The sequence below is a fragment of the Tenrec ecaudatus genome, chromosome 1, assembly GCF_050624435.1.
Source record: "Tenrec ecaudatus isolate mTenEca1 chromosome 1, mTenEca1.hap1, whole genome shotgun sequence".
In the NCBI taxonomy this organism is placed as follows: Eukaryota; Metazoa; Chordata; class Mammalia; order Afrosoricida; family Tenrecidae; genus Tenrec; species Tenrec ecaudatus.
The window spans coordinates 157,909,081-158,049,843 of NC_134530.1; the positions used below are offsets into that span (position 1 = coordinate 157,909,081).

The 140,763-nt window shown below is 48.3% G+C and overlaps 6 protein-coding genes and 3 non-coding genes across 13 annotated transcripts; 3 read left to right on the top strand and 6 right to left on the bottom strand.

Moving 5' to 3' along the window:
- Positions 1–232: 232 nt before the first annotated feature.
- LOC142459299 (RNA-binding protein 8A) lies at positions 233–1,975 on the bottom strand. 2 transcript variants are annotated; one of them, XM_075560762.1, is made up of 6 exons: positions 1,780–1,975; positions 1,495–1,554; positions 1,319–1,393; positions 896–1,032; positions 530–666; positions 233–424 (listed from the first exon to the last, which is right to left on the bottom strand). In XM_075560762.1, exons 1-6 carry the CDS (start codon positions 1,844–1,846, stop codon positions 379–381), a joined length of 522 nt encoding a protein of 173 aa, XP_075416877.1. In that variant the 5' UTR covers positions 1,847–1,975; the 3' UTR covers positions 233–378. The 2 variants fall into 2 exon arrangements, with proteins under 2 accessions (XP_075416877.1, XP_075416867.1); XM_075560752.1 differs by having other exon boundaries at positions 1,319–1,396; positions 1,780–1,974.
- Positions 1,976–5,862: 3,887 nt separating this feature from the next.
- LIX1L (limb and CNS expressed 1 like) lies at positions 5,863–43,576 on the bottom strand. 2 transcript variants are annotated; one of them, XM_075560784.1, is made up of 7 exons: positions 42,829–42,887; positions 34,641–34,702; positions 24,917–25,080; positions 22,940–23,080; positions 19,075–19,170; positions 8,198–8,275; positions 5,863–8,003 (listed from the first exon to the last, which is right to left on the bottom strand). In XM_075560784.1, the coding sequence occupies exons 1-7, from the start codon at positions 42,870–42,872 to the stop codon at positions 7,761–7,763; spliced, it is 828 nt and encodes a 275-aa protein (XP_075416899.1). In that variant the 5' UTR covers positions 42,873–42,887; the 3' UTR covers positions 5,863–7,760. The 2 variants fall into 2 exon arrangements, with proteins under 2 accessions (XP_075416899.1, XP_075416889.1); XM_075560774.1 differs by lacking the exons at positions 34,641–34,702; positions 42,829–42,887 and adding an exon at positions 43,216–43,576.
- A 1,328-nt stretch (positions 43,577–44,904) lies between these two features.
- ANKRD34A (ankyrin repeat domain 34A) lies at positions 44,905–48,507 on the bottom strand. Of its 3 annotated transcripts, none has more exons than XM_075560810.1 (3): positions 47,916–48,507; positions 47,748–47,810; positions 44,905–47,361 (listed from the first exon to the last, which is right to left on the bottom strand). In XM_075560810.1, the coding sequence occupies exon 3, from the start codon at positions 47,244–47,246 to the stop codon at positions 45,759–45,761; it is 1,488 nt and encodes a 495-aa protein (XP_075416925.1). In that variant the 5' UTR covers positions 47,247–47,361; positions 47,748–47,810; positions 47,916–48,507; the 3' UTR covers positions 44,905–45,758. The 3 variants fall into 3 exon arrangements, with proteins under 3 accessions (XP_075416925.1, XP_075416916.1, XP_075416907.1); XM_075560801.1 differs by lacking the exon at positions 47,748–47,810 and having other exon boundaries at positions 47,916–48,122; positions 48,303–48,506; XM_075560792.1 differs by lacking the exon at positions 47,748–47,810 and having other exon boundaries at positions 47,916–48,506.
- A 1,550-nt stretch (positions 48,508–50,057) lies between these two features.
- Positions 50,058–66,154, top strand: POLR3GL (RNA polymerase III subunit GL). The gene is made up of 8 exons (XM_075560823.1): positions 50,058–50,161; positions 60,917–61,084; positions 61,327–61,456; positions 62,578–62,646; positions 62,945–63,001; positions 64,324–64,397; positions 64,511–64,624; positions 65,661–66,154. Exons 2-8 carry the CDS (start codon positions 60,959–60,961, stop codon positions 65,745–65,747), a joined length of 657 nt encoding a protein of 218 aa, XP_075416938.1. The 5' UTR covers positions 50,058–50,161; positions 60,917–60,958; the 3' UTR covers positions 65,748–66,154.
- A 19,443-nt stretch (positions 66,155–85,597) lies between these two features.
- On the bottom strand, positions 85,598–89,622 carry TXNIP (thioredoxin interacting protein). Its single transcript, XM_075560837.1, has 8 exons — positions 89,122–89,622; positions 88,574–88,646; positions 88,321–88,468; positions 88,023–88,125; positions 87,645–87,901; positions 87,383–87,539; positions 87,123–87,274; positions 85,598–87,000 (listed from the first exon to the last, which is right to left on the bottom strand). The coding sequence occupies exons 1-8, from the start codon at positions 89,369–89,371 to the stop codon at positions 86,965–86,967; spliced, it is 1,176 nt and encodes a 391-aa protein (XP_075416952.1). The 5' UTR covers positions 89,372–89,622; the 3' UTR covers positions 85,598–86,964.
- A 28,268-nt stretch (positions 89,623–117,890) lies between these two features.
- Positions 117,891–122,595, bottom strand: HJV (hemojuvelin BMP co-receptor). The gene is made up of 3 exons (XM_075540336.1): positions 122,423–122,595; positions 120,810–121,339; positions 117,891–120,358 (listed from the first exon to the last, which is right to left on the bottom strand). Exons 1-3 carry the CDS (start codon positions 122,517–122,519, stop codon positions 119,711–119,713), a joined length of 1,275 nt encoding a protein of 424 aa, XP_075396451.1. The 5' UTR covers positions 122,520–122,595; the 3' UTR covers positions 117,891–119,710.
- An 11,540-nt stretch (positions 122,596–134,135) lies between these two features.
- Positions 134,136–134,207, top strand: TRNAH-GUG (transfer RNA histidin (anticodon GUG)). The gene has a single exon. It is a non-coding gene; the product is annotated as a tRNA-His (tRNA).
- A 798-nt stretch (positions 134,208–135,005) lies between these two features.
- TRNAK-CUU (transfer RNA lysine (anticodon CUU)) lies at positions 135,006–135,078 on the top strand. The gene has a single exon. It is a non-coding gene; the product is annotated as a tRNA-Lys (tRNA).
- Positions 135,079–136,715: 1,637 nt separating this feature from the next.
- TRNAN-GUU (transfer RNA asparagine (anticodon GUU)) lies at positions 136,716–136,789 on the bottom strand. Its single transcript has one exon. It is a non-coding gene; the product is annotated as a tRNA-Asn (tRNA).
- Positions 136,790–140,763: the final 3,974 nt, after the last annotated feature.

Genomic DNA, 140,763 nt, shown 5'->3' on the forward strand with positions numbered 1-140,763 from the left:
CAAAGAGACTTTCCTGTAAGAGAACGTCTCACTGCCACTCTTCAGAGTTTTGCATCTAAGCTAAGGTTGTAAGCAGTGTCTCGACTGCCCCCAGCTGGTAGGTGACACGCCAGCCACTGTGGAAGGCCCATGGAATTCAGCCCCTGGGTGGAATATTTTCACAATACCCATATTGCCTTACTGTAAACAGTAATTCACAGCTTCCAGTGCTAATGCAGGACAATTTAAAAAGTAAAAAACAAAACTGGCGTGTTTATTCACAATTCAAGCGTAAAGTAGATCAAGGGTAAGAGCTTTGAAAGATCAACAGCCCGCTTTCTCAAAGGCTGCACGGTCACGTGGAACCTCTGCAGAGAACACCTGGACAACAGAGGACCGTCAGCGCCTCCTCCGGTCTGGACTCCTGCTGCGTCTCCGGCCACCTCTAGGGAAGGAAACGGAGGGGTCCGTCACAGTGACCTCATACAAGACCCTGTTTGGATCCACTCCCAGCCCCTTCACCAAGAGAGTCCCCCCCTCTGCTCCTCACCTCCTCTTGCTCTTGGGCGGACCCCGAACAAAACACCAGTCCACACTGATGGGCTGTCCCATCAGATCCTGGCCGTTGAGTCCCTCCATGGCAGCCTGGGCCTCCTTGTATGTTTCGTACTCCACTAGCGTATACCCCTGGGGCAGGAGGGGGGGCAGGGAGGGGGTAAAAAGACAGGCATCAAAACCCCATATACCAAAAATCATTAAGCAGCTTCCTCCTCAAATCTATGCTCAAGTTAACTTAAAAGAAAAAACCAACCCTACATATTCAATCTGCTGTTGGCCAAACACATCCTCAAACAGGGAAGAACTCCACACTAAAGTTGTCTAAGTGAAGGGAGAGGGGAAAGCGATGCAATCCCACCTTCAGGTACCCTGTCCGCCTGTCCAGGTTGAGGTGGATGTTTTTAATCTCTCCGTATTCTGCAAATTTGTCGTGTATGTCTTCTTCAGTGGCTTCCTCGTGAACGCCAGTGACAAAGAGAATCCAGCCTTCAACAGCTGTGGGCCGGGCAGGAGGGCGGATGGAGAGAGTTTTGAGCACACGAGGAAACCTTCAAATCAGACCGTGGGAGTAGACTGCAGACTGGGGGGTTTTCAGGTTACCTCTGCCCCTTCCTGACTCAGCGCTACCTCCCTGGTCGCAAGTGCCTACTGGGTCGACAAAGTGGCTGCGGCGACGCGGTCCAACACCGCAAGGGCTGTGGGGATGGCCCCGGCGGGGCTGAGATGGGTGGGCGCCCCGAGTCCAGCCCCACGCCAAGCACACAGGCTCGGGTGCACTCACAGCGCTGCGGTCCAGGCTCATCGCCATCCTGCTCCACGCTGTCGTAGTCTTCACGCATCCGTGCTCGGGACCCTTCTTCTGTAAGGCACACACGCCACATCACCGGGGACTCCCCACGGCTCCAGGAGGGCTCTCCGAACGCGGGACCGCCGCACCCCATTCCCCCAGGCACTCACCGTAACCAAAGCCGCGGCCTTTCCGTTTCTTTGCTTTTTCTTTCAGTTTGTGGATGCTCTCTGGAACCCCAAGGAAGAGCGAGTGGGTAACAGACACCAGTCATCGGAGCAGCTGGCTGTGCGTCCACCGCCTCCAGGCCCGCCCGTCCCCGGTCCCACTGCCGTCCTCCCCGGGGCGGCGTGTCCACTCCGGCCCCCCTCTGCCAGCGCCGGAGAGGACGCTGTTTCCTCCCAGACCCTGCGCTCCACGGGCCCGCTCCCTGCAGCCGCCTGCCCCGCCCTCACCGTCCCCATCTTCATCCATGGCGAAATCCTCGCCCCCGGCCTCGTGAAGATCCAGGACGTCCGCCATGCTGTCTGCGCGGGAGCTCCGGCCGGGGCGGGCTCTGGTCCGCGCTGCTCTGGCTTCACCGAGATGGAAAGTCTGCGCGGTAGCTCAAGCTCGGCGGCCCTCGGGAACTGGCGGAGGGAAAGGGAGGCGAGCACGTCGACCAATCACAATCCAAGATCCCTCCCGGCGCAGAGAAATGACGCAATAGGAGGCGGCCTCGGCGGGGAGGACGTGGAAGTCAATTCATAGCCCTGTGGGGCGGGTTCCGCCGGGTGCAACACTTCCAATGGGGAGAGTGGACGGAGCCAGTGACTCCTCCTCCACCGGGTGTTGCGCTTCTGATTGGACGAGTGGGCGGAGCCAGTGACTCCATATCCGCGATGCTTAGCGCTTCCAATTGGACGAGTGGGCGGAGCCAGTGACTCCATCTCCGCGATGCTTAGCGCTTCTGATTGGACGAGTGGGCGGAGCCAGTGACTCCATATCCGCGATGTGTACCGCTTCCGATTGGACGAGTGGGCGGAGCCAGTGACTCCATCTCCGCGATGTGTACCGCTTCCAATTGGACGAGTGGGCGGAGCCAGTGACTCCATCTCCGCGATGCTTAGCGCTTCTGATTGGACGAGTGGGCGGAGCCAGTGACTCCATCTCCGCGATGTGTACCGCTTCCGATTGGACAAGTGGGCGGAGCCAGTAACTCCATCTCCGCGATGCTTATCGCTTCCAATAGGACGAGTGGGCGGGGTCCGTGACTCCATCTCCGCCGGGCGTAGCGCTTCCGATTGGACGAGTGGGCGGAGTCAGTGACGCCTCCTCCGCGAGGGTCAGGGAAGCGCGTGGGCTGTAAACCCCACCTGGTGTCCTTACTGGAACATTGCTCCCGGCGCTTCGCATCCGAAGGTGTGGCATGGGACATTCCCAGGGGTGTACTGTTCTGGGGTGCAGCTCTATATCTGATCAGAGCCAAAATTCTATGCCGTCGCGCCAACTCTGACTCGGCGACGCTCGCTGCACGCTAAGTAGCTCCTCCTGACGGGTTTCCGAGACTAAATCCTCGAGGGCAGCCTTAGCGAGCGAGCTCCCCACAAGGGCCGGTGGGCGTGAACCACCTCTCTGGCAATTAGCCGAGCAACGCTGACCCCATTGCACCGGCAGGGCACCTTCCAAGCAGGGGTTTGGGGGGTTGGTTTGTGTGTTGCAAAAAAACCCTCACTCAGCAATGTTGATTCAGAAAGTTGTTTGGGTAGGAACTGCAGTATTGAAGATGTAGCTCTTCAGGTAATTCACAGCCCGGGTTGCTGCTGAAACGCCATTGTTGTGACAAGTTTTTTTTTTTTACATTAAGACGCTCCCAAACTCTCCTTACCACTTCTGAGTAGGGGTCATGGCATCGAACAAAAGAAGAACTTTTGCTTGCGTTGAGGATAATAAAGGTATTCCACCTCCGAAAATTCATTTTGCCCCCAAATGTGAAATTATTCCAGAAGCCTTCGGCATCGGTGGACTGTAGGTTTACTAGCTTAGCTCATTAAGCAAACTTATGTTTGCTTCCATGAGTGTGTGGCTCAAATTAGCGAAGGTGCTGCCAATACAAAACCAAGTAATTACTTGATCAAGAGTCTTATTGGCAGAATGCGCGTTGCTCTCAGAGGCCAGGACAAAGAAGGGGGTTGCAATAGGCGTTAGCCTAAGGAAGACTCACGTGAAGAGGGCTTTGTAATTGAACTGCAGTGGTCGGCTGAGCAGTGTTCCAAGCAGAGGCCTCAGTAGGCAGAGTAATCCTTTTCAAGATCAGCTGCTCACATGCCAGCCACACACCCTTCCCTTGACATTTTGTTGCACTGAAGAGTGAAATTCAGCCTGCTTTGCCTATGGCTTCAACCTCTTCCCCAGCACCACTCATCCCCCAGCTCTGGCTAAGTGAATTTCCCTCAACTGTGGCTAGAGACTGCAATTTATCCCACAGGCAAGCAATTTCTCTACATCAAATATTTAAGCTGTCATGATCTTTAATATGTGCAAATAGCCTTTACAGTTTCTGCTCATGTGCTCTTTCTCTGGTGCTTCATCTGCTTAGCATCATCTCTAGATCTCCAAACTGCGGTCACCCCTAAAGGCTTTTATCCATTTTCCTACTCTCCAGCACAGAATTAAATCAAAATCTTTAGTAACCTACTTCCTTTCTAATTTGTTTCATGTCTTTTTTCCCCATTAGAATATAAGCCTCAGAGCAGACTCGGAGGTACAGTGATATCTCCAAAGTTTACCTCAGTACCTGGATCATTAGATTTGTTAAACGGATGAATATCGACAGAACAGCAAAGACGTCTGTAAGCCTGATGGTGTGCGACTGGGAAATAAAGCCAACAATACAGCTTAGGGTCAAATTGTATGCAGCGCTAAAGATTTTGGGATTAATCTTGAAGGCATGAACTTCCTTTACTTCAAATATTTAAGTATTCATGAGCTTTAATATGTTCAAGTAGTCTTTTATGGAGTAACTTTTTTTGCTATCTTTTACTTAGTATTGTTTCTCAGACGTTGTTTTCTTACTGAATGCCTCAGACTTTTTAAGTATAAACTTACAGTAAAGAAAAATTTGCTATTACCACCTTAAATGAAAAGGCACTATTTTTCCCCTACAATCTCAAAAAAAGTAAAACTATTAAAAATTTTGTTTGTCTATGTACCATTTAAAATAATCTCTGATAACCAAAGATGCTTAGATAAAGGTTAGGAAACCCTACTGCAGGTGAAGATGGCTATTGAGGGTTTAGACAAGGGAGTGGCAGTCACGGTGCTGTAGCAGGAAGTCTGAGGGCAGTGCAGAATGGACGCAAGACCAGGTCGAATGTGATACAGCGGCTATCAGGACATGAACCACAAGAGGCAGAGCGATTGTTTGACAGCAGGGGAGGGAAAGGGAATCTGAGGGGTTTAGTTTACCGGATACCCTTGAGGATAAGCCGACCTGAATATCAGCCGAGGCACCCAGTTTTTTTGTTTTGTTTTTTTTTAGTTAGTTCAGGGATCGTTTGCTGGCCCTTAGGAGCGTTTTCCAGTCCAGTCTGTTGGGGCACCACGCCCTGGTCCCGAAGTCCACTTTCAGCATTCCCTGGGGACCTTGCCACTCCATTCCCTTGCTGTTCCGCTGCACTCCCCCAGTGATTTGCCTCGGTGTGGTGGGATCAGGTCAGGTGCAATTCCCACACTGTGTCTCCGGTGCTGTCCCCTGTATCGCCCTTAGTCACTGAGGGGCATCATGTCTCATAGTGGGGCCAGCCATGTTGTTCTCTCTGTGGACTGGCTGCTCTACTCAGGAACATCATCATCACGGCCTGGTGGGCCAGGCTGTGCTCCACTCTCTCCTCCTGCCCCTTCATCTGCTCCCGTGTGCTCTGATCAAATATGTCCATCTCCCAGAGCTGCAGAGTCAATGTCGTCCTTTGGAAAAAATTCTTTTCGGGGGAGGGGCAGGAATCCACTTAATTTATGGTGCTGGGGCCAGCCTCCCAGACCTCTCCACCGGTTCCCTCCTCCACACCGGGATATTGCGTTCACACCTTGCGACACTGGGTTGAAGTCTGGGGCACCCAGTTTTACCACCCAAGCTGCATTAAAAATGTGCTGAGAAACTCGGCTTCTACACGAGTATATACAGTAATTAGGTGTCTAATAACAGATCTGGGAACCCTAGTAAGAGGGGCCCATGTGTAGAGAAGATGAGTTTCGTGTTGGTCATGTGAATTAAAAAAGTTCTTTTGTGACACCCACGCGATGATGCCCAATCAGAGGAAATATAAATCTCAAAACAGGCTGGCACACAGGAACAGATTAGAGGACGGTGTGTACAGCGGCCTAAGAGCCATCGTGTCAGTTGGAAGGGGTGGAGCCACTGGAGAAGGGACCAAGGGCAGAACTCAGACACTGCATTGGTTTAGAAAAGGGAGGAGGGGCAAGACAAGTCCCATTTTCCTGGTCATTAATGTGTAACTCTTCTGACACATTCAGTTTCAAGAAAAGAGTCAATCTGGCTCACTAGACAAAATTCTATCTTTAATTGTATAAAGTTATACATAGAAAATACATAGAAAACAGTGAAAAGATCAGAAAAACCTTGAATACCAAACAGGATCAGGGAATAGATTTTTCCTCCCCATGTTCTTTGGGAATCTTACTGGTTGGTATTTGAGAGGAGAAAATCCAGGAAGTCCAAGGAAAAATTCCTCCCACACATCCTACCCCTTGATCCTTCTTCTCAGAGAAAGGACTAAGGAGGGACTGAAGGGTGTATGGCTTTTGGATTAGGAATAGCAACCACAATAGACACAGCTACTACTTAATGCAGGTTAGGAGCCTCTACGCACTGCAATATGCTTCATGGAGAATGCCTGAAGAATTCAAGAAAACCCCTCTTAAACACGGATTCTACATTCCTTTATATTTGATCCCGTATTCCAAGCATCAAGGTGATTTCAAAAGCAAGAAGAAAAAAAAAAAGGCTATCTTTCATCTTGACCATATCTGATCCAGAAGAGTAAAATTGTGACCTATTTCCAAATCTGTTTCTAAAAGTAAAATCTGTATAATTGTTAGATAGAAAGTCCAACTGCAGGGCATTAAATTTCCCAGGCTCAATTTGGAAAGTACACTCAGCACTATTGTATAAAGGCGATCACAGAGACAAGGGGAACTACATCGCCTAAAGAACACACAACTAGCAGATCACTGATTCCTTTCTTCAGTCCTCCAGGGTCCAGGTAGGAGATGGTGTCGTACCTAAGTCTCATGTCCTTTCTCCTGATGTGGAGGACGAGTAAGACTGAAAACAGGCGACTGCTCTAAGGAGCACACGGCAGTGTCCGGGTGGCAGGGAGAGGGACAGGACCCTTACCAAACAGGACAGATCATGTTTCCAAAAAGTTACATGGAGGACAGAAAGAAGGGAGATCTAGACTAAGCACATGAGGAGTGAAGGGGGATGTTGCAACATAAACAACTTTAGCCCTGACCCCTCTCTGGAGTGTGGCATGTACCTGGAAATCTGGGGCGGTGATACCTGGTATAGGTATGCTTGAGGGGTAGCCTGCATGGTGCAAGCCCATGAATTGTGTTTGCAATTCCTCTTGTTCCTGGGAAGTTTCTCAGACTTAATTTATAAACAAGAAACCAGACAACAACCAAAGCAAAACTAACTCAATGTCGAGTCACAGTGGCCCTAATAGGACAGGGTAGAACTGCCCCATGTGGGTTTATGAGACTCTTTACCGAAGAAAAAAACCCCATCTTTCTCCTGAGGAGTGGCTGGTGGTTTCAAACCGTGGACCTTGAAGTTAGCAGCCCAAGGTATCTATATCCACTAAGCCAGGGCTCCTAGGCAAGCCTCAGTAATAATGACGCCTAAGCATACAGCAGCATTTGAAGACAGGGGAGGAGCAGGGAAGTAGTGGGAGGGTTTAGGCTGGGAAAATCTAATTACTGCAGGAGCAACTTGGTACCCAGCCAAGCAGAGCTTGCTCAAGATAAAACAAAGTCACAGGTGTCAGACTCACCCTGTTTGAATCCAAAAGAAAGCAAGAATGAGGGAGAGAGTGAGGCCCACAGCCCTTATTCCGGATGTGCACAGCCAAGCCTAGCTACTGAAATGCTATACAGGGGACCTGGGCGTGTGAGAGCCAGCAAAGCACCAAAGACATCCTTCTTGTAAATTGGGGAGTGGGGGTGTTTCAAACGAAACTACATCCCAAAGCTGGAAATAAGAGGTTGGATTTCTTAGCAAATAGGAATCCAGGTGTAGAATTTATACACACACACATATATATATCTATATTTGAAAGTATAAAATTGAAAAAGTATATACACAAACCATTCTAAGTCTTAGAAAGGAGCCATCTAAAAAGGGCCACGAGAGGGGAGGTGTGCGGGCCGTGGGTGCCTAGCAGTTGGGAGAATGCATGTTGCCCAACTGCCCAGCAGCCAGCATGAGGATATCCTTCTTCTCCTTGTGGAAGCGCAGCTCCTTGCCGGCCAGCCGCGCTTCATCCAGCTCTCTCTCAGTTGAGGCCAACTCTCTCGACAGAGCCCCTGGCACACTCTGCTCCCGGCTCACCCAGTCCAGTGCCATTTGGTGGCGAATATCATCATCCAGGGCTCGGTGTGAATAATGGGCCAACACCTCCTGGGGGCGGGGAGAGGGAGTGGAAGTCACTGTTGAGGGTCACAGCACAGAGATGGACTGGACAGGGAACTTGACCTTACAGTCCGAATGGACAGCTGATGGATTCCTAAGGGGAACTTCACGGTGGGGGAAGAAGGCTGGCGAGAGCGGCATGGCTCCGGTGGGAAAAGGGCCCTCATCCGCAGTCTCCTTACCTGTCGGGAGCACTGTCTTTCCCTCATGGCCTTCAGGCTGCCATTCCAGTGCAGCAGCTGGAAAACGGTCATTAGCTCCTGGGGGAAGAAGACCGGAGAAGCCAAGATGGGGGTTTTCAAGTGGGAGGATGCACGAGACTTACAGGAGGGAGCCTTTTACAAAACCTATTTGCGAAAGTCTCTCTCACTGCTGACCAAGTCTGCCTGATAGGCCCTTGGGAGAAGGAACTCGTTTCTGTGGTCAAAGATACTTGACAACAACCATCTCCCCTCCTTCCCATTTGAGTTTCAAGACACTGAGGATTAGAAGGAGCTATTAACTGTTTTCTGGTTGAGATGCTACCAGACCTTCACTTTAGAATTGTGTAACTATGGAGAATACCTGGTGGTGTTTTTAAACTCTCATTAAAATCCCCAAACAAGGAGACTTCCGGGAAGATGGCGACTGAGTAACACATACCAGAGGGGCTCTGCAGAAATCAGCCCAGGAGAGGTACGAAGAGGGAAATTCAACACTGCTGAGGCCCAGGAGGAGCATCATAGAGATAAATAGGCACAGATGCACAAGATTTTGAGGGGTTGGGGGCTTTTTGCTTACCACAGTGGAGGCCGGCTAGGGCTTGACCTTAGCCCCGCCACTGTCTCAGCCGGAGCCGGGACCACTGGAGCCAGTGCAGAGGGGCTTTATCTCAGTACCTCCACAGTTTGCTGCCACCTGGGGCAGGGATTAAACCCTTGCAGCTCCATGGGCAGGGATGTGGGCTCAGCTATATTGTTACTTTTGTTTCCCTCTCTTCTCTCAGGAGGCTTATTTTTTATTTTTTTTTCTACTCCTCGTCTCTTCCCAGTTCTCTCATACCACTGCGGACCTCCAGACCACTCCCCTTAGCCTAGGGCACTTACGCCTGCCCCACAACCAATTAGGTGAGCTCCACTAACTTCCTATTTTTCCTCTGTTGCCCCACAGTGACTGAGGCAGTTCAGCCAACACTTGCCAACATTCCCAGCTGCAGCAGGAACCTCTGACCAATCTACCTGATCAAGGCAATTCCGACCACCATTTGCACTGTTCTAGACCAAAGCAGGCGACCCACCAGCCTCCTGACACAGGAGGATAAAGTGGTAGGTTAATTCCATAGTGAAATAAGCTGTAGGCAGTTAGAAGAAGCATCCCTACAAGTCTCCCAGAGAGATCCAGTGTTCTTTGTCTCCCTGGAAAATGGCACCTGGCTCTTCTAAAACAAGGCTAGGCAAAGAGCCATCAGCCCCAAGGACCTCAACGAAAAAACCGGAGAAACAAAACGTACCACCAGAAGATGTCCTGAACATAACGGCACGCACAGAAGAAGCAGACACTGAGGTGCCACAGAGAGAAATGTTCAGAATGCTGCTTGGAGGCATACAGGATATGAGGGAAACAATACAGAAAAAGGATGAAATGATAGAGGAGATAAAGGCCACATACCAAAGGGAAATACAAGAGCTTAGAGAGAAGATAACAAAAATCAATAGCGGATAATTACACAGTACTACGAAAGATTGTACTCCAATGAATTCAACAACTTGGAAGACATGGACAAATTATTGGAAAAACAATCCCTCTCTAGACTATCCCCAAAGGACGTCAAGAATCTCAACAGAACCATAGCTGTGGGGGGAGGTCAGATGCTCACAGGCATCTTCCCTGAAGGCAGTCCCTGCCAGCCTGCTGTCTCCCCACACCACAGGGGTGGAGGCCTGCGACCTTAGCTTGGTTCCTGTAGGTGGAGTTCACACCCCACCTACAGATAATGGTCACTTGCCAAACCGGCTCTGTGACATCCAAGGTTAGGCTGCCATCCTGTACCTAGGATCCGCCCATCTTGTCACATGTGTACCCCCAATCCCTCCTCTTCCTATTGCGTGTGTGTCCCTAGATCACCCCCTTTCATTACTGTATTACCTATAGCACAGCCCCTTCCTGTGATGTATGTCCTCACCTGTAATTAGGGGGCTTGCATGTCCCCAGAGAATATAAAAAAACATGGGCTAGATTAAATATCTCTCTCTCTCCCTCCACGTGGACCACTAAGTGGGGCTGAGGTGAGCATGCTACTATGAACTGTGTCTGACTCCATTTATTTCAGTACTTATATCTCTCATGTTCTCTATAACTTTACTATGAAATTTACTTATTATCGCTGTACAATTGCGCCTATCGGACCTGTAATGATGTGTTAGGGGCTGGTTTCCCCTGACACATGGCGCCCAATGTGGGGCCCCGTAGGAGAACAACTCTTTTGAGTTATATCCCGTGTAACAATTGCACGGCCTCATCGGACAGTGAGGGTGAATCGGGACTTTTTTTTTTAAGTTTAAGCAAATTTTTTAGTCTGAGTGAGCTATGGGTCAGGCAAAGAGCAAGGATACAGAGTGTGGTATCACTCTTTGCCGCCTCTTGAAGAAACAAAATGTAGTGGTAACGAATAAGAGACTGAACGAGTTTCTTCAAGTGGTAACGAAATGTAATCCTTCTTTTCTGGAGTCAGGAACCTTGGATATGGAGATCTGGGATAAGGTAGCTACTAATTTAAGGAAAGCTCACAGGGGAGGGCAGAGCATACCCCTGGAGACCTGGGAGCTGCGGGTGCAGATTAAAGCAGTGTTGGAGCCGCTGCAGGGTGAGAGAGCAAAGAATCAAGACCAGCAGAGCAGTGAGAAACCTCTAAGCTAAGCAGACTTAAATCAGGTGAGAAGCAGGCAGAATGAGTTTCAGGCAGATGAGAAGAATTTAGGTGTAGCTAGGAAAACGAAGTTTGAATCAGTAAACTGCAGAGTAGAAGCATCTGCCCCACCAGAATGTAGTGCAGGGAATCATAATACTATCAAGCAAGCCAGTGCTGGAGGAGAAGAGATTAGATCCAAAGAAATGCAAATAGATTTAACCTAGAAAGTGAGGCTGGGAAAGTGAGAGGCAAAGAGTCAGGGAGTAGGAAAGCACCTTTGCTCTCAGGGGTGGAGAAGAGTATAGCTCAAGAAGCAGACTTAGAATTCAGAATGGCTTATCCCGTTAGAATTATAGACAGGGAGCCTGACGAGCAGCACCCCGAAGGGAGTCAAGAAAGGCGATATACTTACTGCCTTTCCCTTTAAGCTACTGAAAGATCTCAAGCAAGCAGTATCTAGTTATGGTCCAGATTCACCATTTGTAATTGGTATGGTCAAGAATATGGCAGATACGGAATACTGGATCCCAGCAGACTGGAAAGCTTTGACGAAGGTGTGCCTTTCCCCTTCAGAATCTTTACAATATCAGATGCTGTGGAACGAGGCAGTCCCTTGCAGGAGCACGCAAAAATGCAAAGATATAGATATAGGGGTTCATCGGCTGCTAGGAGATGAGAATTATATCACAATTAAACTTTCATGAGCAGACTTTTGCTCAAGTAAGAGAAGTCTGTCTAAAGGCCTGGGAGAAATTAATACCATCAGGAAGCAGACGGCCTAGTTACATAACAATAAAGCAAAGGAATGATGAGCCTTACCTAGATTTCATATCCAGGTTGCAGGATGCTGTCCACAAGAATGAGGTGGACAAAGGGGCAGCGGATAGGATAATCTTACTCTTACATTAGCGTTTCAGAACTCCAATACATCGTGTCAGGCTGCCATATGCCCATTCAAAGAACAGAGCACGCTCTCAGATTATGTCAGGCTGTGCAGGGATATAGGGACAGATGAGCACAGGGCCAACCTCATGGCTGCTGCTTTGGCAAGTTACACCAGACCTAACGGGAGATGCTTTACATGCGAGCAGAGGGACATTACCAGAGAGACTGCAGGCAGATATTGCAAAAGAACAGGACGATTCACAGCAGAAAAGACCCAGGGAAAGAGTCCGAGGAAACTGGACTCTGCCCCTGCTGGGAGGAGAGGTGGTCACTGGGCAAAGCGTGGTCATTCAAAGTTTAGCAATAGAGGACATTTACCTGGAAGTAATGCCCAGCCAAACAACGGGTAGCAGGGCGTGCTCCAAGCCCCTCTGAAGGGAGCACAAGTAATAGAGGAAGGAGCCTGATACAGACCCCGCCCAGCAGAACATGGGAGGCTAGGTGTTTGCCTGTCAGAGCAAAGATCTTAAAGAGAAACTGCAGGTATCCCCCAATCTCACAGCAGAAGACCAGACCTAGTCAAACAGGCAAAAGCCCAGCCCCTGTTCTGGCTGCTATAACCCTGATTAACCAAGAGAAGGCTCAGGAGCCCTCACAGCAGTTTGCTGATTCTAAAAAGCAGGAACCTCTTATTGAAAAAGTAATACAGTTTCCATCAGGAAGATTTAACCTAAGTACACAGGCAATTAAAATTGTACTGGAGTTGATCAGAGTTGTGAAGTAAAGCCAAAAGCTGTGATTAAATCATAAATTAAGAGCGGTAATTGGGGTTCGCTACCTAAAAGAACTATAGGATGTTTATTAGGAAAGTCTAATGTAAATTATCAAGGCGTTCTGATTGTTGCTGGAATTATTGAAAAGGATTATGAAAAAGTTAAGGCAGTGATGAATTCTGATATGGTTTATAAAAGAATATCGCTTAAGCCAATTTTTGCCTCCTTGCATTTATAGAGCTAAAAGTTATGCCTATCAGGAAAGAGTACTTGAGAAGTTTGACCACCCTTTAAATCACGGGGTCTTTTGGAATGCTGTTGTGGGGAAAGGACAGGGCACCCACATGGAATTGGAAATTTAAGGGAAAGGGTTTTTAAATTTAGGATACGGAGACATTTCCTTAGGGCATTCAGAAGGGCCTAAGACCCGCCCACTAACTTCCTCTAAATCCAGCTCCATAGGAATGAGAGAAGTTACCATAGAGAGAGGATTGCATGATTGTAAAATCATGCAGTGTGAGAAGCCTGAAAGGCAAAATGGCTTAATTGAGCCTATAATCTTATTGATAAACCTAGAGAAAAATGTCTGCTTGATAAGCTCCTTCAAGAACAGCTGAACACATTTACTAAGAATTTTTTCAGTCTTTCAAAGTATGGTAAATTCTCACAATTTAGCTCTCTTAATTCTCTTAGAGCTGAGAGTGAAAATTTACATAACAATGAAGGCTATCTAACTAGTCCTTATACTAGTCAAAGCCTAGCAAGTTACCCGAGATTGCCAGCAATGCTTTAAAATCTAAATGGTTAAAACAGAAGGGGGAGAAGAGGAATCTTATGTGTGACAAAGTTCAGTTAGTCATTTTAACTGAAAAAATGTCCTCCTTACTAAAAGCGTGTAACAAAATTAGAGCAAATAAACACGTTTTTACTTCTACAGAGAAAATTGATCCTAAGAAATTCCAAGATGATGGAGAAGAAATAGACAAGATTATCAAGGGATTAAAAGCCCATGGTTCAGATGGCTTCACAGGAGAATTCTCCCAAGTTTTAGGGAAGAATTAACACCAATCCTATACAAACTCTTTCAGAATGTAGAAAAAGACGGCAAACTCCAGAACTCCTTCCATGAAGCTAGTATAACTCTGACACCCAAACCGGCAAGGATCCCACAAGAATCGAGAACTACAGACCAATATCCCTAATGAAAATCGATGCAAAAATCCTTAACAAAATACTGGCCAACAGAATGCAAAAGTATATAAAACAAATAATTCACCATGACCAAGTGGGATTCATACCAGGGATGCAGGGATGGTCCAACATACGAAAGACCATTAGTATCATTTGCCACATTGACATGAAAAACTAGAGGAACCACATGATAATGTTGATAGATGCAGAAAAAGCATTTGACAACACCCAACACCAATTCCTTTTTAAGACACTTAAAAAGATAGGAATGGAAGGAAAATTCCTTCAGACAATACAAACTATATATGAAAATCCAACAGCCAACGTGGTAGTCAATGGAGAAAAGACTAACACAATCCCACTGAAAAAGGGAACCAGACAAGGATGCCCCTTGTCTCCACTCCTATTTAATATCGTGCTGGAAGTTTTAGCTAATAGCATAAAGCAAAGAAGTGACATCAAAGGCATTCGTCTGGGGAAGGAAGAGGTGAAACTATCATTATTTGCAGATGATATGATTTTCTCCCTATATCACCGAGTGTGACATTTTTGTAACATTTTATTAAATGTATATATTAATATATATGTAGATAACTATGAAAATAAAGAAGAAAAACAAAAAAATTTTCCCCCTGAAATTAAAAATTTAGGCATTATAGGGTTAAAAATGGAAGACTACAAAAGTTCCACAAGGGGAGTACTGGAAGCAATTGAGGAGTTTGGCAGAGTGGCAGGATTCAAGATCAACAAACAGAAGTCCATCGGACTGTTATACACATCGTATAAGACCACAGAAGAGGAGATCAAAAAGGTGGTACCCTTCACAATAGCCAAACACAAATAAAAATATCTAGGGATATACCTGGAACAAATAAAAATATCTAGGGATATACCTGACTAAAATAACAAAATATCTATATGAGGAAAACTACAGAACACTATTTCAGAAAACCAAGAGCGACCTCAACAAATGGAAGAATATCTCATGCTCATGGATTGGAAGACTCTACAGTAAAGATGTAAGTTTTGACCAATGTACTATGAAAGTTCAATGCAATCCCAATACAGTTAGCCTCATCTTTCTTCAAAGAAATGGAAAAACTGATTAACAGCTTCATATGGAGAGAGAAGAATCCCAGAATTAGCAGAGAACTCCTCAAGAAGAAGGACACCGTGGGAGGGCTTGCTTTACCTGACTTTAGCACATATTTTAAAGCCACAATTGTCAAAACCGCATGATATTGGTACAATGACAGATACTTAGACCAATGGAAAAGAACTAACCCCCCCAAAAAAATCATCCGCATACAGAAAACTGATCTTTGATAAAGGCCCCAAAAATATCCAATGGGAAGCAGATGCCCTCTTTAACAAGTGGTACTTGAAAAATAGGATATCTACCTGCAGAAAAATGAAGCAAGACTCTTATCTCAATCCATGCACAAGAATAAACTCAAGGTGGATCACAGACCATGAAGTTAAACCCCAAACTATTAGGGCCATCAATGAGGGAATTGGGATACACCTGAGAACTTTGGCGCAGGGAATACACAGGCTATCAGAAACAGGGAAGGACACACACACAGAGGAGGCACAAATTGACAAATGGGATATAATGAAGATAAAACACCTGTATACATTGAAGAATTCACCAAGAGAGTAATAAGAGAGTCCACGGACTGGGAAAACATCTTTAGCAATGATACATCAGACAAAGGCCTTATTACTAAAATTTATAATACTCTGCTCGCTTCCAAAAAGAAAAAAACTAACTGCCCACTGAGGAGGTGGGCAAAGGACCTGAACAGAAGTTTCACAGGGGCAGAAATCCGAATGGCCAACAAACATGAGGAAATTTCCCCAATCTTTAGCCATAAGAGAAATGCAAATTAAAACAATGAGGTACCACCTAACACCCTCAAAGATAGCCCAATTCAAAAAATCTGAAAGCAACAAGTGTTGGAGGGGCTATGGAGAGTCAGGAACTCTCATCCACTGCTGGTGGACCTGTAGGTATGTACAGTCACTATGGAAATCGATCTGGCGATTTCTCAAACAGATGGAAATCGAGTTACCATACGACCCCCCTACTGGGCATATACCCAGAAGAGGCAAGAAACAAACCAAGGCCAGACATCTGTGCTCCAATGTTCATTGCGGCACAGTTCACAATTGCAAGGAGTTGGAAACAACCCAAATTTCCATCAACTGACGAGTGAATTAAAAAACTGGTACATACATACAATGGAGTACTATGCATCGCTAAAAAGCAGTGATGAACGTATGAAGCACATCACTGGAAATCATGCTAAGCGAAGTAAGTCAGGCACAAAAGGACAAGTACAACATAAGTCCGCTGAGGTAAGCTTTAAAAATAAAATGCAAAAGGGGCATAGGGAAAAAGCTACTGTTTACAAACATTCCTGGGATGAGGAGCAGGTAATATGACAGAGGCGACCAAATCCAGAGATACATATTGTAGCAACTAAAAAGAAGGGGGAAAAGGAAAAAAAATGGGTAGCTGGGGTCACAGGGCACTAGCCCACCCAAGGGGAGGGTATTGTTTATATCTCCACAGAGAAAGAGGGACCAGACTTCCACCCAGTGCCCCAAGATGTGAATGCAACATGCCGGTGTGGAGTAGGGAACCAGTGGAGAGGTCTGAGGGGCCAGCCCCAATCCCAACTATGTGGACACCTGCCCCTCTTCCAAGAATAATTTATTTCAGAGGACCGTAATGAATCTACAGCTAGGGGAGAGGGACATGTCTGATCAGAGCACACGTGAGCAAATGAAGAGGGAGGAAGAGAGAGTGGAGCACATCCTGGCCCACCAAGCCTTGAGGATGAGATTCCTGCTCAGAGCAGCCAATTCACAGGCCGGCCCCACTATGAGACATGACATCCCTCACTGACCCATAGCCCTACAGGGGACAACACTGGAGACACAGTGTGGGAATTCTTCCCTATCTGATCCCACCACACCAAGGCAAAACACTAAGGATGTGCAACAGAACAGCAAGAGGAACAGCAACAAAGTCCCCAGTGAATACCAAAAACAGACTTTGGGGCCAGGGCTTGGCACCCCATCAGACTTGACCGGAAAACACTCCTAAAGGCCAACAAACAGTCCTTGAACTAACTACAAGCTCTTCTTTCTTGTTGTGATTTGTTTTTGTTGTCATTGGCTTGTTGTTTTGCTTTATTTTATTGCTTGGTTTTGCGCTGTCTTGTTTTTGTGCATGTTATTATCTCCACAGGTTTATCTAAATAAGATAGGCTGGATGAACAATCCGGAGGAGAAAACAATGGGACTGAGAGTTCCGGAGGGGACATGGGAGAGGGGGCAGGTGGGGGGAAAGGAAGTGGCGTTAACAAGCCCAGGGACAAGGGAACAAGTGATCCAAATTGGTGGTGAGGAGGGTGTAGGAGGCCTGGCAGGGTGTGACCAAGGGCAATGTAACCAAGAGGAATTACTGAAACCAAATGAAGGCTGAACATGATAGTGGGACAAGAGGAAAGTAAAAGGAAATAGAGGAAAGAGGTAGGAGGCAAAGGGTATTTACAGAGGTCTAAATAAAGGCATGTATATATGTAAATATATATATATGAGGATGGGGAAATAGATCTATGTGCATATTATGTATAGGTTTAGTATTAAGGTAGCAGATGGACACTGGACCTCCACTCAAGTACTCCCTCAATGCAACAATACTTTGATCTATTAACCTGGCATTCCATGATGCTCACCTTTCCGACACAATCACTGAAGACAAAGTCAGTGCATAAGCAAATGTGGTGAAGAAAGCTGATGGTTCCCGGCTATCAAAAGATATAGCATCTGGCATCTTAAAGACTTGAAGGTAAACAAGCGACCATCTAGCTCAGAAGCAACAAAGCCCACATGGAAGAAGCACACCAGCCTGTGTGATCACAAGGTGTCGAAGGGATCAGGTATAAGGCATCATCAGAACAAAAATCATATTATGAATGAGGGTGTGTGTGGAGTGGAGACCCAAAGCCTACTGGTAGACAATTGGACAGCCCGTCAGAGGGTTGGAGGGTCTTAGGAAGGAGACTAGGCAGTCAGGGTGCAGTGTAGCAATGATGAAACACAACTTTCCTCTATTTCCTAAATGCTTCTTCCCCCACCAATATCATGACCGACCCCAATTCCACCTTACAAATCTGGCTAGACCAGAGGATGTACACTGATACAGATAGGAACTGGAAACACAGGGAATCCAGGGTGGATGATCCCTTCAGGCCTAGTGCGAGTGGCGATACCAGGAGGGTGGGTTGGAAAGGGGGAAGGGGGAACCGATTACAAGGATCTACGTATGACCTCCTCCCTGGGGGACGGACAACGGAAAAGTAGGTGAGGGGAGACGTTGGACAGGGAGAGATATTACAAAATAATAATTTATAAATTATCAAAGGTTCATGGGGGAGCGGGGAAGGAGGGGGAAAATGAGCTGATGCCAGGGGCTTAGGTGGAGAGCAAAATGTTTTGAGAATGATGAGGGCAATGAATGTACAAATGTGCTTTACACAATTGATGTTTGCATGGATTGTGACAAGAGTTGTATGAGCCCCTAATAAAATGATTTAAATAAAAAAGTAAAGGGGGAACCGATTATAGGGATCAACAGATAATCTCTTCTTTGGGGGATAACAGAAAAGGGTGAAGGGAGACACTGGACAGTGTAACATATGACAAAATAATAATTTATAAATTATCAAGGGTTCATGAGGGAGGGAGGGGAGAAAATGAGGAGCTGATGCCAGGGGCTTAGGTGGAGAGCAAATGTTTTGACAATGATGAGGGCAATGAATGTACAAATGTGCTTTACACAGTTGATGTATGTATGGATTGTGATAAGAGTTGTATGAGCCCCCAATAAAATGATTTTTTTTAAAGAGTTGTATGAGCACCTAATAAAATGATTTTTTTTAAATCCCCAAACACTTATTGTGGGGTAGTCAGCCACTTCCACGACGTGCTATTTATATTTGAGAAGCACCAGGTGGTGGAAATGAGATCCAATGCACTTTTCTAGGGAATTTAGGGAGGAGTTGGAATGGTGTACTCTTCCAATGAGCTCCATTCCCAGGAGAACCAATGCATAAAGTAAATCAATATTTTAAAATACATTTATATAGTACTTTACTGATTACACAATATTTTTATAGCAAGCAATTCCTAATAGTAGTATGGCCTTTGGGGTCCTGCGTCTGAAGGAAGCAGGGAGCGACGGAGCGAGGGTGGACTCCACGAGGGGAGCCTTCAGGCCATGGGGGCAGGTAAGTCCATAGAGAGGTACCTGGAACTCCAGCATTGACTTGCCCTTGTTAGATTCCAACATGAATCGAAAGGCACCGATCCCTGTGTTGGGGTTGTCAGCCTCCTCCCTGTGGCCCTGGTAACAGAGGAAAGGAAAAGGCAAACTAGGTTTCAGTCAGACTTTATTACCAATTAAATATGATGCAGGTCACATATTTAATTTTTAAATTTTGTAATAATCATGCTCTAGTAAAAATAAACAGGTAAGAATCCAGGGTGGATGATACCTTCAGGACCAAGGGTGTGAGGGGCGATGCTGGGAGAGTGGAGGGTGAGTGGGTTGGAAAGGGGGAACCGATTACAGGGATCCACATGTGACTTCCTCCCTGGGAGAGGGACAGCAGAGAAGGGGGGAAGGGAGACTCCGGATAGGGCAAGATATGACAAAATAACAATCTGTGGATTATCAAGGGCTCACGAGGGAAGGGGGCGCGGGGAGAGAGGGGAAAAAAGAGGACCTGAAGCAAAGGGCTTAAGTGGAGAGCAAATGCTTTGAGAATCATTGGGGCAGGGAATGTGCAGATGTGCTTTATACAATTGATGTATGTATATGTAGGGATTGTGATAAGAGTTGTATGAGCCCCTAATAAAATGTAAAAAAAAAAAAAACAGAAGGGGGAGAAGAGGAAAAAGATAAAATAAACAGGTAAAATTTATCTTAATTGTATATTTTATTTAACCTAGTATAGTCAAACTATCTCAACTGTATGTAAAAATAGATAATTTGCTTTTCTATTTTCTTACACTAAGCCTTTTAAATCTGATGTCTACTTTGGGTACTCACTCACTGCCATCAAATCAATTCTGACTCAGTGTGACGTACAGGATAGAGGAGAACTGCCCCCTTAGGGTTCCTGAGGCTATCTGTTTTTTAGGCCCAGAAAATCTCGTCTTTCTCCCAGCGATGCTTGCAGTAAGTACATGTCAGTCAGCACCAGCTACGCTCCCAGTGCTCAGAGGGCACTGTGATGGAGGCACTCCTAATGGCTAGCACAGACCTCAACCTAGAGGCTTCCAAACCATCGCACCTGACAGGGGAGGGCTAATCTCATTTTCCTACTTCACAAAGGGGAACAGAGGCACAGAAAAGAGCCCTCATTGAGCCAAGAGAGCAGAGTGAGTAAATTGCGCACAGAGGATTGGGCAAGCCTAGAGGCCAACAGCAGGACGCTAACCAGGGATTGCAGAGTAGCAGTGTGGCCTTCTGGACATTTGCCTGGTGTGTCTTCTATTGACTACCTGCCCCTGCAGGGATAGAATTAAGACTAGTTGTTCTACCTTCAAGATTAATGTGTGTGAAAAGTTATATACTATAGATGTTAAGAGCCTGGACTAGTTTGGCCTCGGAGGAGTAATTTAACCTCTTGATTACGTATCTCAGTTTACTCATCTATAAAATGGTAATAACCATAGGCATACCTTATAGGATCTCAAAACTTCAGATGCTTAACACGTGGGTACATTGTTATTCTAGACATAATGTTCAGTTTCATAATCCAAATCCATCTGGTACCAGCTGTGGCTTGGTATCATTTGGTGATGGTTTTTCTCTTTGGGTTAAATATTATTGGGGATAATTCCTGATGGTGCGGCTGGCTGGGGTTTCTAAAACAAATGTGCCTCCTAACTTATTGGTGACTCTTTTGTCAACTTCAACTAGGCAAACCAAGCCAGGAGACAAGTGGAAATGAAGCTACCCAGATTCCTCCTCTTGCTTCCTGAGAAGCTGCCTCCTCTTTCCAGCCAGTTCCACACATCCCCACCCCTAAGGTAGAACCGACCACCAACGAATCCCACTCACTCACTCACTGATATCAACACACCGTGACCCTATAGGGTAGCACAGAGCTGCCCCTGTGACTTTCCGAAACTTTAACTCTTTATGGGAGAAGAAAGCCTTGTCGTTCTCCTGTGGAGCAGCTGATGGTTTCGAACTGTGAACCTTGTGGTTAGCATCCTAACTTATAAACACTGTGCCAGCAGAGCTCCTAAGCAATCCCACGAGCACCAGGAAGGCCTGAGAGCTCCAGAGTCCACTGAAAAGGAAGGGCTCCTTCCCCAGATCCCCACTCCGATTACAGCTGTACGCTGATTTGGACTTGAAGCCTCCTCAGCTGTGGAAAACTAAACTCCGACTCTTTGAAGCCAACCAATTGTGGCTTGTTGTTGTTACAACAGCGTCAGGTAACTAAGAGGTCCTCGATAGATGGAACCAACCAGCCCTGAAATCTGACCCCCTTCCAGCCTATTTCATAGTGTTACATAATCAATTCCTTCCTTTATTTATTTCCCTACTGTTTGAAGTGAGATTTTGTTATTTGCATCCAAAGGCATTTAAACAGATAACATGTGCTAAGTACTTAAAATATATTATGTCCTGAATGCTCATAGTAACTGTGTGACAAGCATACTTCCTATCACATTATCTAGATGAGGAAACTAAAATTTAGATGGAATGACTTGCTTAAAGCCCCAAGGCCAGGAGGACCAAACTTCCGAAACAATGAATTCAGAGTCCATGCTTATGACCATTGCACACCCTGCTTTCCAGAATCCAAAATAATGTTCCGTTTTACAATACCCTAGGTGGCTGAAGAGTAGTAAATAAACTACATCCTCATTTTAAGTTTCCTTTGATTAGTACAAGAAAGAAAAACAGATGGGCCTGAGGTAACAGTGGAACGTCGAGCTCTGATTACCAATGTCTGTAGACAGACCACAAGAGTGAAGCGCTGGACTGCTACCTGAAGGTTGGTGGTTCCAACCCACTCATTGACTCCATGACTGTTTCCTTAAAGGCCACAGCTTAGAACACCTCCTGGGCAATCTACTCTGCCACACGGGGCTGCCGCATGGGGGCACCTAACCCTGACAACAGAGACGCCTACCAAAAGCAAAGGGAGACAAATGGGACCTTGACCTGAACTTCACCACCCTATCACTGAATGTGCGGTACGAGGGAAGCAGTTTTAATTGCTCAGCTGCCTACGCTATAAGTTATAGACGTCTGTTCGTGTCCTTGTCTGGGTTCTACTACTTACTTTAGGCAAATTACTTTTGTTTGTCGTTTCCTCGCCTGCAACACAGGGTGGGTGATAGGCACGCCTCATAGGGTTGCATCATGATCAAACGAGATGAAAAGATACATAGTAGCCGGTACAGGATAACGATTCAGGTAGGATTGGATACAGTTATTGTCATTGTCATTTGAAAGAGTGGATGTTATTTTAAAATAGAACTTATCCATCACACACACAAACACACACACCGCCTCACAAAAAAGATGAGGCTTTCTACCTCCCTACACAGTGAAAGTCTTGGAAATCCACAGGAACAGGCTGATTCTGTCCTAGAGGGTTGCTGTGAGTCAGAATTAACTCAGTGGCAGTGCGTTTGGGTTTTTTCTTTATCGAGAAATGAAAAAAAGACAAGACACGGTGTGTAAAGAGATTCCTTATTAATAACATACATAAAGATGAGACAAGTAAGAAGGAAAAGAGACATTAAAAAAACAGAGGGAAGAAAAATCTCAAAACCAAAATTGGGAAAAGCAAAAGTCAAGCTTTTGTTTTGAAATATCACTGCAATTCCATAAATCTTGAATTAAAGGTTTCCAGATACCAAAAATATGCAACAAACGTAACAAAATCACAACTGCCACATGAGCAAACATACACACTTAGCGACTGAGACGTAAGGTACATTCACACCAAAGATGGACAGAGAATAACAGGAAGAACAGGCTACAGGCTGGACGGAGAAGAATCCCTGCCCCAGTGATTTACAGACTTCCAAACCAGCCCTCTCCCATCGCCCCCTCCCTGCTTCCAGCGCCAATAGCTTACGTTGAAAGATGCCAGAGCCTCCGAGACACTCTTCTCAATGAACTCGTCTGTGATTCTCCGGGAAGGATGTTCATTGAACACAGAATTCATTAGGGCAATCTTTGCAGCACTGCGCCGGGCCTCGGCTTTTGTGGGGCAAAACTAGGCAGTTGGGGGGCGGGGAGAGAGAGATGAGGGTAAGGAGCAGTGTCAGGGAAACACACAGGAGAGAAGACACTTGGACTCAGCTATGCTCCACACTCCATAGTGGCTATCGTGAAACGGCTGGATTCTGATCCAACATCCTGAAACCATTAAGGCACTGGAGACAGCTGGAGCCCAGACCCGCGTGAACGCAGAGTGAGGAAGACTGCTGGAGTCACGCATACCAACCGAGGGGGAGGCCGCCTTTTAAACTGCCGACAGAATTAATTGATTACTTGCTCAAAAGCCAGATTCTGGCCATCCTGTTAGAAATCTGTATCTTGTTCCGTAAACAGACAAGGTTTTTTGTTTTTTTTTTGAGGGGGGGGGTTAGATCCCTGTAGAGAACCGAGGATGATAACAAAGCCTGTGAGACTGCTGCCGCTTGCCGAGGCCAGAGGCGCTCAGCTGGGATTCTGGGCCTCACTCTTCGCTGTGAGCAGGCATTTCCCAAACAGATGAGGAAGCCAGGGGAGTTGTCCCTACACAGGACAAATGGAAGGGGGGAAAGGTTGACTAGGGGGAAGGAAGACGGATGCAGGAAAAACAAGAAAAAGTGAAACTTGGGTTCACATGTTTCCATAGTATTTCAATACAGGGATCAAAGAACAAGTCTAATTTTGAGAAATTTTAAATCATTCAACTTTGGATCCCTAGGCAGCCCAGCATTCCTTTATAATTTATCTGCACTGGACGCCTGGACGGCGTGATTGGGATTAAAGGAAAGGAAGACGGTGGTGGTAGCGTTTAAGGACGTGGACGGGATACGGTCACTAGAAAGTTAGCAGTAACGCCCAGTCTCCATTTGCTGACAACTGTCTCTGAGACATTCGGAGCTGGTTACCTCAGCCCCAAATACTCTCGCTACTTCAGTTTGTTTGCCCTTTTTTCTCTTCCTATTCAATAACCTTTCCCCAGTCTTCCACAATAGGACTGTTCACATTCGTGAGGGGCACCACCAGGAGCGATTCCACCTGCCGATATGGACGTAAAAGAGGCCGAGAGTCGCCTCGATGCTTTTCAGATCCTTATTCAACAACATGAAGAGGTGGCAGAAGGAAGGAAACGGTCTATTCTCTGAGAAGGGAGAACATATGACATGCCATTCTAGGCATGTACTCTCATTTATTTCTCTAAAACAGCTGTGATTCAGAGGGAAAACATTTTAATCGCCTGATGTGAAAGTAAGTTTTCTGAGAATTTTTTCTCTTTGAGACAGGGACTGAGGTTTATTTACACAACAGATCTATTAAGTTCCCACTGTGTGCTGGGCATGAAGTTGAGTAGCGAGGTTTTAACACTGGGCCAGGATGAAAACAGCTACAGTCTTTGCCCTTACGAAGGGGCACACCAGCTGGCAGTCAGAGGGATGAGGGCTTAGCTCCCTAACTTTACACGCGCCATCCCCTGTGATCTCTTAGAAAACTGGAAAAAGAATAGGGGTGAGGAATAGTATTCTAATCCTCCAAGAGATGACAGGAAGTTGGAGAGCAGTAATCGAAGCTCGTTCAAATCGGCCGTTGTGGATAGTTTTCTGATATGCAGGCAATAAAGGCCTGGTCATAACTGCCCAGATTCAAAATGGGTTTGAGTTTGAGACGCTTCAAAGGAACGCTATTGAGGTTCTTTTGTGATCAAACGGGCCTCAGATGCTTGCCAGAAGGATTGGTCCCAAATTGGTCCGATCCTCAAATACCTGATTTCAGACAAAAACTACTAGCTAAGAGGCAGGAAAAGCCCCATCAGCACCTAAGCTAAGCGTTCATCTCGGCGACGCTGCCTAGCGGCTCTTACCTGGAAGCTCCCAAAGCAACTGCCCCCGGGCAGGGTGACATAGCAGACGTACGGAGGGCTGTTGGAGGGGACCATCTCATAGACCACCAGAGCCCCATTCTTCAAGTCAGCCCCACGGGACTGCTTCATTTGCCAGAACTCCTGAAGCGCCTCCACCACATTCACTGCAAACAGAGAAGCAGTTGAGAAATACGGTCATTTCCACGCAGTGCTGTGCTTCCCCAAGCACCGTGCCTCCAGGAAGCACCCCACCTACCGACACTAAAAAACACGTACATCCATAGACCTGGGCTGCAGGCCCACCTGTGCAAGAAGACAAGACCAGAGTGCCCCTTCTCCCACCATCCCTACTTCTCATCCTGATTAGTCCGAGACACCCACAGGGAATGCCTCAACCAGCAGAAGCAGCGTTTCCGAGCTCAGCAGATCATTGCCGGCCTGAGGAAATGCAGTCGATCATCCCACCACTGGTCAGTGAACCTAGAGTACTAGCTACCAGAGTGATAACTGGGAACTTTTAGTGAGCACCAACGTCAGGCATTTCTCCAAGTGCTTTACCCACCTAAGTACAATATCCCCACTTGACAGATGAAGGGGCTGAGGCATAGAGAAACAACGTGGCCATGGTTATAAGAACTAGAACACAGAATCCAAATGTAGGCAGTCGGTTCTGGAGTCAGTTTCCTTAACCATTATGCAGTCACGTCGCTCATGGACACATGGGGTTGTGTTTGCCCGAGAAACTTTCAGGACTGGAACGATGTCTCTCTGTTTGCTGTAAAATGGCAGAGTCCCCAAGCTTAGTGTCCCTCCACATTGGGCGTGGGAGGCCAGGGGAACCTGGGCAAACAAGCAGGATGGCGCGCCACTTGCTCTGCTGTGAATAACAAAGTACTTTGTCTTTGGCCCACATCCATGAAATAGAAACCAGCTAGCTTACTAGCTGTAAGTAGGGCAAAATCGAACCCTAGACCGACACGGTTCCAGAGCACTTCTTTGCATGCCCTGATACTTGGGCGCAGGCACTCCACAAGTAAAAATGTATTCAGCACCCACTCTGCGCCAGACTCTTCGTTGGGTGCTAGGCTACACATGGTTGCTTTCCTTGTGTTGCTTGCACTCTACTGAGGAAGACAGTTACTAATGGACTATCTCAGACAAACGTGAAATTGTCACCGTGGCAAGTGTTGCAAAGGAATGGTAGATGGTAAGAAATGCTATGGGAGCCAAGGCCAAAGGAAGTTACCCTGAGGGTGTGAAGTTAGAGCTCACAAAGAAAAGCGGTGGGAGAATAGCGCCCTGCACCGCAGGAACGGAATATTTTAGTTACAGTATCTAATGTTGCTGTCGACAGAAATACAATTGGGTGTTGTCATTACATAATTTCATGCCAACCTGAAGCTAGATAAAAGTGTAGGGGTGGAGTCCTCCCTGTCAAGCAGGTCACAGTCAGATGATGCCTCCTTGTGGGGTTGGCTTCTAATAGGAGGGACTTGGGAACCTCCCCTTCGCTCTCTGCTTTATCTTCCTGCTGGCAAGCCACTCCTTCCACCACCAATGGAGCCACATGACTGTGAGATTTCGGCATTTCTGCATCACTGCATGTGGCTGCTTGACTCTGAAGAGGGACTTATGGTCGTGAGTTGGGCTGGGCTGGGTTGTTTTCTTGGTATGTAGCTCTTTCTTACACATATACGAGTGTCACTGGATTTATGTCTCTAGTCAGCCTGGCCTCATGCAGCAGGGCACACTATCAAACAGAAACGTATCTTCGCACCGTTCAGGAGGTAACACATGCTGTGTCAGAGTGCTAACCTAAGGGAAGGCTCTCTGTTCTAGAGCGCTGACTCCAGGACAGTGGTTCTCAACCTTCCTCACGCCACCACCTTTTCATACAGAGGCGACTCCACAACCATAAAATTATTTTCGTTGCTACTTCATAACTGTAATTTTGCTACTGTTATGAATCAGGCGACTCCTGTGAAAGGGTCATTTGACACACACCCCCAAGAGGTCGCGACCCACAGGTTGAGAACCACTGCTCTAAGGGTAGGGTCTGCAGGGAGGTTCCTGTCTCTTCAGTTACTGCTTTCTGGTACCTTAGAGTTCTCTGTGTCTTGGCATCTATCTTACCTATCTCTGCTTCCCTCTTGCTTGATTAATCTCTTTTATACCACAAAGGAGATTGATTTAAGACACACATTTTAACATCAGGAAGATAACCTATTCCCAAGTGGAACTGTAACCACAGGATAGAGTATGGCTTTACACACAATCCATTCTGGAACAGTGAGTAAGGGACGGGAAGGACGCCAGGATGGCTGAAATAGAGAGCTTGAGGAAAACGTAATTCAAGGTGAGGTTACAAGAGGAGGCCGGTCCAGACCAGGGGGCAGAGCTTACAACTGTGTTAAAGAAGGTTGGCTCTAAAGGGGGAAATGTTGGCTCTATTTTCTAAGGCGTGGGCAAACAATGAGAGGGTTTACATGGAAGGAAAGAGGAGATGGATTTGGGTTTGGAAATGATCACCTTGGGTTCTAAACATTACAAATTGTTTTAAGTAAGGCCTCACAATAATAAATGATCACACCTGCCCCCTAATATTTTGCATCATGACTACTCGCTATACAGAATGGCAACAAGCCCACCATTGTCAAGCGGTTTGGGACTCAGCAAACCTCATAGGACAGAGTGGAACCACCCCATAGAGCTTCCAAGACGACAATCTGATGGAAGCAGACTGCCACACCTTCCTCCTGTGGAGCACCAGGTTCCAACTGTTCCCTCTTCCTTTAGCAACTGAGTCCGTCAGCACCATTAGGCTTCCATTAGTTCAGGTCTGCCAGAAGACACCAAGGTGGGATAAACATGCAAGAGATCTGTTGGCGAAGGAGGAGGAGAAGCCAGGGGGAGCCTTTAGAAAGAGGAGGAGAGGGGGAGGACTGGGTCTGAGGGTCTAACAGCAGTGCGGTGCCAAGAAAGGTTTGGTCAGGCCAGCAGGCAGGCCTGGAGTCAGAGGTGTTCCACGTCTCCCCAGGATGTGGCTGCCTTATACACCACGCCCCCTCCACATACACTATGTTCAATAGGTTGGGTATTTCCAGATATTGGCTATTGGCAGCCTTCTGGAAGCATGGACTCAGGGTGCGCTGTTGGAAGAGGGCTGTAAGGCAGTTAAGCTCCCCACAGTGGGAGTTCAGAGAAGCACATTTTCATGGTTGCCACAGACACCAAGCAAAAATGTTAGCACTTTGACAGGTGCGTGGCTCTCTGCTAAGCAGTCTCCCAAACCCCATTGTATTGATTCTGACTTATAGTGGCCCTGGAGGACAGGGGACGGTCCCACAGTGCTGCCAAGGGCATGTCTTCACAGAAGCCGACCGCCATGTCGTCTCCCTCTAAGCACCTGGTGGACTCCAACTGCCAACCTTCCAGCTAGCTCGGCGGTTCTCAACCTGGGCGTCGAACGACCCTTTCACCTAAGACCATTGGAAAACACCTATTTCCAATGGTCTTAGGAACCGAGACACCACTCCTCTATCGTCTCCAGGCAGGTCCGCCCACATGCAGAGACATCCACATATGAGCACCCGGCGTGAAGACTGTGACACATGCTAGATCATGCGTCAAGGCAAAGTTTCATTTATTTCTCGTTAGAAATAAATAGTTCACAATATATACTTACATGGTTTTTTGGTGATTAATCACTATGCTTTAATCATGTTCATTTTGTAACAATGAAAATACATTCTGCATATCAGATATTAACATGACGGTTCATTACAGGAGCAAAATTACAGTGATGAAGTAGCAACGAAAATAACTGTATGGTTGGGGTCACCCTAACATGAGGACGTGTATGAGCGTGTGACACACGCAGCATGAGGCAGGTGGAGGAGCACTGAGCGAAGTGCTTGCAAACTGCACCACTGGGCTCCTTCTCCTAGGCATCAGGGATGTGACACAGTGACACACATTCCCTGCCAGCAAGGTGCTCAGAATCTAGGGGTGACAGTTCTCTCACTTGCTCTGCAACCAAAGAAAGAACCTTCTATGTTAGTCAGAGTTTGAAAAGGAGCAGACGCTGTTTTCAAACACCCTCTATTTAACTGACTTTTAAAAATGTCCATTCTTCCATTAAAAGCCACCATGAAAAGGAAGCTCTCTCTTTCCCACCCTTAGTGTTGGCAGGGGCTCTTCAAAGGTCACTGCTGCCCAGAAAACTTAGCCATCTTTGTTCTATCCACTGAGAATCTTTTCAACCCCAGCTTCTCCTTTGAGACAATTCTGCACAATGCCCTGGGTGACAGCTCGCCTGACATGCAAACAACAGGGGGAATATTGGGGTAAAAAGGAGGGAGGGAGAGAGATAACAAAGGAGGAGGGGGAGGAAACCACTCTAGTAGGGAAGATCCTATTAAAAAGCATGTGGCCATTCTAAGTCCAGTTAAATCCCACTTGGCATAGAGTGTAAGGAACATTTTTAAATGATCACTCAAAGTGCAGGGAGATGGGAAGTCTTTTTTCTTTTTTTCCAGAAAAGGGAGGATGAAATGGAAAATTGGACAGGTTGGTCAGGAAAAAAACTAACCAGTTATGAACTTGAAAAGGCCATGGAGTCACTCATCTTTAGGACTTTGTGGTGCAGTCAGGTGCCATTTGTCAGTTCGGATCAGCCACCCATAGTGCAACAGAAGGCAGACACTACCCAGTCCTCCGCCAATTTATAACTGTTATGTCCCAACCCCCTGTGGCAGCCCGACTGGGTGGGCCATCTCGTCAGCATCTTGTGCTTTTTCACTGACCCTTGGCTTTACCAGGCGCAGTGTCCTTTTCCAGGGACTGGGCTCTCCTGATAACATGTCCAAAGTACAAGAGGTGAAGTCTCGCCATCCTCATCTCTAAAGAACATTTGGATTGTACTTCTTCCAAGACAGATGTGTTTGTTCTTTTGGCAGATGTTGTTTGTACTGTCAATATTCTTTGCCAGCGCCATAATTCAAATGCATCGATTCTTATTTGGTCCTCCATATTCAATGTCCAACTTTCACATGCAAATAAGATGACTGAAAATACTATCGCTTGGATCGGGCACAATTCAGTCCTCACAGTAACATCTCTGCTCTTCAACATTTTAAAGAGGTCTGTGCAGTGTTTGCCCAATGCAACAAGCCTTTTCATCTCACTGCTGCTTTCATGAATATAGATTTTGAATCCAAGCAAGATGAAATCCTTGATAACTTCAATCTTTTCTCCGTTTATCATGTTACTATTGGTCTAGTTATGAGGATTTTGGTTTTATTTACAGAGTTGCAATCCATACTGAAGGCTGTAATCCTTGATCTTCATCAGCAAGTGCTACAAGGCATCCTCACTTTCAGCAAGCAAGATCAAACCCTCTGCATATCTCAGGTGGTTAATAAGCCTTCCTCCAATCCTCGGGCTCCATTCTTACTCATATAATCCAACTTCTCAGATTATTTGATCAGCACACAGACTGAATAAGTACAGTGAAAGGATACAACCCTGACTCACACCTTTCCTGACCTTAAACCATGCAGTGTTCCTCGTTCTGTTTGAACGACCGCCTCTTGATCCATGCACAGATTTTGCACAAATTTAAATATAGGGAAATCCGATTCTTCTCAAGACCACCCATAGTGGGTGATCCACAGTCAAATGCCTTTGCATAGTCAAGCACAATTAAGCATCTTTCTTGTATTCTCTGCTTTCAGCCAAGACTCATCTGACAAGAGCAACGGTACCCCCGTTCTACATTCTCATCTGAATCTGGCCTGAACTTCTGGAAGATTCCCATCAGTGTACTACTGTAACTGGTTGAATGATAGCAATATTTTAATTACAGTTGCTATTAATGATACTGTTTAGTAATTTGTCCCTTCTCTGGGTCACCTTTCTTTGGAATGAATACAAATACAGACCTCTTCCAGTCAGGTGGCCTGGTAGCTGTTTTCCAAATGTCTTGGCACAGAGAAGTGAATGTTCCCAGTGCGTCACCAGCTTCTTGACACATTCTAATGGTATTCCATTCGTTCCTGGAGCCTTGTTTGCCACCAAAGCCTTCAGTGTGTCTTGCACTTCTTCCTTCAGGAACATTAGCTCTTGAGCCTATGCTACCTCTTGAAATGGTCGAACGCTAACTTTGTGTAGTCCTTCCTGTTCATTTTGATGCATTCTGCTTCCAGTACCTTGCCCGCGGAATCTTGCAGGGTGGCACTCTCGTTGGAGACGTGCTGAGCACGTTCTTTCCTTTTGGTTCCCAACTCTAGGTCTGTGCACACGGCTCTGTCGTACTTTGTCCTCTTGAGCTGCCCTTTGAGGCTCTTTTTCTGTTGAGCCCTCTTACTCTGTCATTTCTTTCGTTTGCCTTAGCTACTCCACAATTAAGAGCAAGTTTCAGAGTCTCTTCTCACATCCACTTTTACCTTTTCTTGCTCTCTTATCTTTTTAATGACCTTTTGCTTTCTTCATGTATGATATTCTTGGTGTTACTCCAGAGTTCATCAGGTCTTCTATCATTAAGAGTCAAATTGTTCTTGAGGCGTTCTGAAAATTCAGGAAAAATAGGAGGAAGGTATACACACACACACACACACACACACACACACACACCAGATTTCCCCCCAAAGCTATGTATTGGATATTTTAAACAAAACAAAACAACTATACACCTCCATTACACTTAATATATTTGTCAAAGCTATGAGTCCATTCTTGGAAACATTTTTTAAATCGTTTTATTAGGCGTTCATACAGCTCTTATCACAATCCATACATACATCTATAGTGTAAAGCACATTTGTACATTCATTGCCCTCATTATTCTCAAAACATTTGCTCTCCACCTAAGCTCCTGGATTCAGCTCCTCATTTTTCCCCTCCATCCCCACCCCCCTTCCCTCACGAACCCTTGATAATTTATAAATTATTATTTTCTCATATCTTGACCTGTCCAACGTCTCTCTTCACCCCCTTTTCTGTTGCCCATCCCCCAGGGTGGAGGTCACATGTAGATCCTTGTAATCAGTTCCCCCTTTCCAACCCACCCTCCCTCTACCCTCTCAGTATTGCCACTCACACCACTGATCCTGAAGGGATCATCCGCCTTGGATTCCCTGTGTTTCCAGTTCCTATCTGTACCAGTGTACATCCTCTGGTCTAGGCAAACTTGCAAGGTAGAATTGGGATCATGATAGTGGGGGGGGGGTAGCATTTAGAAACAAAATGGTGCTATATCGCACCCTGACTGGCTCGTCTCCTCCCCAGTCCCTTCTGTAAGGGGATCTCCAGTGGCCTACAAATGGGCTTTGGGTCTCCACTCCACACTCCCCGCCTCATTCACTATGGTAAAATTTTTTGTTCTGATGATGCCTGATACCTGATCCCTTCGATACTCTGTGATTGCACGAGCTGGTGTGCCTCTTCCATGTGGGCTTTGTTGCTTCTGACCTAGATGGCTGCTTGTTTACCTTCAAGCCTTTAAGACCCCAGACGCTATATCTTTTGATAGCCGGGTACCATCAGCTTTCTTCATGGAAACGTTTTTCAAACTCATCTGTTTGGCTAGCTGACAGTATCTCCCTCATTTTTTTCTTCTCTTCTACGTTGTCAAATTGCTGTCCTTTCATGTCCCTATTCATTCATGGAAACAAAAAGAAGCCACATGAAGTGAGGTCAGGTGAGTCAGGTGCATGGGGCAAGAGAGGCATCCTGTTTTTGCCAAAATCTGGCGCACTGAGATGGCTGCATTAGTAGGTGCACTGTCATGGTGGCAAAACCAGTCCTCCATCTGCCACAAATCAGGCCTTTTTTGTCAGAACCTCTAAATAGAAAGCTTGATTAACAGTATGACCTGATTTCGTAGTCCACATGCACTCTGAATGGACATTTTTGTCAGTTTGGGAAGTTGACAGACATCTAAAATGAGGTTTGTTATCAATACACATTTCACCTGTTTTTTAAATGAGAAAACCACTTGTCCCCTTGAGTTTTTCCCATAGCGCTGTCCTAGTAGGCTGTGTCCAACATAATAACAGTTTCTGCAGCATTTTCCTGAACAGAAAACAAAATCTCACTGCCCCACACTGTTCTCTTAACCCCCTGGCGGTAATCCCGAGTGTGGCCCAGGGTAAATGTTGACTGTGGATTAAAGCTTATCATACCTGGAATGTCTACTGGAGAGATTAAAGTGAGTCATTTCTTAAGAATTACAGGTCTACAGTATAAAACAACGTATTTCATGCAAAACAGTGTACCGCTTTAGGCACAAAATTACTGACATAATTAGACCACCAGAGAAGTTAAATTGGCCATCACAAAAAGTGAGGTTTGAACAAAACTGCTTTTCCAAAAAAATTCACTGTGAACCACAGAGAACCTTCCCAGGCAATGCCACTGGGTGCACCAACTCAGAGTGAGTTGCCGGATGCTTGCTGAGCAGGGAAAAATGCCTACTACGAAAGCTCCGCTCTGCTTCGCCCAGTGAAGTTCCATTCTGGGGGGGGGGGCACCCCCTCATGCACAGGACCCCGTAGGGCAGGGTAGAACTGTCCCCTGTGAGTTTACAAGATTAGCTTTTTCCCAGAGTAGAAAGCCCCCTCTCCTTCGGAGGGCTCCAGCAATTATCAAACCATGGACTTGAGTTGGCCTAGGCTAGGATGTCTTCTTTATATAAAATTAGTTGTGGTTTTGCTTCTCGAGACACCTAAGCCTAACACAGTGGCCATATGTTCCAACTATGCTCCTTCCTCTGGCTCCAACTTTTGCATTCCAATCACCAATAATTAGCAGTGCATATTGATTGCATGTTTCATCAATTTTAGGCAGAAGAAATTGGCAGAATTCTTCAATATCTGCAACATCAGCATTAGTGGTTGGTGTATAAATTTTAATAATAGGCGATTGACTGGGTTACTTTGTATGTTCATAGATGCTATTGTATCACAGAGAGCACTGTACTGCAAGATAGATAATAAAATGTTCTTTTTGATGATGAACGTGACTCCATTCCTACTGAATGCGTCATTCTTGGAATACAATTGATTCAATACCAGTTCATTCCAGCTTACTAATGCCCAGTATATCCGTCTTCATGCATTCCATTTCCACAGCTTCCAAGTTTCCTAGATCTGTGCTTCGCACATTCCGAGTTCCAATTATTTATAGATGTTTTCAGCTGTTTCTGCTCATTTGTGTCACGGGCCATAAGCAAATGAAGGTTTCAAAGCTTTCCTCCATCCATGTCATTACGGTCGACTCTACTTTGAGACAGCAGCTCTTCCTCAGTCATGTTTTGAGTGTCTGCAGACCTGCGGGCTCAGCTCTTCCGGCTCTCTAGCTGACACTATGCAGCTGATGCTCATAAAGTTTTCACTGTCTGATAACGTTCTGCTGACAGTCATAAGGTTTCAGTGGCCAAGTCCTCGGAGTGGGCAGCTGATGCCCTCTCCATATGCTATTCTTAGACGGGAAGTTCTGCTGGGACTTTGGGTGACCGTGCTGCTGTTGGCAATACCAGTGGCATAGCTTCCAGCAACACGCAAAGCACAACACTAACAGTACAACAAACCGACAGGCAAGTGCTGGGGAGAGCTCAGGCGAAGGACGGGTAGCTGACTTGCTTGAGGTAACGCAGTTGTAACAGAGCTGGGCGTGATTATAGATATCCTAATCCCAATATTCTTCCTTATTTGGGAATCCTTACCTAGGGTCCAAAAGCCAGTTGGTGTTTGAACGTCACAGGGGCTGCCACGCGCTCGGAGTAAACTGTAAGTAAAAGTGTGTGTGTGCATTGAGTATTTCTGCACGGAGGCAGGCATGACGCACCTTTAGTAGCTTGCATCAGAGACAGCTTGGGCGTGGTTAGAGGACAGTGAGGCGGCAGGCGCAGAGACAAAGCATGGCATTAACAACTCTCTGGAAGTCACAGATAGATGCTGGGTTGAAAGGGGCTAGCAAGAGAGCGTGGACTATTTCACTGCTTGCACCATAATGTTGAACAATAACAAACAGGGAATCGTTAGGTTTTTGTCCTTAGGAGATGTACTATTAGGTAGCTGTCTAAGTGTAATGAGAGGACAGATTATAACTCCACTGGAGTGAAGACATTAACACCAAAGAACTGCAAAGTGTCAGACTACCTGATAAGCAAGGTAGGCATGGCTTACTTAAGCATAGTGAACAATTTTACATTTTTTCACATCAAAGAATCTACTCCCAGGTATGACTGGCATCTCTCCCCCTGAGACCTCTAGTATCTTCCTACAAAATTAAAGTCTCTTTCCAAATTTATACACCCTGGCAGGGATGGAGTACCCAGCAAACAAAGTAAGCACCAGTTGGCTTATGTTTATCTACTAATCTGTACTGAACCATGTGGTGAGAGACAGGTGAAGCCGTTCACTACAGATTAGTAAACACAAGTAAGCCCAGGTTACTTGGTTTACTGGGTCATCCACCCCTGAAATTATAATAAAGACTTTCAAGCATAAGAATAAATAGAATTTGTGGAGGGAGGGTGGGTGGAAAGAGGGAACTTATTACAGGGATCTACATAAAACTTCCTCCCCAGGGGACGGACAACAGAAACGTGGGTGAAGGGAGATGTCAGACAGGGCAAGATATGACAAAATAATAATTTACAAATTATCAAGGGCTCATGAGGGAGGGGGAGGTAAACTGAGCTGATGTCAGGGGCTTAGGTAGAGAGCAAATGTTTTGAGGACATGCTACCCAGCTACCTGAACTTCTCACTACCACCACCTATCCCTCTGATCGGATCACATCGAAGGTCCGGAACAGAGTGGGAGAAAAATACGTGGGGAGTAGAGAATGGGAAGAGAGTCTACTGATGAATTCTTTAATCTCGGATATTAAAGTAGCCCGGCAGCCGGGTTTCTGGGGTAGAGGGAGGCCCACTTTCTTCTTCAAAAATGTAGAACAAAGTAAGAAATATTTCAAAAAGTCACTCGTACTGTCCTTACAGGGACTGGTAGACCCCCAAGACTACGGCCCGTACACATCCTTCAAACCTGACCCCACTCCTGAAGATCACCTTTCAACTGAAGGATGGTCCTGCAAAGTGAACAAATGACCTGGGCGAGAAACGTGTTCCCCAGAGCAGCCAACCAGAGTGAACCCAAAAGGCAGCATCTGTACAAAGATAAAATTCAGAAGACAGGAAGGAACAGGAAATGGCAAATGAAAAGGGCGAATCCAGGAAAGAGGTAGGTACAGTACTGAATGTGTTTGAATGTTTGAAGGAGAAACTAATTTTCAAGACACTTTCACCCAAGTCACAAGAAAATGTTCAAAAGAAATAGCATAATTTCTTCTCAATACGATCGCTGAAGACAAATGTGTGCATAAGCAAATGTAGTGAAGAAAGCTGATGGTGCCTGGATATCAAAAGATACAGTGTCTGGGGTTTTAAAGACTTGAAAGTAAGCAAGCGGCCATCTAGCTCAGAAGCAACAAAGCCCACATGGAAGAAGCACACCAGCCAGTGTGATTACCAGGTGTCGAAGAGATAAGGTATCAGGCATCAAAGAACAAAAAATAAAATCATTGTGAATGAGGCGGGGTGCAAATTGGGGACCCAAAACCCATCTGTAGGCAACTGGACATCCCCTTACAAAAGGGGCACAGGGAGGAGACGAACCAGTCAGGGTGCAGGGTAGCAACGATGAAACATACAACTTTCCTCTAGTTCTTAAATGCTTTCCCCCTCCCCACCCCCACTCCGACTATCATGATCCCAATTCTACTTTATAAACCTGGCCAGACCAGAGAATGTACACTGGTACAGATAGGAACTGGAGGGAGAGAGTGTGGGGTTGAAAGTGGGGATTGATTACAAGGATCTACATATAGCCTCCTTCCTGGAGGATGGACAACAGAAAAATGGGTGAAGAGACATGTCGGACAGTGCAAGATATGACAAAATAATAATAATTTATAAATTATCAAGGGTTCGTGAGGGAGGGGAGAACAGAGAGGGAGGGGGAAAAATGAGGAGCTGATCCAAGGTTCAAGTAGAAAGCAAATGTTTTGAGAATGATGATGGCAACAAATGTACAAATGTGCTTGACACCGTGGATGGATGGATGGATTGTGATAACATCCAGAAGAGCCCCCAATAAAATGATGAAAATAAATAGCATAATTTTGTGGTGGGAGTATAGATAAATATATAAGAACTAGATCATAGATTGAGATATACGTGAGAAGATTACCCTGTCACATCTGGATGATGAGACTAAGCTGCCCTGGCTTTGCTCGTATTATTACAGAGAATAGGGAGGTTGGTTAACATTCACCTGACATTTCAATTTTTGAAAGTAATCCCAAATCACCCAAATATTCCACATCCTTTCTATCATCTGTATATTTACATCAACAAATATTTATGCCAAAAGGGCATGGGAGGAGGCATTGAATAACCTCTGACTTCACAAGGGGAAGAAAGAATCAAACTCATCAGCATCAGCTGCCCAGGCTGATGCCTATGAGACAAAGGCCAAGCACACCTCAGGCCACCAACCTGTTTGCCAGGTAGTCTGACACTAGCTGTCCCTCCCATAGCATTCTCTACTTCTCAGCTGGGTTTGATAATTCATGGCAATGGCCAGCCAGAACTCACACACCATCCTCCTGATTAGGGGTTTACTAAAGAAGTTAACAGGGTACAAGTCAGGATCAGAACTGCTCATAGTTCTACTCAGGCCAGCTTCTTCTCAGCCACGTAACAGGCACACCTCTCGCTGGTCCTCGGCCCCCTCAGCCAACTGGCACCTTGGTGTCTGCTCTGCTTGGGCAAGTGTTCCAAAGCTCCTTTAGCACCCCTGATACATGCCCAAAGGGCACTCTACTCTGTCATAAGCCTCAGTGTGAAGACCCTTGGCTCGAGCTCCCTTGGGTAAGCAAACCTAGCTCCTCCAGTTAAGTGCCTATAGGCACCCTACTCTGCAAGCAAGCCTATTGCCCAAAGGCTCTCAGCTTTACCTACTCCGTGGAATGGAGAGTCCATTGCTCTAACTTGTGCCCAGGCCCCTTTTCTGTTGCTGCCACTCATCTGCCCCTTTTCTGATGCCCGTGTTCGGTCCCTGGGTCAAGGTGACTCAATGTGTAGGGATATTGAGATTCAACGGATATGCTCCACTCCTGGCTTGTTTTCCAGATGGTAGTGAAATCCCTTTCCTGCTCTTAGATGTTGTTTTGAGGTCATTTTGGGGTTGTTGTTTTTTGGGGTTTTTTTTGCCTCATTTGCAGGATGGCAAAATCGACCAATTCTCTACTTAGATTTCCAAGTACTTATAATCACAATTACCCCCGTTAGCAATCACTTACAACTAACCCTATGAGCATCTTCCTCTACCTTCTCCTACCCAGACCCATCACAAGAGTAGTTTGGTGTCCATTGCAAAGACTATGGCTAAAAGAATCATATCGACCAATTCAATGCACCACAATTGATTAAGTCCTCACTCTGTGCACAGAACTGTGCTAGTCATTTAGAAAAGGTTTCTGCTGTCTCGGAATGTGTGAAACAGTAAGAAGACATGCGAACTTGCAATATCAACACAATTCTCAGTGCATCTCAAAGTAGAGACTAGTCATTCTTCCACAGGACTTTTACCCACAATCACTTGGTGCATGTTTTGACCAAGAGATTCTCCTCTGGACCCATCCCAAGCAGACTGTTTCCACCCATGAAGGGCTTGCTGCTGAATATAAATATTAGGAACGTCACGGCATTTGATGAAGTTTTCTTTTATTTGTTCATGGGTACTGCTGAGCAGTTTATAATAAGAGTTTTATAAGATATAAAAATATATGCAACTCTTGGATCCGACAACTGCCATCACCAAGAATTTTTAAATTAGTATGAAGACCTTTTCTTCAATGATTAGACAAATCCAGAGCTACCTCAAGGAGGACAGGCACACACTATGGTAGTGAGATGATTCTCTGTCAACTAGAATGTGTATGAAAGCATAGGGTTGGAATCCAACCTGTCAATAAGGTCACAGCCTGATGATGCCTCCTTGCAAGTGTGACCTCCTTATGGGGAGGTGAAGGGGGACTGGGAACCTCCCTCTTCTCACTGTCCTTCGCCTTCCTCCCTCCTGGGACCATGAGACCTGCGAGAGGCCTGCCATGTTTCCACTGGGCTCGGATCCTCAAAACTCTGCACCCACATGCCTGCGATCGTCCTGCATTCTGTACCTTTGCATGTGGCTACGTGAGTCTGAACACGGACTTGTGGACTAGTATCAGACTGATGGACTTGAGTTGGACTGGGCTGGGATGCCTTCTTCCTATATAACTATTCCTTAATATAAAGCTCTTTCGTATACATATGAGTGTCAGTGGATTTGTTTCTGTAAACAACCCAGCCTAACACACTCACTATTACTTATAATAATAATGTGAATTAAGTCAGCCAACCCATTCTCATCATCCAGATGTGATCAGGAAGAACCTTCTTATCTCTCTATTCGAGGCAGTAATGTGTTCAACAAGGACAGGGAGCAGAGAGACTCACAGTGCAAAGAATGGGAGGGAGAAACTGAAGAGACACAGTGATATGCGGAAAATGTTCCATCCTGGCCCAGTGGCCATGACCTAATCCTCAGAACCAACCGGTGAGGACATCCTCAGACCCTCAGAACGTGTTACCTTATATGGCAAAGGCTTTGCAGATGTAATTAGGTTAGGGATCTTGAGATGGGAAGATTATTTTGGTTCATTCAAATGGGCCCTAAATGCAATCATCCTAAGCGACAGGCAGGAGGAGATTCAGTGACACATAGACAAAGAGGAACTGTGGCCACAGAGGCAGAAAATAGAGCAATGTGGTAAACAACCAGGGCATTCTGGCCGTGACTAGATGTACAGACAGATTCTCCCCGAGGGTTTCTGGGGGGGAGTCTGACCTTGTAGACACCCTGATTTCAATCAACTGGTCCTAATTTCAGATTTCTGCCCTCAAGAATGATGAGAGTCTAAATTTCAGTTGTTTTAAGCCATCAAGTTCCTGGCAATATGTTGCAACGGCCACAGGAAACTAATATAAGAAATAATCCAACATTTCCCCAAACCGGGGCTATCCAGATCAATTTAACTCAGCAATCATACACAGGCGAAGAAATGATTCGCAGGGAAAAGAACACCTACCCACAACACACTGTACAAGATTCATTTGTTCAACTTAGAGCAAATAGCTAGCAAAGTCTCCAATCACATAACCTCACTTTGACATAGAGAGCAATAGTTAAAACAACAACAACAACAACAACAACACAGCAGTTCGAAGAGAGCAAGGGAAGTGACCATGCCATTCAATCATGCCAGTTTAGGGACTGCCCGCTCTCAAGCATCGCAAGAACGGTGCTGTGTAGCATGTGGGGGAAGGGCAGACAACACAGTATCTATCATCTATTAATACCTATGCTGTCACAGTTTAAAAAAATTCCCAAATACATAGTAATAGAACTCACTGGTTGTACTACATGCTGTATGGTTTACATTCCTGATGGCACTTTATACAAACAAAATAATCCGGATTTGTATTCGCCTCCCCATTTTACAGAAAAGAAAGCAAGGAGTGAACCACAATTGACAGGTGTAGGACTTAGAACTAGTGTTTGACTAGAGCGGACATTTCTGCTGCTTCATTACAACATTCACCTGCAGGCTTGCTCTGAGGTGGACCCTGCGTTCCAGGAGGACAGGGTCTGAGTATCTCTCCTGCTAATCAATAAATGTTTGTTAAGTGAATAAATGGAACAGGTGAGACCCGTGGATAGAAATATATATTATCCAAGATCACACAGCTACTATTGGCAGGGCCAGGCTTTCAGACCGCCCTCTAAGCTAATTAAGGTCCTACAGTCCACTGAACTGCGTGTTTATATTGGGGTGGTAATAAGTGGACAGACAGGTGACACAGCAGAAGAGTTTGTACACAGCGGCTGCGATACAGTAAGAATGAGGTTCATTCTAAAGCCTATGGCTCTCATGGGTGAATTTGGAGCAATTGAGAAGATGATGAAGGCTTTTGCATCGAAGATACAATGAAGAATTGCTGGGTCGAAGAACAGTCTGGGCAAAGTCCAAAGAAAGTGTTTGCAGAGGAATAGAGGCAGCCCCTAAATACAATGCCATCAGTCACATGGGTATATGGGTACATGCCAATGGAGCTTCGCCTATTAACCGCAGCAGAGTAAGTAATTCCATGTGGTGAAGGACTTTGGAGCCAATCAACAGAGATTCTACTTGTCTAAAACTGAGCAATCTGCCAAACTCTCCCAAAGTACTGGCTGGACATCCAGACTGGAAATAAGAAACTCCAGAATAATGAGAAGGCCGGGGCTGGGAGGTGGGGATCCGAGGAGAGTCTCACCACAGAGGATGCAGCCCGACTGGCTGCTCTTTGTCAGCACAATTCCCTGGTAGGGAAGTCACACTTTCCACAGGAGACTCGGATTAGAAGCCAAACCAGAGGCTCACCAGGTATCAAGAAAAGAGTTACAGTCCTCTGCAATTAGTGAACGCTTGTAAGCTTCCAAGAGGAAGACTTCAGATTTAGGGTGGCTCCTCCTGGCTACTTCACACGGTCTCCAGCTTAGAGATGTGAGGCAGTACACGACTGCAGTTCCTTCACTGAGCTCTGTTAAACCTAAGAATTCAGTGGGGGAAAATGTTAAGTATATTTTCTCCGAGTCTCTGAATCACATCCATTTGCATTCCTAGGCTTAGCAGAGTGTCTGAACCACCAGGGAAACTGACTGTCAATGAATCACTGGATCGAAAAATAGATCTAAAGACCTGTTTTCACAGGAATCTTTGGGCTTGCATCAATAGCATTTGGGATCTCAAGAAAATGAGACATTGTCTTTCCAAGGAGACTTACTGAAAGAAATAAAGTTACAATTTAGTAAGTACATGTCAGGTGCAACCTCTCCTGTGATCCAAATTATAACACTCGAGGAAAGTGAAGGGCATTGAGCTGAACTCCCTTGCTCAGTCAATGATAAATGACATGCCTGGGAAAATGACAGAAAATTCATCTGGGACTTGATCCAGACTTGTCAGACTCCAAAGCCTGTGTAGGCTCTTTTCATGCCACATACTGAAACAAATAATAATGATAATTCTACTGTCCAGGGCAAAGCTTGTAATCTCTGCCTGTATTGTTAAACTAGAAAATTAAAGACATAGTTACCTACAGGTCAAGCAGGACTAGCCAAGCAAGCAGAGTTCCAGATCTAAATTCTATGCGACTATGCCCCATTATTACTTGTTACACATAAGCTTACTTGCTACTATTACTTGCTACTTACTACTTAAATCTGGAACTTGAACTCAAACAGAAAATTTTACACTTGTTGAAAACAACAAAGAAAATCCTCACATCCTCTTTTCAGAAACTCTAGAAATTATGTGTCTTCAAGATGAAGATTTCTAATGGAACTCAGGTTTTGCCTGGCGCATATACACAGAATTTAACATGGAGAGAGAGAGCCAAGATCTGGGATTTTTCTTCTTCTTCTGTAGTTCCTGGCCAAAAGCCAGGCAAACAGAGCCAGCCAGCCAGAGGGGCCCAAGTAGAGAGGGTCTACACTACAAAAGACACTCAAATGAAGTACTAAATTACAGAAGCTGGCGTGGGCTTCCAGGGGGAAGGGCCCCACATTGGCAAGCGACTTGTGAAGGCCAGAGAGTTATATAATTCCCCAGAAAATCTGAAGCTGTATTGGTGATTTCAGAATGAAGTTAGCAAGGCATGAAAAAGTTAATGTGATGGAGTAAATGAACAGGGAGGGTCCACGAACTGCTGAGCTCACAGAGTATAGATTGCGAGGGTAGGAGCCAGAAATACCTTGTACCTGAGATCTAGGAGAGGGTCCGCAACAAAGGCGAGCACTGCCATCTCCAAAGGTAGAAAGGTGTTAGAAGGAATTGCGTTTTTGAAGAAGCAGAGGATTGTATTTGAAAAAAAAAAAAAGGGGGGGGTGTCCCCTGGAGCATATAGTAGTAACTCAATAAAGGCGGGTATGGGGGAGAGGCTTAAAAGGGGGGGAGGCTTAAAAGGGTGCGTGTGTGCGTGTGTGCGTGTGTGTGTGTGTGTGTGTGTGTGTGTGTGTCTAGCCCGAGGGAAACTCCCCAAAAGGAAATGCAAGCGATGGCTCCGCGCCAGGAAAAGCGATCCGGCGGCGGTGGGAGCTAGGCTCCCGGGGGGAGGGGGTCCCGCAGGAGGCCAGCCCCGCACTCACCTCGGCCGTAGCCCTGCGTGTGCTTGGCGAAGCTCCTCACCACTGCTTCCACGGCCTCCCGCAGCACCGCCGGGCTGCCGGCAGCGCCGGGGGGCAGGGGCAGCCCCGGGCCCCCAGACAGGAGCAGCGGGGGCGGGGCGGGGGGCGGCGGGGCCGGCGGGGGGCCCGCTGGGGGTGTGGTGGCGGCGGCTGCAGCCCCAGTCACTCCGGGCCGCAGCGCTCGCAGAGAACCCCTGCCTCCGGCGCCCACTCCAGGCTGCAGCCTCTGCGCTCGCAGCGTCTCCATCCCGGCCGCCCGCGGAGTAGCGGCCCGGAGCCTGCCAGCCTGGCGAGTTAACGGTCTCAGCACCCCAGCCAGCCCGGGGACCGAGGGCGGTGCCGCGGCCCAGCCGTCAGTCAAGCGGGGGCGGGGCCAAGCCGAGGCCCACGCCAATCACTTGGTGGAGGCGGGAGCTCGTGGGCTCCGGCTCCGCCACGGGTTCACCTCGGAAGGGGGCGGAGGTTCTCAACAGCCAATTGCAAAGGGAAAAAGCAGTCTTCTCCTTAAGGGAGAAACAGCTCGGGTGAGTCTGGAAGTCCTGTGGTGAGTACAAAGCAAAAAGCAAAAAAAGGGAGAGAGGCTGACCCTTGAAGCGGGGCTCGAAAGAAGAACACGACTGGGGAGAAGTGTAGGCAGAGTGAGAGGAATTGTATAAATGACTTGGCTGATCATTTTGAGGCGTCAGTGAGGAAAACTCCTGCAGGTAAGCGATAGGACTTGTCCAAGATCACAGAAACTGGTGGTAGAGCCAAACGAAGGAAAGATGCTGGTATTTCATGAGCCATGTAGAAAAGGTCAGCTACTACGCAATGGGCTTCGCTGCAGTGTCTAACGCAATAATCCCAACCACTAACTAGATTTGACTAATGTTAAGGAAAGCAGCATTCCGAGAGGCTGCATTGCCCAAAATTAAAAACTAGGAAATGGAAAAGGAAGGTGTTAACATTGAATTAATCTATTTATTTATTTAACCTCTAGTAGCCTGAGTTTTTCATATGCCACGTTGTTGGGTAATGTTCCCATTTCATCTCTTCTCATGACCCTGGTGGCGCAATGGTTAAACTGTTGGCTGCTAACCAAAAGGCTGGCAGGTAGGATCCATCCGCTGATCCTTGGGAGAAATATGTGGCAGTCTGCTTCAATAAAGATCTACAGCCTGGGAAACTATGGTGTTCTACTCTGTCCCATAGGGCCACTCCTAGTAGAATCAACCGAGGGCAGTGGGTTTTAAGTTGGGGGAGGAAATAAGAAAGAAGAATAGCAGTTCTCGTTACCTCCTATTATCAATAAAACCAAACTCACCGTCACCAAGTCGATTCAGACATATAGTGACCCTATAGGACAGTGCCTCTGTGGGTTTGGGAGATTGTAATTTTTTACCAGAGTAGTAAGCCCAGTCTTTCTCCTGCTTACCTTTTATAGTGAGGAAGAATTAGAATACATGAGGGCACACACATACACAAAACAATCCCCAAACAAAAATCTCAGAAAACCAAAGGCTCAGGGGTAGATTACGTTGTGTACTCTTTTTTCCAGAACCTGTCAGGCTGGGTTCCCTCCAATCACACACACACACACACACACACACACACACACACACACACACACACACCGTGCATGCAGAAGAGTGACAACACAGAGATTTCTGAATACATTTATTTGATATGTCAAGTGGAGAGAGGAGCGCTTTTTGGTCACTCCCCACTTCTACCTGTAGGAGTGTTCATAAGCTCAGACAGAACAGAAGAGCAGCTTAGAGCCCAAGACCCATACCCTGGGGACATGAGATAACCTGCTGTGATGGGTTTGTTGGTTGAACAACGCAGGAGGGAATAAAAGCCGGAAGTTGAGAAGGGAAGCAGAGAGGTGGAGGCCAGCAGCAGAAGTGAGGATAGGGGGTTGCTCCAGAAGATCCCCCAGAAGAGTGAAGAAGAAGGTATCCTGAAAAGTGGGGCTGGAAGCAGCGTGTGAACAAGGAGGCTGGCCTGGAGAGAGAAGCAAGACCTGGAGACGAAGGTGGAACTTTCAAAAAGAGGAGCAAGTGGGCAAAATGATGATGGGCCTGTTGTGGGAAGGCAGGGATTGACTGCTATTGAGGGGAAGTTGTCAGCAAGAGGGCAGGGAGATGAGGGCCTACCCCCAACCAGGGCCTCCCTACTGCTTGTGAACAAATGCACTGAGTTTGGGGCTCATTCGGAGCCCTAGCACAAGTGACCCTGTGTGTTTGTTGGTGGACCATGCTGTGGGTACACAAGTAATCCCACATGCATGTGAAGTAACCAGGGCATGAATGCACGTTCCTGTATGCCCAGCAATGAGAACTTACTCTCCCTCAAATAAGAGTGCTGTGCTTGTGGACGCATGTTTACCCATGTGTGCATGCACTGTGCTCAAGAGCACATGCAAGACGCCCCTGTGTCCACGATGTGTGTCAGAGCTGCTTGCCCCCGCCGTTTTCATCAAGGCCCTGATACCCACCCTCCCGGCTGGCTCCTCACTCCTCTCAGCGCCCTGGCTCCCCAGGCCCGCCCAGACTCTGGAAACCCCCCAGCAGGCGGATCTGCTCAGTCTGCATGGAGTGGCGCCTCACCAACTTGCGCTTGGTCCTGGGAGAGCCAGGCGCCCCCGCCTGGGGCGGGGCAGGCAGCGAAGGCGCGCGACCTCCGGGCTGGGGGCGAATGTCGGGGATGGGAGGGTGGGGGCTGACGTTGAGGGGCGGCAGGAAGCCGGGCCGCGTCTGAGAGATGTGGTCCAGCAGCAGCGTCCCGGAGCCCCTCCGCTCCAGCAGCCCCGGACTCCGCCTCCGCCCGCTCAGCGGAGACACGGCGCCCGGCAAGCTCTCCTGGGACTGGCGCGGGGAGGGCGCCGAGCCGGCGGGGGGGAAGGTCAGCGGAGAGGCGCTGTACCGGCGGCGCTCCAGGGACAGGCGGCTGGACTCCGGCGAATCGGGGCAAAGGTTTCCGGGGGCGTCGAGCTCCACGGGCTCCATCCGGCTCAGCTTCTGCCTCAGCCCCGCGGGGAGACCCGACTCCGGAGCCTCGGGCGCGGTGTTTCGGCGCGAGAGGGGTCCCCCGCCCGACACTCTCTCCGCCCACGGGGGCGGGTCCTCGGGGCCCTCGGTACTGTGACGCCGCGAAAGACGGGGTCGCCCGGTCAGCGTCAGACCGTTGAACTCGGCGGTCAGGCGTTCGATCCCCGGCCTTCCCTCGGCCGGCGGGACTGGTTGGGGTGGAGCCACTAGGCCCCAGGGCTCGGAGTTGAGCCTTTTGAGTGGCTTGGGAGGGTGACGGGGTGGTTTGGGGAGAGGCTCGGAAGGGGTGGGGTCATCGGGGGTCTTTGGAAGAGGGAATTCAAAGACGTCCCGCTTCTCCTCTTCCTCCTGGGCGCGAGGGGATAACAACACCCGCCCTCCCGCTGCAGTCTGCAGTTGGATTTCCGAAGGCGACGTGCAGGCCCCCGGGCTTGGGGGGGCCGGGGCAGGCTCCTCCACCCCCGGGGACGGCGGAGAGTTGAGATACTGCCGGGTCTTCTTGGTCCCCGAAGGCGAGGTGTCGGTGGTGATAATGATGACCTCCGTGCCCTTAGCCTTGCAGGCTTCCAGCAGCGTGGCCAGGGTCTCGCGGTCCCCGCGGTCCAGGGCGTGGACAAGGGCCGACGCTCCCGCGTGATCTCGCACGGAGGGGTCTGCGCCGTGGGCCAGTAGCAGGGAGGCCACGGCGGCGCCCCCACCCCCGGCGCAAGCGTGCATGAGCGCGGTGCGCCCCAGGCGGTCTGCGATGTTGGGGTCTGCGCCCTGCTCCAGCAGGTAGCGGACCATGCGCGCCTTGTTCTGGGGGTCGTCGTAGCGGGCCCGACAGGCAGCCATTAGTGCAGTCTCCCCTTGAGCATCGCCCTCATTCACATAGGCTCCCCCTTCTAAAAGCAAACGGGCCAGGCGCAGCTTACCCTGCCCCACGGCCCGAAGAAGAGCGTGACCCTCGGTGTGCAGCATAGCTGCGGCGGGGCGGAGGGCAGCGGTGGAAGCGGCCTTGGGGCCTGCAGAGGACCGATAGGGGCGTGGGCTGGCGGCTGGAAAAGGCCTGAGGGCTCAGTGGCAAAGCTGATCCCTGTGAGAAAGAGAGAGACCTTATAGCAGATACAGACAAGGAAACTGAGGCATTGGTAGGGGGTGGGCAGGGGGAGAGCTCCACGGCAGGCTACATGGTCCCTTCTAACTCCTGCCTCGGAGACGCCCCTTCCTCCACCCCACCCCCAACGCATGCCTGTGGAGGTGGAGAGGGTGCACCCGCACTGAAGGACTAGCGCGCGTGCAAATACGTACGGGCACGCGCGCGGGGATATCCGCACCTCCATCCTCACCCCACGGCTTATCAGACCTTTCCACCACCCCCTTTCATTATCCGCACTTGGAATACCCCTTTCTAGGATGCTGAACGCCAGCCCATCCACACACATGCACCCATCCATACACACACACATTCCCATGCCTAACCTCTTTTAGGTTGTCACAGCCCCAGATATTGAGTGGGGGAGGGAAGCCGCTTGCGTTTGGGACCTAAAGGCGGGTGGGAAGGAATTGGGGGTTTCTTTTGCCCCTGCCTGTATGCTCCCCACCACTCCTTGCGCTTTCCCCTCCCAGGCTATGCGCCCAAATAGATACCTGAATGTCCGCAGAACCTCGGCAGAGGCAGGATTGAGGTCGCGGCCACGGGGCGGCCGAGGTGGGGGAGCTGGGTTCCCGGGGACCCACATGGCGTGTGGGGGGGCACCCGGATCTCCTTGGTGTCAGTATCTGCGCCCCGGCGCCGGATCCTTGTCCCTCCTCCCGGTGCGCCCCGGGCACAGCGCCGACTCCGGAGGAGAGAGGCTGGTGGGGGGGGCGGGGGGGCGGGCGGAGCTCTGCCATGCTATTTATAGCCGCGTCTCCGCGGGTGGGGGCGTCCGGCACCAAGTCGCTCCCCCACCCCTGTACCATAAACCCTCAAAACCTAGAGGTTCCAATCCTGACTTCCCTTTCCCAGCCTACCTCCCCTCAGCCCCAACAAACCTAAGGGTTCCTTAGGGGAGCTCGGCCGAGAACCCAGACCTGGACCATCCGGATTCGGATTCCTCGCCGAGCTTCATCAGATCCCCATTTTCGGCGTTTCGCGTGTTTATGTGCGCCTGTGCGCCAGACCAGACCTGCCACACACTGCACATGGAATTCTGTGCGGAGGGGTGGAGAGAACCGGCGTCCGTACTGTGCAGAGAGAGCTGGCTGCTTTCTTGTAGTTTAAATGTCACAGTGCACTGTCTAGCTGGGAGCCTGACACCACGGTCCATCCCCACCCACGTTGGCCCAAATGGGACGCACAACACCGATCAACTTGGGCGCCAGCGCCCTCGCATAGATGTCTTAGTGCGTGGGGCGGGTGGGTATGTGTGGTCAGTTTCTAGATTCAGCAAAGGGCATTCCCATTAGCCGCCTCCCCATAGGCTTCACGGTGATGCTGGTGGTGAATAGGAAAGCCAGCCTTGTAACACATTCTCTCTCATTTCAGCCCTTTCAGCCCAGTCTTGCTTAGAGTCATTATTTTTTCCATCATGCTTGAGGGTCTCTGTCCCAATCCCCCTTATCTGTCTTCTATTTGTTGCTATGGCTCTCTCTCACCGTCTGTGCCTCCCCTTGCCACCTGCCCTGTTTCCATGGTTACCATAGCTTCCATCTGCACATTTTAGGAACGAGTGTATGTCCAGCTGGGAGGCACCATGGGAAAGTGAGGGATGAGAAAAATAGCCTAAGGCTTTGGAAAGCTCACCTGCGGTCCTGTGATATCTGAGAGCCTGGAGGCTACCAGGTACAAGAGATTGAAAATACCGTGTGTAGGAAAGGGGAGAGAAGTATTTTACCAGCTGCCATTTATTGAACGCCAACAATGTGCCAAGTGCTCCACATACATAATCTCCAATCGTCTTCTCAGCAACTCAATAAAGGTAAGGATTTTTACCTCCTTGTTACAGATGAGGAAACCGAGGCTTAGTAAAATCAAGCAAGTTCTCCATCGCTACACAACTATGTCTCTGTCCCATTCCAAAGACAGGGAACTGGCCACCACACGCCTTCAGCCTCTCAGCCGGAGGAGGCGCCACACACTTCACCATCTTCTCCTCCAACATCCGGGGGGTTCGCTTTGACCAGTTCCTAGATTTTTATCTTCCGTTTGACCTCTTTTTCTATTTTCCGCAAGAGTAGGGTTCCCTATCCTACCCTGCCCCCTTTACAGGGCACCAGGAAACCAGAGGGAAATGCAGACGGTCCTGCCTTGCCTCTGATCCTCAATCCTCCCTTCCCCAAACCTGCTGTCACACCTCCTCACAGACAAGGCAACGGACAAAAATAGTTTTAGAAAAGTAGCCATTGGGGGTGCTGGATGGGGCAGGGTAGTATTGAAGGGGAGGTGGACGTGATGGAGGAGAGGCCAAGTTCGAAGCCGGGTCATGGAAAGTCTGATTCCGGCCAGCAGTTTCATCGAAGTTCACTTCTCGGTCGGGACTCCTCTCCTCGCCTGGCCTCTCAGCGGGGCCTCCCTCGCAGACGTGAGTCCGGCTCCTCTGAACGCTCGCGAACCAGGCGCTCCCCGGCGCGGGGAGGACGGACATTAACTGACCCCTGGGGGATTCTGCGACCTCGTCGCGCCCCGCCAGTCGGTCCCCCAGCCTGGGAAGTTCCGGTTGGCTCGCTTCCTCCCCCGCCCTCCCCTTCAGCTTCAAGTGGGCGGACATCCCTCCCCTGCTTCTCCTAGATTGGCCCGGGGAACCCGCCAATGGAGAGCTCGCAGGGGCGGGCCCAGCACCCCGGGGCCCGAGGACGACTGGCAAATTCCAAGTGGGCCGCTGCGTGGGCTCCGAGTGGGGGAGGGGCGGCAGGTAAGGCTCCGGCCGGTGACTGATGCGGTTGCGTCCCTCAGGTACCGGAATTGTGCGCTGGGACTGGGCTGTCCGGTAGGCAGCGCTTTCCAGCGGCCTGGATCAGCCCCTTTGGGCCCCACCTTGTCTCCCTCCCCCGCGTTACTGTATTAGCTACCAGGGGACCGCACTTTGTTTCGCGCAATAAAGGAGAGGGGACTAAAAGGGAGAGCAAAAAACGGATCGCTCTTGTACCTGCCACTTGTAGCAAGGGCATCGGCCCTCCGCCCCTACTCCATTTATTATTCCTCCTGACTGACTGACAGCCTGACAAACTCTCGTTTTTCAAGTCTCCACTGAAATATTTCCTCCTACTTGTAGTCTTCCTGGACCCGTTTCCTGCACAATTGTTCCCCTGCATGACTTTACATTGTATCTTATATATACTTCTCGCATGGGTTCACTTTCTTTTCATGTTTCTACCCGTTTAAGAGGATACGTTTTTGGAGGGCAAGAACTAGTCCTTGATACAGAATGCCCCAAAGGAGTTGGTTCAGTGGAACGGATTTCCAGGAATTGCTGTTAGGTACCACCTGGGGAGTGGGCTGGGACTCCTAGCTACCCGTGCCCATCAAAAGGAGCACCACCATCCACACAGTGTTGTGTTGCGCTCCTCCTCGATGCAGCCACAGCGTCACGCCATCTGGTCAGTGGTCTGCATATAGCCCAGAATTGGCACTCTAGAAGGAAGCAAGATTCAAATTCATACTTAATTTGCATACGCTGTACTGTTCCTTAGAAGCAAGGATGGCTAAACTTCGTCTCATGTTGCTTTGAACATGTTATCTATCAGGAGAGACCAGTCCCTGTAAGAGGACCTCGAGCTCGGTAAAGTGAAGGGTCATTAAAAACGAGGAAGCCCCTCCACTAGATGGATTGACACAGTGGCTGCAGCGATGGCTCAAAAATAGCAATTGTGAGGATGACAGGAGCAAGGGCCCAGCAGTATGTTGTTCTGTTGTACATAGGATCCCAATGCGGCGGCACTAACTGGACAACACCAGCTAACAACTGCAGAGGGCTCTGTCCTTTATTGCAACTCAGAGGGCAGTAAAGACCATGCGCTACATAAGCCAACACTGAACCAAGCTCACTGTCATCAAGCCAGTTCAGACTAAATCCATGGCCCATAATATAATGTTACCAAAATCCAGAGGGGAGAGAGCAAAGGACTGGAATGGTGAGGGGCCTTTACTAAGCACAGAGTATCACATGTGTAAAGGCCCTTAGGAATCATGTATTCATTCAATCTACAAATATTTGTGAGCACTCACTATTTGGCAGTTACAGTGCTAGACAGTGGGGATCAGAGTGAATCCTCTACACTAGTCCTGGATCCTTTTTTGGATAAAGCCTGTTTGGTAAACATCCACCCCTTCAAAACAAACAGACAAAACCCACAACCCTCTGTCAAGTCGGTTCTAACTCCTAGCAGGACCCTATATGGGGTTTCTGAGGCTGTGCATCTCTATGGGAACATATGACCTCAGCTTCTCCCATGAACCAGCGACTGGGTGTCCATCATGGACCTGACAGCACCTCCAGGCCTCCTATAGCTAGCCTCACTTTCAACAGCTTTAGGAAGAGAATCCACTGTCTTACTTCGCAGATAGTTCCATTTTTGAGTATTTGTTTTTCAGTCAACAGTCCAACAGATATTCCAAATAAGAAATAGATAGCTCAGTGCAGTGCCTTCCACACTTGCATTAGGAGAGGAGCTGCGTCTCCTGGGTGGTGGTGCTGGAGTGCAGTCAGATCTGACACTCAGCCACCCTGTGTGCAACAGACGAAGCACTGCCTGGCCCCGCAGCCTCCTCACCACTGTCGTGTTTGAGCCATCGCTGCAGCCACTATGTCACACCATCTAGTTGAGGGGCTTCCTCGTGTTTAATGACCCTCCTCTGTACCAAGCATGATGTCCTTCTCCAGGGACTGGTCTCTCCTGATGACATGCGCCATGCACTTGATGGGAATTCTCACCATTCTCTCCCCTACGTAACTTCCTGGCTTCACAAATGTCTTTGTTCTTGTGGCGGCCCACGGTGCTTCCCCTATTTTTCACCAATACATACGTCAAACAAAACAATCCTACTACAGCCTTTCTTATTCACTATCCAGCTGTCATATGCATATGAGGCAAAAGAAAAGTACCTTGGCACACCTCAGCCCCCAGAGTGGTACCTTTAGACTTTAAGACTTCACAGAGGTCTGATGCAGAGTTGCCCCATATCATTTGATTTTTGACCGCTGCTTCCGTGAGCATTGATGTGGATACAAGTACAATGAAATCCTTGACAACTTGAATCTTTTTTTCTGTTTATCATAAATGTTGTCTGTTGGTCCAACGGGGAGGATGTTTCTTTTCTTGACACTGAGTTGGAAGCCCTGGTGGCATGGTGGGTTGCATGTCGGCTGCTAACTTGGAGGTCAGCAGTCCAACATCAGCAGCTGTTCCCTGGGGCAGAGATGAGGTTGTTAGTCCTATAAAGGTGTAGCCATCCGAAACCCACAGAGGCCGTTCTACCCTGTCCAGCGGGCCACTCACTGTGCATAGAAATAGACTGGATGGCGTGGGTTATACTGAGGCTTGAGTTGTAGGCCATTCTGATGGCTGTAGTCTTGAACCTTCGTAATCAAGTGTCTGAACCCCTCCTCCTTTCAAACAAGCAAAGTTGTGTCATCTGTAGATCACAAATTTTAGTGAATCTCTCTTTAATCCTGATGCCAAGTTCTTCATATAGTCTAGGTTCTCCGATTATTTACTCAGCTCACAGGCTAAATAAGTGCGTGAAAGGATACAAACCTGTCACACACGTTTCCTGGTTTTAAACCCTGCAACGTTCTCTTGTTCTGTTTGAAAAGCTGCCTGCAGAACATGAAGAAGTGTTCTGGATTTTCCATTCTTCTCAGTTACCCAGTTTGTTATGATCCTCATAATTGAATACCTTTGTATAATCAATAAAACACAAGTAAACATCTTTCTGGTATTCCCTACTTTAGTTAAGATCCACGTGACATCAGCAATGATAGCCCTTGTTCCGAGTCCTCTTCTGAATCTGACCCACGTTTCTGCCAGATCTGTCAGTGGACTGCTGTAGCCATTGTTGAATGATCTTAAGCAAAATTTTACTTGCACGGGACACTAATGAAACTGTTCGATAATTTCTGCATTCCGCTTGGCTGCTTTTCTTTGGAATGCTTACTGAGATAGTTATGGTTAATTGTGCCAGCCTGGCTGATGAACACATGTGGGGTTAATTGAAGGGCAGAAAGATAAATGGCTCGGTGAGCCTCGTCTTTCTAGTTCTCGGGTCTCTTGCTTTCTGATGGCCCGACCAGGGTGCAGCTGCCTTAGCCAGTTCCCTGCTTCAGCTGGCAAGGCTCACTTCCTGCAAGACATCCCTGAGGAGAAGCCACATGGACCTACCCCGATGCAGCCCTGAGTGCTGAAGCAGCCGTGTGGAGACCCCTGCCAGCGCTGAGATGCTTACACATTCATTGATTCGACTTTCCTCCTGCAGTTGACATCATTACGTGTGTTTTGGGAGATGGGGGAGGACTTTGTGGATTGGTGTCGGACATAGGGGCTAATGTTGGATTTGTGGGCTTGGAAAGCACTGGGTTGGGATGCTTTCTTAAAGTACACTTACCCTTTATATAAAACTCTCTTATATACATACGGGTTTTTGTGGATTTGTTTCCCTAGTCTGCCCAGACTCACACAGTTACAAATCTGGTCTCCTTTAACCCACAGGCCAGGTAGCTGTCTTCCAGCTCTTTTGGCACAGACTTGCGAGTGCTTCCAGTGCTGCATCAGTTTGTTGAAACGTTTCGACTGGTATTCTGTCAATTCCTGGAGCCCTGTTTCTCTGCCAAAGCCTTTGGTGCAACTTGGATTTCTTCCTTCAGTTTCACAGTTCTTCATCAGATGCGCCCTCTTGAAATCGGTGACTACCGGCCAATGCCTTTTGGTACCATGACATTGCATTCCTCCTATCTCCTTTTGATACCCCTGCACCAATGAAGATTGTGTCCATAATAGTGTCCTTGAATAGTGCAACTCAAGGCTTGTCTTCCGCTGCCCACTTCTTTGACTTTGAGATATTGCTGAGTGTGTGCTTCTCCCTTGGTTTCCCACTCCGGGTCTTACACATTTTATTATAATGCTTCACTCTGTCTTCTTGAGCTGCCCCTGGCGTTTTCTGTTCAACTCTGTTACTTCATTATTTCTTTTGTTTGCTTTAACTACATCCAAGGGCAAGTTTTAGCCTCTTCTGACACCTGTTCTTCTCCTTTTCCTCTCTTTGTAATGATGTTTGCTTTCTTTCTTTGTGGTGTTCTTGGTGTCATCCTGTACTGTGTCTAGTCTTAGTTACTAGTGTTCAGTGCACCAAAACCGTTCTTGAGAGGGTCTCTAAAATCAGGGGTATTGTACGCAGGGTCATGTTTTAACTCTTGTGGACCTGTTTTCCTTTCTTCAGCTTCATCCTAGACATGCATATGAGCAACTGATTATCTGTTCCACATTGGCCCTGAGCTTCTTCATCGTCTCTCCCCACAGATGTAGTCAGTGTGTTCCATCTGGTGTCACTTGTATGCTTGCTTTTCATGACGTTGGAAAAAAAGGATCTTTGCAATGTAGATGTGGTTGGTCTTGCACGAGTCTATTGATCGGCAGCTTTATTTCTCCCATCAGGTCTTATTCTCCAACTACTGATCCTTCCTCTCTCTTTTTTTTTTAGCTCTTAAATTTTTTATTTGGGTGATTTTTAAAATTTCAACTTATATACATTAAAATTTTTTACATTTAAAAAATTTTAATTTAATAAATCTTTTTATTGGGGCTCATACAACTCTCTTCACAATCCATACATACATCAGTTGAGTAAAGCACCCTTAAACATTCGTTGCCCTCGTCATTCTCAAAATTCGCCTTCCACTTGGGTTCCTGGAATCAGCTCGGTTTCCTTTCTTTCCCTCCCCCTCCCTCCCCGTGATCCTTCCTCTTTGTTTCCAGTTTTCACATTCCAAGCACCAGGAAGTAGCAAAGCATCTTGAGTGCATGTGTGATCAATTTCAGAATGAGGAAGTTGATAGAATTCTTCAATTTCTTCATCATTGGATCTAGTAGTTGGCGTGTAAATTTGGATAGTGGTTGTATTAACTGGTCTGCCTTGTGGGTGTATAGAGATGATCCTATTGCAGACAACACTGTATTTCCAGGTAGATGTTGAGATGTTCTTTTGGATGATAAATGTGATGTCATTCCTCCTTACGTGGGCATTCCCCCATAGTAAGCCGTCTGATTGTCTCACTAATGCCTAGCTTCCATTTCAACTGTCTGGAATACTGGTATTGATGCATCCACGACTATCTGGTGGTTTGCCCTGCTATGGTGTCTTGCATGTTACTGTGATGCTAGAGTCTGCGTCACTGCTATTTCAGATACAAGTAGGTCACCGGGTGAGCAGGTTTCAGCAGAGCTTCCAGACTAGGAACAGACTGCAAAGAAAGAGTAGGCTATCCGCTTTGGAGGGATCAGTCACTGAATCCTTAAGAACAGCAGCAGAGCATCGTCAGACATCGTGCCAGAAGCGGAAGCCCTCAGGTCAGAAGGCTCTCAAAGTCAAGTCGACTGTCAGATGTGGATGGACGAAAGCCTTAGGGACCTTCATTTGCTGACTGTTGGGCACAACTCAAAATGAGTCGACCAGCGCAACTCTCTAGTAACCATTGAATCTTGGAACGAACAAAGTATGCATCGAGGAAAACGGAAAGGCTCTAAAAGTGAAATTGAATGCATGAAGATGACTATCCTAGGCATTGGTAAGCAATGGACTGTTGTGGGTCACTTTGAGCCAGACAGTCATATGGTTCCCTGTGATAAATTCACGAGGAATGGCATCACAGTCAAGGTCCAAAAGGACATTTCAAGCTCTCTCTTGAAGAGCAATGCAGGAGATCTGTTTGAATACCAGGAAATGCGGTCACTACGCCTGTGATTCAGATTCATGCACCAACTCTGAAAGCTAGTGATGACGAACATGGAGAATGCGCCAGCAGCTCCACTCTGAAATCGATCAAACAGGCAGTCAAAGTGCATTGATGATTACTAGTGATTGGAATGCAAAAGTTGGAAACAAACAAGGAGGAACAGTAGTTGGAAAATAGGGCCTTGGTGATAGAAATGAAGCTGAAGATTGAAAGAATGAATTTTACAACTAACGACTCCTTCATCAAAAATACCTTTTTCCAAAAACTCAAATGGTGGCTAGGCACATGGACTTATCCAGATGGACTACACAGAAATCAAATTGACTCCATCTGCGGGAAAAGATAGGGAGAAATTCGATATCAGCAACGAAGAAGAGGTCAACCGCTGGACAGACCCTCACTTATGAATAGGTAAGTTCAGTTTGAACCTGAAGAACATTGAAACAAGTCCATGATAGCCAAAATACAACCTTGAATCTCTCCCATCTGAGTATCCCTTCCAGAACAGACTTGATACATCGAACACTAATGGCAGGGACATGAGGAGCCGTGGGGCAGCATCAGGAACATCATGCATGAAGGAAGCAAAAGATCATGAAAAAGACAGGAAAGAAACAAAATATGAAAGTGGATTTCCTGAGAGGCTCTGAAACCTGCTGGTAATTGTAGAGTAACTAAGGCCGATGGAGGAAATTATGAAGTCAGAGGAGTCAACAGGAAATGTAAAGGGCACCCTGAGAAGACCAAGTAAAGTATTAGGATGAAATGGCCAAAGACCTAGTGTTAGAAAACCCAAAGGGGAAAACATGCTCAACGTATCTAAATAGGAAGAAGTGAAGAAAAAACTCAGGCCTCAAGTTACAATATTCAAAGATTCTATGGGCAAAATATAGAACGACTCAGGAAACATCAAGAGGAGATGGAAAGAACACAGAGACACTGTACCAAACAAGACCTGGTCAGCATCCCACCCATTCAAGAGTAGCGCATGAGCAAGAGCCACGGCGCTGAAGGAAGAGGTCCAAGCTGCATTAAAACCATTGGCATACAGCAAGGCTCCAGGAATGGCCAGCATCCCAATGGAAATGCTGCAACACCCTCTGAAGCACTCACTCCGCTATGCCAGGGAATTTGGGAGACAGCTAGTTGTCCAACTGTCTGGAAGAACTCCTGTTTGTGCCCGCTGCAAACAAAGGTGATCAGCCAGAATGCAGAAATGATTGAGCAGCATCATTAATGTCACAAGCAAGTAAAGTTTTGCTAAGGGTGTCAACATGGTTGCCGCAGTATATGGACAGGGAGCTGCCAGAGACTCAGACCAGATTTAGAAGAGGACTCTGAACAGGGAATCATTGTAGTTGAGGCATGTTGTTAGGAGAGACCAGTCCCCAGAGCAGGACATCATGCTTAGTAAAGGAGAGGGTCGGTGGAAAAGAGGAAAGCCCTCAACAAGATGGGTGGACACAGTAGCACCGTAGTGAGGACCAGGCGGTGTCTCCTTCTGTTGTACGGAGGGTCACAATGGGTTGGAACAACAACAGACACATATAGACATCTAGACATTCCCAGCTTCCAGCAAGATGATAGACCCGTCAGGTGAGCAACAGCACCAAGGAAGTAACAACCCTTAAAACTGATCAAAAGAAAGCACACCACCATGTACGTACGTGAGTAGGTATGACTTTTATGTAGAGAGAAACTTAGGTAGATTACAGAACATTTGAGCAGCTAGTACAGAGTCCCCACACACGAGTGTAGTTCCCCTCTCAGCAGCACCTTGCATTGGTAGAGCACATTTGTCACAACTGGTGACGCAACACTGGTTCTTTATTATTAACTAAGGTTCGTGGGTAGTCGATTCAGATTTCCTTAGATTTTACCTGATGATGCTTTTCTGGCGCCAGCATCCAATCCAGGAGAACCCGTTCCATTCGATTATCATGTCTCCATAGGCTGCTTGCTCTGGGCTGTGACGGATTCTCAGACTTGCCTTCTTTTTGATAATCATTAGTGTTTTTGCTTTGGTTTAACTTTCTACTGTGCTCTGGGTGAAAGTTTAGAGAGCAAATTGGTTTTCTCCTCAACAGTTCATTCACATTTTAATTTTATGACATTGATTGGAACACCCCCATCCCCAATATCACAGCAATTTGCCCACTTTTACCTCGTTTCCCATTTCCATGTGCCCTTCCTACCCCTTTCAGCCCTGAGAACTTTATCCCCGGGTAAATGGTGTCTGCCATTAGTCTGAGAGCTGAGCACGGGACTGAGTTCAGTTTCAGGCTTGCGGGGCATCTGCAGGCTGTAGTCCGAGAGTTCCATCAGTCTCCATCAGATCAGTAAGCTGGACGGTCTTTATTACTTGACCTTGACCTTGGGTGGGTATTTGTCAGATATAGTGTAGGATACCCTTCTGTTGGGATGTTTTTAGCTTTTGTCGTGATGAGATTGGCGTTAGGAGTTTTTACAAAGGTGATCACAGAGATACATACTGTCTCCAGCACATCATATCAAGGGTACAGTTAGGGATTGACTTTTGAGCCCCCAAATATGTATCAACTTGGCTCGGACATGATTCTCAGTATGGTGTGGTTGTCCTCCGTTTTGTGATGGGTTGTAAATCCCAGCATCTGCTTTTTAACAAGGCAGGGCCACACCTTTACTCAGATCTCACCCGTCCACAAATCACCACCCGTCCTCAAGTCACAGGCGCCCTGGCGTGTGACTGCGAAACACAAGGTTGGCAGATTGAAGCCACCAGCCGCTCTCCAAGCAAATGGCAGCACTTTCTGTTCCCATTAGCAGTTACAGTCTCGGAAGCTCGCAAGGGCAATTCTGCCCTGTCCTTGGGGTCCTTGTGAGTGGGCATGGACTGGATGGCAGAGAAGGAGGGTGACTTGAGTTGCATCTTTTATAAGAAATAAGAGGAGAGAAAGTGCGTAGAGAGGTGAAGAGCTTCAGTCCTATTAAAGATAAATAACTGGGGGTGGAATGTATGGTTTGGGCCAGGTCCCAGCAGGGTCCCTCTGCTGAGGGCCTCCTAGACCCTGGAGGAGATTGCGTAGCCAACACAAACGGAGACCTCCAAGGGCTGCTGAGAGGAGACCAGGCCTCCCCTAGAGCCAGAGCTGTGAATGCAGACGTTGAGCCTCCTAAACTGTAAGGAAATAAATTTCTATTTGCTAAAGCCATTTACATTTGATACTTCTGGTATATCAGCCCTAGATACCTAGGACAGGGATGTACTCTCAACATGACTTGTGATGCTGGATATCAACCTTGATCACTCGACGGAAGTCGTATTTCCAGGTTTCCCCACTGCAAAATTACTTCCCTCTTCCACCCGCCTTTCCATACTATGCTCTGTCCAAGAAGTCCCTGTATGCGTAAGTGCTGGCTGCATGCATGGAGTTAGGGTGGAGTGTCTATATAACTTATTTGGAATTAGATATCTGTCTCTTCTCCCCCATTTACTAATTTATCCAATCAGTTATATCAGTATGGACTCGTGGATATTTATTTGTGCTTTAGGTTGAAATCCAGCACTGCACTCACTCCTCATTTATCAGCATGCTTACTGTCTGAAAACCAGATCATTATTCAAAACGCAGCATCTTGTGGAATTCGAAGATAACCACATTGGCTCAAAAATGGAAGATAACTGCATCGTTTTATCAAACTGCCAAATCACATCATTGCATAACTGCCAACCACCGAGAACCATGGCTCAGCCGTGTTACATAAGTAGCCGTCATTAGTCGGGGTTTGTTACTGCCTTATGCACTTCACTAATGCCCCAAATAGTGATATAGAAGAGTTGTTTTTACTACTGCCATAGTGTAAAATGTTGTATAACCAGATAGTTGATAACTGAGGAGTGGGTGTATTTTATTTTATTGCTCAAGTTGTTCCAGCTTTGGCCACTGGAAATTCTTTCCGTTGACTTTTTTCTTATGAATCTAATTTAGTGACGTCAGCCCCCATTCTGACTGTCTCTTCCGAGTCCCTCATGATTAGTGACAAGAGACAGAGTTCAGTTCAGTGGAAGGAAGGAGACTTTCCAGTCATTAGACTTGACCACTCTGAAGTGGACTTCCTGGGGGGAGAAGGGCACCTTGTCTTTATGAAATTGCCATCAGATGTTTGACGCCCTTTAGAAGGGAGACTGTAGAATGGAGACCTGCACTGGGGTCGTTTGGAGCTACATGACCTTCAATGTTTCTTCCAACTCCAGGATTCTCTTCCTCTAAATAGTGTTCAAAAGATCAATTTAGTTGTAATCTCTATTTCCCCTCGGTCGACAGTGAGATTGATGACTCATCTCTGTGTCCCCACTGTGCCTGACACTGCCATTCTCATGGTAGACGCTTAATAAATGTTTTCTTGAAAATCAATACGCTGATCAAACTGGTGCTTCCTTGACTGTGGAGGTAAGTCAGAGAAGGGAACCAAAGGCCGTATGTGGAAATGCAGGTGATGATAAGCACTGTTATTTTAGGAACATAGGAAGGTTTTGTCCAAGGGAGGGCTCGCTCTCCTTTGTGCCGTCACGATCCGATCTTCCAGCTATTTACCCTGGTGGGACGTCACCAGCCACGGGAGCCCCGCCTGCCCCTGTGCTTCCTCAGTCAGGTGTTGGTGACACTGGCAGCCGAGGTCCGCGGGAGACAGGAATGGGTATCGTATGTGTCCTTGTTGTTCTCTTTGTTTTGTCTTTGTCAGGTTTCGCTCACTGGGTCTCTGAATACCCAGGCCCCCTCCACCATGGCCAGCCGGGGTGGGGGCCGGGGCCGGGGCCGGGGCCAGTTGACGTTCAACATGGAGGCCGTGGGCATTGGAAAAGGAGATACTTTGCCTCCGCCGACCCTGCAGCCTTCTCCACTCTTCCCAGTGAGCATCTCCCGAGACCTCCCCGCACTCCGCTATGGCCCAGGTTCTTCCTGGGCCATCATTAAACCCCCTACCTTGCCACTCCCTGTCTCCCAGCTCACTTGGGATGTTTTCCGGGAAAGGAGCTTCCCTTACGTGTCACCTCCCGGGTTCCCTAGCTTTTAGAATTCTTCGTCCCTCCTGCTCATTCTCTTTTGGGCCAGTTCTCAGTGGTGACCTGACCACTGTCCCTGCCTCCTTAGCCCCTAGAGTTCCGCCCAGTGCCTCTGCCCTCGGGAGAGGAAGGGGAGTACGTCCTGGCACTGAAGCAGGAGCTGCGAGGGGCCATGAGGCAGCTCCCCTACTTCATCCGGCCAGCTGTCCCCAAGAGAGGTCAGTTGGAACATTGGCATCATGCTCGGAGTGCGTCTGTGGGCACTGTGCTGAGCCCCAGCGGGAGCCCCAGGCGCCCCCAAAGGCACAGGAGCCCCAGCCTGACGGGAGATGTTACCATAAAGACCCTGCGTTTGGCATGCACTGCAGTGGTCAGCGTGTGTCTGGAGTCTCACCACTGTCTCAGACAAGTGGACAGCATTCTGGTACTCAATTCACAAGTATAAATGAGGCGGGTGAATGAAACAAATGTAGCAACCTGTGGATCGTGGCCACCAGCCAATCAGGCAGATGGGACCGGTGCTGGGTCTGTGAGAACCGCTGCCCAGGAAAATAGAGTTCGTAGGTGGTCAGGAGGGAGCGCCCTTGGAGGCTCCGGATGGTGGCTGTGGGTGTGGAAGTGCAGTGTATTGACCTCCCTGTCTTCCCACGGAGGACGCTGGTGTCCCTCTGAAGGCGCGGCTGAGCGAGATTAAAGATAGGAAAGTCACCCTTTTACCGCGGACCTAAGAGAAGGCTGGAGCCCTGGCTTCTTGCCCCCTGTATCCTTTCCACTGCAGGGTGCTAACTCTGAAGCTAGCCACCTTGGGGGCCAAGGCACGAGGAGGAGAAAGCTGTTCTAACTTTGGGTGGGGGCAGGGGCGGTCGAGTGGCTGGACTCTGCGTTCATGCTGGAGATGGAAGGTTAGCTACCAGGCGTCTCGGGAGCCGTGCGCGTTGCCGCGATGCTAGCCAGGTTTCGGCTGAGCTCGCAGACTCCGCTAGAGCAGATCCCTGGTGGAAATCCTGTGGCTCACAACCATGTGAGTGGGGGGCAACTCGATGAGCAGCAGCTAATCACCACAGCAGAACACTTCCTCCTGCAACATGCTGCCTCTCAACTAGCCTTAGCCCAAGGAAGAGAAGAGTTTTAGAATTCTGCAGGGCCACTAAGAGTCTGAATTCACTAGATGGCAGCGGGTTTCATTGTCAGTTGGGGTGTAAAGGTTCTCCAGCATGAAGGGGCGTGGGCTTGGAGGACAGACGGTTCCTGGGTGTTGAAAGACCTGGCCCCTGAAGAACAGAGCTGCGGTAGGGCTCTGGCCGGGTGAAGCTTTGACTCTTGGCTTCTGACCCTGCAGATGTAGAGCGTTACTCAGACAAATATCAGATGTCAGGGCCGATTGACAACGCCATCGACTGGAACCCTGGTAGGTGGTGGAGCCTTTCAAAGCCTGAGAAGCCACAAGCCACACCTTCTTCACCACCCCCTCCCTCACCCAGTGTCAGAACTGGATCCCTTGCTGTGGTCCATGTTCCTAAACATTCCCAGGCATTACCTGGGAAAAACCTTTTCCATTACCTCCACCCCCCACATCCCCCGGGAGCATCCAAGCTGCTGTTGTGTTCCCCGTCCTTACCTTTCCCACCCCGTCCTTTGAGACCACTTTTCATTCAGCAGAGAACCCCGTAGAGTCTCTCTGACACCCACCTCTTCCCAATTCCCAGACTGGCGTCGCCTGCCTCGAGAGCTAAAGATCCGGGTGCGGAAGCTGCACAAGGAACGTGAGTGGATTGGGGAACAGAGGTTTCTTTCCTCCATCCGTGGGGAGGCCCGTGGCAGTCGTGTCTGCTTTCCTAATGGTGGCGCTGGTGGGCAAGAGAGGACCTGCTGCCACCAGCACTGCGTTCAGCTGAACCAGCTGCTCCTCCGAGAAAGTCGAGGTGATCTGTTCCCGGAAAGGCTTGCAGCAGGCAGGAGGGAAGGTGGGCTGGGAGGGGGGAACCGATGACAGGGATCTACATATAACCTCCTCCCTGGGGGACAGACAACAGAAAATGGGTGAAGGGCGACCTCGGACAGTGTAAGACATGACAAAATAATAATAACTTATAAAATATCAAGGGTTTATGAGGGAATGGGGAGTGTGGAGGGAGGGGAAAAATGAGGTGCTGATACCAAGGGCTCAAGCAGAAAGCAAATGTTTTGAAAATGATGAGGGCAACGAATGTACAAATGTGCTTGACACGACGGATGGAGGAATTGTGGTAAGAGTTGTAAAATGATTAAAAAAAATTGACAGCAGTGGTTCTCCACCTGTGAGTAGCGACCCCTCTGGGGGTCAAAACAAATATTTCGGATGATCTTAGGAACCAAGACACTGCCGTCTCTGGGCGGATCGTGCCCACATACGAATACCCGGCATGAGGACTGTTACCCATGCTACACCATGCTTCAAGACAAAATCTCATTTATTTGTCATTAGAAATAAATATTTCACAATATAGAATTACATATTGTTTTGTGATTCGTGACGATGCTTTAATTATGTTCAGTTTCTAACAATGAAAATACATCCTGCATATCAGATATTTACATGACGATTCATAACAGTAGCAAAATGACAGTGATGAAGTAGCAACGAAAATAATGTTATGGTTGCGGGGGGGTCCCCACCACATGAGGAACTGTATGAAAGGGTCGCAGCATCCGGAAGGTGGAGAACCGCTGATTTACAGCCTCAGAAGCCTTATGCAGGGTTCCTCTGAGCCAGAACCCAACTCAGTGGCAGTAGATTTTGTTGTTGTTGTTTGACTGTGGAGTTTTGTTTGTTTGCAAACCCGGCTGTCTGAACGCTGGGAGAAATAGGAGGCTTCTACTCCTGTCAAGAGTTTCCATCTCAGACACCCGCAGGGGTCGCCCTGTGGGGTCGCTGAGTGGGCTGGGGCTCACTGCAATGAGCTGGCTTGGGGTCCGTGTCACTGTTGTGAGTGTCTTGTGTCCACATGAGGGCAGCAGAGGGACGCAGTCACGGCAAGCGGTGGGGCAGAAGTCTCCAGGACATTTGCCCTCTGATGGTTCAGGCTTGGTTCTGGTTCCCCACTAGGGACTCCTGTCTTGCTCCCTAAGAGGCCCCCTAAAGCTCCGGAAGACAAGGAGGAAACAATACAGAAACTGGAGGTGAGGCAGAGCGTGCGTGTGTGAAGACCATTCCCTCACCTTTGACCCATGAGCGTATCAGTCCTTCCCTCTGGGAGCTGATCCGGGTGTGTTACTCCTTATCTCCACATAAGACCCTGGAGAAAAAGGAGGAAGAGGTGACTTCAGAGGAAGATGAGGAGAAAGAAGAAGAGGAGGAGAAGGAAGAGGAAGAAGAGGAGGAGTACGACGAGGAAGAACATGAAGAGGTGAAGGACACTTCTTCCGCTCCCGACTCCCCGCCCTCCCCTAAACTCAGGAGTTCAACACCCTTTCCCTCAGGGACTCTTTCCTTTGCACGGTCAGTCGGAGGGCCAAAGGAAGCAGTGCTCCCCACACCCACCCACACCCTGCTCCCCTTCATTCCCCCCAGGCGATTGCCGCCTGAAGTGCAGGTGTCTTGTGCTGAAGCAGTAGCCTTGGTGGCGGGTGCTTTCTCCCTGGACTGTGCCCCACACGGTCAGCAGTTCCAAGCACTGGGTGCTCCGCAGGGGAAGCGGGGCTTCCTGCTCCTGTGAAGCGTTACAATCTTGGAAACCCACAGGGTCAGTTCTACCCTGGCCCACAGAGTTACTATGAGTTGGCATTGACTTGATAGCAGTGAGTTTGGGTGTTTTTTGGTTTTTACACTGAAGTAGTGCAGCCAATTCACCCCGTGTTTATGTAGAAGGTGCACCGGCGAGGAGGCCACAGCAGTGCCAGACAGACAGACGGCCTTTGTGGCGTCCTGTTTGAAGTCAGAATACTTGGAGAAGATACAGCTTTGGAATGTAGACTCTGGAGAGTCATGTATGGATGTTTTACCTCAACTCGAGTTTCAGGGTAGCCCCAGGACACAGCTGCTGACCGAACAGTAAAGTTTGTGAAGTCTTAGGCCAGTCTCAGGAAGTCTTTGTTAACTCACTAGATTGCAGGGCCTACGTTTTCATCAGTCACAGGTTCATAAAAGAAGACAACATTACCTGTCCCTTTTAGGTGGCCATCCCATCCAACCTGTCTGCTCCTGAGTGATGGGGCAAGTTATTAAAACATCTCATAGAGAAAAAAAAACAACAACCATGCCATAGAGACTGCGGTCAGTAAATCAGCTCAGGCTAACTGCATCTCGTGAGGGAGATTTTTCTCACTACATTCAGTAACATAGCTTGGGCTACAGCTCACACCTGGAGGTGTGATGGCAAGGAAGGGCCTGGGCCCTAGGAAGATGCCTGCCATGCCTGACTCTCACCTCTTTGTGCCCTGTAGGAAACAGACTACATCATGTCCTATTTTGACAACGGAGAAGACTTTGGGGGCGACAGTGATGACAGCATGAATGAGGCTATATACTGAAGGCGGACCCCAACAACTCCAGCTCAGACTCTCATGGTTTGAGGCGCAGAGACTAACCCTGACCATCGGGTCTGCGGCTAAGCAAGCCCAAGTCCTCTGGCTCTTCTCGGGTCCAGATAACCCGCTGGGCCCTGGTTAGGCGGGAGGAGAGGTGACAGATAGCTCTCTTCTCCCTTCCCCTCCCTCCACCTGGGTACCACCTCTCTGTCTTGTGCAAAAGGCAAAGGACAAAGTCCTCCTTGTCCCTAAAGAAGGGAGGAAAGAGACTCAGAAGAAGGGAGCGCTGGGGTTGTTCCGCGTCTGGATGTGTCTTCCCATTTGGAGAGCTCTTTGGAGAGCTAATTGGGGGTGGGAGCAGTTAGGAGTTGGGCCAGTTGTATATATTTAAATAAAATGTTTGTATTTGTCTTCCTGTCCTTGAGGAGAGCCTAGGAGAGAAGGCTGGAGGCGTAGAGGGGCTTCGGCTTGCTGAGACATTAACTCTTCCCTCCCCTGACAGAGTCCAGTGAAACTCACTGGAGCCTGCAGCCTTTCCCCCACCCCACGGGGAAACCTGCACCCCCAAGCTAGCCCTGATGGGACCGGACACGGGCAGGAACTGGTCCCCAGGGCTGCACTGCTCGGAGGGAGGAGGGAGACGGAGAACAGCCCAGCCTGCGGGAAGGCAGCAGACCCGCTGGTCTGAGCCCTTGCTCCTCAGGCGGCTGTCTCTGTTCACACATGTGTATGGGGACACAGGCACTGTCTTTCCCACACTTGACCTTGTCCTTGTTTACAGGAATCATGACAGCTATTTTTGTGGTGCGAGTCAAGAAAGCCAGGTGCAGGGAGAGGGAGAGAAGGGAGGAAGTGCTGACTCTCAGCACACTCCCTCCCATTCCAGCCCACACCCCAGTGGTAAAGGTTTATGGGTAGTGAGCAACCCTAGCCGCCCCACTGCCACCTGCCCAAGAGGGTATGCGGCCCCGAGTTGCCCTTTCTCTTTTGCTTTCCTCCTCTGGAATCTAGTTTGCTTTTCATTCCGGTCTCAGCCTTCTCCGGTTGGGGTGGGGGTGGGGGCGCCAGGGTTGGCGATGTTGTCTTACAGGAAGTCAAGCGGGTGGGGAGGAGGGGTGTGACTTGGGGACACTCACAAGCTCCGAGAGACAGAGACGCTTTCTCACCCACACAGCTCTCCCTTGGGTGAGGTCACTTCCCTAGGCTCTGATTGGCTTCTGAGGAAGCCCCAGATGAGCCGATTGGCTCCAGCCCCTTGACATGCAGCAAACACGGGCAATCCTCGTGTCCAGAACAAGGAAGCAGGCTCACATTATCTGGGGTGCTAGCTGAGGGACTCTAGCCCTGTTGGAGTGTGGTGGTAAGTGGTTAAGATAGAAGCCGCCTAGAGAACAGAAAAGGAATTTGAAATACAAAGAGAACATTCCAGAGATTGAGCAATCAGTGATGATGGATATGTTTCCTTTCCTAGCTCTTGGTCGTGTTTATGTGAATGCAGTGGGGGAAGGGCCAGGGGAGGTGCCATTGGGGGATTACCACAGTCTTGCTTCAGCCTGTGTTTGTAGCCAGGGAGAAATCGCCAAGAAACAAAAGTAAAAGACATTGAAAAGTCTCCCTTTGCCCTATTTCCTCCACTTACCGACATGCGAATCCAAACCGTGCCCACCGTAGCTCTGTGCCTGTGTTGGGGCTACCCTCCAAACCCTACCTAGAGCAGGCCTAGAAACATGAAAGCCCCACCCGGTACCATCGAGTCCATGTGCACTCGCAGTGGCCCCATAGAGGGTTTTCAAGGCTGTAAATAGCCGACAGCCTCATTTTCCTCCTGAGAAGCAGCTGATGGATTTGAACCACCACCTCGATGTTATCAACCTAACATTTAACTAACAGCAACACGAGGGCTCCTTAGAAACTTAAGACTAGGAAAAAAGAAAATCCCCCTTGACAAAAGACAGTAGAGGGTGCTTGAACCACATCCCCGTCCCCTTCCTACACACACACACACACAAACACACACACACACACACACCCTTTGCCCACAAAACTGGAGAAAGGGGGACAAAGGTTGGAATGACCACTTGGGATCAGTTGTCCTGCCTCAAAGACAAAGTGTCAGAAAGATCAGACTATTGGAGAACTGGGCCTTGCCTGGCTTCCTGCCTCTCCTGGCAGGTGATCTTGCTAAACAAAGCCAGAGAGGCGGGACCCAGCTGCTTCCCCAAATTCCAGAGCAGCTCTAGGCATGTGCTAGACAGTTTCCACTGACCTCTCCCCTACTTCCATAGGCACCATTAGGCAGGCTGAGTCTTAGGGCCCAGAAAACAGGCACCTTTTCCCTCTAGAAGACCACCTGGGGGGGGGGGGTGATGAGGATGTAGGCTCTGCTTGCAAACCTTTACAGGAGACTCGCATGGTCCTTGCTCAGTTCTGTACTTCACACCTGCTGGAACTTGCTTCCCTTGACCGGATTGCTCCCACAGCCTGGGCTGAGCTGGGCAAGATCCCTGACCTTCCCTACTCTACATTTCATCTCTGGCTTACTGATCCCCTCCCACCTTGGGTAGGAAGCTTGGGAGCAGTGTGGCCTGAACTTAGACTTAGGGATTGGAGTGATCGAAGGAAGACTGAGTGGAAGCTTGGGGCAACATGCAGTTTAAAAGATTAGGCTGCAAAGGGAGCAAAGAAAATTGGAGGCTCAGAGGGCAAGAGGATGCAGCAGTAGGCCATCCCTGGTTTGATGAGAAAAAGACAGTCTCATATGCACCTGAATTCATTTCATTGCCATTTGAAATCTGAAAGGAAACACAGGTGCGATGTTGGTGTCGGTTAAGGACTAAGCCTAAGGGAAGGGCTACGACCTCCACTGAAGTGGCCAGGCCAGAGGGCAAGGCACTCTTCATGGTCCAGGTCTCTGGAAAGCATGCCAAGCCTCCACGCCTCAATTCCCCCCTGTGTGAAGCAAATCGGAATTCAGTGTTGATTAGGAGACCCTCCAGCTCTCAGACAATGGGGCTGGTGTGGAGCCACTTGACAGTCCACATCGCTCTGAGAACAAAGGTCAGAGCATGTCCAGTTTTTGCTGAAGTGATTTCATCTGCTTGGTTTCCCCACCTTATTTTCAGCCCCGGCCGCCTAAAGATAACCGCAGGCATCTCGCCAGTTGTTTCCAAGAACCCCCGAAGAACTAAGTGGCAATTGGATCAGTAACTTCATCGCTAGCAAATACCCTGCAACAGAGTTCAAAGTCCGACTTCAACAACAGAATATCTAATCAAGCCGGCCACCGGGAGGTTTCCACTGAGGAAAGGGCAGGTGGGGCAGTTCCTCTCCACCTTTCCTCCCACATCATGCCTGGCCCTGACATGAGACCAGAAACGGGCAAGGCAGGAATAGCACAGTTAGCTAATCAGGCTAGCGAGTGGTGAACCCTTGTCCTCTGCCCTGATCCCTACTGAGGCCAACCTTTGCCCCAGGTCATTCTGGGACCAGAAGAGCAGAAACAAGGAGTCTTGCTTCCGTGTGTCATCCTGAAAGGCCTTATTCCTAACCAGGCTTAATTTGTCCGTTCGAATCCTCAAGGGCAGGGAGGTTGCCCCAACCCAGCCCCATGGACTTGAGGATGCCCTCGCCGCAGGAGCCCAAGACACTGGAGAACCGGCCCAGGGGCTCCTCAGACCCAGGCCTGAGCAATGCAGAGAGGGGCTATGTCCCCCGTGAGGCGTGAGCCTGAGACAGTCCCCATCCTTAACCTCGCAGGAGTCTCAGCTAGGTTCCCCGAAGCCTGCTTCCTGAATTTTCCTGTCTTGTGACTTCCATCTCCCCCGGTGTGATGTGGAGGAAGGACTGACATATCTGAGTTGTGTCTCGGAGTCTTGGTTATGGTCAGGCAGCACTGATAGTCCGGGAATAGAGGAGATTGATTGCTTTATCAAAGTAGGACTAAAGACACCCAAGTAAGCTGAGGAAATCCATTTGGGGTCTGTCCATCTGGGAGAGAGGAGATGATGTCCCGTTGGGACACGGGTCGGAGCTGTAGCCGTTCATCTTCGTTGTGCGCGTTTGCGGCCAGAGATGTAGCCTTTCTGCAGAGGAACTTCCCTCCTCGGTGTGAAGATGCCAAGAGACTGCTTTTACTCTATGGTCTCGGGCAGAGATGCCCAACGGAACCAAAATAAAAACAGGCTTGGGACGGTAAAGGGCAATACATTTTCTTTCTCTTTTTTTTGCAAATACATTTTCTAAGTCCTCCATTTCCATCCCCAAACCTGCTTTATGGCCCCTGCATAATCTTTCCTGCCTGACCTTACTTGGCTGCTGCCACCCTTTCACCTCTCCCTCACTTGGCCTGGCTTCTAGTTTGGCTCTCGCGTTTCCCGAGCCACTGCCATTTTAACACCTGTCCAAAGACATCAGGATGCCTGTGTCTATCTGGGGACCTAGCGTGGACCGGGGCAGGGCAGGGCAGCGGGCTAGGGCCAGCACGAGGGTTTCTCATCCTTGACTCTTCTTGATGCTCTTGCTTTCTGTCTAGACCTCTCTCTGCCTCTTGTCTCCAGCAGTGTGCTGCGCCAGCTGGGCTGTCCAAGGGGTGGGCGGTGAGGACCATCCGCAGTCATTAAAAGGGTCAGTGTTACCTGTGAGACTTGGGGGCAGAGAAATCATCTTTATCATATAACCAAACACCAGCATGTTACCCATTGAAAATAAAAGTTGCATTTAAAAAAAGACAAACAGGCCCTTCAAAGACATAGCTACTGTGATTGCCTCTGCTCCTGGAATCCTCTGGAAAACGGCTCACTCTCCCTAGGCATCGGAGCCCTGCAGAAGAAATACTTGACATGCTCTGTTTGGGGTTGAGGGGCCAAACCTAAGCACCAGGCAGGAAGCAGGCAGGTGGAACAGAGCAAAGCGTGTTTGCGTGCCGTAATAGGAAGCGGTAAGAACCAACAAACGAGAGCCCCGTTGGCTATCAACGGCTGAGGCCTCGAAGGAACATGGGCCTCGTACCACCAAACATAACAGGTTTAAAAGAATTCAGAACTGTAGGTTTCAATAAGCCCTGGGTTTATTTTTTAAACCGTTTTATTGGCAGATGATTCACATACTATACAGTTCAGCGGCTTAAGTATCTTAAAGAGAGTTGTGCAGTCGTCACCGCAACCCGTTTTAGAACATTTCCTTCATTCCTGTGCCCATGATTATTAGCTCCCCATCCACTCCCTGCCATAACCCTAACGAACAATTCACATCGTTCCTGCCTCTCTGTATTACCTCTCCAGGACTTCATATCAAGAGAGTCAGGAGAGAAATTCCAACAAAGACAATGAAATAAAACCGAAAAACCTCGATCCAAAAGAAAGCAGATGATCATAAAGATTAGAGCAAATTAAAAGTGGGACAAATGGGAAAACAAATGATAATATGTTAAATCTTAGCCTAATGATATCTGCTATAATCTACTTCCCAATGCACTCTGTCTGAGAATAAGACTGTTCATATCCCCAGTCAGTGGTTTAAGGGTTCGATGGAGTCTCTAATCTGTGTGAGGACTTTGAAAATGGATTTTGGAATTTCACCATCATCTACAGCCTCTGTAAACCAGGTGCTCAGAATTTAACCTCTAATACAATTTCCTCTTCTGATCTTGGATTGTATCATTTATTATTCTTAGATATACAGGGGCTGGTATGCTCCTTCCGTATTGATTTAGCTGACACCTCACTTAAATGACTGCTTGTTTTAAGGCAAGTTTTTAAAACTTTGGACACTATTCTTTCTGGTAACTAGGCTCCATCTGAATTCTTCACCACACTCACAAGAACAAATTGATTTTTTATTGGGGTTTGCAATTAAGTGACTGGATGGATGGATGGATGGATGGATGTCCCTGGTCCACTTTAAAGGCAGAATTATCAGCTTATTGAGAAATAATTTAACTAACCTCTACGAGATTTGGTAATTCTAATAGTATCGTTAATCTAGACAATGGTAGTGGGGTCGCGATAGTGGGGTGGGGGGAGGAGGCATTAAAGAACTACAAGAACTCTGTGTGTTTCATCAGTGCTCTATTGCTCCCTGGCTGACTTGTCCATGCTTTGCAAACCTGTGTGAGTCCGGGGAACTAGGGAGACAAATCCACAGACACTCACCTGTGTAAGAGAAAGGTTTATATACAGTGTAAGTGCACATTAAGAAACATTCCAACCCAGTGTTGTCCAAGCCCATAAGTCCAACATTAGCCATATGTCCAACACAAAGTCCTCCTCCATCCCACAAAACGCACACTATGACTGACTGCAGGAGGAAAGCCGAATCAGTAAACGTGTAAGCATCTCAGTGTTGGCAGGGGTCTCCACGCAGCTGCTCCAGCTCCCAGAACTGCATCGGAGTTGGTCCATATGGCTTCTCCTTAGGGATGTCTCGCAGGAAGTCGGCCTTGCCAGCTGAAGCAGGGAACTGGCTAAGGCAGCTGCACCCTGGTCCGACCCTCAGGAAGCAAGAGACCTGAGAACTAGAAAGGTGAGGCTCACTGAGCCATTTCTCGCTCTGCCCTTCAATCAATCCCACATGTGTTTATTGGCCAAGTTGCGTCTTCTGATGCCTGGCACCTGATCTTGTCGAGACCTCATGATCACACAGGCTGGCATGTTTCTTCCATGTGCATTTTGTTGCGTCTCAGCTGGATGTTTATCTTCAAGCCTTTAAGACCCCAGACACTAGATCTTTTAATAGCGTGGCACCATCAGCTTCCATCACCACATTTACTTATGCACCCGCTTTGTCTTCAGCAATCACATCAGGAAGGTGAGCATCACAGAATGCCAGGTTATTAGAACAAAGTGTTCTTGAATTGAGGGAGTACTTAAGCGGAGGCCCATTGTTCGTCTGCTACCTCAATACTTAACATATAAATATATGTACATAGAACTATGTCCCTATCGTTATTTATAAATATATTTACATATGTGTGCTGCCTGAATTTATACCTCTATAAATGTCCTTTGTGTCCTAGTTTTTCCTCCATTTCCGTTTTCTCTCCTCCTGTCCCACTATCATGTTCAACTTTCATTCGACTCTCAGTAATTCCTCTTGGCTACATTGCACTTGACCAAACCCCACCAAGCATTCTTTGCCCTCCTCGCCATCAATTTAGCTCATGTGTTGTTTCCTTGTCCCTTCATTTGATGGCTCCTCACTGCTCCCTCTCTCCCATGTCCCTCCCACCCCCAACCATCAGTCCCATTGTTTTCTCCTCAGGATTGTTTATCCTGCCTACCTTATATAGACAGACATGGGTTGGGGGAAACCTATAAATAGTTCCAGGTCTGTCTGTTGACCTTTATGAACGTTTCCTGATTGAGTCTGATGAGGTGCCAAGCCCTGCCCCCGAAGTCTATTTTTGGCATTCCTCAGGGACTTCATTGCTTTGCTCCCCTTGCTGCTCTGTTGCGCTCCCTTCACGTTTCACCCTGGTGCGGGGAGTCCGACTGGGCACAATTCCTGCACTGTCTCCAGAGTTGTCCCCCTAGTGCTGTGCTATGGGTCATTGAGGGGACACTGTGTCTCCTGGTGAGCCTGGCCCTGTGGTCCTTTGTGTGTGTGGGCTGCTCCAAGCAGGATTGTCATCCTCAGGGCTTGGTGGGCCAGGATGTGGTTCATCCTCAATCAATCTCTCTCTCTCTCCTTCCCTCTTAGCTTGTTCCCATGTGTTCTGAGCAGACCCACCCCTCTCCACAAGCTGTCGCTTCAGTGCTGTCCTCTGTAGTGCATTCTTCTGGGGAGGGGTCCATGTAGTTGGCATTGGGGCCAGCCTCACAGAACTCTCTGTTGGTTCACCGCTTCATGCCAGTACGTTGCCTTCAAGTCTTGGAGCACCAGGTTGAGGTCTGGTCCCTCTCTCCCTTTCCTGTGGAGACATAAACAATACCCTCCTCACGGGTGGTCGGTGCCCTGTTTCCCCCTCCCCCCATGTCATCTTTTCCCCTTTCCCTTCCTTTCCAGTTGGCTGCCATCTATATCCCTGGGTTGGGTCTGACCCTGCCGGAGAGGCACATCTTTTTGAGCAGGGTTCTCAACCTTCCTAATGTTGTGACCCTTTAACGTTGTCGTGACCCTCCCAACCATGAATTTATTTTCATTGCTACTTCATTACTAATTTAGCTACTGTTGTGAATTGGGCGACCCCTGTGAAAGGGTCATTCGATCCCTAAAGGGGTCGAGATGCACAGGTTGAGAACCGCTGATTTAGAGGGTCCGTTTTAAGATTTGGTGAGGAGAATGATGAGGACAACCAAGGCACAAATGTGCTTTACACTATTGACGTAAGTGTGGATTGTGATAAGAGTTGTAGGAGCCTCCAATAAAATGATTTTTTAAAATAAATAAAACTAGAAAATCACACACACACACAAAGATTTGGTGAGGAAAGAGCAATCATTTTTTATGTTGTAACCAACACCAATATATTATGCCACGTGAATCCAAGTTGTATAAGAGGGATTTAGGTCGGGGGAGTGGAGGGGTGGTGTGAGCTACAGGACCATATCAGGGAAGCACAGTTCTCACGCCCCTGAATGTCCTCCACCCCCAACAAGCAACCGAAGTCCTCCCTCTGTCCATCTGTCCAGGGAGTTAAAAATATCAAAGCTGGGAACTCAGCCAGACATTTCCAAGAACCTGCTTACTGACCATTTGGTTGCTTTGCAGAGGTGCCCAGCAGCTCCATCACCCAACAAGGGATGAGGATGACCTTGCTGGACACCCCGGACTCAGGGCACATGGGTTCACCACCCTGTCCCCACAACCTCTCGGTGAAACTCCTTCACCCTGCGTTCTGTTGGTTAGCGGTAACCGAGCCATTGGTGGTTGGCATCGTCCTATCCCTCAGGGTCTGCTCGGTCTTTTCTCCTTGCATAACAGGCCTGGCAGAGTCAAGTCCAGGGAAAAGTCAGAGCAGGGCAGAAAAAGTCTAAGCAAGCTAACTTAGTGGACTCTCATTCGTGGACTCTCCTCCACTGCCCACCTTTGAATGAGGGTTCTGTGTCGTCTCACACGACTCTGTCCCTCCAGATTGTGGGAGCCTTTCCCAAGAGCTGTACCCTGAAAAGTCAAGCTCGCTATTGGCTTCAAGAGCCTCCTGAGGGGCAGATGCAGCAGCCTTGGAAACACATGGAGGACGGAGAGAAACCCTAGCACTGCCAGAGCTATACCAGTGAGACACTGGGGTATTCAGAGGGCACACGTAGGCCAGGGGCGGCAGTCCCAATCGTGGGCAGTTCCTTCCCTGGCACAAGTAACTCCAGCCGGAACCAACTTCAAGGAGCCCTGGTGGCACCGCGGGGTAAGTGTTGGGCTGCGAGCCACAAGTGGGTGGTTCAAACCTGCTAGTTGCTTTGTGGAAGAGAGATGAGACTGGCCTGGATAATGTACTTACATCTCCAAATCCCTGGGGGACAGGGGGGGGTGCTCTGAGTGGGAACCCACCCGATGGCCGTGGGCCAGTGGTGGAGGTGGTGAGTACACCTTCTATGCACTGACATCTTCTCTCAATCCCCCACCCCCCGCAACGAGAAACAAGAGGAGCAGATGGAGCATGGCTTGCACTGCGAGAGGTGAAGGGGGCGACACCCTTGGGATGTGCCTGAGAGGGAACGCTTCCAGGCGGTGCAGGGACGATATGTCCCCTTTTAGTTTAGATAACAAACTTGACTTGCCGTTGTTCCAACAACACTTCGCATACAAATCTCAGCTCATAATCATCTTTTGAAACTGGTATGATTATTTACTCCATTTCCCAAACTCAACTGACTGCCACCAAGTTGACTTTGACCAATAGTGACCTTGTGTAAGACTTCAGAGGTGTCAACCTTTATAGACGTCTGCAGGCGGCCTCCGTTTTCTACGCCAGAGCAGCTGGTAGGTTTAAACTGGCAATCTGGAGGTTTTCGGGCCAACAACGTCACCAGGACTCCTATGTTTACAAATAAATGAATTGTAACACCTCCCCCAACCAAATCCATTGCCCAAATTTTGCCTTGGACTCAGCTTCCTAGCAACCCCACCGGGCAGAGAAGAACTGCTCCGTGGGCTTCCAGAGGCTGTGGTCCTTGCAGAAGTAGATTGCTTTCTCTTTCCACCCCAGTAGCGGGCTGGTTCGAGGAGCTGACCTTTAGGTTGGAGGCCCAACACTTAGCGTGCCAGTGTTCCTTCATCCTGCACAGAGAGGTTCTTTGAGCACATCGCACCGCCTAAGTTCAGTGGTGGAATTTGAATTTTAACCGTTTGGTTCCAGAGTCCACATGCTTATCTAGTTTAAAAAATGTCAACAAGTCCATTCTGAATCACGTTGTTGTTGCAAGGTGCTGTTGAGTCGGTTCTGACTCATAGTGACCGTAAGTACAGCAGAACAGAACACTGCCCGGTCCTGTGGCATCCTCACAAGTGTTATGTCTGAGCCCGTGACTGCAGCCACGCTGCCAGCTCCTTTCCTCAAGGGTCTTCCTCATTCTCTGACCTTCTGCTTTGCTGACTCGCAGCAGTCCAAGAGCTTCCAAAAGTTCATGGAAAATGACACAGTACCTTGGGAAGTAGATTACCTCCACTCCTTACCAGCCAGCCCAGGGGGGGGGGGGCCGTCTCTCTTAAGAGGCTTTCCAGGGTGGATCTTGCATGGAGATCACCTTACAGGGGGTCACACAGTCATGAGTCTTGCCCTATCAGTCTCACCCTGGCTGCCTTGGTCACATGGCCCGGGTCAATAGTGTAAGCCCTTCTTTCTAACAATGTTTGTGTCTCAATCATGGCCTCTCTGCTCCTACCTGTAACTGATATATTGATGTGCCACCAGCCAGGCTCTTGTGAGCATTCCCTTTGCCCTCCCATGTCCTTTTCAAAATTCTGCACTTCAACAAACCCTTGGGCACCATTTTCACCTTGCCATAATGACCTTCCTCATCCAAATATGTGGGTGTCTTTGTGTTGCTTTTGTCTCTTAGGATGAGTGTTGTTGTTGTTAGGTGTCAAAGAGTGGATCCTGCCCCAGAGCAACCCTGTGCACAACAGAATGAAACACTCCTCGGTCCTGTGACATCATCACAATTGTTCCTAGGCCTGAGCCATTGCAGCCACTGTGGTAACCCACCTTGCCTAGCACTTCCTCATTTTCACGGTCCCTCCACTTTACCAAGCACGATGTCCTTCTCCAGGGACTGCTTTCTAACATGTCCAAAGTATGTAAGGGCAAGTCTTGCCATCCTTGCCTCTAAGGAGCACTCTGCCGCATTTCTTCCAAGACAAATCGATTTGTCCCTTTGGCAGTCCATGGTAATTTTTATATTCCTCAACAGCGCCGCAATTCAAATGTACCAACTCTTCTCTGGTCTCCCTTATTCAGTGCGGAAATTCCACATGCGTATGAGGCAATGGAGAATGCCATGGCTTGGGTTATGGCCACCTCAGTCCTCAAAGTAACCTCCCTGCTTTTCAACACCTGAAGAGCTCTTCTATAGTAGATTTGCCTAATGCGATGCATGATTGATCCCTTGACAACTGCTTCCATGACCATTTATTGTAGATCCAAGCAAGATGAAATCCTTGACAATATCAACCTTTTCTCTGTCTATCCTAATGTTACCCATTGGTCCAAATTGTGAGGATTTGGGGTTCTTTACACTGAGGTGTAATCCATCTTGAAGGCTGCGATCCTTGATCTTCATCAGCAAGTGCTTCAAGTTCCCCTCACTTTCTCAGCAAGTAACGTTACGTCATCTTCATATTGCTGACTGATAATACACCGTCCTGCAATCCTCAGGCCTCCTTCCTCTTCGATGGTGTGTTCAGCATTCAGGTTGAAGAAGCAGGGCGAGAGGATGCAACCTTGACACACATCTCCCTTGTTCGGTTCACACAGCTGCTTCTGGAGCCAGGTACAAGTTCAACATGAGCACGACTGTTTGTTTTGGAATTCTCATTCTTCTCAGGGCCATCTATGATTTGTCATGATCCACATAGTCAAATGCCTCGACATGGCCAATGTAACACAGGTAAACACCTTTCTGCTATTCCCTGCTTTCAGCCAAGACCCATCTGACATCAGCCATGATATCTCTTGTTCAGTGTCCTCCGGTGAATCCTGCCTGAGCCTCTGGCAATTCCTTTAAATGTACTGCTCCGATCCTTATTGGATGATCTTAAGCAAAATTTTACCTGCATGTGAGATTGTTCTGTAATTTGCACATTCTGTTGGGTCCCCTTTCTTTGGAAGGGGCACAAATATGAATCTCTTCCTGTCAGTTGGCCAGGGAGCTCTCTTCCAAATCTCCTGGCAGAGACAAGTGAGTGCTTCCAGTGCTTCATCAGCTTGCTGAGACATTTCAGTAGGAATTTCGTCAATTCCTGGAGCCTGTTTTTGGCTAATGCTTTCAGTGCACTTGAACTTCTTCCTTCAGCACCGCTGGTTCTCGCTCCTGTGCCACCTCCTGAAACGGTGGACTGTCGGCACGCTCCTTTTGGCACAGTGGCTCTGTGTATGCTTTCCATCTTCTCTTGGCACGTCCTACATCCGTACATATTTTGCCGATAGAATCTTTCAATATTGCAACTCGAGGCTTAAATTTTTTCTTCAGTTCTTTCAGTTGAGGACACGCTGAGCTTGTTCTTTTTAGTTTTCTAACTCTAAGTCTTTACACATTTCATTGTAATATTTTACTTTGTCTTCTCAAGCTGTCCTCTGAAATTAAAAAAAATCATTTTACTGGGGGCTCGTACAGCTCTTATCACAATCCATCCATCCATGTGTCAGCACATTTGTGCATTTGTTGTCATCATCATTCTCAAAACATTTGCTTTCTACTTGGGCCCTTGGTATTTTCCCCTCCCTCCCCGCTCCCCCTCCCTCATGAACCCCTGATAATTTGTAAATTATTATTATTTTGTCATGTCTTACACTGTCCGACGTCTCCCTTCACCCACTTTTCTGTTGTCTGTCTCCCAGGGAGGAGGTTATATGTAGATCCTTGTAATCAGTTCCCCCTTTTCACCCCACCCTCCCTCCAAAAAATTTTCTACTCAACTCTTTGGCTTCATCGTTTCTTCCATTTTCTTTAGCTACTCTACAATTAAGGGCAAGTTTCAGAGTCTCTTGTGACCTCCACTTTGATCTTTTCTTCTTTCCTGTCTTCTTAATGACCTTTTCATCCGCGATGCTCTTGATCTTCTCACAGCTCAGCAGGTCTGGTCTCATTCGTGTCCAATGCAACAAATCTGTTCTAAGATGCTCTCAAAGTTCAGACGGGATAGACTCAAAGTCAGATTTTTGGCGCTCATGGACTTGTTTTACTATTCCTCAGCTTTCTCCTGAACGCACATATGAACAATTGGTGGTCTGTTTCAGTCAACCCCTGGCCTGGTTTTAGCTGCTGACACTGAACGTTGGTCTCTTCTCACAGATGCAGTCCATGTGGTTTCTACGTATTGCATCGGGAGCGGTCCATGTGCATAGATGCCATCTGTGTTGTCGAAACGGTATTTGTATGAACAAGTCATTGACCCCGTGAAATTCGACCATGCGACATCCAAATCGATCTCCATCACCAAGACCACATTTCCCAGCTAACGCTCCTTCTTCGTTTCCAACGTTTGCATTTCAATTGCCAAAAATTATCAATTCATCGTGATTGCTTGTTTGATCAATGTTCAGTTGAAGACATTAGTAAAATTCTTTCATTTCTCCATCACTAACTTTCATGGTTGGTGCATGCATTTGTATCATGAATTTGTATTGACTGGATTTCTTTAAAGGCAGATAGATATAATCCTCACACAGACAACATTGTACTTCAAGCTAGACCTTGAAATGTCCTTTGGACAATGAATGCAATGACATTCCTTTTGATTATGTCACTCCTGGCCTGGTAAACTGTATGATTTTCTGATTCAAATAGGCAATACCAGTCCATTTGAGCTCACAAATGCCCAGGGTGTCAATCTTTAAGCGTTCCATTTTCTACAAATTCCAACTTTCATAAAGTCATACTTCGTATTTTCCAAATTCCAACTGTTAGTTGATTTTTTTCCGGCTCTGTCTGTGCATTTTGAGTTGTGCACCATCAACAAATGAAGACTCTGAAGGCTTTCCTCCATCCGCATCACCAAGCTGACCTTTCAGCTGGTGGACCAACACTTAGTGCACCAGTGTTCCTTAATCCTGCAGAGAGGTTCTTTTCGAAGGTCTATTCGAATCTGAGAAAGCAGCCCTCCTCGGCCCCATCCGGAGGGTCTTCTGACGCTGGGGGCCCATCCTTGGCACAATCTCGGACAGTGCTCTGCGTCCGTCCATTAGGCTCCAGTATCTGACAGTGTTTGCATGCTGTGCATAAGGGTCCAGCGGCTGCTTCCGCTGAAGTCGGCAGCTGATGCCTTCTTAGACTGGAGCTCCACGGGACCTGTTCACTGTGGGTCACCGCTGACATTTGAAACACCACAGCTCCCAGTAGCACAGCAACACCCAAGCTACCACAAGGCAAAACACTGACAGACAGCGGTGGGACAAAAATGAGCACAAGAAGATGTTTTGGGATTGATTGTGGTAATGATTGTACAAATCCTCTTAGTCTAAAGGGGTACCCCCAAAAAACAGATCCCCCCCCAAAGCTATGTATTTAATTTTTTTACAAAACAACCTTATCTCCTTCAAAGTACTCTCCATTATTTTAATATATTTGTCCATCTGCAATTCCATTTTTTGAAACATTTTTCAAACTCACCTGTTTGGATAGCTGACAGCACCTCCCTTGTTTTTTCTTCTTCACCTCGTCTAAGTCGTCCACAATTGCTGTCCTTTCATGTCCCTCTTCATTCTTGGAACCAAAAAGAAGTCACACAGAGCGAGGACAGGTGGGTAAAGTCTGTGGGACAAGAGAGGCATGCTGTTTTTGCCCAAACTGGCGCACTGAGATGGCCGTGTGAGCAGGTTTATTGTCATGGTGGCAAACCCAGTCTCATCTGCTACAAATCAGGCCTTTTCAGTCCCACACTGTTACGCAATCTTTTCAGAGCCTTTAAATAGAAAGTTTGGTGAACAGTCTGACCTGGTGGGATGAACTCCAAATGCACTATCCCCCTCACATCATAAAAACAAATGAGCATCCTCTTGATCTTTGATATCACTTGATGAGCTGTTTTTGGACAAGGTGTTGATGGCCTCTCTCGCTGGCTTAATGGTGTTTGCTATCAGGTCGTCAGGATAACAGCATGTCTTATCGCCAGTAATGACCTTGGGGGGAAAAGTCTGGGTCACTTCACAGCTGTTCTTTCAAAGCCCGGCATGTCTCCAGTTGACGCTTTTTCCTGGTCAGAACCCAAGGTACAAATTTCTCTGCGACCTTCTCATTCCCAGATCTGTAGTTAAAATTCACTGAACTGAGCTACAAGGTAGTCCAGATAATTTCCCCATCTCTTCAATGGTCTGTTGTTGGTCTTTGAGCACAAATGCACATATTTTGTTGACATTTCCATCCGTTTGGTAAGTTGATGGATGTCCAGAACAAGGTTTGTCATCAGTCCACATTTCTCCTTTTGGGAAATGAGAAAACTGCTTCTACACTTGAGTTTTTGTCCACAGTAATGTCCTTCTAAGTTGTATTCAACATCACAACAGTTTCTGCAGCATTTTCCCATGTAGGAAACAAAATTTCACATCCTCATGCTGTTCTGTTAAATTGGTCAACACAAACAACGAGGTTTGAGCAAAACGAAATTCATGGAAACATTCACTGTGACCAGAGAGAACTTTCCAAGGCGATGCCACCGGGCGCACGAACTCAGAGCGAGTGGCCCCTTGTTCTGCTACTGGGGAGGCTTACTACTACAAACATTCCACCCCGCTGAGCTTTTTCCCTTTTGGGGGTTGCCCTTTCATATGATTGAATTAATAAATTGTATGATATGTGAAGTATATGCCCATAAAACTGTTTTTGAAAGACTAAATAAATGTTCTCCTTAGATTGCATGTGTGACTGAGGTCTCCTTTGTACTCTAAACCATCACCAGTAGAGACTGCCGAAGCCACCTGCTTCCCCGAATAGCCTACAGACCAGTTATTCTAAGACAGGGCTGATTACACTACAATGGTTTATGGTGTAGGACGCACGCGCCTACTTATTTCTTGGTTTTACTTTCTCTAGCTCCTTCCTCTCACCAGATAGCTTGCTTTCTGCCTCCTTTCTAAATCAGATTGGGCCCAAGGAGTAAATGGTCATCATGACCCGATCTCCTCTGGTGGCTACAGATGCAGGTTCCCGCTCTTATGGAAAGGCCTGGCGACGGTTGAGCACAGCACAGCAACGGCAACTGATGTCAGTGAGATGACGGACACCTAAAAACGGCTGAAATGGCAAACGATGTGTTCCGTCTCTTTCACCACACACGTATGCAATTAGAAGGCATGCAAAGGAAGACCCAAAGCACCCCCTCACTAAATGGAGGCGCAGCCAGGCCCACACCCCACTAAGGGAGGTTGCCTGCAGGAAATGTCCCGAGGTGGAGTGGAAGCTGTGTGTACAGGGAAAGGAAGTAGATGAAGCCCTGAGGGAGAGAGAAGTTTCCTCTGGGAGAGTAGTTCTAGCCGCCTCCTTCCTTCCTCAGATCCCCTGCGCTAATACACACTTGTCACAGGAGGCAGTTAGCATTAAATTAAATGGACGTTGTAAAATTCACCTCATCAGTCAGAATAGCCACGTTTCAAAGCTTCATAGCTGCTTGAGCTCCTGGCTGCCAGCTACAGGGCTGGAAGGTTCTATGGGCTAGCTCTGGATTAAGGGCGGCGAAGTATTAGGAGGGAGTTCATATGTCCTGGCCTTCCCTGGACCGATCTCTGCGAGGCCTTGGGTGTAAGCTCTCTACTCTCTCCTTGCCATCTCCCATCAGGTACCAGTGGCCCAGCTGTGCGTATAAACAGCAGGCACTCCCTCCCACAAGCTCCCATCCCTCTTGCCCTGCCCTCTGGCTTGCCCTTGGCCTTGCTCCACCCCTCCAGTCCCTGAAAAACAAGCTTCAGGAAGAACTTTTCCATCAACTTTGCCCTAGTTTCCTGGTCACAATTTGGAAGGGGAGGGGTAACTAGATTCTTGAAAAGGTGAGCAGGGACGAGACTGAGACCCTAGACCTAGACCCAGTGCTCAGTGAGTCACCATGGCAACAGAGAGCGCTAGAAAAAAAGTGGGGGAAGAAACAGGAAAGGGCAAAGAGCTACTAAGGTTAAAAATCCTCTAAACAAAGGGCTATGGAAATGACCTTTCAGACTTCCCTTTGTTTACTTCACACTGATTTTAGGTAGCATTTCCAGCAACTGCACCTATAGCGTCAGTAGGTCAAGGTCCTCAGACTAAGATCCCGGACTCGCTGTGTCTAACCCCAAATCCACTGTTCTGGAGTCCGTTCTGACCCACAGTGACCCTATGCTGGGTGTCGAAGGTGGTAATTCCTTATGGGCGCAGACGGCCATATCTGTCTCCGGAGGGCCAGCTAGTGGGCTCGAACCAAGGACATTGCAACACTGAATGCCAACACTGACATTGCCACCAGGCCCGAGATCTGTCCAAACCAAAACAAACTCACTGCCACCGAGTTTTCACTCAGTGCCCCTGTAGGACAGGGTAGAACTTCCCCTCTGGGTTTCCCATCCTGTAACTTCTTATGGGAGTGGAAAACCTCATTTACCTCCGCGTGGTTTCTAACTGCTGACCTTGAGATGATGCTAGCAACCAACCCACAGCCACTGTGCCACGAGGGTTCCCGAGATCTGTCTACAAGGTTCCAGTAAGCCGGGAGTCAGGGCGTCTGTGGCTCTACCACCTACCTCGGGGCGCCTCACCCTAGTGACTACGTTAGGAAGAGCAAGTCACTTCAATTAGAGGTGGGACCATAGTATCAAATATTATTATTCTACAAGGAAGAAATAGAACTGCAGAGGCCTATTCTGAGGGTAAGGTTGGGGTTGAACATTCAGCAAACATTTACTGAATTCTGGTTTTGTGCTTGGTAGGAGCAATGCTGAGAAGAATGGGAATTAAAAATAAAACATTAAAAATAAATAAAATAGTAGTTGTCTTCAAAGAGCGCTGGTGGCTCAGAGGGCTGTGTGTTGGGATACTAATTGCAAAGTCAGCAGTTGGAACCACTAGCCATTAACACAGGAGAAGGATGAGGCTCCCTGGTGCCATAAAACTGAACTCTCAGAAAGTCACAGGAGCAGGTCGCCTTGGTCCTAGCGCCGTGGTTCTCAAACTGTGGGTCGCGACCCCTTCGGGGCCAAATGACCCTTTCACAGGGGTCGTCCGATTCATATCAGTAGCAAAATTGCAGTGATGAAACATCAACGAAAAAAATTTTATGGTTGGAGCCACCACCATATCCAGAACTGTATTAAAGGGTCGTGGCATGAGGAAGCTGAAAACCACTGTCTTAGAGGGTCACAATGAATTGGAACCAACTTGATAGCAGTCTTTTTTTTCCACATTTTTATTGGCCTCTAATCCACATCATACAATTAATTTCATCATTCAATCATACCAAGAATTATACAATCATCACAATCAACTTTAGATCACCCCCCCCATCCCATGGTTAAAACACTTGTAAATTAGTTGTGTAATCACAATCAGATCTAGTGCTTCCTTCCACCTCATTGTTTACTCCCGAAATCCCCTCACACTTCCTATCTCCGGCTCCACACCCCAAGTTCCCTATAAACCTTGGTATCCACTCCTTCTGTGCTTCACAAGCTGGGAAACACAACAGAAACAATGAAAAACAAAATCAAATAAAATGGTAAAGAGAAAACAATAATATAAAGATAAAAATACAAATAATTAATAAGAAAGAAAAGACCACTTTCAAAATTTAAAAAGCCAGAGAAATTTTTGTCCTTGAACAAGCAAGAGATCCTTGTTCCTAGAACAAATTCAGGTTGGGTCTGGAGCAGTGGTCCCCAGCCTTCCCCATGCCACGACCCTTTCAGACAGTGCCTCATGTGGTGGTGGCCTCAACCATAAAATTATTTTCATTGCTACTTAACTGTAATTTTGCTACTGTTATGAGTCAGGCGACCCCTGTGAAAGGGTCCCCAAAGGGCTTGCAACCCACAGGTTGAGAGCCGCTGGTCCAGAGGGAGGTCAGCTGGCCGAATATTGTTTGAGCCAGCATCACCAAGGTCACAATGACCCGTCTGACAGTAAGGCAAGTTCTAGACCCCTGCTTGTGCCTAGGGCAGCCGACCGCAGAGTCTTGAAAAATGTCAATACTCATACTTCTAAATCCTCAAGTCCTGAATAATTAGTCCTGAAGAGAGACACTACCAGGTGTGGCTAATGCACTTAGCTGCTAAGGCAGAGGCTTCTTAGGATGGCAGGTGGTCTACTTGTGAAAAACCAGCGACTGGCCACTGTGGGAGATGCTTTCATACACATGGGGCCACCTGACCTGTCAGAGAAACCCTGTGTGAAGTCCACAGTCGATCACAAAGGACAATCTGGACTTTTTCTAAACGCCTTCACAAAGCATATTTAATTCCATTTCGAGTTCCTGCACTACCAAAGGGAAAAATTCACTATTGACTAGCTGTAGATGTCGGAAACCAGCTCCGACCGCCAGCAGACTCAGCACAATGAGGAGGGGAACTCAACAAACCTCCAGCTCTTTCCCTCTTCACCCCTCGAACCCAGCGGCCCCATTCTCCAAGGTCATCAGAAATTGTTCTTGCGACATGATTTCCAACAGCGTGGACTTCTTCAGGGCCACCTCCCTAATACCTTCTACCTAATAAAGCTACCTCTGGGACAAAAACACAAACAGCAGCATGCCATTAAAAAACTTTTATTTATTTTTTAACAAAGAATATCCCCATTTGAAGTGAAAATATATCTGGTTAAGTACAAAATATAGGTTTTTATCATACAAAAAGATATACAATTTAAAAAAACAAACAAAAAATCACCTTCGGCCCACATAGATTTTTTTTTTCCGCCCACATATTTTCTAGCTGCAGAATTCTCAGGGAAAGGAAGGCTCAGTGCTCTGATGTTGGCAGTGAACAAAGTGCTGTGACTATGGGGGTGGCCGAGTGCTGCAGTGGGGGGTCGGCAACATCTGGCAGGAAAGGGCCCAGGGGCCTTTGGGAAGACCCGCCCTCTAGTTCCTCCCAGCAGCATCCAGAGGCATCTTCATCTAGTCCCTGCTTGGGTTTAGAAAGGCCACGGTGGGCAAGGCTGGCAGCAGCAACCATTCTCATGTCATTATCGTGTCAGACTTGCATAGTTCTGCACACCGGAACAAAGTATCTGGAGTAGTTAGGAGTAACACTTTTTCTGATGTTATAATCGTGCTTACTTCCAGACATGTAGTAGACTGCACCGAGCTTCCATTAGAGATGGAGAACAGACCACAGGCCCTAAAGTGCTAGCGTCACCTTAGAATCGACTCTAAGGAGTCACATGAAACAGAAAAACACAATCAACCTTAAGAAAACGTTTGCAACAGGAGAACAAAGTGCAATAGACTTTTAAAAACGGCTTTTAAGACTTGGTGGGACAGAATGACAGCGTGAAGCCAGGTTATGGAGTCCATTCTGAATAACGACGGCTTACAGCTTCTTCCCCGGATTTACAGGAAAGACTCTAAAGCCTGAACCAAGTCAGCCCTGGGTGTTTGGTTTCCTACTTCTTCTACAATTAAGTACATAAAGGGTTAACACTGATTTTTAAGAACCCCCTTTCCTTTCCCAAGGTTTTGGCCACAATACTCCTCCACTCACACTCCCAAGTCCCCATTTTTCTAGTTTGCTAAATCAACTCTGCTGTACATGGCCCAGAGATTCAACATCCGGTGTGCTTTGACATCTCCTCCACAAAAATCCTGGGAAGACGGTCAGGAAGCCGTTTCTACCCTTGACTTAAAACTATTGAAAATCAGGTGATCTTAGAAAATCAGGCAGGCCTGCACTTCCCTAGTGTGTTTTAAAACCCATCCATCAAACAAGCCCTGTATCACAACATCGGCGCCGGCGAAGGTCGAGTCCACAGGGCATAAGGCCCAGGAGATGACCGTGAGAGGCTGGGGTGGCCCCATACCCCACTGCAGAGACAATCAAGTCTCTGAAAGCATGAGAGTCCACAAAGAGAGTGAGAAAGAAACAAGCAGGCACAGTTGCTTCTGCTCTTTCACTCGCTCACTGCACATTGTTGTTGAGAATGCAGGGATCCACCTGAGAAGACAGAGAGAGACCATTTCAAATGGAGTGAAAACTGAAAAGGTAGCCCCGTGTAGCAATCCCAAGTCAACCAAGGCCCGTGTAGAAGGGTTAGGACAAATGATGACAATTCTCACCTCGGTATAAGTAGGAGGTGGCATGAATTGAAACTCAGGAGCATACATGAAAATAGGGCTGTCTTGCGAGCCGTCCACGTCGTCCAGCAGAGGGGTGGTGGGGCTCTCTAAGCGGTGATCTTCAGGAATGATATCCATATAGCAAGGAGGAGCTGGAGAGAGAAAACATGGCGGTTCAGCAGCCTGGCCAAGAAAAACACTGCTACGTCAAAACCCAAACCCCTGACCAAATGGGGAGGAAGGCATGAGGTCTGACTCACCTTCTGGGGTATCTGGGAGGTTCAGATCGACCCAACTCATCTCTGAACTGGTTCTGCTGGCCATGCTAGAGGTTCGGCTACTCAGACCAGACCTGCTGCCAATCACTAGGGGCAGGTCAAGAATGACCTTCTTGGAGCCGGGGACACTGACATAGATCTGGAGAAGACAACAGTCTGTTAGTCAAGAGGTCTGGCAGAAAGGCAGCTGCTATAGAGACAAGTAAAGAAATGCTTCCTAGAGGTCCCCCATCACCCCACTCACCAGTAAGGAGTATTCCACTCGGAGAATGTTGCAGCCCAGAATGGAAGGTCGGATCTTCTGCACCCGCAGGCTTTTGCCACGCCATGAAGCACACGTGCCTGAAATAATATGATTGCCTCTGACGGACGACAACTTCTGCGTCAGCACCTTGGTCTGGCCATTGGCAAGGTAAGTGTGCCGGGCTACAATGGCAGCTTTCGGGACCACAATTCGGGAGCAGGTGTTCTCAAAGTCGGCGTGGATGGAAATCTCATCACCTAGCAACGAGAAAGGTGAAGATTTATTCCTTGATTCCCAGGATGGTTTATGACACCCCCAAAGCTAAGTAAGGTTCCTGCGAATATCCGTCAACCCACGTTAGGCAACAGGTTTTTTTACCTTCACAGAATCCTTTTCTGTCAATTCGAGCAGAGACAGACACCCGCCCATCAGGAATAAACATGCAGGAAACTTTCTTCTCCTTTTTAGCAGATACAGGTGCCTATGGAGAATGGGAAAGAAAAATGGATGTTTTCAGAATTTCTAGAGTGTTTCCCCCCCAGCTCTCTTTTCCTTTGCAGTCCCTTAGAAGCAGCAGCTTTTCCTCCCACCTTGGTGACTAGAACTTGAAGTACTTCAATTGAATGATCTATCACTACCAAGACCCAGCAGATCAGAAGCTTAACATGAATCTCACCATCAGATCGGGGGTACTGACATCCACCAGGTCCATCACTTCAAAGGTTTGCTTGATCTCTTGGGTTGGCTGGCTGGGACGATCAAGAAACGCCTTCACCCAGTAATCGACACACCCATACTTTCCTTTGAAAGATGTCCCCAGAGGCCTGTGTCAAGAAAAAGCCAACAACGATGCTTGTAAATGTCGATCCATCGAGGGACAAGGCGTTGGGAGAGAGAGGAGTCCAACCCCGTCTTCCGCTGACACCTACCCCTCCGGGAGCTCAAAGCCGAACTTGTACTCGTATTTCTTTCCAGGTCTCATGATCACCATCTCACTCTCACCTGCAGGGAGAGAAAGCCAGCACCCATTAGGTCTCTTGTTGCACTTAAAATGCATCCGTGTGATCAGCAGCATCGAGCGCCGTGGGGTCATATCGGAGTACCCCATTTTCAGTCTTCGTGTTCTTTGTGCGGGGCAGAGCGCTCAACTATGCAAAGACTCGACTTGATGCTGAGTGCAGAAATCTTTGACTAGCTGAGACCACAACCCTCAGGAACATCTTACGGTACAGCCCCCGAGTAAATTGTACTTAACCACCCTTTGTTGTTTTTCGGGGGGTGGTGACTAGCGAACTAGAAAAAAGGGAATCAATACAAAATCGAAACCACTCACCCTCACCCCCTTAGGCTATTTGGGATAGGCTCCATTTATTGATTTCGCTTCCCTTTTCTGATCCGCTTCCACCCTCGGGCCCTGCTTCCCAGGTCGCCCCCCTTGGGACCCTCCCTCCGGAGGGCAGAGGGGTCCTTAGCTTACCCGTGGGCTGGTCCTCCAGGAGCAGCGTGTCCTCGAAGCGCAGGTACTCCAGGGTCTGTTTGCACTGCTGCGAGCCCTGCAGCCAGAGGACTCTGGCCACCCCGCACGCCAGGATCCTGACCGCTTTGACGCGGGTCACCTCGCACACCTCCACCACCACCCGGCCGGCCACCTTCTCCCCGCTGCCATACACCTTCTCGGGGTCGCTGAAGACCACCTCGAAAGACTTGATCTTCTTAAACATCACCATGACTGGGCTGGGTTGGCTCACGAGCTGGACGCCACGGGGCGAGGAAGAAAGCAAGCCGGGAGCCCAGAAGGACGGGTGGAAACTAGTTCAGCCTTCCTAAGGAGTCGCGCGGGGATGGAGGTCGTTAAGCGGGCTGCGCTTAAAGACTCCAAAGAAGCCTCGCCAACGACTGAAGCCCCTAAAAATGCTCCCCGAATGTCTCTGGTTGCTGGACCGAGCAAGCAGCTTCCAGAGGGAAAGAAGCCCTGAGGACCGGCCGGCTGCGCTCGGGACTGGGGCGCAGCGACAAGACTGAGCAGCAGCGCAACGGCCCCAACCGCCGAGCCGGAAACTGCTTTATAAGTGGCCCGGCCAGGCGGGGCCAGCGGAGCGCGGCCGCCAGGCGCGTGCTGGCCTCGTGCACAGCCCTCCCATTGGCTGCGCGGGCCTTGTTTACCGGGGCGCTGGCCAATCGGCGGGGCCGCCCCGGCTCGTGGACACGGTGTGCTCCGCGCTGGGCAGCCGCGGGTGGTGGCCGCGCTCGGCTGGGCGGGCGGCGGAGGCTGCGGGCCAGCTCCTCTGGGCGCCGGACCGGAGTTCCCCCGCTGGCCCGTCGAGAAGCCTGCTGTCCGAGGGCGAGCGGCCCTCCTGGCAGGACGCGCGCGGTGCTTCTGGTGGGAGAAAGGGGAAACGTGCTCCTGGGGGGGTTTTGTGCCTTGCCCCAGCCCAGGCAGTCCGCGCGGGGCCAGCGTGCTCGTGCCGCCCCAGCGCGCCCCAGGAGCGACGGGAAAGGGCAGGGAACTGGGGGGGGGGTGCTGCCCCAGGGGGGGGGTGCTGCCCCCCTTGTTCTTCTCCGTGCCCGTCTCTCCTACTGAACACGGAGGCAGGCGAACCTGTCGCCAATTGCAGGCTCTCCTTTGCCCTCCGGGAAAGCAGGTGTGGGCCTCAAGTGCCTGCGCGGGCCCACCGGCCGCCCCCACTCTGGTCTTGGGGACGGAAGCTGTAAGGGCGTGCCTCCATCCTGTCGCGCATCCCCTCGCCTCTTCAGCGGCTACCTGCCAGGTTGGGGAACACGGTGTTTATGTTCCCTGTTTACCGCGTTTGCCCCTTCAGTAGGGTGTGTCCCCAGGCTCTGGCTCCCTGCTTTTCTTGGAAAGGCAACAGAGAACGCTCTACTCAGCACCGCCTCCCTGGGTCCTTTTCTCTCCGTCCTCGCCCCCATTCACTGCAGCGAAGTGCCCCCCGCGTGGTTTCTCAACGCTCCTCACCAAAGTTACTGACAGGCAGGAAAGCCCTCTTGTTTCTAAAGATTGCCAGTGAAGAGGTGGACTTACTCCTGTTTGAAGGGAAGCGTCCTTGTTCTTTTAAACGCCCCTTTTTCCTAAGCTCTAGAAGTCAGTGAGAGGAGACCAAGGGGGAAAGAAGGTTGACCAGGGCACTAGAACTTCAAACGGAAGAGTGCCCAGGACCCGGTCTCTTGTGTTGGTTTAATTTAATTGAGGAGTTGTTCCTCAGCTGCTCATGAGGTGCCTTAGGAGCTGACCCCTGACAGGTTACTTACTCACAAATAAAACATTTGTATCCTCTCTCGCAGCTTGCTTTGGTTCCTGGTCCCTTCTCATATCTGCATTGGATAGTTGGAAGATGAGATGCTTACATTAGAAACCAAAAGTTAAGGTCCCAAGACTGAGATAGAGACGAGAATAGAAGTCTTAGGAGAAATGAAATTCCTACTGCTCAGCAAGAAGAAGCTTTTTCATTATTGTGACAAATCTTTCTTCCTCATATACCCTAACTGGTTGACATCCTAAGGCTAATAGGTTATAACTCAACTCCAATATTAAGTAAGCGCAAGAATCAGGAATCATGACTGTGTTGGGAAACAACACCCAACACAGCTCTCAAGAACAAAAAAGGGAACATGCCGATCCTTAGGCTATGTGGGTTTGAGACAGCACCCTGTTCTAGAAAGTGAACCAACCAGGGATGCAGCGCTTTCATTCTGTCAACAATATTGATTGAGTTGTTATGAGCAGGTAATTTTTTTTCCAATTTAAAATGTGGCTCCTAGGAGGATTTTTATTTAATGAATATTGGAGTACAGCAATAGGAAAAAGCAACATGTTTACAAAGAAATACACGAATCAATATTGTTGAAAAGTGATTTGTAACTGCATGCATTTTAGGGGATGAGAGTAGGTGCGACGTAACGGATCAAGGTGGTGTTAATTGAAGATGTCTTGGAGAACAGGAAGCTCTGACATTTGTTAGTTTGGGAACCATGATGTTCCTTGGAAGTGAGGCTTTGTATCATGTACTTTGGGCAGTTTGTCAGGAGGGACCAGTCCTGATAGGACATCATGCTTGGTAAAGTAGAAAATCCGTGGAAAGGAAGGCCCGTCAGCAAGCTGGATTGATAAAGTGGCTTCAACAATGGGCACACGCATAACAGTGGTCGGGAGGCGAGCCCAGGAGCAGGTAGTGTTTTTGTTTCGGTGACACATATGGTCTCTGTGAGCTGGAACCAACTTGGGAGCCCGCTCTAGGCTTCTAGAACCCTGAAAGGCTAGTGGGGCTCTGCTGGTGCAGTGGTGAAACACTCAGCTGCTTACCGCAAGCTCTGCCCCGGGAGAAAGAGTGACCGTTTGTTTACACAAAACTTATGGCCTTGGAATCCCTATGAAGTAATGCCTTTCTGTCTGGGAATTGACGGGACAGCAATGGATGCTCCATGAAGTGCCAGATTTCTTCTTCTTTAAAAAAAAATCATTTTATTGGGGGCTCATACAACTCATCACAATCCATACATACATCAATTGTGTGAAGCACATTTGTACGTTCATTGCCCTCATCGTTCTATTTTTTAAAAAACTGCAATCCTCGCTGGCTCCGCTTCACTTTCCACTCCCAGTTTCCTCAATCCGTCGGACCTCATGTTCGCGCTGGGTTGTGCTCCAGTTCCTTTGGATGCCAAACACTCTGCTTAGCTTTGGCGGCAGCAGCTGCCTACCAGGACCGTGGCCAAGGCCGGTCTGAAATGCAGCCCTCCTCGACAGGGTTGTTTATGACCTTTCACCTTATAACCTGGTGTCCTGGCAAACATCTGCCCCTGATTCTTCTTTCTCCATTCCTGGGTTGAAGGAAGGGAAAAAATACTGTAACCCCTCACCCCCGCCCCGTGCTAACCGCAGGGTGCCACCAACTTGTAGAGGGTGCGAAAGATGGGCCCAAGAGGAACAACCAAGCAGGGCCAAGTCCAGGAGCACATGAGATCACCTTTACCTGTCCTTCCCCCACCCTCTTCACTCAGAGCCAACAGGTGACTATTGTTTGTTTGCTTTGCTGGAGATGGTGGGAAGCGCCCTCAGAACCCTGCTGCCAGCCCAAGACCAGTGACTAACTGCACTTTGAACCTTCGCCTGACAAACATTCAGAACGCCAAAGAAGCATAATTCCCAAAGCAAAACAAGCCCCTTTCTTTGTCCTTTTAATCACTCCTGTCACCTTCACTCTGTCAGCGTCCCCCTCATCCTTGTTCCTGCCCCACCCCACCCCCCATTTCCCCTAGGAAATGCTATTTTAGGAGCGGAAAGGGCTCCAGTGAGTGTGGACTTCACGACTGTAAGCAGACTTAGATCAATAAGAACGTATTAATGTAGTATGGCACGGTAGTTTCCATAATTACCGTACCATTAAAAGAGCATCTGGGAGTATAATGGACCACGTCCTTTCCATAATCTCAAGGATACTGCATTTATAAGGCGATCCCGTTCCAGAAAGGATGGAAGATTAGATGATCTCACTTAATTCTCACAACAACCCCAGTCTCAGGGTCCATTGGGTCAGGCTCAGAAGGCTTATGTAATGTGCCTGCAGTCATCGATCATGTGAGTAGAGCAAGATTTTGAACACGCTTGTCTGATTGAAAGTTTGTACCTCTCTGCTGCTATATTTCATTGTCAATGTTCAACACTTAGAATCTTGTTTGATCTTCACAAGCAATTCTGTAAAGCATTCAAGACACTTCCTAGATTCATAGAATTAGAGAGCTGGAGGAGGATCGGCCGTCTTTTTCTTTTTTAAAAACCATTTCATTTTGGTGAAGTGACTTGACTCCAACGTACAGTTGGAGCCGCAAATCAAACGCAGGACTCTTAGTGCTCAATCTGGGGTTCTTGTTTCTGAGCTGCTTGGGGGGCCTTTATTTCAAGGAGCCCTGGAGGAGGCATGGTAGGGAGTCCTGGTGTCCTAGTGGTTATGTGTGGGGCTGCCATCCTCCACCAGCAGCAGCTTCTTGGGGGAAAGACTGGGCTTTCTCCTCCTGTGAACAGCGACAGTCTCAGAAACCCATGGTGAGTCTCCAGTGCTTTACCATTGACTCAATGGCAGGAAGCTTTGATGGTATCATGGGCTACACATGCAGCTGTTCACACCCAGGGCAGGAATGACGTCAAGCCCATCAGCCGTTCCGTGGGAGAAAGGTGATGTGATCTGCTCCAATGAAGATTTAAAATCTCAGAAACCTGAAGAGGTAGTTATACTGTGTCCTATGGGATTGCTGTGAGTTCGATTCCACACAACGGCGGTCGGTTGGTGTGTTTGGGAGGGGTTGTTGTTGCTGTTTGTTTAAGGAGCCCTGGTGGCTTGGTGATTTTGCATAGTTCACAATGACCAAGGCCTCCTCAGGAGAAAGATGGAGGTGGGGGTGGGGGGGTTGTGGGATAGAGAGCGCAGGCTTTCAGGGCTGGAAGTGCCTGCTCCCTTGAAGAGCTACAGGCTTGGAAACCCACAGGGGCCGTTCCACTTGCTCTAGAGCAGCGGTTCTCCACCTTCCTCACGCCGCGACCCTTTCATAAAGTTCCTCATGTGGTGGTGACCCCACAACCATAAACTTATTTTCGTTGCTACTTCATCACTGTCGTTTTGCTGCTGTTATGAATCGGGTTCATCCCCAAAGGGGTCGTGACCCACAGGTTGAGAACCGCTGTTTATAGGCTTGCTATGAGTAGCAGTGAGTTTGTTTTGTTTTGTTTTGGTGGCACTGTGAGCTAGGAATTGGGCTGCTAACTTCCAGATCAGTGGTTCAAACTCATCAGTCTGTCTAGTGGAGAAAGATGAGTCTATCTGTCCCTCCCCCGAAGATTTATAGTCTGGGAAACCCTAGGCAGAGTTGGATTATGAGTTGGAGTTAACTGGATGGCAGTGGGTGGGTTGTTTATTTTGTTTAACTTTATTACTTAAACGATCTCACCTGGAATTTCATAGTTCATGTTTACTGGGCGGAGGGATGTATGGGTGTGTGGGGATGGTGCAAGTACTTCAGGGCAAAGCAGGGAAAAGGGACCTACTATTTCCTTTCTTGTTAGCACTTCATCTGGTTTTTTCCTCCTTTACTTTCAAAGGGACTAAACTTGTCTCAGGCAATTTTTTCCCAGAAGAAACCAGAGTAAATGTTTAAGCCGCATTCTCTCTTTATATCTCTATATAACTTGCAAACTGTCATTTTGAAAGACTAAACCAGCAGTTCTCACCCTGTGGGTCGAGACACCTTTGGGGGGGCCAAACGACCCTTTCACAGGGGTCACCCGACTCATAACAGTAGCAAAATTATAGTGATGAAGTAGCGATGAAAATCATCCTATGGTTGTGGAGGTGCACCCACTACGAGGAAGCTGTATGAAAGGGTGGCGGCCTGAGGAAGGTTGAGAACCACTGCTCTAAGATTTATCTTGACTTTGAAACTTGGCCACTCCCCCGCCCCGCCTTTGCTGTTACCAGGTGCCCTTGAAGTCATTCTCCTTCGGAGTGGCACAGGGGGACAGAGCAGAGCTGCCTCTTGGGCTTTCCGGCTGTAATCTTTACAGGAGCCAGAGAGCACTGGGCGGCACTTGGTCTGGAACGCTGGGTGGGTTCTCGCCACAGCCTGCGCTTAACCGCTGGGCCAGCAGAGCTCAGCGCCTCATGCGGGCCTCCCTCCCTCCCTCTCTGTGCCCGGAACACGTTCTCAAGGATTTATTTGCACCCCCCTCTCTTTCTGGGCCCTTCCTGTAGCCGCTCTGCACACAGCTTCGTTTCAAAGACGGAAACCTGCACTCCACCTCTGACTGGTCTCCCAAATCCCGAGGTAGAATCTGGAATTCATCTTCCTGGTTTATCAACTTGAACCTTCCCCAGGTGCTCAGGCTCATTTTGTACCCCTGCCTTCCTTGTTTCTTCAATGACGCCAAGGCCCACGGCCCCAGTTATCAAGGCTTAAAACGGAGGGGTTGTTGACTCCTGCCTCTCGGTCATCCAGTCAACCGCCAAGTTCTGTAGAGAACCTTTTACCGGCATCTGGAATCTCGGCCCTAGTTCCTACTCCACTTCCTCGATCATGCTGGATCATGCGCTCATTCTTCAGATGAGGGGTCATCAAACTTTTGAGACGGAGGAGCCAACCCTGTCTCTTATAACAATTAAATAGCTATCCAAGAGCCATCGATGTATTTTTACAAGCAAATGAAACCACCACGATCTGAATAATTGCCTTAAACCTTTTCAATGTTGCTTCAGTGGAAGAGCTGCCTGTGGCTCTTGAGCAAGTCACACTTTCATCCGAAAACTACAACTAGACGCACACACACACCGGGAGTCAGTCCCCACCTAGCCTGCTACGTCACCAGAGGCACCCACAACTAGACTGATTAGTCTAAGGAAAGTGTGAATTCCCAGCTGTCTGTAAGAAGCCGGTGACAGTGGTTAAGGGCTTGGCTGCTTACTCGCCAGCCTTTCCGCTGGAGAAAGATGTGGCAGCTGACTTGGATCGCCTGATGTCTGTGCAGCCGTGGGTCCCATGGGTCCCGTGGGTCCCGTAGGCAGCGCTACTACTTCATGGGAGTGGGTGGGTCTGTTTCTGCCGGGCTCACCCATTGCTTACTGGACTGCATACAATACTTCCAGCTGACCACAGTGAGACTTTCCCGGCTCGGTCCTCTCTACTTCCTCCTGTTTGTCCCCAACCTCAGCCAAGCCCCAGGCTCATTGTTCCCTTAATGTTCGCTTTTCTGACTTCTTGCCTTGGCTGTACCTGGAAGGCTCCATCTTCCCCACGCTGCTCTTTGAAGTCGGAGCCTGCCTCCGGAAGCAGCCACATGCTTCTCCTTTGTGATGTTGTTCTTGAGACCCAGTCTCATCTGCAGCCGCGTAGGGTTTTATATTCCTTGCAATGCCCGATAGCTTGTGTAAATTACGTTTCTCTCCTGGATCTAGAGCAGTAGCTGTGTCCCTTAAAAGAGAAAAATAACTTCCCTCCACAGTACTTGGCAGAGTACATTCCACAGCGTGCATGCCTTGTGAATGTGACTTGGGGTGACAGATTGAGGTGTGTCCCGAGAATACAATACGCTACAAAGGCAGACCCTCAGATTGGACATAAACGTCAGCTTTAGCCTCCTCTGCTTCCTGTGGCAGAAAGCCGGACCTTCTTCAAAGCCTATGGCCCAGTTATGCATCTGAGCAAAGGCGTGACATGGTGAGAGGCAATGGCTTGTTTTTCTGTGAGGGAAAATTGGACCGTTCGTATGTTTATAAGCAAGAGGGAGCTGGGACACTGTGTGCTCAGCCTAACTTCCCCTTTTCTAAGAAATTCTTTTCTTACACAATTCAGGACTCCAGCTAGCTCAGCCCTGCCACCTTGTGGGAAGACAAATATCCCTTGTGACTCTCCCTGATGCCGGTGACGGCTATTCAGTGCCCAGGGCACTGCCCATGGCCTTGCTATTGGGTGTCCTGGAGTGGATTCTGACTCATAGCAACCTCTGGACAACAGAACAAAACACTGCTTGGTCCTGTGCCATCCTTCCCAGCCTTGCTCTGTCTGAGCCCACTGTGGCTGTTGTCCTCTTGTTAAAGAGCTCCTCCTTTCTGCTGGTCTTCCCCCACGCCCACTGGCCTTTTCCAGGGAGTGGCCCCCCGCCTGATAATATGTCCAAAGTCCGTAAGTCCAGGTCTCCCCATCCTCACTTCAAAGGAGCATGCTGACTGTACTTCTTTTTTTTAAACATTTTATTGGGGGCTCATATAACTCTTATCACAACCCATACATACATCATTGTATAAAGCACATCTGTACATTCTTTGTCCTAATCATTTTCAAAGCATTTGCTCTCCACTTAAGCCCTTTGCATCAGGTCCTCTTTTTTTACCCCTCCCTCCCCGCTCCCCCCTCCCTCATGAGCCCTTGATAATTTATAGATTGTTATTTTGTCATATCTTGCCATATCCAGCATCTCCCTTCACCCCCTTTTCTGTTGTCCATCTCCCAGGGAGGAGGTCACATGTAGATCCTTGTAATCAGTTCCCCCTTTCCAACCCACTCACCCTCTACTCTCCCAGTATCGCCCCTCATACCCCTGGTCCTGAAGGTATCGTCCACCCTGGATTCCCTGTGCCTTCAGCTCCCATATGCACCAGTGTACAACCTCTACCCTATCCAGACTTGCAAGGCAGAATTCGGATCATGATAGTTGGGGGGGAGGGGGAAGCATTTAGGAACTGGAGGAAAGCTGTGTTCTTCATCGGTGCTACATCACACCCTGACTGACTCATCTCCTCCCCTAGACCCCTCTGCAAGGGGATCTCCAGTGGCTGACAAATGGGCTTTGGGTCTCCACTCTGCACTTCCCCCTTCATTCACTATGGTAAGATTTTTTTGTTCTGATGATGCCTTATACCTGATCCCTTTGGCACCTCGTGATCGCACTGGCCAGTGTGCTTCTTCCATGTGGGCTTTGTTGCTTCTGAGCTAGATGGCCGCTTGTTCACCTTCAAGCCTTTAAGACCCCAGACACTGTCTCTTTTGATAGCCGGGCACCATCAGCTTTCTTCACCACATTTGCTTATGCACCTGTTTGCCCTCAGCGATCTTATCATGGAGGTGTGCAGCCAATGATATGATTTTTTTGTTCTTTGATAACTGATAACTGATCCCTTCGGGACCACGGGATCACACAGACTGGTGTGTTCTTCCATGTGGGCTTTGTTGCTTCTGAGCTAGATGGCCGCTTGTTTATCTTCAAGACTTTAAGACCCCAGACACTATATCTTTGATAGCCAGGCACCATCAGCTTTCTTCACCACATTTGCTTGTTCACCCGCTTTGGCTTCAGCGGTTGTGTCGGGAGGGTGAGCATCATAGAATGCCAACTTAATAGAAGAAAGTATTCATGCATTGAGGGAGTGCTTGAGTAGAGGCCCAAGGTCCTTCTGCCACCTGAATACTAAACCTATAAATATAGGCACATAGATCTATTTCCCCATCCTCATATATATATTTGCATAAGTACATGTCTTTGTCTAGACCTCTATAAATGTCCTTTGCCTCCTAGCTCTTTATTTCCCTTGACTTTCCTCCTGCCCCACTATCATGCTCAGTCTCCACCTGGGTTTCAGCTATACTTCTTCGTTACCTTACCCTTGATCATTCCCTACCAGGCCTGCCACTCCCACCTCACCACCAATTTGGGTCCCTTGTTGTTCCCTTGTCCCTGGGTTTGTTAACACCACTTCCTTAACCCCTCCTCCTCCTCTCCCATGTCCCCCTGGAACTGTCGGTCCTGTTGTTTTTCCTCCAGATAGTTCATCCGACTGTACTTCTTCCAAGGTGGATTTGTTAGTTCTTCTGCAGTTCCCGGTGTGCTCCACATTCTTCGTCAGCACCACCATTCCAAGCCATAAACTCACCTTCTGTCTTCCGTATTCCTTGACCAGCTTTCGCATGCATTCGAGGTGACTGAAAATAACACGGCTGTGCTCAAGTGCCATCCTTGCTTCTTGGAAGAGGTCTTTTGCAGCCCATTCGCCCAGTGCAATACGTGGTTTGATTCCCTGATAGCTCTTTCATGGGTGTTGACTTTGGATCTAAGTAAAATGAAATCCTTCACCATGTCTGCATTTTATCTCTAGCTTATGTCGGAAGGAGACCTTGTGCTTTGATGGGTTAAAAGCTGGTCTGCTAACCTGGTCTGAAGCCCTCTGCTGCCCCTCGGGAGAGAGACGGGGCAGTTTGTTTCCACAAAGAGCACCAAGACCCTATGGAGTCATGAATCAACTAGACAATCATGAGTTCATCATTGCTTATTTATTAGTGACATCGCTTCTAGTTTCACAACCACACGCGAGGCACCACCGTGGGACAAACGGACAGGCTAAAGAACGTCCTTTGTCTGAGAATTGCCTTAAGCACACCAAGCTGTTCCAAAGCCTGGAACTGGATCCAGACCACTCCCCAGAATGGAGAGGGTGATTTCTTCTGTCATGAGAAGGGACAGCGGGAGGAAATGGGTGTGCATGACTCAGAGGAAGCAACAATATAGGAACCCAGTTTTCTGTTTTGTTTTTAATCCAGACTGACAACAATACTAGCTTTGTGGATAGCATTCTACAGAGTCCCTTTTCTTTTTCTTTCTGTTGCCACCGAGCCGGTACCACACGCATGATGATCCCATGAGTGGTGGACTAGACCTGTGCTCCACAGGGTTCACAAGTGATGGTCTGCCTGACTCTTCTTCCCGGGGGCTGCCGGGTAGACTCGAACCTGCAGTAAGTGTTTGCACCACCCCAGGACTTCACAGCATACACACAGATACATACGTGTGTGCATTAAAAAGTAATTGGTTGAAAAAAGTTAACAATCTGCAATCTATCAAGGGGCCATGCGGGGGGGGGGGGGGTTGAGGGATGGGGAAAAAAGAAGAGCTGATATCAAGGGCTCAATGGAAAGTAAATGTCTAGAAAAAGAACGATGGACTATATGTACGAATATGCTGGCTAAAATTGATGTATGGATTGTAACGAGAGTTGTAAGAGCCCACAACAAAATGATTATGAAAAAATAAAGTAAAACGTAATTGATCAAACCTTTGCATCTCACCAAGTAGGCAGCTGATCTTGAATTTATTCCACCTGCATGGCATTAGAGCTGCCACCTGCACCTCACGCGTGAAGGCTGCGGAATGAAAGAGAATGGCACTTAGCTGCCTCGTTGGCGAGACTGAAGTGTTTACTCACGTGCTTGTCCACACCTTTCTACCGCTGTCTCTGACCACGAAAAGAAGGACAAGCATCTCCTTTGTAAAACTCTTATTTCTCCAAGCAGATTTCATGGAATCTCTACATGCTGGGCACACCTTTACATATTATGCAAATGATTGCATCTCTTGTAATTATCTGTTTCTTCCCACTAACCTGAGGCCCCCATGATCTTGTACAGCCTGGCCCACTTTAAAAACTTCAAAACATCGAACCAGAGCAAGCCCACAGCCAGCAAGTGGATCCCGACTCTCCCAACTCACAGTAACCCTTTTTGATTAGAGCAAACTGCTCCGTAGGGGTTCCAAGACCGTGTATTTTCACTAGCAGACAGCTGTATCTTTCCCCCAGGGAGCCGCTGGTGGGTGGGTTTGAACCACTCACTTTGAGGTTAGCAGCCTGGCACTTAACCCGAGGCACCACCAAGGTTCCTTAAAAACAGCTAAAGAAAGGTTTCAATCTTCAGGATTCGGTCATGTGTAGCCTTCTTATAATCCCATTGCTCTTTCTTCTAGCTTTGATTTCTTTCCCGGCCCTGCTGGTCCGCGCCCAGGTTGTAGGCTTGGCTGTGGTAGATGCAGGACATAAAAGGAGAAGGAGCCCATGGGAGAGCGTTTTCTGTTTCATGGAGTGGCTGTAGCCACCCACACGGCCAGCCAACCGTTTCCATGGCGTTATCCTGACTCATACTGACCCTCCGGGACAGGGCAGCATTGCTCCCTAGCGTTTCTGAGGCCTCCTCTTCCTCCTGAGGACCAGCTGGTGGCTTTGGACTTCTGAAACTGCAGTGATCAGCCTAACATTTAGCAGAAGACCTTTTAATTCTTGGAGGTGCGTTGGGAGGGCTGACTGAAGAATAAAGAGGACGATGACTTTTGTTAAAATTTGGTTTTACACCTACAAGGGTCAGCAGACATACCTGCAACTTCCTATTGTTTTGTTGTTGCTTCTTTTGTCCTCTCTCTCTATGAGATAGGCAGGACAAACCATCCCAAGGAGAAACTAGCAGGACTGGCGGTCCTGGTGGGTGGGTGGGGGACCTGGGGGAGGACAGGGCAGGGAGAGGGAGCCAACAAACTCAGGGATGAGGGAACAACAAGAGATCTAAAATGATGGCATGGAGGCTGGTGGGGTTTGATCAAGTGCAGTGTATCCAAGAGGAATGACCGAGAGCCGAGTGGAGGGTGAGCATGATAGTGGGACAAGAGGAAGGGGAAAGGCAATAGAGGACAGAAGGAGGAAGCAAAGAGGTTTAGCTACAGGTATGTATATATGTAAATATATTAATTTATAATGCCAGGGATGGAGGCCAATGCACATATATTTATATGTTAAAGTATTAAGATAGCAGACGGACTTTGGGCCTCTACTCAAGGCCTCCCTTAACACAAGGACACTTTGTTCTAAAATCCTGGCACTCACCTAATGGGTGCATAAGCAAATGTGATGAAGAGAGTGAATGGTGCCTGGCTACGAAAAGATAAAGATATAGCATCTGGCGTCTTAAAAGCTTGAAGTTAAACAAGCAGCCATCTAGCATAGAAGCATGGAAGAAGCACAGCAGCCTGTGGGACCATGAGGTGTCAACAGGATCAAGTACCAGGTACCATCAAAAGACCCAAAACAAACAAAATGATGTGACTGAAGGGGGTTGGAGTGGCCATCTGTAGGCAATGGGACATCCTTCCACAGAAGGGTGACAAGGAATGGCCGAGTCAACCAGGGTGCAGTACAGCACCCATGAAACACATCATTCCTCTAGTCACTGAATGCTTTCTGCTGTGCGCACCCCCCACCCCAATAACCCAGTTCTACCTTACAAATCTGGCTAGACCAGAGAACACACATTGGTACAGATAAGAGCTCTCGACACATGGAATTCCGGACAGATAAAACCCTCAGGAACAGTAGTGGGAGTAGCGATGTCATGAGGGTCTGGGGGTGTGGGGGAGGGGGAGCCCATCACAAGGTTGACTATATAGCCCTCCCCCTAGGGGGATGAAAAACAGAAATGCGAGTGAAGGGAGACAACAATCATAAATAATTTATCAAGGATTCACAAGGGAGGGGGAGGGAGGGGAAAAAAGAGGAGCTGATACCAAGAGCTCAAGTAGAAAGAAAATATTTTGGAAATGTTGTTGGCAACATATGTACAAGTGTGCTTAATACAATTGAATAATAGATTGTCATAAGATTTGAAGGGCCTCCAATAAAATGACAAAAACCATAATCATAAAAAAATAAATAAAATGTTGTTTTAAGTTACTCAAAGGGAGGAGACAAGGAGAAGAAACTCTATCGAGGACCGATCCACGAGACTCTTGCTATTAAAAACATGTTGGGCTTTGTGAACCAGTACCAGAGACTGATTCCAAAATAATCCATAATGGATTACTCACATGCAAATTTTATCTCAGGAAACATATGTTTTATCTCAGGAAGCATAAGTAGCTTACTTCTTCCTGTTAATTGTCAGAAGGAGTATGGATAGCTCTGTTTAGAGCAGGCAGGGGATTGGAAGTAGACCTTTTATTGTCTACTTTTCTGCCTTCTTTTACTTCCTGGTACTGGTGCCGTTTCCTGGTTCTTGACAACCATAATCCCTGAGCCATGGAGATCATGTTTCCTTGAGAAGAAATGTGGGGAGGAGCATTCCAAGAAGGATGTGGGATTTGGGGAGGGGCTGGGTTGCTCTGACAAGCGGTTGAGGTAGCTTGTGGTTGTGGTTCCTCTTACTCCCTGCCCTCGAGTCAATTCTGACTCAGCCAGGACCCGGGAGAGCTGCCCCTGTGGTTTTCTGAGACTGTTCATTGTTTGCGAGTCCAAAGCCTCCGCTTCCTCCAGTGGACCAGCTGGTGGCTTAGAACTGCTGGCCTCAGCCCATCACATAAGCCAGGACACCACCAGGATTCTCTCTCCATACGTAGTTCTATAAGCTGCAAACACATCCATGAATATGGAACCCATAAACTTATGAAAACTTCTTAGCCATAACCACACACCTTGAAGGAACAAGTCACTGGGTCTGGAGACTCAGGACCTTTATCTCGGGAGACACAAAGGTCAGTTGCTACAATGAAGTCCACAAGGACAATGGTCTACATCCTACTTTGGGGAGTCCTAACTGAGTTCTTCACAGCGTGTGAGCAGCCAGCTAAAGCGAAACTGCTGGTCTTTCTTTGGCAGAAACAAAGATGAGCGAAGGAAACCAACCCACTGCCAACTCCTACTGGGACAGAATAGAAATCCTTTCAGTTTTTGACACCGTAAATCTTTACAGGAGCAGCTGGTTCCTTCAAACCACTGCCATTTCAGTTAGTGGCCAACACTTAACCCACTGTGTCACCAGGCCTCCCAAAGAATATCAACGACACATGGAAGCAATTAGCCAAAGGACTAATGGACCATGTGAACTTCAGCCGCCACGGCCCTGAGACCAGAACTAGATGATGCTTGGCTACCATGACTGAGGACTCTGAAAAGAATCACAGTCAGAGGTCCTGGATACTGTGGGAGAAAAATGTGGAACCAAACTCGGAATCATAAAAGAAAAGGACCGGGCTTGCTCGTCTGAAACATTCTGGTGGGACACCTGAGACAATGGCCACAATCCTCCCCCTTCAGGTCTGGAACTACTCTCGCTCCCAAGAGCGAACTCTTACAGACCAGAGGCCTACGCCCATAATGTGGGGAATCACACCAGGGAGGTGTTAGTCCTTCAGACAACAACCCCACGAGTCGAAAGGGCAGCGCTCGCCCAGGGAGAAAGGTCCGAAGGCAGGGATAGGAAAGAAGCTGAATGGAAAGAGGAAATACAGGGAGGCGGGAAGAGGCCTGCTACACGGTGGGGGTGACAAGCAAGGCCAGGGGTCAAATGTGTGTGAACTGCCGAATGGGAAGCCGATTTGTTTTGTAGACTTTCACCCACATCACAATAAGAAGTCATAATTAAAAAAAACGTGGGGGAGCGGGGAGGGAGAGGGAGGCAAAAAATGAAAATGAGCTGATTCCAGGAATCCAAGCGGAAGGCGAATTTGGAGAATGATGAGGGCAACGAATGTATAAGGATGCTTTACTCAATTGATGTGTGTATGGATTGTGATGAGAGCTGTATGAGCCCCGATAAAATGATTTAAAAAACAACAACCAAAATGGTCAAACAGAATGAAACGGTGCCTAAAGACCCAGCAGTCCTCGGGGTCTCCACCAAGGCAATCACCTTCCCAGTCGTCTCAGCTCTTTACTCCGGGGCTGACGTCAGCTCTCTCAATGATCTCATTTCTCTTTTATGCTTTGATGTAGGAATAGTCAGCAAGACCATCGTTCGGGTATATGAATCGAAAATGTAGTTCTTCGGATCTGACTCTCATCCTATCATAGAGTTATAACACCATTTTAACTAGACAATAGTCAGTACTTACATGATCACTGAGTCAATAAGATCCATTTCTGAGCCAAGCAGTGTATGTTGATGGTTTCATGTCCTGAACAGCCTTTGTCTTGCATTTAATGCAGCAATTGACTCATTTAAATGATGTATTTACTTTATTATGCCCCACTCTTCAATTTATTTCCGAAGTGCTCTATTAACTCTGTCAAATGCTCAGTAATTTTCCTTTCAACGCTCAGCTCACCTAATACAAAGTTTGCTCTTCCTGGGAGTCACCCATTCCTCTAGTCACTACCGCCACCTTCCGCCTAAGCAAGGGAATGTCATCTTGGATGAATAATCCTCTAGATGCGTCAAACCGCACACACAGCGCAAGACCTCTTCAAGGTGCTGAACGGTGGGTAAGGGTGTTACTTTAAGGACTAAGGCGCACCTGACCCAGCCACGGCGTTTTCAATCGCCTCCTATGCACGTGCCAGTAATGGATCAATCGGACTGAAGAAGAATCGGTGTGTTTGAACAGTGGGACTGGTGAAGAGTATTGAAAAGTACCGAAAACTGCCAGGAGCCCCAACAAATCTATTTGGGAGAAGTACAGCTGGGGTGCTCCTCAGAGGCAAGGATGGCGAGACCTCGTCTCACGTCATCGACCTGTCAGGAGAGACCAGGCCCTGGACAAGGGTAGGTGTTCGGGAAAGTAGAAGAAAGCCCTCCACAAAATGGATCGACAGGGTGGATGTGGGAACAGAAAGATTTCTCCCAAGTCTCCCCAGAGATAAGCTAGACTCAGGACACGGCTCGCAGCTGATGGCAAATGACTGTCAAGTCACCTCCCTGAAGGCAGCCAGCTGACAGACTACTGTCTGGTCCACCACAGGTGGGGCCCACCACCTGCTGTTAAGGACAATGGGCTACTTCTCCCTAAAGGCTTGCCTCCCTCAGTCTGGTCCCTGTAGGTGGGGTTTACACCCTACTGATCATGGTTTCCATGGAGATCCAGAGAACAGCACAAACCTGCTCAGTGACATCCAAAGTTAGGCTGCCATCCTGTGTACCCCCAATCCCTCCTCTTCCTATTGCGTGTGTACCCCTAGATTGTCCCTCTCATTGCTGTATACCCCATAGTGCAACCCCTTCCTGTGACGTATGGCTTCACCTGTCATTAGGGGGCTTGCACTCCCCTCAAAGGTATATAAGCAAAAAAAAAATGGTGTATAGGCCTGGGCCAGCAATAAAGAGCTCTCTGTGCCCCCCCCCCCCCCCGCTCTTGACCTCTCCTCAGCCCCCTCTCCTCCCGGGTCCTCTCTCCCTGTTCCCTTTCCCCTTGCCCTCCTTCCCCTCCCCTCTCTCCACGTGGACCATGAGCGGGGCTGAGGTGAGCATGCTACCGTGAAATGTGTCTGACTCCAATATTTCAAGCTCTTATCTCTCATGCTCTCTAGGACTTCATCATATATCAGCCGTACAATGGCGCCTATCGATCCCGCGGTTAGTTGTGGGGGGCTGGCCTTCCCCCACAAGTGGCTGCAGCAATGAGCTGACGGGTGGGGACAATTGCAAGGCTGCTGCAGGCCGGGGCAGTGTTTTTTTCTGTCATACTCAGGGTTGCGATGAGTCAGAACCTACTCAAGAGTCTCTGACAATGACAATATTGTCCAGATGACAAGAGTCTGAGGCTACGTGAAAAATATTGATAACCACCTAGTTTACAATAAAAAATGCTTTTAAAAACTGTTCAAAGCAAACAACCAAAGCGTATTGATACTGGAGTTCCAGCTCATTTATGTGCAGATGAATTCACACCAGATGTGTTTAAGCGAGTCTCTGCACTCAGTGGATGGATGCAGACACGTTCTCTCCTTCTCTCTGTAGTGCACTTGTGTTTTGTCTCAAGGCGCCATAAAAAAGTCCAATCAAAACAGCGGCTCCCCAGGGGACCTGCTGGGCCTGTTACAATTCAAGGCAGAGGGGTCAGCTCAGCAGGCTATAGCGACTATTTGCAGGGGACTCCAAAAAGCGATTTTTAAAATGCAGTTTATTGTTTTCAACACAAGCTGAAGAAGGGAGCATCTATAAGGGAAAATCTTGATGATTTTCTCCAGGACACCGGGGCTTTTTAGGAAGAAGTTTTGGGAAAATTGAAAACTGTACAAATGAGAAAAAGTCCAGGTCGGTTGTTCTGAGGAACTTGTTTTCCATCACAGCGGGAGAAGTGCTCACTGTGTGAGGGCAGCGCGATTCGCCTTGCAGACTTTCACTGGGAAGCCGTCTTTCTTCGTGTGCCTTTACAGCCCCGATCTTACCCCCCAGACGCCTTTGTCTCCCCAAGCCCAGCAGACATGGAGTGAGTCCCCCGGGATGCCCACACTGCCATTCGGATGCGGTGTGCACTGAAGAGCATGGGTCCTCCAGGGAATGGAGAGAGAGATGGAAACCCACGTTCAGAAGACCTGGATGGAGGACATGTCTAGAAACACTAGCTTCAGGTTTTTGGTTTGTGGTTTTTTAAATAGATACCAATGTTTATTAGTGCTTACTAGGGTCAGCACACAGAAAGTGGGGGTGCAGGGTAGGGGTGATAGAAAAACTACATGGACCATGGAGTGTTAGTTTGCAAACAGATTCTTGTAGTTGCTGTCAATAAGGCTTAACCCTGTAAATAACTGACCAGGCAAAAGTTGTGAGATAGATGTGCAAGGGGGGCTTCAAACAGTTTGTGGGAAGCTTCCGTTATTTTCTAATTTACTTGCAGTCGTCACTGGGGCTATTCCTGCTGCTGTGTCTTTGCTGGCCTGCTCTTGCACCTGCAGGGCCAGGACCAGGGCCGTCCTGAAACCTTGTAGGGCTGAGAGGGATTTGGGAAGCACCGCTAGGGTGTGTTCTGCTTTGTTCTCAATTTTCTCCAGGTCGCAGTCCGGCTGCTTGGTCATCTCGGGAGAGCTTAAGTCAGATTGGCCCATTGAGCTGAGGAGGAGCGAGCAGACTGAGGGAGGAGGCACCGCGGGGCGACTGCACGGTGCTCAGGCTGCAGGCGCTTCTCCGGCTCCATGCCGTGCGCAGTAAGTATTCATATTCCCATTTAATAAAAGTTGATGTTCTTTGTGGCAATACTTTTTTGACTTGACTCACAAAAATCAGTAAATGTCTCTTCCTGTTGTCTCATCATACGCTTCTTTTCTGTGTGTTTCCAGGGAAAAGTTTCTGTTCTAATCTTCCCTTTGAGGCTAATGGCCGTTCTAAACCCTTTGTCTTTTGCCGGATCCACTAAAGAAAGAAAATAGGTTGAAGTCCTAAACCCTGATCTTGTGACATTGTCTGAAAATAGAGCTTTTCTTTCCTTATCAGTTCAATTCAATGAGATTGTAGGTTAGACTCTAATTCTAAACCTTTCTGAGTGGTGTCTTACAAGAGGGGGGAAGAGACCAAGAGATAGAGTTACACAGAGTGGGAAGGTGCTATGTGAAGCTATTTTTACCAGCAGCAAAAGCACAAAACCAAACTCCCTGCCGCCATCGAGTCCACGCTGACTCACAGTGACCCTCCAGGACAGGGTGGGACTGCGCCTGCCTGCGGGTTCCCGAGGCTAACTCTGGCATGGGAGTAGCAGTCCTCATGATTCCACACTGCCGACTTCGCCGTTAGCAGCTCGGCGCACAGTCCACTGTGCCCCAAAGGGTGGTCAGCAGTTCCTCTCCAGCACCCTTGCTGCACCCCTGACTGGACATCGGGCCTGGAGGACTGAGGGACAGCTTCCCACTCTGTGACATTGCGTTCTGGCAACCCTAGAAAACTAAGCAGAATACCCATTGAAAAAATTATAGTTCTATTGAAGTGTAATTGATATACTATAGGCTGCAACTATTTAACTTGTATAATGTCTTGGGTTTTGACAGACATGTCAAGGAGCCTTTGTAGTGGGTTACACATGGAGCAGCTAACCTCACGGTCACCAGTTTGAAACCGACAGCCGCTCCACAGGAAAACAGAGAGGCCGTCTCCTCCTGTGAGGACTGACTGCCTTGGAAACCACAGGGGCAGTTCTACCCAGATGGTCTTTGGGACCCCAATCTGCACTCCCCCTCATTCACAATGATAGGATTTTTTTGGTCTGGGTTTTTGACGCCTGATACCTGATCCTCTCTACACCTCGTGATCACACAGGCTGGTGTGCTTCTTCCATGTGGGCTTTGTTGCTTCTCAGCTAGATGGCCACTTGTTTATCTTCAAGACTTTAAGACCCCAGATGCTATATCTTTCGATAGCCAGGCACCATCAGCTTTCTTCACCACATTTGCTTATGGACCCGCCTAGTCTTCAGCAATCGTGTCTGGAAGATGAGCATCATGGAATGCCAGGTTAAAAGAACAAGATGTTCTTGTGTTGAGGGAGTGCTTGACTGGAGGTTCAATGTCCACCTGCTACCTTAATGCTAAACTTAGTTCTTTAATGCTTCCTCCCCTCCACTATCATGACTCTAGTTCTAACGTGCAAATCTGGCTAGACTAGACCATGTACAGAGATCAGAGCTAGAAACAGGGAATCAAGGACAGATAAACCCCTCAGGACCAATAATGAGAGTAGTCATGCCAGGAGGGTGAGGGGAAGGTGGGGGAGAAAAGGGGAACCCATCACAATGATCTAGGTATAACCCCTCCCAGGAGGATGGACAACAGAAAAGTCAGTATAAAACATAATCATCTATAAATTATTAAGGGTTCATGAGGAGGGGAGGGTGGGGGAGGAAGGAAAACAATGAGGAGCTGATATCAAGGGCTCAAGTAGAAAGAAAAAGAGCTTGCAACACAGGGAATACAGGACAGATAAACCCCTCAGGACCAATAATGAGAGTACCGATATCAGTAGGGGTGGGGGAGAAAGGAGGAATCAATCACAATGATCAAAATATAACACCTCACCAGGGGGACTAAAAGAAAAGTGGGTGAAGGGAGACAGCGGTTGGTGTAGGTCATAGAAAAAATAATGATTTATAAATTATCAAGGGTTCATGAGGGAGGGAGGGAAAAATGAGTAGAGAGATAATGTTTTGAGAATGATGATGGCAACATGTACAAATGTGCCTGACACAGTGGATGGGTGAATGCATTGGGATAAGAGCTGTGGAGCCCCAATAAAATGATTTTTAAAAAAGAACCCACAGACGATACTCACAGTTATGGGGTCATAAGGGTAGTTAACAGATTACTGGAAGCCATAAAGCAGTAAGGATGCAATCTTTGGTCCACCTCAGTGCCTCCCAGTGGGCGGACACAGTGGCTGCATCAATGGGCGTGGGGACAGTCCTGAGGATGCACGGGCCGTGTTCTGCTCTGTTGTACACAGTTGCTGTGGGTGGAGCTGACTCTGTGGTACCTAACAGCAAGGCTTCTCCACCACCAGCAGTCATCTTCCTGGCCCTCAGTCTCTCAGCCAGGTGGTCTCTGGTCTTTGCTTTGTTGGTGGGCAGGAAAGCCCCCCAACCCCCCACCCCACTGCTCTGCCTCACAGTCTGGTCTCAGATCTCAGCACTGAGGCACCTCTGCTCTGGTGCCTGCAGGGTCTGCAGGGCATGGCCTCTGCGCCCCACCCCCCCACCCCCCCACTGGCAGAGGGACCTCAAGGAAACGTGCTCCCCCTTGTGAATTTTCTTCCTTGGTGGTCCTGGGAATTCTCTGGCTTCCTGCTTCTGACATAGCTCGCTTAAGCCCGGGGGTGGGCTGAGATGTGGTCAATTCATATGGCCCTGTTGGCTTTCTCTCTGTATGTGACGTGTTATAACGGTGGGCTCTGTACCTGCAGGTATGATCCCATTTTGGAGTGAGTTGTCTGCTAAACTACTGGATGGGTCCAGAATGGGATTAAGACCTGACTTCATTAGAGAACAGAACTAAATCACACCATTTTCCCTGGGGGCATAGTTAGAGCAAGTGAACAACGCCACCTCCTTTGTTTCCTTGAGAGCATCCTTAGGACTCTTCCTTAGTAGAGGGTGTGGTTTGAGACACCACCGTTTGTTTTCCTGGGGGATTTTGTCTGCTAAAAGGTAACCACGCCTCCATCAAAGCCATTCCCGTGCAGTGGAGCCAGGTGACAAGGAGAATTCCAGGGTCTTGGAAGAACATGTCCAAGATTGCTGTCTGAAGCAGTGTGGGTGAAGAGTCCCCAACACGTCATCACAGGTGCGGTAGGCGCAATCGTACAGCAATAATAAGTAAGGATTATAGTAAAGTCAGAGAGCAGGAGAGATAGATGAGAGATTGGAATAATGGAGTCCGACACAATTCATGGAGGCATGCTCACCGCAGCCACGCTTGGTGGTCCTTGTGGGGGGAGCCTGGCTGTGAGAGCAGGAGAGAACCTCAGGTCCGAGAGCACAAGGGAGCCCCAACTTTATTGCTAACCAAGGGTTATGTCTCATTAGGAGGACATGATTACAGGTCACCACAGTCACAGGAAGGGCAGTACAACAGGCATACACATCACTGGAAGGGGATGTACGATAGGCACAAGCGTAACAGAAAGGGGATGAGCTAGGGGTGTGCTCATAGGAAGGGGAGGGACTAGGGGTAAACATGTGACAAGATGGGCGGACCCTAGGTTCATGATGGCGGCCTAACCTTGGTCACCCTTGAGTGGGTTTGACCTCTCTGGGGTCTCCTACAAGGAAACAGACAACTACTGTCCTCATCAGAAGGGAGTGGGCCCTAGTTGTTGTGGGATAGACAGTGGTGACTGCTTGCTCTAGATGGCTGATAGCTCTCAGGGATCCCTGATCTACTCTTGAAGACCTCCAAGTGTACAGTCATTTGCAAGCAGCAAATCCTTCTGTTTCCTACAAAGCAGTGGGGGCGCTGAGACCAGATGCACCAGAGACTGTGGCACGGAGTCTCAGAGAAGCCGTGTTGAGACTGTGGTGTATCTTCTCTCTGGCCAGAGACGCTGGGACTATAAGGTAGAGCCACAGGCCCTTCCTGGCTCATGGATGCAAAAGGCCAAGAGATCCCGTGACTTGAAAGGCGGAGGACTGGAGAGAGACCTGGCTTCTGGCGGAGGAGAGATGCTGCTGTTGGACTAGGGACTGTGTCCTTAGTGATTGCTGGTCCTGACCTGTAGCCTATTAACTTCCCTCATAGACTCCTTTATTACGATCATGGTCTGCGAGTTCTGTGTTGTGGGATGCAAAAGGATCTTGCCCAGGTTGTCCCCCCCAAATACATGCCACGCCTAAGACACTGCTTGCAACACATGGTAAATGATGGCACACTTGGACGCAAGCTGCTTAGAGGTATTCTCCGTGAGGGGATCAGCCATCTAGAGCAATCAGCCACTGTAGTCTAAGTGGGGCCCACTCCCTGCTGATAAGGATAGTGGATTGTTTCCTTGAAGGAGAGCCCAGAGACAAGGTCAACCCAACTGAAGGACGACCAAGGTTAGGCTGCCATCTTGAATCTAGGATCTGCTCTTCTTGTCTCATGTGTACCCTTCCTATTGTGTTCGCACCCCTAGATCGTTCCCCTCCCATTGCGCGTATTACCCATGGAACAACCCATTCCCATTATGATGTAATCAGGGGGGCTAACCCATCACAAAAGGGAGGATCATTACATCAGAATTTAAAATGGAGGACAAGAGCATCATTAAATAATTGCCAAATGACTGAAAATCATGCACAAGTTGACTCCAAACCGTAACCATCACCGGTCTCATACACCGTATTTGCATTGGCTATGCATAAGGTTTCCAGAGCCGAGAGTATTTGGGCCGCGTCGGGACCAAGGCGGCCCCTGTACCAGCTTCTCCAGAACACACACGACCTGCTGAGCTTCAAACCACTGCCTCCAGCACTTCACAGAGCGCGCCTCCCCGGGAGAACACAGCCCCCTCTCCCTGGCGTTCCAGGAAGCAAATTTGCCGAGAACAACTTACTGACAGGTCATCTCCTGACCCAAAACTTGCAGCCGCAGCACAAAGAGCCTCCCTCCTCCTTACCAGTCCACATGCCTTTCAGCTCATGCCCAGTACCAGGTGCAACTTCCCTGACCTAACTCGTTGGATCGAGGCACCCAGCTGGGGGCTCAAGATGCCACTGTTCCTTTCTCTGCTCTCCCTTCCCTTCCGTAAGTTCTTTCCCTGAATAAAATCCTTTTCTTTCACTTCTTGTTTTTGTCTGAACCCTGTCTCCGTCCTGCGGCTCCGTCTCATCCTCTCAAAGAGACTGCAGAAAGAACAAACAAATCTGTCTTGGGAAAAGTAAGGCAGGTGCTCTTTAGAGGGAAGGATGTGAGACTTTGACTTGCATCCTTAGGACATGTAGTCCGGAGAGACCAGTCCCTGGAGAAGGACGTTGTTTGGTGAAGGAGAGGGGCTCGAGCACAGGGACAGCCGTGGGGTGGGACAGGGCTGGGCAGTGTGTCCTTCGGTTGTGCATGAGATTGCTGTGTGTAGGAACCACCTAGACAGCTCCTCACAACAACAGTATGTGCATTACCAGCACCAGCCCCTCAGTGGGTTACCTGGACACCTTGTTGCACAGGCCCGCCTGATCACGCCGTGGAGTCGCAGAAGCTGCAGTCAGGGGGCGCGCTCAGGACGTCACTGTTTCACACTAACTGCTGTGGTGGCAGTTCCTGTAACTTTATATAAATGGAAGCATTTTCTTTTTTTAAGTTTGACTTCTTTCTCTCAATCTGTTATTTTCAGATTTATCACGTCGTTGTGTGTATTGTAATTTGTTTCATTTTAGGCTTGAGTAGGATTCCATTATATAGATTTACTAGAATCTGTGCATCCGTTCACCCATTGGTCTACCTATGAATTGATGGTTCAAACTGCTACGAATGTTTGTGTACGAGTTTGTGTGAAGATGCTATCGTTTCTCTTGGATCAGAAGGTGGGTAGACTTTGGGCTGTACGGTCAGTGCACTCTTACTATTTCCAAACACTGACCAACCGTTTTACAAAGTGCAGCATTTCACATTCCTCACAGCAGAGCACAGGAGTCCTGGTGGGGAAGTTGTTTTGAGTTGGGCTGTGACCCGCATGGTCGGTAGTTTGAAACCACCTGCAGCTGCTCGGGAGACAGACTGGGCTTTCTGCTCCCTTAAGCAGGTTCAGTCTTGGAAACCTATAGGGTGGAGTCGATCTGAGTCAGCATCGGTTTGACGGTACCCGGCTTGAGTTTTGAGTTTGACCACAGCGCAGCAGAGCTTCACTCTGCCAGCACGCGATACGGCTGCTGGTTTTCGTTTTAGCTGTTCTGGTGGGCACCCGCGCTCAGGTGGCACAAATGGCTAGGAGATCATTTGCTAGCGGAAGGAAAGCCCGCTGATCTTCTTCCAAAGGATCACAGCCACGGACAATTCTGAAACACTTGGAACTGTTGTGGGGGAGGGGAGGAGAGGGAGCGCTAACAACAGTTGAAACTGATCACAGCAACGTTTGTTACTTTGGTTTTAATGTGTAGTGTTTTCTCATTGGATTTCCATTTGTATTTCCTGAATGCCTAGTAACATTGAGTATCTTTTCATGTGCTCATTTTGGGCTATTTTTATTTATTTTTGATCATTTTATTGAAGGCTCGTACAACTCTTAGCACAATCCATCTATCCATCCATTGTGTCTAGAATATTTGTACGTTTGTTGCCATCATCATTCTCAAAACATTGTCTTTCTACTTGAGCCCATGGTATCAGCTCCTCATTTTTCCCCCTCTTTCCCTCATCCTCCCTCCCTTATGAACCCTTGATAATTTATAAATTATTGTTTTTTTCATGTCTTACACTGACTGAAGTCTCCCTTCACCCACTTTTCTGTTGTCTATCCCCCTGGGAGGGGATTATAAGTAGATCATTGTGATCGGTTCCCCCTTACTTACCCCACCTTCCCCTTCCCCTCCTGGTATTGCTACTCTCATTATTGGTCCTGAGGAGTTTATCTGTCCTGAGTTCCCTGTGTTTCCAGCTCTTATCTGTACACACGTGCACGCTCTGGTCTAGCCTATTTAAAAGGTAGAATTGGGGTCACGATAGTTTGAGGGGTGGGGGAGGAATCATTAAAGAACTAAAGGAAAGTTGTGTGTTTCATCGGTGCTATACTGCACCCTGACTGGCTCATCTCTTCTTTGTGACCCTTCTGTAAGGGGATGGCTAATTGGCTACAGATGGGCTTGGGGTCTCCACTCCACATTTCCCCTCATTCACAATGATATGATTTTTTGTTCTGGGTCTTTGATGCCTGATACCTGATTACCCATCGACACCTGATGATCACACAGGCTGGTGTGCTTCTTCCATGTGGGTTTTGTTGCTTCTCAGCTAGATGGCCGCTTGGTTACCCTCAGTGTTCTTCTCTGTAGCACTATGGGTCAGTGAGGGACGTTGCTTCTTGTGGTGGGGCCGGCCCTGTGTTCCTTCTGTGCATTGGCTGCTCAGGGGTTGGTGGGCCAGGATTGGGATACCTATTTTTAAACACTCCACTGGAAACACACAGACCCTAAGTGCGGGGAAAGGAGCGGTTTCATAGAAGGTGCCATAGAAGAGTATTGTTTGTCAGCTGGCTTTGAAAATTTTTTGTTTTGTTTCATTTTTTTAATCATTAGGGGCTCATACAGCTCTTATAGTAATCCATACATACTTCAGTTGTGTAAAGCACATTTGTACATTCATTGCCCTCATCATTCTCAAAACATTTGCTCTCCACCTAAGCCCCTGGCATCAGCTCCTCATTTTTCCTCTCCCTCCCCACTACCCCTTCCCAAATGAACCCTTGATAATTTATAAATTATTATTTTGTCATATCTTGCCCTGTCCGACATCTCCTTTCACCCACTTTTCTGTTGTCCGTCTCCCAGGGAGGAGGTTATATGTAGATCCTTGTAATGGGTTCCCCCTTTCCAACCCACCCTTCCTCCACCCTCCCAGTATCGCCCCTCACACCACTAGTCCTGAAGGGATCATCCGCCCTGGGTTCCCTGTTTCCAGTTCCTGTATTACCAGTGTACATGCTCTGGGTTAGCCAGACTTGTAAGGGAGAACTGGGATCATGATCATGGGGGAAGAGGAAGCATTTAGGAACTAGAGGAAAGTTGTATTTTTCATCGTTGCTACACTGCACCATGACTGGCTCATCTCCTCCCCAAGATCCTTCTGTAAGGGGGTGTCCAGTGGCCTACAAATGGGCTTTGGGTCTCTACTCTGCACTACCCCCCTCATTCACTATGATAAGATTTTTTGTTCTGATGATGCCTGATACCTGATCCCTTCGACACTCATGATCACACAGGCTGGTGTGTTTCTTCCATGTGGGATTTGTTGCTTCTGAGCTAGATGGCCGCTTGTTTACCTTCAAGCCTTTAAGACCCCAGACGCTATATCTTTTGATAGTCGGGCACCATCAGCTTTCTTCACCACATTTACTTATTCACCCTCTTTGTCTTCAGCGGTTGTGTCGGGAAGGTGAGCATCATAGAATGCCAGTTTAATAGAAGGCTATGAAATTTTTAACAGACTTCAAATTCCCAAACCTGAGAGACAAGGTTACTCTTTTGAGTTTAAAAAACAACAACCTCCCCCGCAAAACAAAAACTTGTGTAAGGAGCAGTTTCTTTAAAAAGATATTTTTAAAAAGATACTTTATGCTAAAATGCACACAGTATCTGTAACTGAAGGGAAATTCTGGATATTTCCCCCATTTCCTGCCATAAGAACAAATAATTTTATCAGATTAGCTAAAACACAGATTACTCAGAGACTGTGCTTTGAAGAAACGACAGGGAGGCTTTGTCCCTTAGAGGAGCAGAGAGGAGGGAATCGGAGATGAAAATTGTAGGGAAAAATGAAATGACACCAGACAAGGCACCCTGTGTATTAATCACTGGTCAACGTGATGTATTTCTGGGGAAGATTGATGGAGTGGGAGGAGCCCTGCTCTATCTGTTAGGCTGTTAACCCGGAGGTCAGCAGTCTGAAACAGCCAGAGCAGGCAAAAGCTGGGGCTTTCTACCCCCATAAAGAGTACCATCTTGGAAACCCAAAGGGGCAGTTCTCTGCTGACCTGCAGGGTCGTTGTGACTCAAAGAGTCGATGGCAGTGAGTCTGGAGTTTTATGGAGTGAATGGGCGGCGGAGGAAAGTAACAGTGAGCACATGATTCTCACTCACACAAATTCACTGCCTCCACGCTGATTCGGACTTACCGTGCCCTGCTGGACAGGGTGGAACTGCCCCTGTGGGTTTCCGAGGCTACTCTTTACAGAAACACCAACCCCCTGGTCTTTCTCCCGCAGAAGAGCTGGCGAACTGGGGATCTTTCAGCTAGCTCGGTGGTCACCACCACACCAGCAAGGAAATCAGGCCCCGGGCCCTGGGGTACCCCAGGGGAGAGAGCAAGAAGGCTGAGACCAGAAAAAGGGAGGAGATACTGAACATAAATGCTACCTCCTTCATAATTTTGTTCTAAATTTGTCCACAGATTCATGAAGCACAGTTACCGTAGAACAGCCATACATGAACAAGATTTCCTTCAACAAACTGGATTTCCTAACTCCTTCAGCGTCATGTGGGGAATGAAGAAAGTAGCTCGTGCTACCCCCACTGACAGACAGGCTGCTTCTTCCCCGGCCAGTTTCACAACGAACATCCCCAGTGGCTCCAGTTTCCTTGCCTTGACTATGGGGTAGTGGTGCACCGCTCAGGCTTTGGAACCGGATGGCACTGCCATTTATTTGACTTTGGCAAGTTGCTTAATCTTTTAGTACTTTAGTTTCTGCCTATTAAACTAACTAGGAACACGGCCTTCCCCTTTCCCATCAAGGGAAAATGACTTATAGGAACAAGATTACTGAAGATTAGGAGTGGTTACAGAGTAAAAGAAATAAGATGTGAGAATGAAATGAATGATTACTTTTAAAGTGTTTAGGACTTTGACAGCCCGATGCTAAATTAATGTTATGTATAATCAAATTTTAACTCGTTGGCACCACTTTCAAGACACTTCATAATCTGGTCTCTGCTCATTTAACTTTTCTATCACTCCCGTCTTTTTTTTTTAATTAAAAGATCGTTTTATTGGGGGCTCTTACAGCCCTTATAACAATCCACACATTAATTGCATCAAGCATATTTGTACATATGTTGCCATCATTAGTTTCTAGACCAGTGGTTCTCAATCTGTGGGTCGCGACCCCTTGGGGTCAAAGGACCTTTTCACAGAGGTTGCCCGATTCATAACAGTAGCAATATTACAGGTATGAAGTAGCAACAAAAATTTTATGTTTGGGGGGTCACCACCAGATGAGGGAGGAGCTGTGTGAGAGGGTCGCTGTGTGAGGAAGGTGGAGAACCACTGCTCTGTTTTCCATTGAGCGCCTCGTTTCCCTCCCCGCCCTCTCTGTTCATTCTGTTGTTTTGCTGACTTCCTCACTGAATCACCAGCCTGTGTGTAACTGCTCGCTGCCGTCTGGTCAGTGGGGACTCAGACTGGAACTGTTTCTGGGAGTAGAAAGCCCAGTCTCTCTCTCTCTCTCCCAGAGCTGATGGTGGTTTCGAACTGCCGAACATGTGGAGTGCAGCCCAACATGTAACCGCTACGCCTCCCAGCGCTCCTTGCATAACTTCAGATGGTGTCTATCACAGGGAAGGTCCTTAGCAATTTGAATCCTACCAAGCCTTCAAAGCTCACTTTAAATCCCATCTCCTCTGTTACATTTTATCACTTCTGGTTACTTCTCACCGACCATTTTCCCATCTGAATTCATCACACCATGGATTTAGCGTGCCTAGGGAATCCATTGTTCCTTCATGTGAGTCAGCTTTGTCTCTTTAGTAACTTGGAAACACATTGAGGGTATATCTGATGTTTGGGGCCCTCTTCCGGTGTACTGACAGTACCACTTTTATTCCATTGCAAGTGTCTGCAGAGAGATCAAGCATAAGCAGCAGAGGAGCATGTGAGAAGTCATAGCTGTGATGACAGGTTAGTAGGGGTGGGAACAATAATTTCTCTTCCATCTATGCCATTCTCCAAAAGCATTCTTCCACCTAAGACCCAAGCAGTCCCCCTTTCTCTGAACAAAGAACGTAGAAGTGTGTATATATTGATATGAAAGCAGAGGTACACGTAATATGTGTGCATATATATAGTATACATGTATGTGTGTACCTCTGCTTGCATATGTGTGGGTGTGTATGCACATACTGGTATATAGTTTCACATATCCACATATAGGATCCCTGGTGGCATAGTGGGTTACATGTTGGGCTGCAGACCACGAGGTCAGTAGTTTGAGAGTACTAGCTGCTCCACAGAGGAGAGGTGAGGCTTTCTACTCCCTCAGCCTCGGAAACCCACAGGGGCCGTTCTAGTCTGTCCTCCAGGGTCACTATGAGTCGGAACTCACTCAATGGCAGTGAGTTTTCTTTGGGTTTATCCACACCCCCCACTTTCCAAGAGAAACTGTTAGATCTTTTGTTTCTTATAAATACGGCATTCCTACACAAACAATGCACACAGGTTGTTTGTTAAAAAAAAACAAAACAAACGTGGGCAGGTTGTTTGTAAAAAAAAACAACAAACAAACTAATTAGCATATTTTTCTCATTCAATTCTTTGGGCTCAGAAGTCTCAACCCTTAAGTTTTCTCCCCACCATCAAGACCCTCTTAAACACTAAACTTGTGTGGATGATCTCAGGAGTATATGCACAGGAACAATCTGCTTGCTATTAAAGGGACTGAGAAGTGTGGGATGCAAAATCTATTTTCCCGAATCCTTATCCTGAGATCACTTCAACCCAGGGCGGCAGCCTCCTGTGACTCTGGATAAGCACCATTGCTCCAGGTGCCTACAAAGTCCCTTTGTTTCTTTCAGTGTCTCTTTATGTTCTTCCCTGCCAGTCCCTTACATTCACGTACTAGTCAGGGGATTGCTGGCCCAGATACTCAATGCAATACCACAGAGCAAGGAGTCCAGAAAGGAGTGGAGCTAACAAGGTTGCTGAGGAAAGAGAAACCCCCGCATCCGAGGGGAAGAGATGCAGCTTGTCTAAGTCTGGCAGGAAGGCCCGGGCATCCTCCAGAGCGGTCTGAGCTGCCACCGTAAAGTTGGGGTCACCAGAGATTAAAACATCAAAGACACAGGAGTGGAAGTACACATCTTCAACCGGAAGTCCTTCCTTGCACAGCTCTCTGGCTGTATCGACGGTCATAGCGCCCCGGCGACTGCGCTCGGACCGAGAGAGTCGCTGGCTTGGGGGGCACCCTCCCACACAGAGCTGCAGGTCCTGCTCAGCTGAGAAGGCCCTGGCCACCTCCTCAGCGACCTTGATGGAGAAGGAGAGCTGTCCAGCTGTCTGCCGGATTATTATGGTTGTGCCAATATAGGCAGCTTGGATCTCCACGTGGCTCCCAGGGTTGGCAGTTTGAATGGACAAACTTGAGCCCCCAGGTCGGTCACCTCCGTTGATAGAACCATCTTCAAAGGCTGCAGGAAGGTTGTCTACTTCAGCCTGGTAGACCTTCTGATCGATGCATTCCTGCATGTCCTTAAAGATGACGGTGAGCTGTAAGGACAAGAGGAGCAGTAGTTCTTTTGGGGCTCAGTGCTCCCCTCCCCAATCCAGTCAAGCCTCATCACAGTCTGAGTGTGCTCCAAGCTCCTAGGCAGGACTTAGCCCAGCCCTCGCTTCGAATCCCTTCCACTTACTGCAAGATGTCCCGCGCTACCTCCTCCCAACCTAGCCCCTCCCTTCCTGGTTGGTGTCCATCTCAGCAACTTCCCCGGACGGTGTCCCCTCCGACACCCCTCAAGCCTGGGCTCCGCGTCCAATGCTCCCTTTATATATAGTGCTGTCCGGGCTGGAGTGAAATTCCCATGCCGGGAAGGAAATGCACAGGGATGGGGACGCGGTGAAAGAGGGAGGCGGAGTGCGGGACGCAGAGGCAGAGGTCCTGCGGGAGACCACGGCCGGCTCTGGGGCATTGGGTGGGGAGGAAAGCAACGGAGTTCCTGACCTTCCGGGTGGCGGTGGCGTTGGCCCCCGAAGCCACCGGGGAGCTGGTGGCCTGGACAAAGAGGAAGTCGTTATCCAGCAGGGGCCAAGCTCCCTGGACACGGCACGTGTGGAAGTGGTGGTGGAAGCTGCGCACGTGAGGGTCGCCGAAGGAGGCGCAATGCAGGAAGCCCGGCGGCCGGCCGTGGAGCCGCGAAAAGCGGCCCTCGTAGTCGCACGGGTCCGGCGCGGCGGGGGCGGGGCCTGCGCCGGGGAGGGCGGGGCCGCGGGGCGGGGGCGGGGCCGTGGGGCCCTGGCGCGAGCAGTTGTGCTGGCTCATCAGGTCTTCGATGCCGTGCACGGCCGAGTGGAAGGCCAGGTCCCCGCGGCAGGTGCGGGCCGTGCGCCGCGTGCAGAGCGCGTACGAGCGGAGCGCGCGGCAGAGGCCGCCCGAGCCTTCGCGGAGCGCTCCCGGCGGGCGGCCGCCTCGCAGGCCCAGGGTGGACGACACGTACTCGGCGTTGCAGCGGAGGATCTTGCATTGAGAATGGGCTGAGGGCGCAAGGGCGGGATTAGGGCACAGCCCAGACCTCCGCGTCACCGCAGTGCCCCCCACCGCTCCCGGAGCGCCCGAGGAATCCCAGCCGCTCCTTCAGACCCCACGGGGGCCTCCGCCTGCCCACCGCCCACAGCCCCGCAGTCCCGTGCTGGCTGGTCGCACCCGCGAGAGCTCTCTGCTCCGTGCACCGAAGGGCTGCCCCAGGGCCCTGCCCCAAGTTCATTAAAAGACACCTCTTTGAGAGTGGGCCCAGTGACCACTCCTCCCTGCAGGCCTACCTGCAGTGGCGCCACCCCTGCGCTCCGAAGCTCGCCCCCACCCGCACCCCCACCAGACCATGCACAATCCTCAGTGATGGTTATGGTCAGTTTGGGCTTCTTTGTTCAATGATCAGCTTTAAACATAGTATAATGGCTTGTAAATTGAGCGTTTTAATAGTCGTAAATTAATTAAACATTATTTTGCAGATCATATAAACAGTAGCAACAAAGTTGTTTTACAACGCCTTTCTGCGTTGAATTACGTTGCTAGGTACCACGTTATTTAGTACCTCTGCGGGGATCCTTTTTCTCTTTCCTATTAATAACTTCATTGTCAAAGAAAGTTACTGGTATAGGATCACCAATATTAATTAGCACACTTTTATAGCTCAAATACCAGGGGAGAAAATGACAAAATTAACCTGACAAAAAATACTGGCAGCAACTAAAACAGCAGCATGGTTTGTAGTGGTGTGCAGAGACAAAACCGGGAGATTCCATGATTCATCATAATTGGGCAATAGGGACAGCTCTGACGGAGAGGTTTAGAAGAGTCAAAGGGAAACTGGCATAGAGGCTTGTCGGTATATTAATGCATGTGAGCTGGGCTTAGGAAAGATGACTTTGTTGCTATAGCTAATTACAGGGATATAGAATAAATTTCTGCTGAAACACTGCACAAATATTTTATAGACAGTCATTTTGGTATCACTCCATTCGGCCCACACCTCCAATGACGTTACTGCTCACGTACCCACCCCTCCATAGAGGCCTAGCCTCCAGATTTCCCCAAGCCCTTTCCTGGTTCTTCCTTACCATGTCCACAGAGAAGCAGCAGGAGCATGAGAGTGCTGAGAGTTGGGGTGCTGCCATGGGGGGACCGGGGACTAGGGGGCTGACCTGGATCCCCCATTCCTGTCCATCCAGGCCCCCCCAGGCTCCGGTTCCTTCCAGCTGATGATCCTCCTACCTAGTGGATTTGGGCCGGAGGTCCTGTAAGGGGCTGAGAAAGGGAATCTGGCTGGGCACAGCGGAGAAAGAAGGCTGTTTGGGGGTATGTGAAGCGAATCTGGGAAGCTCAAGACAAAGGTGAGAGGGCCTGAAGTTTGGGGAGCATGGGGCTCTCCAAACTCTAAGTGCAGCTGCTAAGCCTCCATGCCCTGGTGCTGTGACCACTTCAGGTTCCTTGTGCAATACCGTTGGCTGGGGGTGGAGAGAAAATTGAGTGGGGCAGAGTCCACTGTACGGACCCATCTTGAAATCCCAAACAGCAGAAATGTCCAAATGGAAGAATCATAGAAATAGATCTGATCCAAGTTACCCCAATGGATGCGCACACAGAATTTCTCGCTGTTGCATGCTGTCGAGTTGATGCCAACTCATAATGACCCTACAGGACAGAGTAGAACTGCCCACAGGGCTCCCAGGGCTGAGATCTTTACAGCCCCAAATTGCTACATCTTTCTCCACAGGGCAGCCGATGGAAGCCACTGTCCTTTGAACTAGGAACAGAGGGTTGAGCCCCTGCGCCACCAGAACTGGGATCTGGAAATAGTTCAGAAACCCATTTCTTTGTTGCCCCTCTCTCTCAGGAGGGGTATCCTCCGGAAGCCATTCACTTTGCTTCCTTGCTTTGTACCACATTTACCCGTGAAGCCCCTTTATTCTTCTCTCTAGAACGGCAGTCGCAGTCGGTGTGCAAACAAAAAGAGGGCCAGCCCTTTCACCGGCTCCCGAGAGCCACACTCAGAACCCCTCCCACCTGCGAAATGCAAACTAAGCATGACAATCGATATTTGTTGTTTTCTGAGTCAGCAGTTTCTGGCAGTTTTCAAACCTGACTGAAAAAACACTTTCCCTGTTATTCTGTCTTTTGCAAATTTGGGAGTTCTCAGTCTCCTTTGACGAGGATTGGGCTTAGAGAAGGGCTGATCCCTCCCTGCTGACCTCGCCTCTCTTAGGGTAAGAGCCCTGGAGGACAGAGAGCAGGGCCGAGGGACGGGGCTATGGGAAGAAAGCAGCCCCTCCCTTGGAAACACAATATGAAGAGCGCAGATCAGAAGGAGAGGGCTGGAAGGGTGTCGGTGACTAATTGGATGCGGCTAAATTTAACAATGGTGAGAAACCACAGATGGACTGTGTGGTAACTCCTGGAAAAGGCTAGAGACAGAAAGTAAGGAGGGAGCAGGCAGCCAGAGGGGAGGATTAAGCCTCCAATGGTCAGAGGCCAAGAAGGAGTGCAGACAGAGAAGAATGGAGATTGGAGCACCTTGCTTTGAGAGCCAGCCTAGCTTTGGGATCAGACAGCCTCAAATAGGTATCTGCAATTGTAGAAAAATCAAACTTCCATCCAAAAACTTATTCAAGCAATTGCAATTTCATTTTGACTTACTGTTTCCAGAGGTCAGACATTACTCTGTTAGCCAATTTGCCAGCCATGACTGCCTGCTCTGTTGGTCAGCTCCAGCCAGGAGGTCTCCGTCTCTCTCCATCTCCCACAGGTCCCCAGCTGCAATCTCCCTGAGGTCAGGCAGACAGAGAGGGTTGGGTGTAGGGGGAAGGGGAGAGTATACGGCTGGCTTGAGTACTGGACAGCTGGGCTGGGGGGGGGGGGGGGAGGTGGCTACTGGGTTGACTGTTTTAAAAATAGCTAAGTCCAAAATTCCAGGAACGTTGGTGGGGGTAGGGTGTGGGTAAATGGGGAGTGGGAAGGTAGGGTTCGGAAGAATATGGAATATAGGGTGCCAAGTTTTGGGGGAGGGGAGGAAGAGAAATATAACAAGCCAGTCAAATGTCCCACTCTAGCTTGCCTCTAGCATTCTCAATAATAACTTTCAGGGCTTGAAACATTGCAATGGAAAACTGAGTACCTTTCCTCTACCACTCTCACCGCGGCTGTGTTGAATGTTGCATTCCGTTTCTAGAGCCAGTAGCTGGGAGGTTACTCACTTTGAAGAAAATCTAACGAAGTTGCAACCCCAGCCCTTCCCCCATCTTTGCAGAGTATTTCAGGAGGACTTAAAAAAACCAGCTGTCCAGGGAAGAAATCTGAGCCCCAAGTTGTTTAGCATGAGGATTGGTTCTGTCCATCCAGCTCAGATCCCTGCAGCTGTCCGTCACCCCATCTCTTCCATGACCATTCCCTTAGTTTGGGCAGGCATCCTCCCTCGCGCCAGCCATACCAACACACACAAAATCCAGCCTCCTGAGCTAGGGACAGAAGGCTAGCAAACGTGAAAAGGTGATGCAAGAATGGTGATAGGGTTTTCTGAAGGCCACGGATCCACAGGGGAGGGAAGAGAGGGAGTGGTACGCAAATGAGGGCTTCCATAATCAGGAGCAATATAACCTATTTCTCTAGAAGGAGAAATCATTTTTAAAAAATCACTCTTCATTTAAAAATTAAGAATAACAAACAAAAACGTCAACATTGTGGCAATAATGAAACGGAACTTTGATTCTGTATGGTGGCTAGTTAAGTAGAAAGCAGGAGAAAGGAGAGAAAGAAGCCAAATGTCAGAAACACTGAGTGACTGGTGTGGAGAGGTGAGATGAGAGAAAGGGAGATTCAGGAAGATGCTTTTGTGGAGTAACGTGATATTCTGACCTTTTACAACCAAAGAATTCAGCCACGTCATGTTTTGCAACCTGTCTCTGCTGACAGTCCCTTACTTCTCACTCACTGCCATCCACTCAATGCCGACTGGGTGCTGTCAAGTTGATTCCGACTACTGTCCCTGTGGGTTTTTAAAACTCCCTCTTTACGGGAGTAGAAGGCCTCTTTCGTCCTTCTCTTAGGGAGTGGCTGGTGGTTTTGAGCTTCTGACCTTGCGGTTTGCATGCCTAGGTGTAGCCACTAGGTCACTGGCACTCCTAAAAAGCTTGCTTGCAAATAGTGTCACCAAAGCACGTGCCCCAAGTCACTCTGCATTCATTCAGAATCTAGATGCCAAGCGGTATATTGACATGCATGTGGCCTTGACAAATTCAGGGTGGTTGTTGGGTTTTTTCCTTCCCGCATATCATAAGGCATTTTATTATAGGCATCTAAAAAGCTCAAAGCAAGCTATTCAAATGACTTTAAATACAATAATTTGATACTACAGAGCAGTGCATTTTTCAATATGGTTCTTTAAGCCTTGGTCTCTGTAACTCCCCCAAATGACCTTTCCTGATGGGAAAGGAAGAGGTGGGGGGATATTGACAGGATTCAGTCATGAGTGCTTGTAACAAGTTTCACTGGGAATCTCATCCTGCTGCCTGTAAGAAGAGCTCTCTCGGAGGGTCAGCTCTCACTACCAGCAAGAACCAGCAGTGGAAGGCAACCTATGGAACGTGAGGTCCTGCACAGTGAACGTCATTGATCGGGACGACAGCTTAGAGCCGGGGGAGAGGCAGAGGGGCAGCAGCAGAACCAAGAGCCAGAGCCTGAGATGGAGAGGTGGCGCTCCCAGCCCACAGAGCGAGTACAGCTGGGTGCTTTGGGGTGGAAGACAGGCTTGTGGAATGGGGTGCTTCTGGGCACGTAATCCACATGGCCCACAGAGCGGGGTTGGGGCTTATTGGAGTAGGGTGCCTCTGAGCTCATACTTTGGAGAACTGGGTTCACTGATCTGCAGGAGTTGCTGAGGGCCTTCAGGCGGAGGCTTACAGCAGTGATAAGCACACTGGACATTTATTAGCAGCCCTGAAAGAACTTTGTAGCATGTACTGACTGAACAACTCTATCCTGAATTGTGACCTTAGTAAACAACTTCATCAGGGATATTGCCTGTGAGTTGTGTGCGCCTTGCAATGAATTATAGCACAGAGCTGGAAAGCAGAGAATGCCGCGAGAGCCAGAGCAGTACAAGGAGAGCTTGCTGAGGGCGACAGAGCACATACAGACCCCAAGAAGAATATACCAGAGTGATAAAGATCGTGTAAGAGAGCTCGAAGTAGTCATAGCGGTGGCTGTGTTGCTGTGTTTTCCTGAAACTATTGTGGGTTTATTGTGGGATAAAACAAATGTTAGTTTTATGTTAGTGTCTAACCACTGTTAGTGTCTTTGAGAACCAGGATTGTGGGTACGGAATAAAGACATACAGATTTATGACTGATAGAGTTAAGCAAAGTTCTGTAATTGTATTTTATTTTTTCCCACTCAACAAATTATACATGTTTTATTTTATGATATTAGTTGCAAACCCTTCAACTTAACAACATTCTTCCCAGTTCCTTGTTTCTTTTAAATCATTTTATTGGGGGCTCATACAATTCTTATCACAATCCATACATACATACATCCATTGTGTCAAGAACATATGTATGTTTGTTGCCATCATCATTCTCAAAACATTTGCCTTCTACTTGAGCCCTTGATATCTGCTGCTCATTTCCCCCTCCCTCCCACTGTAATTTTGAATTCTACCAGAACTATGAATTCATGATGTATTCTATTCTACAATTTCCCCCTAACTTTATCCTGAAAAAGGCCTAGAAAGAATTATCCAGTAGCAATGAACATCCTTATTGTCCAAATGATCTTATTGAATACCATTTCCCACTAAAGGAAACCAGGATTCAATGGAGAAGGGGCTGATTCCAGGTTTGGGGAGTAATCATCCAAGGTCAGCAAGGGTGCTTTCAGAGACCATTAGACCCTAAAAGGCTCTGACTCCTTCAGGACATAAACGCTAGTCACCCTTGTGGTCACCGGGCCTTGCTTTGCAAGTAGACCCTTACTGAAACTGTCCAGGCAAATAGAAAGTACTGTCAACAATTAGGAAGAGTCGGGATTGGCGTCATCGGGAGAAACGCGATCTTGTAGAGGGCTGAGGGATCCGTGTGACTATTGAAACTCCCACTCGAAGGGACCCTCGAACAGAGCTGTGACATCATGAGTCCTAATTCCGGGCCGACGGCAGGCGCACGCGCTGTTCTGGTCAGCCTAGGCTTGCTAACGGGCTCAAGCCCACCAGCGGCTCTCCAGGCGAAAGGTGGGGCTCATCTGCTCTCTCCGAAACCGAAACCCACTGGATGGAAGTGGATTCGTTGCCATTCTGCCCATTCCCAGCAGAGGGCTCTTTTCCAGCCGCAACCAAGTCTATTTTCAGCTTGTCTATAAAATTCCTTTATTTTTAATTAAACTTTTAATTTGGGATTAACAGTACATTCAGTAGAAAGAACCTCTGTACCTTTACCCAGTTTCCCTCCAATGATACCCTCTTTCAAAAGTACAGTACATATTACAACCAAGATATCGACCCGAGTCCAGTCAACATACAGAACATCCTCTCACCCCAGGGTCCCTGTGGCCATCCTTTGGTAGGTACATCCACACGCCAGCCCTCTCCCTACCTTAACCCCTGGCAGCCACCAATCTGTTCTCCATGTCTAGAATTTTGTCATTGTAAGAATGTCATGTATATGAACCAATATATTTGGAGCTGGCTGTTTCCACTCAGCCTACTTCTTGGAAGATGTGTTTGGGTTGTTAGATGTACTAGCAGTTGGTTCCTTCTTCCTGCTGAGTAGTAGTCGTCCATGCTGTGACGGGAGCTGTAGGACATCTACTTTCTTCCTCTTGTTTTTAGCAGCCATGGATGTCAATACTACTGACAGCTGTGTACAGATTAGAATGGGAACATCGATTTTAGTTTCTGAACCCTACATGTCCCGAAGTGAATGAAAAAGCGTTGCTACTGAGGTTCCAGTTCGTACCTGCGCAGACTTACCCCGTTTGTTTCAGCGTCTCTGCAGTCAGCGTGGGTGGTTGCAGACACGTTCCTGAAGTGAGAGCGGCCAATGCATGTCTTACGCTTGTTAGGTGCCTTCAAAACAAAGCTGATCTTTCCATCAATCTTCTACACAAGATAGAAGCTAATGAAGACGATGTGATGGAATGATTTGATGGAATTGTGACTGGTCTTGGACTTACTGGTATGAACCAGAGAGCAAGGTCCAACCAGAAGAGTGACAGTTCAGTCAACACAGGGGGTCAGCTCAGAAAGCTATGGTGATCAGTTTTTTGGGAGATCCTACAGTTTTCTCAAAGGAAACAGGGTGATTATGAAAATGTGTTAAGAAAATGAAAACTGAGGGGAGGGGAAAAAAAGAAAAATGAGGAGCTGATTCTAAGAGCCCAAGCGGAAAGCAAATGTTTTGAGAATGATGAAGACAATGAATGTATCAGTGTGCTTTACAGAAAGGACATATGTATGCATTGTGATAAGAGTTGTGTGAGCCCCAATAAAATGATTAAAAATTATTCTGGTGGCATATGTGCAAATGTGCTGGACACATTGGAGGAATGTATGGATTGTGATAAGATATGTAAGAGCCCCTAATAAAAGCATTGGGGAAAAAAAGAAAATTGAAAACTGCAACTGTGAGAAAAAGGCCCAGAAAGTTGTGCCAAATTATTATTCTTTTTCATCCTGGCTAGGCACTTGCTCATTCGTTGAGAGTAGCAAGGGTTGACCCATGAGAATTTAGCGGAGAAACGTTAGTTACCCCATCTACCCTATAACCCTGATCTTGCCCCTACAGAATTCATCACCTTTGCCTTCAGAGGTGCAAAGCCCTGGATGGAGATATGCTGAGAAATAGCAGCTTTGCATTTAGATAATTTTGTTTAATAGAAGTTTATGTGTTTTTATAGCAATACTTACAAATTTATCTTCATATGTATAAATATTTCTTGTAAGGAAACAGCTCATCCAGGTGTAAAGCTCTCAAGTCCCAGATACACGGTGAGCTATCAGGTTCTCCTGACCCACATAACTACAGGGCTGATAAACCCTAGATCAGAAGCTCAGACAGCGGGCTGTTGTTTATAGGTTATGACTCTCAGATCAGCTGGAAATATGGCAGGCCACTAGCTCATATCCCGAGAAGTCAGATGAGGAAGGCTCTAAAGCGAGCAAAGATCCAGAAGTCTTTGCCAGAATGTTCATATAAAAGTCGAAAGGATGCAGGGGAATTAACTTTCCATTGGTTGGCTGTTTTACAGCCTATCTCATCATGGAGGCAATAAATTATATCCCATCTCGTCATGGGGAAGAAGTACATCATTACAAAACTGCCAAACGATATAACTGCCAAACCACTGAGAGTCATGACCTGATCAAGTTCACACACAACCTTAACCATCACAGTGCTCTTCTCCAGAGACTGGTCCCTCCTGATAATAAGGCCAAAATATATGAGATGGAGTCTCGCCATCCTCACTTCTACGGAGCATTGTAGCTAGACTCCTTTCAACACAGATTTGTCCCATTCTTCCAGCAGTCCACGAAATGTTCAATATTCCCCACCAACACCCTAATTCAGAGGCATCAATTATTCTTTGATCTTCCTGGGTCATTATCCAGTTATTGAAAGCACATAAGAAGAAATTACCATGACTTGAATGAAGAGTAACTTAGTTATCCAAGTGACATATTTGTTTTTGTATTTTTTAACACTTTAAAGAGATCTTAAGCAGCAAATTTGCCCATGCAATACATTGGTGTGTGTGTGTGTGTGTGTATACACACACATTGATATCTTCATGGGTATCGCTTTTGGAACTAACTACAATGAAATCCATGAGCACGTCAATGTTTTCTCTCTGGATCATGACAATTGCTAGACGAGGTGTGAGAATTTTTCTTTTCTGAGTGTGCCACAGGTTCGTTGCAGAGAGTGAAAGACAGTGAGCTCTTGTCAGGCTCGTTGATGAAATATGACAGAACACTTGAGTTTTTGTGAAAATAAATGTCTAGCATTCAGATACTCTTCCTGGTAATTCTAGCATTTAAATCCATAGGAGTGTGGACGTTGATTGAGTGGAATATTAATACTTCCCTCACACAATTCCTTTAAACGTGAACCAAAACAACAAAACCCCTCACACCTCAAATCATAGCAAATTTTTTTCTTGCTGTCAGATCCTACTGATACGCACACAACATTGATGATTCTTTTTTTAATTGTATTTTTCATTTATTATCAATATTATTTTCTGATGTCATCAGGGGAGCGTTACTTTATTTCTATTCATTGTAACTCATGTGCAAAAGATTAATGACTTTATGGTCGCCTGGCCAAAACACTGTTAAAAAAAAGTCTTTTTTGTTTGTTTCTCTCAACTTTATATTTCTTGAAACTTGAAATCTACACACACGTTGGGAGAATAATACACTAAACATGAGATTACCCTTCACTTAGATTCACTGTTAACATTGTGTCGCATTTGCTAAATATACATTCACTCTCACACGTCGATGGGAAGTTCCCTCAACCTGAGCCAGCATCTTCTCTTTCTCTTTCTCTTGCCTTTCTTCGCGCATTTGAGTCCCAGGTCTTGGCTGCTTCCCTGCGGCCCCACCGCAGGAACCCAGGTGCAGCGCGGGACACCTGATGCTGGTCGCGCTCGCCTCGCCGCTCGTGTCGTCCCGGCACTGCCGTCGTGATGGCCTCCGAGCCGGTCTCGGGCTTCCCCGGGGTGCTCACAAAGAAGAGGGGAGGGTTACGGGACAGACGTCTCAGCGTAATAAAGGCCCAGTGCTGGACACTGCCCAAACGGGAGTCGCTTAACGGTGCACGCAACTGAAGCACTCATCCGCTTTATATTAAGGCGCCTGCTCGACTTCCCTGGTGGTCTAGTGGTTAGGATTCGGCGCTCTCACCGCCGCGGCCCGGGTTCGATTCCCGGTCAGGGAAACACGTGTTTTAATTCTTTGTCCCAGATTTCTCATTCTAATGATTCATTTGCCTTCTGCGAACTTAGTTCTATTACCGACTCAGATATACAACATAAAGTAAATTTTGTCAAGACAACTACTGACATACTTAAAAAGAAAAAGTATCACAGGTCACAGAGAAAACATCAACTCGATGGCACAACTTAATTGGTTTTAAATTGTAGATAGAATTATGAATCCCCATCTTGCAAGCACAGCCAACAATAGGGTCCCTGACGGCTCAGTGGTTAGCGTCCGGCTGCTCACCACCGGATCCCTCGGTTTGAACGTCCGCTTCGCCCTTTGGGAGACGCATGTTCTCCGGTCTCCCAATGACTGTCTCTTAAAAACCCTAAGAAATTGCCGAGTCAGAATTCGACTCCAAGGCAGTGGGGTGGAAGTTTTATCAGTTTACACTCATATAAGCAATATAAATTTTATATGATTAAAAAATAAAAGGTCGTGGGGGGGAATGGAGCGCTAATAACAAGAACAAGAAAAAGAAAGTGTTCTAAAATTGTTTAGTGATGATTGCAAAACTTTTCAATATGTTAAACCTGTTATCTGATATGTGAGCTATGTCAACTGTCAGTAAAAACGTGCGATTTTTAAAATAAAAAAACGATGTAGTTTTCATCAAGGTGTATTTAATCCTATTCCTAGACGTTCAGGCTCTTCCCACCTCCTCAAAATTGTTGGCTTAGCAAATAACACTTTCTTTGTTGATAAATCTTTTTGTTCATCCTTGGTTATTTCCTTAGAATTACTTTCTAGAAGCCAAATTACTAATTCATGTGTTACCAGTTGCCCTGGAGCCCAGTTATGGGGCCCGTATGTATAAAAGATGGCAAAGTTGCATGATTGTTGGTATGTCTGAATCTATTGTTGCAGCTACTGTGTCAACCATCGTATATCAAATGAAGCAAAGAATCAAAGATTTAAACTTAAAAACTGAGTCCATTTTAAAACTACAGAAAAACAAATCACATTAGAGTGTAATTATTTTATCTTGGGCTGGGAAGGACTTATTTAAGATTAAACCGGGAGGGGGGTGGAAAAAAGAGGACCTGATGCAAGGGGCTTAAGTGGAGAGCAAATGCCTTGAGAATGATTGGGGCAGGGAATGTATGGATGTGCTTTATACAATTGATGTATGTATATGTATGGATTGTGATAAGAGTTATATGAGTCCCTAATAAAATGTAAAAAAAGAGGAGAAAAAAATGATTAGGGCAAAGACTGTACAGATGTGCTTTATACAATTGATGTATGTATATGTATGAACTGTGAAAAGAATTGTATCAGCCCCAATAAATTGTTAAAATAAAAAAATTAAAAAAAAAAGATTAAACCAAAGACAGAAATTAGACTACGTAAAAACTGAAAATTTCTACCCACCTCAAATCCCATAAATAATATTAAAAAGGCAAATGATAAATTGGAATAAATCAGTAGGGGAAACATAAATACCCAATAGAAAAATAAGCAGAGCATAGGACTTAGTAAATCCAAAACTAACACAGTTGGTAGGCTATCAAAAAAGTATCAACTTTAATAATAATATTTAAAATGCATATTATAAGGAACCTTCATGTTTTTATCTTGCATCTTGGCAAAGTTGGGAAAAATAGTGAGATCCACTTGATTTTAACGTAACTTTACTTCCCAAACTTGTGGACTCAAACTTGACGAAGTAGTCCTTATATATAAATTAGCTGTGCACTCTGCCGTCCGCGTTGGTGGTATAGTGGTGAGCATAGCTGCCTTCCAAGCAGTTGACCCGGGTTCGATTCCCGGCCAACGCAAAGGTCTCTTTTTGAAGTACCGGCCCGTTTTTGGGAGACCGTCTGCTGCTAAGCAGGGACCAAAAGAGCACCTGAGAGAGTTGGAGCTAGTTTTGTACGCTGAGATCCTAATCTTCCAAGGCGTTTCTCTTCGGAGAGACCCTCCAGGCTACTGAAGTTGCAGTTCCGAGTTTAAGCAGTTATCCCTTCGGCGAACTTAAGAAAAGCGAAGCCTGCTGATCTGTTTGTCAGTCTGAATCCGGGGAGACAGCTCTGATTTACTGAAGAATCGGCATAAGGAAGTCAACTCAAATACACGCAGTTCCCGTGACCAAAGCAAGGAGATGAATCCCGGGCTCGGGGGGACCTTCCCTGCCTCCAGCAGCGCCCCAGCCCCCATCCAAGCATAGAAGCCTCCATTCTGGGCCATAGGTGAATGTCCAAATAATAATAATTGATCAATGATCAAGGGTTCCGGGAGGGGGCGGGGGGGGGGAATGAGGAGCTGATCCCAAGGGCTCAAGCAGAAAGCAAATGTCTTGAGAGTGATGATGGCAAAAAATGTACAATTGTGCTGACACAATGGATGTATGCATGGATTGTGATAAGAGTTGTATAATCCCCCAATAAAATGATATAAAATAAATAAAAAATAAAGTGCTGAAAAACAAAGCAAAACGTGAATGTCCTCTCAAACCTGGAGAAACGATTTGATTTTTTAAAGGAGGAAGAAGAGAAACGATGCAGAATATAGGCTCGGGACGCGGCCGCGGGCAGCAGGTCCAACCTCTCCTCATAGACAGGACCTGGCATCTTGCTGGATTTCGTCTCATAACTATATTCGAGTATCGAGGATTTGAGGCTTCGGAACGGAAGCAGCTATTTGGGATCTTGACTCGGGAGACTCACACGAACTGGGTAAATACAACACCCACAGCAGCGGCGCGATCACACTGCACCACAGTAACAATGCAGGGTGGCAACATTGTTTCAAAGGACATTAAATCGGGCCGCAGCCCGCCGCCTAGCGAGTGGCGCGCCGTGATCGTATAGTGGTCAGTACTCTGCGTTGTGGCCGCAGCAACCTCGGTTCGAATCCGAGTCACGGCACACGGTCGTACTACGCTTGAGCAGGTCTCTCACTTCTTTTCTTTTGTTATGTCTCCTTTTTTAAAAAGGATTTTAATTTCCCCACGGCCATCGAGTGCATTTCGATCCACGATGACCCTATAATACAGAAGAAAGCTGCCTGTCGGCGTTTCCAGAAGTGTAACTCCTTACGGGAGCACACAGCCTTGTTTTCAGTAGCTCCCTCCAATGCTCGCAGGCCGACTGTTTGGGGCAGGATACAAATTCGCGCAGCGGCAGCCACTGGGGCCAGAGGGTCTCCTTCGACCTTTCTGGAGCAGCGGCGAGCACCCTTCCTCGGGAGGTTGGAGAGGAATCCTGAGTCCCGAGAGGACCCACGCCTGAGGCTGGGAACTCGCTCGGCGATTTATTCGGGCCACACAACATTTTGGTATTGAAGAACAAACTCGTGACCCCAGATAAACAATGAATGGGACCACTTTGCTCAAGAATGCATCGCCTTCTCCCCTCTGAGCGCCCCCGGCCCCCGGCCCCCGTTAGCGGAGAACGAGGCTGGGGCAGCTCGCGGGGCTCGGCAGCGAGTTTGCGCTCGCCGGCGGCTCCCCGCGCTCCTCCCGGAGCCCAGCAGACCCACTTCTCCGAGCGACCTGGCTCAGCAGACGTTGGCGAAAACGTGGGGTCTCGGGATGAGTCCGGAGCGGCTCGATGGCAGTGGGAGGAGGACTGGATTCCCATGGTGGGGCTCATGCAATTCCTATCACAGGCCAGACTGTCTTTTTTAAAAAGTGATAACACTGTAGGAAAGGGATCAAGCCCGGTGCCCGGCTAGCTCAGTCGGTAGAGCATGAGACTCTTAATCTCAGGGTCGTGGGTTCGAGCCCCACGTTGGGCGCGCAAGCTTTTTACTTTTCAAACGAAGGCTTCTATTAAGCCGTTAACTAACTTACTTAGTAGCTTCCAAATTAGTATTGCTGCCGCAGCTAAAACTTTAGCTCACGATTCCAGGAATCTTTTCCATTAGGTCCCAATTCAGCAAACAGAAATTGGCCTGGAGATGCCAGGATCTCTTATCTGTGAGACAAGGGTTCCTCATTTGCGGCCTACCCAACAGAGCCGCTCCGGGAGGCAGCGATGAGTGGCGGCCCACAGCTCCGAGTACCAATCCCAGAAGCTCCACGATCCCCACCTCCTCCTCAGACTCTGTCCTAGAAGGCGCCTTCCTTCGGACATGATCAGATGGAAACACATTCCTTCTCACATTGATGGGAAACTATACATACATGTATTTCAACATAAATATGTATATACTATATGTTTTTGTACGTGTATATTTTTAAGGACGTCACCTACGGACCTAAGGTGCGTGCGCCTAACCCAACAGCCATGGTATTTTCAGTCGCCCATCTACATGTGAAAGTTGGACACTGAAAGAAAGACCCAAGAAGAATGGGTGCATTTGAATCATGGTGCTGGCAAAGAATATGGAACGCACCGTGGACTGCCCGAAGAACCAACAGGTTCTTGGAAGAAGTACCGCCAGAATGCTCCTTACAGGCCAGGGTGGCCAGACTTCCTCTCAGGGACTTTGGACATGTTAGCTGGGGAGACCACTGCCCTGCACCTTAGGGACACGTGCTTGGTAAAGTAGAAGGGCAGCACAGAAAAGGAAGGCCCTGGACAAGATGGACTGACACAGGGATTGCAACACTGGGCTCCGACAACACAAGTCTGAGGATGGTTCAGGACCGGTCGTGTTTTGTGCTGTCTTACACAGGCTCTCTATGGGTCACAGCCAACTCAAAGGCACCGAACATATTTTCAGCACATGGGTTGGGAATGAAGGGGCAGACAGGCAGGCAGATGATAGATTGAGATCGTGTGTGTGGTAAAAATACACATAACGAAACAGATGCCAACTCAGCTGTTTCTACATGGACAACGAATTAACATTGATTTCATTCTTCAAGTTGTGCAACCCTTCCCACTATCATTTTCCAAAGCATTTCGTTGGGAAATGATTTATCCTCAAACATAAAAAGTGATTGCCCCAAAACAAGAGGGAGGGTGGAGGGGAGATGGGGAGAAAGGGGAAACCGATGACAAGGATCTACATATAACCTCCTCCCTGGGGGACAGACAACAGAAAAGTGGGTGAAGGGAGACGTCGGACAGGGTAAGACATGAGAAAATAATAATTTATAAATTATCAAGGGTTCGTGAGGAAGGTGGGGCGGGGAGGGAGGGGAAAATGAGCTGAAACCAAGGGCTCAAGCAGAAAGCAAATGTTTTGAGAATGATGAGGGCAACGAATGTTCAAATGTGCTTGACACAATGGTGGCTTGTGATAAGAGTTGTCGGAGCCTCCAATAAAATGATTTTTTAAAATCCTTTCTTTTAGTTCCACTTAAGAGACGAATCTTTGCACTGCCTCTTTTCGTGTTTGACTGATGTATAGAAGGACTCTCGGAATAAAAGTCGCTAAATTTCAATTTGCTTTTTTAAGCAGCCAGCGTTTAAAGGAAAACCTAACGTCCCTGGGTGGGCTCGAACCACCAACCTTTCGGTTAACAGCCGAACGCGCTAACCGATTGCGCCACAGAGACACACGGCAGGCTGCTTGCAAACTCCTGTTCTGATGTCAGAAACGAGCCCTTTAACCCCCGGCTCCGGGCAACCCCCCTGTTTCCCGATTCTCCCAGCCACGCGCGCTCCACGTGCTGGCACACGGTGGGCACTCACGGGCGTTGGCAGCCACGTGAGGGGCGCCTCAGGGGTCAACCGACGGCCGGCGGAGCAGGGGGCAGGGGATAGCCGGAAGCGGGGAAAGGATCGGGCTGCCCACCCGGCTCCGCGTCAGGACCTTGTCTGAAACAAGGGAGTGGGAAGTGATGCCCATCGCCACTGCCCAGCACGGTCGTCAGGGGCAACAGGGCGGTGCTGCGGAGGAGCCACCCAGCCCGCTTCCTACCAGGCGGCCAGGGAGCACAGCCGATTGCTCGTGAAGTGTCGGATATATACAACCCTTTAAAAATACGACTGCGCTGTGGATGTGTGTGACATGAGAGTTCCATCTCAGTAGAAACTAGGGGGGGGGGGGGTACAGTACAGCCGTGCAACTGGAATTCGATTTAGAAGGGGAAAGTCCCGGCAGCTTCGGAGCCCTCTGCGGGTCACTTGCAAACTTGCCTTCTACTTGGGCTTGGGCTCGGGCTCGATGGTAACCTTAATTAATGACAAGTTTGTTAACTGGCGGCTTCCTTTGGCGCTGCGGGTGGAAGGTGCGGTGGAGGAGACGCCGCAGGTGCACGCGGGGTCGCGAGAAGGCTCGCTTGCGCCTGAAGAGCGGGAGAAAAGTAGCCCAAAGGCCGTGGTGAGTTAGAAAAGTGCAGGCTAAGGGTGGACCCGTGCTACGTCTCGGTGGGACCTCTTGGAAGAGACGCGTTGACCCTGGACGTCCTTCTTCCCAACGAGTTGCAGGTTTCAGCACAAGTGGGGCGTTCTCCAAGGCCGGGGCAGGTGGAGTGCCCCCCGCAGCCCGACGCCTCGCCGCCGTCCACGCCCGACAGTCTGATGCTCCGGAGCCAGAAACGTAGGAGCCTGGGCCGCGCCGAGTGCAGACCAGCCCAGGGACGAGGGCAGGTATGGAACTCCCTGGCCTCCCCCTGGCAGGGAGCGGAGACGCTCACGGCGCCTCGTCACCCGTCTGGGTTGGGCACGACTTGAGAACGGCCCAGCAACCAGACCCAGGCGTTGTAGGCGGCTCTGAAACCCACGGGCCAGCGCTACCCTGTCCTGTGGGCTCGCTCTGCGTCACTGCCCTCGATCGCAGCGAGGCCTTTGAGCGTGGCTGCTCCGGGGACCGTGCGGTTCCCGCGTGGGCCACGAGGTCTTTCCTCCCGGAACTCTGCTGCCCCCGGACACTGCTGCTTTTGTTCGGCCTGAGAGTTCCAATGTCCCTGCGACCTGCTGACTGTCCCTATAGATTTCTTATGTTGGACTATCCAAGCTCGGGGTCGTCTCGGATGGATGGCGCTTCCTAAACTTGGGGGGTTGCTGCTATCATTCTCTCTCCCATCGATTGTGGAAGCCTCACACAGATGTGACAGTAACCTGCCTCTGATATGTCGTTCTAAATGTTCTAGTCTTACACGTGAAAAGCCATTACTCCCAGAAAAATGCACAGGTTTCAACAGGGCCCCACAGGGAGTTCTCCCAGAAGGAAGGTGAACTTGTCTGGGACAGAAGCCAAATGGGAACAGCCCCCAGCTCCGCCTAGAGGAGGCTGGAGAAGAGGAGGAGAGGGAGATTTTAGAGGGAAGAGACAAAATTGGGGCGATGTCTGTGAAGGCGAACTCGGGCACAGGACGAGTGAGAGGTAAACTGAGGCACGGGGAGACGGACAAAGATAACTGACAGGACAAAGGGAGAGCAGAAACAAAAATAGTTTTATTAGTTGGGGAACTCCCGGGCAAAGCCCCGTGGTCTAGCAAGTAGCCCAGGGGAATCATGGGCTTTACCTGAGGCTTGGGACTTCTAAAGGAAAGCAGGAAGAGGGAGGTCCGTGCTGTATGTGGCAGCAAGGTTTGTGGCCCAGGATGTAGTTTATCAGTTCTGGCAGGCAGGCTGACCAGTAGTCAGGGAGTCCGGCATTCTGGGCATTGTTTCTTAGTCTCCTCATTCCAGGGGGGGCAGCTGCTGACCTCTGAGGATGTACAGGGAAGCAGGGCCTGTTTGGACCAGGGATTGACTAGGCAGGCTGAATCTCCTTTCCAGCTCTTCAGGAGGATAGAATGTCAAGGCCCCCATTTCCAGTGTCTCAGGAAGATTCATGACCTATTGGAGTATGCCACAACATTCCAAGGAGCTCATCTCTCCAGACCAAGCACTCCAGGGAGTAGGTTGACAAACAACAAAGGCACTTCCCACAGATCACATTCTGACTCAAGGTCCTGCAGCTGCAAACAAAGTCTCCCTTCTTGTTGACAACGCATATCTCCCACCGCCTCACTACAGGCTGCGATTCCCTTGACCTAACTTGTTGGGTCTCTGAACCTGCCCAGGAGCTCAGGATGCTCCTGTCCCTCTCTCTGCTCCCCCTTCCCTCCCGGGAGCTCTCTCCCCGCCCTAATAAAGCCGCTCCTAACCTCACGTTCTTTGTCTCAGCCCTAGCTCTGTTCGGTGTCTCAGTGTTGACCGCTCACTGTGCACTAATGCTAGTGATGGCAGTGTGTCTCTCTAGGGCTCCTCTCCCTATCTTGGCCCCCCGAGGCCCTGATTCTGTATCATTTTCTACTGGACCCACCAACCTAGGTCTAGACCTTTCTAACCGGACTGGTATCTGTCCTCTCTTTTGTGGCCCTAGGAGAGTCTTAAACTCACTGCCATAAAGTCGATTGAGTCACAGTGACCCTATAGGACAAGGTAGTAACATTTGAGGAGTAGAAAGCCTGGTGTCTTTCTCCCAAGAAACAGCTGGTGGTTTCAAACTGCTGACCACTGAGGTTCCCATAGAAGAGTCAAAAGCATTGAGTCACCCTCAGAGATGCTGTTAGGTAGCTAGAGGCAGAAACTAGGGGTTGTCCATCTGCATGCTAAGGCCTCCCTTCCCTCTTACAAGAAGTTGGAAGCTGATCAAGGCTAGAGGGCATGCACAAATTCAGGCCTTTGAGACAGGAAGTCGGTACACTTGGGAGGGCCCCATCCTAGGCCAGGTAAGCTTAACTCAGCCAATGGGGTCAACCGTGGACCATGCCTCCCAGCAGAGGGCCCTGGAAAAGCCAGAAGCCAGAACCCACTGCCCTATTTTCCAGCTGCTCCTGGCTGGCCTCCGGTTGTCACATGTGGGTGTGAAGTGCCCTGAGGGTGCCTGTGTAAAACCTGAATCTTCTCTGTAGAAACTCACTCAGATCACAAACCAGGCTTTGGTGCGAATTCTTTCTCCTGTGAAGCTGAGGACTGAGGTATTTCCCACCCGATGAATCAAACAATGCTTAGCCACAAAAATCATAAAAGAGGAACTAGAGAAAAATTCTCAGACTGCCCAATAGGCTCATAACCTTGTGACCTACCAGCAGGGATTCAAATTATGCATATACTGTGTGACACCCATTCACCAAGAGGAACTGGGCCACAGCCCCTACTGGATGCCCAAACAGCTCACAGCGGAGAGCTCTGAAGCCCTGATCGCAGCTGAGCAGTGGGAATAGACACTCTTGATATAAACTTCTCCTTCACACCTGCACCAACCCCACAAAAACTGTTTGAATAACGCTCTGTGTGTGGCTTACAGAACGCGTTCTCTCTCATTATTGGATGCGCACAGCATTGCTTCTGATCAAGAATTATTCATTTGAGAGTTTCATTAAACTCATGGTTTTACCCTGGAGGGACTTGAGTGATGGAATGATACTTTTGCAGATTCTGTTTCAGTGCCAGTGGGTGACAAAACTGTGAGGATCTCAGGAATATCCCGCAGGATGTAGTGTATGCTATGGTGATGTTCCCCTCAGCTTCACAAATCCACGGAGTGGCTTTTCTATTACCTTCAGTGATACATTAGTAACATGTTTGCTTCTTG

What these genes read in the sequence shown, in the direction of transcription:
- POLR3GL (XM_075560823.1), top strand. Translation starts at nt 60,959, where the DNA reads ATGGCCAGCCGGGGTGGGGGCCGGGGCCGGGGCCGGGGCCAGTTGACG. An exon ending in GCGGAAGCTGCACAAGGAAC is followed by an intron (nt 63,002 to 64,323) that starts GTGAGTGGATTG and finishes GTTCCCCACTAG; the next exon opens with GGACTCCTGTCTTGCTCCCT. An exon ending in ACGAGGAAGAACATGAAGAG is followed by an intron (nt 64,625 to 65,660) that starts GTGAAGGACACT and finishes TGTGCCCTGTAG; the next exon opens with GAAACAGACTACATCATGTC.
- HJV (XM_075540336.1), bottom strand. Translation starts at nt 122,519, where the DNA reads ATGGGGGATCCAGGTCAGCCCCCTAGTCCCCGGTCCCCCCATGGCAGC. An exon ending in GCTGCTTCTCTGTGGACATG is followed by an intron (nt 121,340 to 122,422) that starts GTAAGGAAGAAC and finishes TTGCGCCCTCAG; the next exon opens with CCCATTCTCAATGCAAGATC. An exon ending in ACGCCACCGCCACCCGGAAG is followed by an intron (nt 120,359 to 120,809) that starts GTCAGGAACTCC and finishes TTGTCCTTACAG; the next exon opens with CTCACCGTCATCTTTAAGGA.
- LOC142459299 (XM_075560752.1), bottom strand. Translation starts at nt 1,846, where the DNA reads ATGGCGGACGTCCTGGATCTTCACGAGGCCGGGGGCGAGGATTTCGCC. An exon ending in GGCGGACAGGGTACCTGAAG is followed by an intron (nt 667 to 895) that starts GTGGGATTGCAT and finishes CTCCTGCCCCAG; the next exon opens with GGGTATACGCTAGTGGAGTA. An exon ending in CCGCCCAAGAGCAAGAGGAG is followed by an intron (nt 425 to 529) that starts GTGAGGAGCAGA and finishes TTCCTTCCCTAG; the next exon opens with AGGTGGCCGGAGACGCAGCA.
- TXNIP (XM_075560837.1), bottom strand. Translation starts at nt 89,371, where the DNA reads ATGGTGATGTTTAAGAAGATCAAGTCTTTCGAGGTGGTCTTCAGCGAC. An exon ending in GGCTTTGAGCTCCCGGAGGG is followed by an intron (nt 88,469 to 88,573) that starts GTAGGTGTCAGC and finishes TTCTTGACACAG; the next exon opens with GCCTCTGGGGACATCTTTCA. An exon ending in CACCTCCTACTTATACCGAG is followed by an intron (nt 87,001 to 87,122) that starts GTGAGAATTGTC and finishes CTGTCTTCTCAG; the next exon opens with GTGGATCCCTGCATTCTCAA.
- ANKRD34A (XM_075560810.1), bottom strand. Translation starts at nt 47,246, where the DNA reads ATGCTGCACACCGAGGGTCACGCTCTTCTTCGGGCCGTGGGGCAGGGT.
- LIX1L (XM_075560774.1), bottom strand. Translation starts at nt 43,501, where the DNA reads ATGGAGACGCTGCGAGCGCAGAGGCTGCAGCCTGGAGTGGGCGCCGGA. An exon ending in AGGCTCTGGCATCTTTCAAC is followed by an intron (nt 19,171 to 22,939) that starts GTAAGCTATTGG and finishes CTCTGTTACCAG; the next exon opens with GGCCACAGGGAGGAGGCTGA. An exon ending in AAAGACAGTGCTCCCGACAG is followed by an intron (nt 8,004 to 8,197) that starts GTAAGGAGACTG and finishes CCCCGCCCCCAG; the next exon opens with GAGGTGTTGGCCCATTATTC.